At 34.5% G+C, this 119,807-nt stretch overlaps 6 protein-coding genes and 3 pseudogenes across 7 annotated transcripts; 5 read left to right on the plus strand and 4 right to left on the minus strand.

Annotated features, from left to right (window-relative positions):
• The first annotated feature begins 16,426 nt into the window (after window positions 1-16,426).
• Window positions 16,427-21,982, plus strand: LOC120174237 (E3 ubiquitin protein ligase RIN2-like). Its single transcript, XM_039181155.1, has 13 exons — window positions 16,427-16,592; window positions 17,038-17,460; window positions 17,933-18,010; window positions 18,411-18,497; window positions 18,602-18,723; window positions 19,019-19,115; window positions 19,279-19,381; window positions 19,896-20,053; window positions 20,160-20,297; window positions 20,375-20,442; window positions 20,533-20,754; window positions 21,285-21,666; window positions 21,821-21,982. The coding sequence occupies exons 2-13, from the start codon at window positions 17,221-17,223 to the stop codon at window positions 21,875-21,877; spliced, it is 1,752 nt and encodes a 583-aa protein (XP_039037086.1). The 5' UTR covers window positions 16,427-16,592; window positions 17,038-17,220; the 3' UTR covers window positions 21,878-21,982.
• Window positions 21,983-41,027: 19,045 nt separating this feature from the next.
• On the plus strand, window positions 41,028-43,468 carry LOC120174270 (trehalose-phosphate phosphatase A-like). 2 transcript variants are annotated; one of them, XM_039181172.1, is made up of 11 exons: window positions 41,028-41,134; window positions 41,221-41,714; window positions 41,814-41,954; window positions 42,033-42,104; window positions 42,221-42,343; window positions 42,433-42,489; window positions 42,574-42,675; window positions 42,780-42,857; window positions 42,949-43,018; window positions 43,106-43,269; window positions 43,346-43,468. In XM_039181172.1, the coding sequence occupies exons 2-11, from the start codon at window positions 41,427-41,429 to the stop codon at window positions 43,400-43,402; spliced, it is 1,152 nt and encodes a 383-aa protein (XP_039037103.1). In that variant the 5' UTR covers window positions 41,028-41,134; window positions 41,221-41,426; the 3' UTR covers window positions 43,403-43,468. The 2 variants fall into 2 exon arrangements, with proteins under 2 accessions (XP_039037103.1, XP_039037104.1); XM_039181173.1 differs by lacking the exon at window positions 41,028-41,134 and having other exon boundaries at window positions 41,142-41,714.
• A 486-nt stretch (window positions 43,469-43,954) lies between these two features.
• Window positions 43,955-45,739, minus strand: LOC120174277 (pentatricopeptide repeat-containing protein At4g25270, chloroplastic-like). Its single transcript, XM_039181179.1, is given in 2 exon segments — window positions 43,955-44,503; window positions 44,505-45,739. Coding segments are annotated over 2 exon segments (1,572 nt in total). The 5' UTR covers window positions 45,570-45,739; the 3' UTR covers window positions 43,955-43,996.
• A 2,199-nt stretch (window positions 45,740-47,938) lies between these two features.
• Window positions 47,939-56,540, minus strand: LOC120174268 (annotated as a pseudogene).
• Window positions 56,541-70,089: 13,549 nt separating this feature from the next.
• On the minus strand, window positions 70,090-73,317 carry LOC120174309 (annotated as a pseudogene).
• A 2,500-nt stretch (window positions 73,318-75,817) lies between these two features.
• LOC120174273 lies at window positions 75,818-77,448 on the plus strand. Its single transcript, XM_039181175.1, has 2 exons — window positions 75,818-76,017; window positions 77,027-77,448. Exons 1-2 carry the CDS (start codon window positions 75,874-75,876, stop codon window positions 77,228-77,230), a joined length of 348 nt encoding a protein of 115 aa, XP_039037106.1. The 5' UTR covers window positions 75,818-75,873; the 3' UTR covers window positions 77,231-77,448.
• Window positions 77,449-78,473: 1,025 nt separating this feature from the next.
• On the plus strand, window positions 78,474-80,514 carry LOC120174275 (L-type lectin-domain containing receptor kinase S.1-like). Its single transcript, XM_039181177.1, is given in 3 exon segments — window positions 78,474-78,753; window positions 78,756-79,323; window positions 79,325-80,514. Coding segments are annotated over 3 exon segments (1,713 nt in total). The 5' UTR covers window positions 78,474-78,686; the 3' UTR covers window positions 80,403-80,514.
• Window positions 80,515-85,707: 5,193 nt separating this feature from the next.
• On the plus strand, window positions 85,708-89,078 carry LOC120174274 (protein EDS1-like). The gene is made up of 3 exons (XM_039181176.1): window positions 85,708-86,193; window positions 86,890-87,666; window positions 87,785-89,078. The coding sequence occupies exons 1-3, from the start codon at window positions 85,846-85,848 to the stop codon at window positions 88,496-88,498; spliced, it is 1,839 nt and encodes a 612-aa protein (XP_039037107.1). The 5' UTR covers window positions 85,708-85,845; the 3' UTR covers window positions 88,499-89,078.
• Window positions 88,521-91,891, minus strand: LOC120174269 (annotated as a pseudogene).
• Between the last annotated feature and the right edge of the window lie 27,916 nt (window positions 91,892-119,807).

Below are 119,807 nucleotides of genomic sequence, written 5' to 3' on the forward strand. Positions count from 1 at the left end.
AATTTTCACTTTTAGTTGGCATGTACATATTTTTAAACCTCATTTAACTTCGGTTTAAGCCTAGAATCGGCTAAACCTTAGCTCTGATACCATTAAATGTAACAATACCACCTCGTAGCCAACCCGGATACGAGTCCAAGGTGTAACATTGACTTTTCAAACTTTGACTCTAGACAAAATTCAAAGAAAATTTAAAACTTCCATTAAAATAAAAGCGGTTTATCTACATAAATTGACCAAAATAACCAAAATCGATCAGAGCATATTCAACTCAATCACTTAGTACATGCCAACTATATTCAAATTAACCAAACACATTAAATCATCTATTTTCTGATTTGAAATTTTGTAAGAGAGATGTTGACCTGTTTTGCTCTTCTTCGCTTCTCTTCTAGCTTCTGTAACCTACGTGTAAAATAATTACACGCTCAGTCTATGACTTAGTGAGGCAAATAAATATATAATGTAAACTATAACTTGTAATCATACATGAACTATTAATGTTATCACTCATACCCTTATTCATGTAACAAATCCCTATAACACATATGCAATATATCATTACATATAAGAATATATATACATAAGAATATATATACACATATACTCATCATTTCCATCATTAACCTCATTTCATTATCAATATCATTATTATTTATTTCACTTCGTATATATCCTCTTATACCTAGCATTTTAACCAACATTTGACTCATTTAATCATATAATCCACATATCATCATATAAATCATATAATACAATTCATAGCACAAAAAATACAAGTCACATGTAATATGTTTGTTGTTATTTCTTTATTAGCCCATGTACACATGTGAGAACTATAGATATGTGAGTCTATAGAGGTTATGCACAAATGATGTCACCACGGCTCGTATAAATGCACCGAAGTGCCGCATAGAAATGCACCGTAGTGCCACATAGAATTGCACCGAAGTACCGCGTAGAAATGCACTATAGTGCCATATAATGTCCATAAGGACCACATAGAAATTCCTTAAGAATCATATACATATACCAAGGACCAAGTATGTGTCTTAAAGACCTCATAAATGTTCCAAAGAATACGTTTATGTCCCGAAGGACCGCGTAAACCCTCGCCTCTTGGCATGTCAACTATACCCTAGTTCTCATGACACATAACATGGGCATTATCATTTATGTCATTTCATATTCACACATTCATAACACTTATCTCTTATAGCGTGTCTGATCTCTTATAATCATGTAATCACATAGCTCATGTCATTTCTTGTGAAATCATACATATCATGTAAGACATATCAGACATGTTCACACAAATCACTTCCATATAATTCACATGATTTATTATCTCGTAGATCATATTACATTTTCATACAATTTCAAATATTATTGTCATATATGGATATCACATTCAACATTTACTATTATACATGATTCGTGACCTTATAACTTATTTCACATATTCATACAGCTCATAAGGTTAACATATAGTTACATATTTTGTTTCCATATAACCCATATCATATAAATTCACTCCTCATAACATATAATATGAACAAAGCATATACACATAATACAAACTTAATCATGCTTCTATTCATGCAAATATATAAAATATTGGAAACAGACTTATCACAAGTCTAATTTTCATATAATAATATGCACAATCTAATAATATGCACTCACCTTGGCCTCACTAAGTTCCAATCCACTTTTATGATTTCCTCTCTTTCGATCGAATCTTATCTTGATAATCGTTCTGGAACTTGTTCATGTTCAATATCTATAGAATCATACATTGATACATATCAGTATCTAATTGATATACTCTAATCTATCATTTCTTAGACCAAAAGAAATGTATATTTCAATTTCCCTTTGAAGTGCATCGATGCATTCTACAGTGTATCGATGCATCCCTTAACATGTGCATTGATGCATTCCTTATGCATCGATACATTAATTGCATTCGATGTTTCTATTTTTAAGGGGTGCATCAATGTACTTCCTGTGCATCGATACACACTGAATAATTTTTGGAAATTTACCCTTGATGCATCGGTACAGGTTGAATGTGTATCGATTCACACTATCCCATAAATCCAATTTATGCCTGAAAATCCACTCTTTTTAGCTTAATTACTTCATACATCCTCCCCTTTCTTATTCTTAACTTACATACTCATATTCAAACTCATTTTTATTCATTAATTACCTCTTTAACATCAAAATCCTATTCTCCATATGTAATTCAAGAATCATACTCAATTTCTAACATGTTCCAAATCCAATTTTATTACTTCATATCTCTTAATTAGATTGATGAAAAGCCAAATTTAACTTCCAATTCTAGTTAAGAACTCTATTCCAAGATTTTATCCAAGAACCTCAAATCTTTAATCCCTCCTAACTCCATCATACTTTGATTTTAAGATAACATAAGTTTTCCTTAAGCTTAGTTATCATCTAATAATCAAAACCCAATCTTAAATTTAACCAAAAACTCAATAATCAGAAAACTCACATTTGGCTCTTGGTTTTTACGCGTGAAGGAAGAAGAAAGATGAAGAGAATTCTGTAAACCACTTTGTTTCCTCTTCCCTTCCACGTGTTTAATATATAATCATATTTAAATATTTTCCTTGCAAATGACCCTTTTGGCCTTCAATTCACCTTATAATTACTAACATCTTTTAGGCATTATTTCAAAATAAATCATTGAACTATTTCATTCTTCTACTTTAGTCACCAAATTTTAAAACTTTATAATTTAGTCCCTAACCCGGTATTGCGGATGTTACAATAATAGTCCAAGTTAAGTTAATAATATATATATATATAATAATAATATTTAATTAAAATACAATAAAAGTATATATATATATATATATATATATATATATATATATACAAAAACGTAAAAACAAATAAATAAAATATATAATAAGATATAAAATAAACAAATAATAAAAAAGTAAAAGGACAAAAACAAAATAGAAATAAATAAAAATATATATAATAACGTATAGACAAAATAATAAAGAAAATAATAATAATAATAGGAAAAAATAAAATGAAAATAATAATAATAATAATAATAATAATAATAATACATCTATATATATATATATAAGAAATAATGATATAAAATATATATGTAATAAAAAATAATAATAAAAATATAATATAACATAAATAAATAAATAACCAAAATTAGATAAATATAGTAAATAAATAGAAAAATATAATTAAATATATATATATATATATATATATAATAAGGGTTAAAATGAAATAAAGCAAAATTGGATGGCCGAATTATAAGAGAACTAGCGTTAAAATCGAACTCAGGGGATCAAAATAAAATAATTAAAACAAGGGGGACTGAAAAAATGATTTACCCATTTCGGGTTCAAAATGTGCGGGTCAGGGGTATAAATCGGGTCAATACGCGGGCTTACAGGTTGGTTTAATGGGTTGTATATAACCCAAACACCATAAACACATTTCATTTCCATCCATTAAGCCCAAATAAATCAAACACTCTCAACCTTGTTTTCTCTGTATTGTTCTTGGGGTGTTCTTCATTCCTATCGCAATTTTCCAGAAACTGACAGTGACGCCGCCTCACCGTCGCCTTTGATCGGCGCCGGCCGCCGGTCATCGGGAACAAAAATATATTTTTTTTTGTTTTTTTTGAAACTTTTTTGTATGCTTTCTTCAAATATCAAAACCATTTTTCGAAAGAATGCCTCAATGGGAGTAAATCTAACAAAAGAAGATCCGAATATCCCCCTTCCCGATCATCGGCGATGGGTGTTTTTTTTTCAAAAACCGAAAGCAATGAAAAGAACATGCAAGCCAAGATTGAGCCGAAAAAGGTACGAAAAATGCTACCTTTATCTTTATTTCTCTTTCAAACGCCTTACAAAATGATTGGGATTGCTTGTATATTTCTGCCTATTTCGAGTGATTTTGAGTGCCTAATCCCCTGTGTAATCGTGTGGGTACTTCGTGTCTATCCCCCCATTATAAATGTGGATTACATGTATTTATAATGGGAAAAATGTAACATCCTCAATACCGGGTTAGTGATTTAATTGTAAGATTTTTTAAATACAATGACTAAATTAAACAAATTGAAAAGTTGAGAGATTTAATGGAAATATTTCATGTAGGATGAATTAACAAATAAGGAGAAGTTAAGAGGGCAAATGAGTCTTTATCAAAAAAATAATTAAATATGGATAGTGGGTATTTTATAAACCCACATGGGGCTTATGTAGGAAACAAATGTTTCCAGATTTCTCTCATTTCTTCTTCATTCTTTCTTCATCTTCTTCTTCTCCCAAACGTGAAGACCCAAGCTCAAGGTAAGTTTGATTTCTTTTGGTTAATCCTTCAAATTCAAGCATGATTTTGATTCATGAAGCTTTAGGAAACATGATGGAAGGAAAAAGAGGCTTAGAAACTCAAAGAGTTTTGAGTTATAGAAGATTAAAGAGAATGGGTTTCAAAGTGAATTTCTGAAAAAGAATTAATAAGTAAATTTAGAAATTGAATTTGACTTGTCATAGGTGTGAATAATAAGTTATAAGTGTTAGAATTAAGTTTGGATAACAAGGAAAATTGGGTATGATTCTTAGCTTTAAGAATTTGAATGAAGTATGAGAGATTCTAAAGTGTTGAAATGATAGGAGTTAGTTAAAATGGTTGTAGTTAAGTTTGGTGGTATGAAAGGAACTTTGTATGATAAAATTTACTGAAGAGTTGATGATTTTCGGGTTTGAACAGTAAATTCTGGGTTTTTACAGATTATGTAGGGGGAATCGATTCCCTATGGGGAGGGTATCGATACCCCCTAAAAGAAAAGTTAAAGTTTGGTTCATTAAATTTGTTTAAGCTATTAGTATCAAATTATAAGGTTTAGGCTTTTGATAATTGTCTCGAAAATTATGTTTATGTAGATATCGAGCCTAAACGAGTTTCGGAACAAGTGACAAGTAAGAACGAACGAGGGATTAGAAATGATTGAGAAAGAGATAGGTTCTAGAATTGGTTCAAATACAACAAGGCTAAGGTGAGTGCATATTATAATTATAGTACAATGAAATAAAATTATGATAAGTCTAATTCCTATGTTGATTTTATAGTACAATAGTTATGAACATATATACATGATAATTATTATGACACATGCATAAAGTATATATGTTCATATGATTTGATAAATGAGAATAGATTCAAATGCACATGTGATATGATAAGTGATATGAACTATATGATCACAAGAGAAATGACATGAGTTCATGAACATATGAAACATAAAAATAATGCCCATGGTATATGATATGAGAGATATAAAGTATAGTTGGAATGCCAAGAGTCGAGGGTTATAGTGGTCCTTCGGGACAATACAGTGGTCCTTCGGGACAAATTTCATATGCCACTCAGTGGGACTTATACGAGTTGTAGTGACAGTAATAGTGCACAACCTCAATGTACTCGAATACCTTGAGTTCTCAATAATGTACATAGGCAATTGAAAGATAAATTAAAGTGAAAGTGGCATAAGAAGGTAAGTTCATATGTGCATGACATGATCATATATTTTATAGTGTAATACATACATACAAGTTGTAATGTCATGATTGAATGATAAGAGGGTATGTATCATGAATGCATTGATATATATTTTATTTTATGCCTCACTAAGTCTATGACTTAGCGTGTAAGTGATTTACACGTAGGTACCAAGAACCAAGAATAGCAGAAATAGGAGTAGCAAGAACAACAACACTGCTAGAAGATCAGATCAGAATTAATTGATAAAATATGTATTTTAATTGTATATAGTATGTTGGCATGTAAGAAATATTTTAGTACGAATGCTTTGATCGACTTTTCTAATGTTTTAAACGTAATTATGTAAATGTATAGTAATGAACAGTTAAATTTTTACGAGTTTTACGTATGTTTTACAGAAGTATTGTAGCAGTATTGTAGCAGGGAATCGGTTCCCTGTTTGCAATCTAGAAAATTTGATTTCATAGTACTGTTCATTATTATTCACGATATTGTTCATACCATATTGTACTGTTCATAAATACGTTTTTGCCTCAAAATTTTATAACAAACATGATTTAATAGTATATTAGCATATTTTCTTAAAATAAGTTCAAATATTCTATTATTTGGTAAGAATATTGTTTTAAAAAGACAATGTGACATCTCGGACTCGTATTCGGGTCGAGTACGGGTTGGGGTGTTACAAAAAAACTAACTATTTTTAGAGTCCTATTCAAAAATAGACTCCTAATGATTTGTGGGTGTTTGTTGGTTGTCGAGAAATCCGGCGTTGATGCATGAAGAACTACGACCGAGCGGCTGGCGTGAGGTGTGAAGGCTCCTCAATCAAGCATTATGGCGTTAGATGAAAGTCTGGCTAGGGTTCTGGAAACCCTAGCTGATTGATGTGGGTCGGGTCAAACACCAATGGACCGATTCGGGTTGCCTGCGTGTTTGGGCTCGCGTGCTTTGGGTCTGGGTTGGACTAGAGTGTTCTTCTTTATAATGGGTTACGTCATTTTATTTTGGCATGCTTTTAATTCGGTCAAAAAAGTGTGTCTACAAAAACCATGACAACTTTAAAAGAGAGCATAGTATCTAACCTGTAACACCCCAATCCGTACCCGACTCGGATACGAGTCCGAGATGTCACATTGACTTTTAAAAATGATATTCTTACAAAATATCAAAACATTTGAACTTATTTTAAGAAGATACGATCATATATTGTTGAATTGTGTTTGTTATAAAATTTCGAGTCAAAAACGTATTTATGAACAGTGTCGTGAACAGTGTCGAATGTTAAAATTTTTCCAGATTTTCAGAGGGGAACCGATTCCCCTGCTACAGGAAACTGATTCCCTGCTACACTATTACTACAATACTTCCGTAAAATACGTATAAATTTATAAAAATCTTAGTTTTTATCCATATAAAATTTCCATGTACAAATACACATTTAAATCATTACAAAATTCAATCATATGATTTTAAGAACCAATAAAAACCTATCGAATTTAAATCTTTATTACATGCCAACCATTATCATTATTACAAAATACATACTATTTCATTTTTTTCTGATCTGATCTTTGGAAAGGCGGAACTGACATGTCTTGTATAATTTTTATCAATCTTCCTTTTCTCGAAACATACGCGTTAAACAATCACACGCTAAGTCGTTGACTTAGTGAGGCATATAAAACATATTATATTACTCTATTCATATCAATGTATAAATAATTAATACTTATCATATTATATAAAAGCATATATCCCATTGTATAACCAATGCACACATATACATTTATCATGAACATATTTATCAGTAACGACAAAATTCGCTTTGCGATAGACATTTCGCGTTGCGATTATCTCGTTGTGATAGTCAAATTCGCGTTGCGATAATCATTTTCGTGTTGCGATTTTAAGTTTTAGAAACTATTCTTCTTCTGCAAAATTGAAACTTGAATGAATTGCATTACTTCAACCAAAAAACAAAGACAAATACGAAATTCACAGTGTTGCAAAATTAAGTTTGAAGAATAAACTACTACGCTTTATGTTTATTATTGTTTTTGGTATATCTTCACAGTGTAGTTTTTGGTATATCTAACTTGGTATGTTTATTGTTTTTGTAGAACTTTTTTTCGGCTCAATTGACCTTAAGGAATAAAATAAGCCTAGTCACTACAATTGCGTCGAAGCTTTCACCTGTACAAAGACAATTGTTTGAGGATACTTGCTTCGGGCCATGGCTGAAAGTACAACATCCGGGTGGAGATGCTATGTTGACCCATTTGTGGCTTCAGACCATGACACGCGATCTACCCGAGAGTATAGAACGTGGTAATGAAGAGATATGGTTTCATTTTCCACCGGCGTATACGTGTTTTGGGCGGGAGGAGTTTTGCTTAATCACTGGTCTACGCTTCGGACACGATGATGTAGGTCGATACACTAGTCATATTACCCGCCCATCATGGTTATCCCGGGTTTTTCCTGAGCTGTCAATGGAGAAGTCGAATTTACACGTCGACGACTTGACGAGATTATTTAATAAGAAAGATGGTTTTACTCGGATGGATGACGTCGATGTTGTCCGAGTATGCCTTTTAGTACTTTTGCATGCCGGCTTTTTAGGCAGAGAGGGCAGACAACCTATTCCTAAGGACCTAATATTATTGGTAGAGGACCTAAATGCATGGAACCTATTTCCGTGGGGTTCGTATCTATAGAAAGCTACCTGGAATAAGTTGTCGTCTGCCTTTGATGACCGCAAAAGTTTGCGTGGCGATGGTTCCAAATACACTTTGTCAGGTTTTATTTGGGCCTTTAAGGTAAGAATTTCTATATAATGTTTCCAAAATTATAATTAATTATTTTAACAATTACTAATGTTTGTGTATTATATTGCTTGTAGATTTGGATATTTGAGGCTTCTCCCGACATGCATACATATGCATTCAAAACTTCAAATGATATTCCTAGGGTTATTTCCTGGAAGAGGAAACGGCGGATGTTGATTTGGGAAGAGTTACTACGGTATACGACAATAAATGATGTAAGTTAACACAAATACTACCATATATAAACAAGTTATTACTAGTACACGTTTAACTTTATTTGAGCTTTTATATTGTTAGGAGGCCAACACTCCATTACAGAGGCTGACACCCACGGAGGCTGAGCTTGCCACTGATTGGTGGCAAGCTAGTAAGCGTTTTTTTGATGGCACAGATGATGAGCAGCCTCCACTTCGAGAGCCATCACCTCACCCAGAGCCATCACCTGATCGACCACACTATACACCTTTAAAACGAGAGCCATCACCTATTCTGTCACATCATCGAGCCTCTTCTCCACCATCACCTCATGATAGGCGACAGGCAAAGATGCCACGACATTTATCTCCATGTTCTCCACCTCCACGGGATGAGTTAGGGGAGTTACGTGATGAGGTCAATGCCTTGCGTGAGGAGGTCAGTACTTTACGCGATGCCAATGGTGAATGGCGTGATGAGGTATCTACTTTACGTGGTGAGGTAGCGGCTCTACGTGAGATGGTAGCATCGTTGCAGAATGAGGTTCATACTCTACGCAACGAGGTAAGTTTAATATTTTTCATTTAACTTGATTTACTCGTAATTTCACTTAGATTAACCATTTCACTTGGATTGCTTAGTAAATTCATTCGGTTGCTGCCAATACTGCTAAACAGTTCTAAAATAACTTAGTATTTGTCTTTGTTTTGTCTTTTGGTTGAAGTCAGTAAATTCATATTTGTCTTTTGGATTGCTTAGTAAATTCATTCGGTAGTAGTTTATTCTTCAAACTTAAATTTGCAACACTGTGAAGTTAGTATTTATCTTTGTCTTTTGGTTGAAGTAATGCAATCCATTCAAGTTTCAATTTGCAGAAGAAGAATAGTCGCAACACGAAAATGATTATCGCAACGCGAATTTGACTATCGCAACGGGATAATCGCAATGCAAAAACGACTATCGCAACGCGGAAATGACTATCGCAACGGGATAATCGTAATGCGAAAATGACTATCGCAACACGAATTTAGTTTCGCGTTGCGATTTTGGTTTCGCGTTGCGATTTTCTCGTTACGATAGTCATTTCGCGTTGCGATTATCTCGTTGCGATAGTCAAATTCACGTTGCGATAGTCAAATTCACGTTGCGATAATCATTTTAGTGTTGCGACTATTCTTTCGTGTTGCGATTTTAAGTTTCAGAAACTATTCTTCTTCTGCAAATTGAAACTTGAATGGATTGCATTACTTCAACCAAAAGACAAAGACAAATACTAACTTCACAGTGTTGCAAATTTAAGTTTGAAGAATAAACTACTACCCTTTATGTTGTCCTTGAACATGCACTAAACCTATATGTTGTCCTTTTAAATGTTTATATAAGTGCTTACTTCCGGAATGTTATCTGATGCATTTTGTGAACTATGATAAAATAATGACTTGGGTGAATACCGTGCAAGTTTGAAACATATTTGTCTTTATTTTCACTGTTTAATATCATGTCTGTTTATTTACTGATTTTATAAATTAATTTATTTTTAGCGGCCCGATAAGGTGGATGCTTTACGTCGGGTTTTTCTTGCACGATAGGGTTCACGCATCAGACGGCGTGCACATGACATTAAGTCTCCGTTTACCCCAATAGTGCGAAGACTCCGTAAGAAGAAGCCCGACTCACCTTTCATCGTTCAAGAGGCCTCTCCTATCATTCGAGAGGCCCCTATCATCCCTCAAGAGTCCCCTCCCATCGTTCAAGAGGCCCCTGTCATCGTTGAAGAGGTCCCTCCCAACATTCTAGAGCCTGATTCACACGGTATATTATATCGAATTATTGAAAAACCTCCTCCCATGCCAGACATGATGGATGACTGTTGACTTTCGTATAAGTTACCGGCCAGTACCATTTCGGCAGATGAAGTGGAGAGGAAAAAACTACTGGAAATAATTCTGGATAATACCCTTTGGGCTAAGACCGCAGTTGATTTTTATCTACATGAGCGGAGCCAGGGGTGTTACGCTGACATATACAAACTCAACGATGATATGCATTTGTTGATTGATCGGTCTTGGTGGGGTGTGTTATTAGGGGTTGAAGACAATGGCTATTTCGATGGGGGGTAAGTCTTATATTTTTCTTCTTATATTTCATTTTGATTATTCTTTTTTAAATTTATGTAATTCACTAATATATGTCTTTTTTTGTAAACAACATATTGATGCATGGGTGTCACGTCTTCTAATAATAAGGGAAATCAAGAAAAATAAAAAAATACGCGATATACAATTATGCCGACGTCTTTTCACGTAGTTCACATGAAGAATCAACGATGGGAATCATATGTGTTGGCTAATGGACAAGCTAAACTTTATCCTGCATGGTGGGAGGTCGATAAGATTAGTATTTATTTTTTAAATATTTTAAAGGTGTTTATAAATAAGTGCGCAATTGAATTATTACTTATGATTGTAGGCTTTTATCCCTGTTTTGGAACGTACTCATTGGCTTCTCATCGAGCTTCAACTTTCATCCCTGAACACAATAGTATATGACAGCATGATAAATTACATATCATTGTCTGATTTGAGAGATATTATTAAGGGATGGAGCTCTCATTTGGCTAAATTCTTTGATGCGATTAATTATTGGACTTATTCTGGAAACAAGAAGCCAAAGAAATTCAATATTACAGTTATCAAAGAAGAGACCGCGCCACAACAAACGCTAGAAGCCAGAGGGGATTGTGGTCCTCTCGTATGCATGTGCTTGGAGCGTTTGATGACAGGAAGTACAGAGTTTCTACCTCCCACCGATAGAGATAGAGGTGCAGTAGGCTTGTGGTTTCGGCATTTTATGGCTAGAACGATATATGCGAGACGCTGCCTACCTGCATCCGCGTTATGAAAGTGTTCATAAACAATTGGTAAGTCAAATGCAAGTGTTGTTAAGTACCTAGAATTCAATATAATTTGTTGTTTGTTGGTTTTAGATGTGTAGAAAGTGTTGTTTGAGCAAATGTTTGGTTTCTGCAGGTTAATCCTGAAGTGAGCTGCGTGAAATTGATGTGCATAAACAACTGTCTGGGGTACACTTTTTTATTGTAATTGATTCTTAAAAGTCTTACTTGTTTAATTGATGAGAAAAATAATATAATAAGAGTTGATTTGTTTAATTGATGTGTAAATAATTCTTATTTGTTTCATTGATGTGTAAATAATTATTATTTGTGCTTGTTTAATTGATTAAAAGTTGATTATTGATGTGTAAATAATTCTTATTCGTGCTTGTTTAATTGATTGAAATGTAAAAGTTGATTTGTTGATTTCAATCTGCATCATATTCGCGTTGCGATAGTCTAATACACTTTGCGATTTTCTCGTTGCGATAGTCAAATTCCCGTTGCGATAGTCATTTCGCGTTGTGATTATCTCGTTGCGATAGTCAAATTCGCGTTGCGAATATCCCATTGCGATAGTCAAATTCGCGTTGCGATAGTCATTTTCGCATTGCGATTATCCCATTGCGATATTCAAATTCACGTTGCGATAGTCATATTCGCGTTGCGATAGTCATATTCGCGTTGCGATAGTCAAATGAATGTGTAATAAGTGATAACAACTGAACAAATCATAGCAATGTTCAAACTCAAGTTACTAATATATATGGGCCTAACTGAAAATGTTAAAAGTTTACACATAAAATACACATAATACAACGTTTTCATTTAAAAATCACCTAAGTTAATAGTCCCAAAAGGTGAAGCCGGTTGTGATTGGGATTTTGATTTTGATTGCGATTTTGATTGCCTTTTGCTTGACACCATATGAGCTTTGGATTTTAATGATGATCCATATTTTGGTAGAGGAAAAGATGATTGTGATGGCACTGGTGATCCACATGTCAACCTTGTATGACCACTTTCCTTGCACCGACTACATGTCGATCTCTTCTTCTCTTCACCCTTAGACGGTATACGATCGTGACTTTTTGGTCGGTCAGGTAGCCTTCTGTCCGGTGGCAAAACTGTTTGTAAGTCATCTGGTATGTCCCACTCAGAAGGATGTGGAATAGGGTAGATAATCTCGGCATAAGTCTGTCGATATACTTCTGTAGTGTAGCAATCCATAGCATATGCACTTGAATCATCTTGGTTCAGATGAAGAGCAACTTTTATAACATGGCCACACGGATAACCAGATGTTTTCCATTTCATACAACTACACGTCTTTGCATTTAGATCGACAAGCCCATTTAAGTTATTATCCAATACTTCAATCAAAGTGTTTGAACATGGTTCAACTCTCCATGACGTTGACTTCACAACACGTTTCGTTATCTTTTTTTCAGTCCATGGTGTAACACGATGTTCCAATGTTCCTGTAAATTTAAATAAATAATACTTAGTAAATTATATGATAAGTTACGAATTTAAAGAAATAATACCTGCATGGTTTCTTTTCTTGTAGTACCATTGTTGAATAGAGGCTTGAAAAAACTCCATTAACATAGTAATGGGTAATTTCCGGGAATGACGACTTAGAGCGTTGATTGATTCTGCACTATTAGACGTCATGAAACCATATCTTGCTCCAAGTTGGTATACTCTTGACCATCTTTCAAACCCGACATCTTCTAGTGTTTGAGCACACTGAGGCAAAACACGTCTTAAACAATTTATATGCTTATTAAAATCCACTTCCCGATAAGCTTTTACAGCCTTCCAGTATGTCCATTTGTGATTTTTTATACCAGCAGACATTGATTTTAGATTTCTATATAAATGAACACCACAAAATCCATGAAAAGCATCTGGGAAACACCTTCTAACAGTGTTGTCAATTGAGTTTGCCCTATCGAATATGATTGTCAGATTACTAATAGGACCTATGCAATCCCTAAGATGCCCCATAAACCATGTCCATGAATCAGATGTTTCAAATTTGCCAACCCCGTAAGCTATTGGTAGTATCCCAATGTTAGCATCCATGGTTACTGCTAATAAGTTTACTCCAAGGTATCGACCTTTTAAATGTGCTCCGTCAACTATAATAACTAGGCGCATGCAAGTAATAAATGAACGAATCTACAAAATCATATACATAAGAAATATAATCATTTAAATGTGAAATGCATGTAACTAACAAAAATGAGTCAACAAAATTATATTGATTTACTAACCGCAGCACCAATGGCGATAAACAACAACTCAAAGCGTCCATCTCTATCTGTTTTGATATGAGTTACCGACCCAGGATTTTTCAGCTTTAAATTGTGACAATAAGCTGGCAGTTGGGCAAACGATGCTTCTGGCGACCCCCTCAACAATTCCAAGGCATAACATTTGGCTCTCCAAGCTTGAGAATATGAGATACTAATCTTGAACCGAGAATTCATGTCAGTCATAATTTCATGTCCCCGATATACCCTGCCATTCAAAAACATTAACTCAGCCAGAAAACCACTCAACACCTTTTTGTTTGCCTGTCTATGGTGAGGAAAAACTTGGGTTCTTGAACATGTATGTTTATCAATAAAATTCCTAACTTGAAACATTTCGCAATCTTTTATCCTCTTTGCAATCATACGCCACGTACAGTTTTTGTACATCATACACCTTGTTTCGAAACGATCTTTGCTTGATTTGTTAACTTTTAGTTGATAGCCATCTTCCACACATTTCGTATACAAAGCTATCTTCAAGTCTTCCTTTGTATCAAATCAATCATCTTTCTTGATACGAATAATTTTTGTGTAACAATCAACTGCTATTTTTACCAACTCTTCTTCCGGTATCTGAAGTAATTCTGGCATATTCCAGTTATACTCCCGTGGAATTTTCTTCGGGGATTTCTTCTTCCTCTTTTTCTTCTTCAGGGTTATATGAATTACAGAATGGATATTCAACATGTTCATTCACAGTCGTAACTTCCTCCTCATTATCATCAACAACATCTTCCTCGACAGTGGCTGTTTCATCATCAAAATTCGGGTATTGACCAATATCAAAATCATTACACGTAGGGTCTGTTTCTTCTTCTGAAACATCATCAAAATCCGAGTATTGACCAAGATCAAAGTCCGGGTATTGACCAAGATCAAATTTCGAATACCGACTAGTACTCACAATTTTTTCTGTTGGTTCATCATTGTCTAACTGGTTAATACGAAAACCGGAATTTGGTGCTGAAAGTTGATTGGGATTTGGATTAGGGAAAGGTTGTGGGTTTTGAGATTGTGTTTGGTATTGGAAATGTGGTGAAACAAAATTTTCTTGGTGATGAAATTGTGGTGGAACCATTAAATTTTAAGCACCATAAACTGGGGTTGAAAAACTTAGTTGATTACTACCCGCTACTGACCCAACTTCACTACTTCTAGGTTCAACAACATACAATGTAACATCATCTTGCGAAACACTAATGTAAGCAATGAATCGTTCAACATCTTCATTGTCGGTTAACAAATAAACTTTACCTTTTCTCTGATAAGATAGCCTAAATCCACTTAAGGGCTCTAGATTCAATTTATTTGCAACACGTAATTTTAGAGTTTCATAAGTTAACTTTTTTAATGACAGTTTTAGTTGAAGATTCATGGGTAAAGGCATATATTGTAAAACACCATGAACATTCTCCCATGACCCTCCAAAACACAAATCTATCCAAACATGATCAACATTAGATGATTTCATTATTATGAATTAATTTACTAAACAAACGAGCTGGGAAACTAAAACCTGTTGCCGGATGGGGAAGGATGTCGTTGGATATAGGAACGGATGTCGCCGGAGAGAGTGATAGATGGAGATGGAATGAGTTACGATTTAGGGATTTAGGTTATGAGTTGATGCTGCTGCGTAGTAGTTATATACTCATTTGTGTTGCGAAACTAAAACATGTTGCGAATTTGAAATTCAGTGATGCGTTAGTCAGAATCGCGTTGCGATAGTCAGAATCGCGTTGCGATCACATATTATTGCGTTGCGATAGTCAGAATCTCGTTGCGATAATCAGAATCGCGTTGCGATCACGTATTATCACGTTGCGATAGTCATAATCGCGTTACGATCACGTGTTATCGCGTTGCGATTTACATATTCGCATTGCGATTTACATATTCGCATTGCGATTATCTAAAATCGCAACGCGGATTTCGAAAATCGCAATGCGATGGTCTAAATCGCGTTGCGAATCTGGAAACTGAATTGCGATAACGGAGATCGCATTGCGATTTTGTTGGTCATTTTGGCAAATCGTAAAAAAGTTAGTTAAAATCGTATATTATAAGGAATTTTCGGTCACTGAGATTATTATCTTAAAAGAATTATCTAAATAGTTAAAACCAACTTAGGGCAACAACTAAAAAATGTATAAACATTTCAAATATAATATGTAGTACTATTGCATTTCAAAAGATATTTAGACTAATCATGTATTTGATGGTGATAATATGGAGTATTATTACATTTTAATAACAATATATATGATTTAAACAAATAAACTATTTATTATCATTATGGTTAACTTTTAAAAAAAATTCTTTTAAAAGAATTCATTATTTTAATTTTTTTTTGGTTAGATAACTAATTGCACCAAAAAAAATAGATAATTAAACAAAAAGCTTAAACATGATATTGTATATAAATCCAAAGTTAGATACCAAAAGATCTATTTGTCCAATCTAAAAAAATTATATTAGTTGACGGAGAATATAAAATATATATTTTATTTTATTTTATTTTAAAAAATAGTGGTATTTTAGGATTTGTCCTTCGCTTCCCCGCAAAAACAAGCCGACCCCGCCTGCTGTCTATTCTTTTCCCATCTACTGTATAACTTATTTTGTCAATTTTGGTAAAATTTTCTATATTGGAAAAGAAAAACAGAGGGAAGGAAGAGCATGCAATCGCCGGTGAATATTTGCAGGTACCTCCGCCGACTCGTGACAGCTTTCTGTTAATCTTCTCGGACGAGATCGAATGAGGTTGCCGATTCTTTCGATCTTTTATCTTTTATTCCATTATCATTAGATTTCGCGTGGCGAATTCATGAATTTATCTCCTTTCTCTTTATATCTCCATATTACCTAAATATTATTGCCCTCTTATGCCCATTTCCTGATTTTAGTTGTTCTTCGATGTTTTGGTATTTTCGTCTTGGGGTATATAAATTCTGATACAATTAAATCGTTCAATATTTTTATGCTTTCTTATTGTGAATTCCGTTGGTGTTTCACTTTTTATCGGTTGCTGTTTTATGATCCATCTCGGTCTGTTATATTTCAAAGAAACTGATTAATGAGATCTGAAAAGGACTTGATCATTTAGAAGCTGAAAAATTAACATCGATACATTCATTAAATACTTGCTCTCTGCTGCTTTTCTGGTTATTTTCTAATGGTCTTTTTTTCTTCTGGGCTTATTTTTCAGGTTCTCATGGTTGCAAAATAACTGCAATTTGTTCAATTGATTAACATTAAACGTGCCAATTTTGAAGCCCGAGCTACTTATATTATCCGAATTTGCCATTATTTCCTGTTATTAGTGATGATCATTTTGTTCTAATTAAAGTCTGGGAGTTTGTTTTTGGTGGAAAATTTGTTTTTGTTACCGATGGCTGTGAGTTACTTGGCAATCTCAACAGTGTCCACAACTTTAAGCTTCATAGTTCTTCAAGTTTGGGCAGAATTTTCACTCGATAAACTTCAGAATGATGGGTTAATTAGTGAGAATTTTATTCATACTGAAAATGTTGACCGTGCACTTGAGCTTCTTTTAGGCTCTTATACCTCCTTGGCTCTGCTGGCAAATTTTGTGCTCAATGTATTTATTCTACTCATCCTCTCTCTAAAGGTCAGTTTAATCTTTTTCCATGAGCTTTAATGTATTTGAAATTTTGGCTTTACAATAATATAAATCCCTTGCAATGGTTATTTGTGTTAAGATATGGATTTAACAATGATTTTCTTTTTAAGATCCTTCAATGCATGATTCTAACTTGAAGCAGTACTTTCAGCAATGTACATGACAAATTAATTAAAGATAAATATGTTTGAGCAATGTACACCCTGCTTTGTAAAAATTGGTTAGTACTTTGGAAGAATCGTTTTGAAAGGATAAACAATTAAACACATGATTGGAACTTTAATTCTCAGTCTTCTTATTTATTATGTTTATGTTATTTATCTTCATGGTATTGTGTTTTTTCTTTGACTAAAAAAGGGAATGTTAAATGGAATAACCACTGATTGTTAAAGTGAATTTATTTTATTTTATTTTTATAGAACCTTGTCCAATTACTGTGGTTTCTGTTTTCTTTGTGCAGACTGTTTTTTTTGGCGAGTTATACCCCTTAGAAACTCGGAAGTTAGTAGAACGCCTAATCAACTATGTTATCTACAAGGTAAATGTTTTAAATAGTTTGGTTGCTCCTTGCTCTTGCTTGTGCAAGCCTCCTGCTTCCAGACAGTACCCCCCAAATTTTCTTCTGAGTACCAGTTCTGCATCTGTAGAACAATGGGTGCTGCTGTATTGTTAGTACTGAATTGAATAACTGAACAAAATAAATTGCTTAGCCAAAAAGAAAAAAGAAGGTAAATATTTTGTGTCAGTTTCCGTAAGTTGCCTCCTGTTTGATAACTGATAGTTTTATGGTAAATATCATGTTTGAAATTGCTTATGCATTTCTGATTATTTCAATCATAAATTATCTAGACTGGTTTCTAGGGTTATTTTCTTGTGAGGTTCATATTTCAATTTCCTTCTTCAATAATGCTGATAAATATTGATGATTTTTCACACAGGGGACCTTTCTACCATTAGTAATTCCACCAACAGTATTCCAAGCAGGCCTTTGGTCAGTTTGGTTAATTGTTATATGTTGTCTAAAGGTATATAAATGTAATTTGTTATGGAGGTCTTATTTTTAGCTCGCATTGGAAGCAATTGAATTGCCTTTTTTGCATCCTAAAATTTTGTTGAGCAAATGGTACAGATGTTTCAAGCTTTGGCCCGGGATAGATTTGAGCGTTTGAATGACTCCCCTTCTGCTACACCATGGCAATACTTTCGTGTCTTTTCCGTGTTTCTTTTTTCCCTCTCCTTCAATTTATTTTGGTATTGCTCTATTTCTTACTTTTCTTGAATTAGGAGAATCTTTCATAAACACCCTTTTGGATTTGCAAGTAGTGCAACACAAAAACATTTTTGTCTGAGTAGCTACCAAGCCTCTAGGAGTGAATGTTTGTTATTAATTTCATTACTTTTTGTATACCCTTTCAAATGTAGTGACCAAGAGAAGTAAATTATCTGTTTTTTACAATCCTGCTCTGGCATTTCCTCATTTCATGCAGGCAATTAAGCTTTTCACTCTTATCTAAACTATTTAAGTTACTTTGTGGGTTCATTTCAGGATTTGGCTGAGCTTTATGTTATACAAAACAGTGAATTCATCCATGTTTTTGCTGTTGTTTTTTGAGCCTCTAAGTATCGCTTTTGAGACCATGCAGGTATCCTTATTGAATGCTTTTTTCTTTTTTTTTTCTGTTGGGGGGGGGGCAATTTTTGTGATAAATATGTTCATTCTGAATGTTCTGGAATACAGTTATCTGTGGAAGTTATTGGATCATGGTTTGATGAGGTGCTCTTTGTTGTATCTACTATTCTTTGTAGGCTATACTGGTTCATGGGTTTCAGCTGCTTGAAATATCACTTCATTCAATGAGGAACAATGCTGATTGCCAAAGAGAAAAACTTTTTGATTTATCAGCTGCAGGTATTTACATTTTCCTTTTATATTTGAATGTGATATTCAGTGTGTTGATAGGTTGGCTGTTATCAATGATTCTCCAATTGTGAAGTTCATGGCTTGTAAAGTCTTGTTTTAAGCTGCAAATGTAAGGGTTTCATTCTTTCATCATCATTCACGTTAAACTAATCTAGCCTGTATAATAGTAAGGCCATATGAATAAGTTGAAATGGCATTTTTTTTCCTTACATGTCTGAGTGTGGCTCAATATCTGATTCGTTCAGATTAGAAAGTTTATATCTTTGGTTCTCTGTAATTGCTAAACCTTTCTAGGCTTGAATGTTATTTCACACTTTCATGAGTTTCTTTCCTCATTAATTCATAAGTTTGTTGCATTCCTTTGCTATGTAACCTTTTCCTTTTTTAGAATGGTTGTTTTCTTATTTGGTCATCTGGCTGAAAATATAAGGTTCTTTCTTGTTAATATTTTCTATTTGTTCTCTTCTCTATCTGCCCACACTTCTTCTTTTAACTATTGCAGGTTCATTTTGGGAATGGAAGGGCATTCTTATTCGCAATCTGGGTTTCTTCCTTGACACGGCAACACTGTTAATGGCAGTTGGACACTATGTTCTTATTTGGTGGCTCCATGGCATGGCATTCCATCTCGTGGATGCAGTTCTGTTCTTGAATATACGTGTAAATGTTCTGTTGTTCTTTATGTTATTTTACAGCTCAATATATCCAGAAGTTGACATCCCAATGCACATTATTTCTATTCACAAATTCAATATTTTTTTATTAGGCTTTACTAAGTTCAATTGTGAAGCGTATAAAGAGATTTATTAAATTGAGAATGGCATTTGGGGCTCTTCATGGAGCACTGCCTGATGCAACATCTGAAGAGATACGAGCATATGATGATGAATGTGCCATATGTCGGGTATGGTATGGTCTTTATTGTGCCTTGTCAGGATTTTTACTGATTTCTGAATGTCTAACTAACTTCACAATGCTCAGGAACCTATGGCCAAAGCTAAAAAGCTTCACTGTAATCACCTTTTTCATCTTGCATGCTTGAGATCCTGGTATGGTTATATGATATTATGAAGCTTGTTTTGTGTTATCTCCGGTGTGTGTGGATGAACCTAATGCTGGATATTAACATACCATGCCAGGTTGGACCAAGGCTTAAATGAAGTTTACTCGTGTCCCACATGTAGGAAGCCACTTTTCCTGGGAAGAAGAGAAAATGAGGCAAATTCTCGCTCTGCAGAATCCTTAAGTGATGAGCAGTTGGCCCGTCAGATAAATTCTGGTCTAAATCGACCAAATATGCCTGCTCTACATGCAGGAGTATTCCCTAATCAAATGCAGAATGCAGGAGGTGGGCCTTGGAGGTACTGTTCTGCCAAATTTTTCTTCATAGCTTGGCTTGGAATAAAAGCCTGTGATACCTTGTGGTATAACTAATTCATCCATTGTTGTTATTGAGGATGTGAAAGCTGGTGTCGTAGCTTGTTGGAAGGGTTACTCTGTTGTACCTTCTGTTTGGACAGTCAATGAAGAAGTTCATATTGAGATGGGAAACATTTACTCTTCCTGATTATCAATTGAATTCCCTTATTTTATTTAGTTGGTAATAGTCATTCCTTGTTAGTTATGTTTGGCGGAATGATATGGAGGGCTTCTGAAAGAGAAAGGTTCCTTCAGTTTTTGGAAAGGAGTAAATGACATCATGTGCATTATTTCTTCTGTTGGTTTAAACGAGGGAGAGGAGATTATAAGTTTCCGATGCCTTGAGAATTGATTCTGATTTTTATTGCAAATCAAGTAGTCGAACAACTATTTAGAAACAGGTTGCAAAACGTTTCACTAATCATTCTACTTCAGCTTGCTCATCAGAATATGTTTTATTTGCCCTTTGCAGGAGTGCGGGATTGGATTCTGAATGGTTTCATTCTTGGCCAAACCAGAATGTTGATGAAGCTGGTCCTTCTGCCGATACGAGATCAGTTGGACTAGGGAGAGTTCATATGATGATGAGGCATCTTGCATCTGTTGGAGAAACTTATGCTCATACTGCTCTAGAAGATACTGCTTGGAGCCTTTGGCCCATGAACCCATCTCAGGCTGCTGCATCTACTTCAACCATTCCTCCAATTGTCGGTGGAAGATACCCCAGAAACACTGGAAATTTACATATTAGGACTTCTGCACGAACAGCAAATGACGGTGTAGTAAATATACTTGCCATGGCCGAGACTGTACGGGAGGTTTTGCCGCATGTCCCAGATGAGCTTATTTTTCAGGTACTGATAGGATCTACTGCATTAGATTAAGGTTTTTAGTATACAACTCTAAATTGTTTCTGTTTAGCTGGTTTATCACCCTTTCGGGGGAGGGGGAAGATTACTCACAGGGTATTAACTCCGTCCCTGTTTTCTATTTCAACGGAATTTGCAGGATTTGCAGAGAACAAATTCTGTTACGGTTACTGTGAATAATCTTCTCCAAACGTGACGATGCATCGAATTTTCTCGGGGACATGAACAGTGGGCAAAGACGGATGGTCCCTCTGTATATATATATAAAAGGCAGGTTTTAGTGAGAATCTGATGTTATTATGGAAAAAGAGAAGGGTTAAAGACATATATGTATGTTTGTATATATATACACACAATGTGTTTTGTTGTGAAAAATAAAGGTGGTAAGTTTAGTATTGGTGGGTCAATGCATTGGGGATTGATGCCGCCATTCCTAATCCACAGGAGAGTGTGGATCCATTTGGTGGCAGTGGTACCTCTGCCCCCCCCCCCCAAACACTGTAGTATTATTATGTAACTATTCACATGTTTAAGAAACTATTAATCAATTTATTTTTTATTGAATATTACTGAATTATAGATTGATAGGATTATATCTTAGCTTTATAAGCAATTAAACCATTACATCGTGAGCTGATACATGAGGCATTGTCGTGAATGACCATTTTTGTTAATGTGGTTAAAGTGACATCATTATCGTTTTGGTATGAATATATTCATGTTTTAAAAAAATATTGTTTTTAGGATTATATATATATATATATTTATTTATTTATTTGTGTATTGATTTTGTTATTGAACTTTTAAACGGTTTAGTTTTAAACTTTGGTTTTTTTATCGTTGTTGATAGGAGATTGTTGTTATCGATCACCATCTGTGATATAATCATATAACTGATATTTGCATTTATTTTTTCTTATTGGATTTTTTTTTCATATAAAAATTTGAAACACATTTTGAATTTTTTTTATTGTCATATGATGAGATAAGTTTTGAGATATATTTTTTTTTTCTGAAATAATATTTCTCTTCATTGAAATTTTCAAAACACCTAACCTTTCAAATTCGATAAAGTCCTCAAACTACAAAAAATTGAGGATTTTTGTTTATTTTTTGAGTTTGTAAAAAGTTTTAAAGATTCTAAAGCACATAAAGATTATATAAGGAAATGTACAAACAGATTTGATCGTATCGGTAAACAAACCATAACATGAGATTAAGCTATTGAAAAACTACCGACAAATCGCAAATCAGACTCGAACAATTCGAAAAGCTATCAATGAATGCAAATCGAGTACCTAAATTAAATTCGAGTGTCCAAAGTAGGGAAGATCAACAAGATATCATATAAGCATCATCTTGATCAATCGTGACAATGACAAATCAACCCTTAAAAAGATAAATGAAAAAAAGGTCAAACGACCGAAAAACGTGTCAAAAACAAAAGAAAATAAAAAAAAACAAAAGAAAATAGATGTACGGCACAAGAAAAAAAGAAGACAATAAAAATATCGACGATCGGCAACTAACATTATAATTGATGTCGTCGTCGGTTAACAAAAAGAAAAAAAATAAATAAGTAGCACACCAATAAAAGAAAACTCCTAAAATAAAATATTCTTAACATATATTCTAATATAATTTAAGGTTATAAGTTGTTTTATCCTTTACTTTTATAACCTACTATAAAAAATATTATAGTTTAGATTATTATTTGATATATAACATATATAAAAAAATATTGTATATAATTTATTTATTTTAGTTATGCATTTTAAAATTGAAACTCTAAATCATTTTCTCGAATAATTCTTGCTTAGAAAAAGAGAAGAAAAATTTTACTTATAATAAGTATTGAATTCACGGTCTAGAGAGATGAATAATGTCCATTGAGAATTTTTATTAACATGTTCTAGAAATTATTAATTTAAAATAATACAAATAATAGTAAAATAGGTAAATCGTAATACACCGCCATGTATCAAAACTTTTCTTTATAAAGTGTGATAAAATTTAATTGTTATTAATTTTTATTATATACTAATTTAATAGATTACACTCACTTTACATAATTACCCCTTCGTTTCACATAACCAAGCATCGAAAACAATTAATTAATACTCCGTAGTCTACTGTATGTTATTCAATAGGGTTTTCTTTATTTGGATCGTTTGGTAATAGTAACCGTCACCAAAAGTTTAACTTTTGATCCAAGTAACCGACACATCCCATTAACTACAAACTATAACTATATCAAAAACCCTCGCTTGATCCTGATCTCCTCCTCCTCCTCCTTCACAAGAGCAGCCAAAGAGAAAACCGCTGAAAGAAGAAGCCAAGGACGAGATGACGAAGAGATACACAATTTTGCAGAAGAAACTGAAAGAACTTGAATCCCAACTAAACCAAGTGCTTTCTCTTCCACTAAACACCCAATGCCACCAAAGTCTCTCCCAAGACATCCAACTGCGCTTCCTTTTCTTGAACAATCTTTTGTCCGCCGAAGTCGTTTCTCGCCCGAGAAACCCTTTCCACTTGCAACACATCGCCGAGAGGTTGTTGGAACTCGAAGCCGCTTTCAAGGAGTGGGATGGTTTTCAATCTTCGGCCCCCGACCACGTCGAACAGGGTTCGCCTTGTTCTTGCACCGAGTCTTGCCTCAACGACGAAGGCGAAGCGGCGGAGGCGGCCGAGGAGGGTTCTTCTGAGTTGATCAGCTTGTCCCACTTGGAACAAGCTGTAGAGGCCTCGACGGAGTTGCGTTTGGTGGCCGGTCTGGATTTCGAAGGTTTTAAGGAACAGGATGAGATGGAACATGTTGTGAAGAAGGAGATGAGCGATGAAGAAGATTCGGTTGAGGCGAGGAAGACAAGCATGGTTAAAGGAGAAGAGAGGAGTGGAGTTTGGTTTGGTAAGAGTTTGGCAATTGGAGTACTCATTGGTATGATTTTGATGGCTGTTTTGATGGTGAGATTTTATGGGTGCTGCCTTTGTTATGAGGGTGCTGATTATACCGACTCCCTTACGCCTACTTAGACGCTGATTTCTATTGAGATTTGAGGTTGAAATTCACCATTTATTTCTACTATTATTTCTAGATGCTGAAATCTGGTAATTTTAGCAGCTCGCATTTATGGACAACCATTTATTTGTACTATTATTTTAGCAAAGAGTTAAAGTGGTGCACTATATAAAAGCTTGGATGGAGGAATGATTCATAAATATGCTCGTCTTATATCTAAGTTCTAAAAAAACTGACATGTGACATTAATTAAAGAATATTTTAAGTTCTTAGATGAAAAAAAATTGAATACTTTAAGTACCTATTTTGATTAAAAAATACTTTAGGTATTTATTTTGACCAAAAAGATAATTTTAGATGCTTATTTTGACTAAAAATATTTTAATACCAAAATAAAAAAGATGACATACTTTAAGTACTTATTTGTTATATAAGTTTTATTGATATTGATTTATTAATTAATTAATCTAAATTTTATATTATAAATAGTCTTTTAACTTGATTTATTGTATTTGTAATGACAGAATTTAAATCTTAGACATTTATAAGTGAATGTCTCATAATAAGTAATTTCCGGATACTTTAATATTTAGTCATTGAATTTATCCCTTTGACTTTTTTATTTATTAATTCTAGTGCAATCATTTACATTTTTAATCACATATTAAGTTAAAATTTTCTAATAAAAATATTAATAATATTAACGAATATCTTACTAAAAGAGTAAAAGATTTAATTTTTTAATTTTAAAATACAGATATTAAGGGTGTTTGGTTTTAGAAAATATAGACTATTTTTATTTTCATTTTCTTAGAAAATAGAAAATGTTGAAGAAAACATGTTTGGTTGTAAAATTAGAAAATGATTTTTGGAAAATGAAAACAAAAATAAGTGAAAATATGAAAACATAAGAAAATATTTTCGGTATTTTCATTAAGATTGTTTTGAAATTTTGCAAAATAAGGAAACATGATATCTAGATTTTAGCTTAACTTACACAAGTTTAAACCATTCTAAAAATAATTTTTTGATTTAATGATATTAGAAGCCCTCAAACTTTTATAAAAAAATCAATATGGTCCCTAAACGTTTTTTACACTCAATGTAGTCCTTAAATTAAATTTTTAAATAATTTAACTTTGTAGTATTTTTTATATTTAATGTATTGAATATCTTAATAATTTTTTATATTTTGTATTTTAATCTAAATAAATTTTTAATTTTTAAATTAAATAAGTTCTCAAACTTTTTTAATATTCAATTAAGCTCATCTACCACATCATTGTCCATCAAGTACTACCACAACAATATTGTGAACTGTCACATCAAAATTGTAGATTGACATGTAAGTATATGAACTGTCATGTAAGCGTCGTGATTGTCAACGTTTGATTCCTCTATTTAAAGGGTTAGATTAATTTTTTATAAGTTTAAGGATCATATTTGGTGCAAACAACGTTCAGGGATTACACTAATAAATTTTTCCCAAATGTTTGAGGGTCTCAATTACCACTAAACATATTTTTTTATGTTAATGATACTTTTTTGTGCTATTGCTTATAGAAAAATTTTGTGTACTTTTATATTAGAAAATTTTACATCGCTTAACGAGCAACGATGATCACCACTAACAACGAACATCATTAATTTAATTTATAAAAATTTAAATTCTAAAGAACTCAACGTATAATTATAAATTAGTTAAAATTTAAAAATAAAATATTTAAAATAAAGGGTAACCTATACTAGTGACAACCTAACTATTGCCTCTTTTCATTTTGACCAATATTTTTGAAATTTTATCAATCAAGTCACTCAACTATTTAAATGCATTAAATTAAGTCACTTACCGTTAATATTTAAAGGAGAAGCTGATGTGACAGTTGAAATATTTTGTATAATTACACATTTTGTCACTATTACTTATATATTCCATCAATTTGGTCCTAATTTTAATAAATTAAAATAAATTTAACCTTCAAATCTTTAATTTAAATTTTTTTAGAAGTTATAACATATTCTATATTTATAACAAAACAAAATTTTTACTAGAAATTCCATTTATAGTTCTCATAAGCATATGTCATTGGTACCATAACCTCTTTTGATTTTAAGGAAAATATAGTTGATTAGCCCATGCATATAAAGTTCAATGGACAAAATTTTTATCCTACTACGATTTGTAAATGACATTATACTAGAAAAAGGTGATATAGTCTAACCTGTAAAAAAAGAAATTTTTATCCAATAAATTTCTAATAGAAAAATGTGATATATATTTCTTTCACGTTTCACTCAGTCTTCCTTTAAAATTTTAAAAACTCATCTCATACCATAAAATTTTATGTCCATCTTTAATAAAAGTTTATATTGATAAGATTCTCGGTGGACTTAGCATGGAAAATATTGCACTAAGAGATTGACCTATATAAAAAGGGCAATAAATTTAGTTTGCTTTAAATTTAATATCATAAATTATTGCTTGACTTATTCAATTTTTTAGAAAAAGGGTTTTGTTATAAATTCTATTTTTGTTATAAATATAGAATATGTCGAAACTTTTAAAATTAAAATAAATTAAAATGAAAAGTTGAATTTTGGGTCATTATACATGTCACCATTTGATTTGAGGGTTAAGTTTATTTTAATTTATTAAAATTAGGACCAAATTGATAAAATATATAAGTAACAGTGACCAAATGTGTAATTATACTAAATACTTTAACTGTCACATCAGCTTCTTCATTAAATATTAACAGGGAGTGGCTTAAATAAATGCATTTAAATTGTTGAGTGATTTGATTGATAAAATTTCAAAAATTTTGGTCAAAATGAAAATGGGCAATAGTTAGGTGGTCATTGGTATAATTTACCCTTTATTTTAAATAATTTATCTTTAAATTTTTAACTAATTTATAATTATATGTTGAGTCCTTTAGAATGTAATTTTTTATAAATTAAATTAATGATGTTTGTCATTAATAGTGCTCATTGCTGCTTGTCGAGCATAGAAAAATCATCCTTTTAAATTTAATTGATGCCTAATATACATTAACACTATATTTTTATTATAAACTAAAATAAAATTTGTGTTATGAGATTTCTTATCAGCTGTATTGTTTTATATTACATAATTCACAAGTTAAATTTTTGTAATGATTTTTTTTAATAATTATAGTTTAATTTTATTATTTAATAGCTATTTGTTTATTTCTATTTAAAAAAATAGATACAACATACACTTTTATTATTTTAATTTTGAATTAAAGTTTTAATTTATATTAACCAAACATGTTTTTTAATTTTCAAAAAGTTAAAAATGAAAACAATTTTCTGGAAAAAAATATTTTCTTGAACCAAACCGACTATAAATCTTAAAATTTATCAAAACAATATTTTAAACTAAATCATACTTGTATGGTGTTGTAGTGATATTAGTTTCTAAAAAGTAGGTACGGCCAATATAACAATGGACAACTAGGCCCAAACCGACTATAAATCTTAAAATTTATCAAAACAATATTTTAAACTAAATCATACTTGTATGGTGTTGTATGGTGTTGTATAAATCATACTTGTATGGTGTTGTAGTGATATTAGTTTCTAAAAAGTTTAAATAAAAATATTTTTTTTAGTAAAACTAATCACCTCAAAGTAAATTTTAAGTTATTGTAGCAAATATCGTAAATCTATAAATAAACTTCTATTAGCCTTATTAGGCTAATTAATTAAATTGTTTGCCTTACTGGGAAAAAAACCCGCTGAATTGCACACTGAACGAGCCCGCTCACATGTACCCTATCATGGTCTTAAAGATAGCTTTCATTTTATCATTGTATTGAAGTTATAAATAATTAGAAATAAAGGATGAAGCTTTAGAATCCGAAGAAGAACTAAAAAGAATTAAGTATGAGATTCGTATTCGATGAATTTTGATCCAGTCGATTCTTATGTAATGTTTTTAAAAGAAAAAAATTGGATGCGGGTTAGAGCTTTTAAGAATAAGATCAAGTGAGATCAAGTTTAGAGTAGAAAATTCTAAACTCAATTTGCACTTTCATATTGAATTTTCAAACTTCGCCTTAAGGAAATCATAACTTGTTTTTTTTAGTACAAAGTGGTTGAAAACCAACTAGTTATTATATTTAAGGTAAATTATATATTTCATTAATGACTGTAGTAGGATGATCGAGTGCTTATAATTAAATGATTGAGAGTATTTAAAACATATATTATTTTGTAATAAAATTACCTAATTATAATTAGAGGATAGAATTTAGAAAGTATGTTATAATTGAGAAATGATGTGAATATTTTAGTTTTGTGAATTTAATTTTGCTTTGTAACTAGGCATAATGAAATCGAAGTTTCTAATTGCGAAATTTGTGGTCCACTATCATGGAAATACAGGACGCAACCTGGAAGGTGATTTTTAATGTCTAAAAATCAAATCAACTTACCTAGCACGTTGATTAATTAAATTATTTTGGTTCATTCGGTTTACACTACAAAGTTTCTCTAATGAGTAACGGAAAGTGACAAACCACGCTGTAATTGATTTCTATAATCACTCACCAAATAATAATAATAATAATAATAATAATAATAATAATAATAATAATAATAATAATAATAATAATAATAGTAATTTGGGTTTATTTTATTTGTCTGTGAAAGTTGGAAGATCCAGCTCAGATTCTAAATTTACTAGACAAAACAAAAGTATGTTTGTCAAAGTCAAATAAAGCCGCTTCGAGCATGTCGAATTAATTAATTTGGTTAATTAAGTTAGGTATTAAGTCATAATATTGCTAGCAGCTAATAATTAAATGAGTTAGTGAATAACGTGGCGCAATCGTGGGAGTGAAAAAGAAACAATATGGTATATAATTATATATGTATGTACCGAACCAACGTATTCCGTTCAACCTCCGGCAATCTACCTATGCCGATTGGCTTGCGTGAAAGCCCAACTATGGTCAATGTTATTTATGCAAGACTCTCAACAACACGAAAATGACATACAATACTAAATTGAAAATGTACGCACATGATTGTGATGGGACGTTTTATTTATAATCTCGTGACTTGAAATGTTTATTTTTATAATAAATATTACAAAAACAATAACAAAATCCTATTCCCATACGTAATGGAATAAAGGAGAGATAAAGTAGTAGGTTACCTCAAACTTGTTCACAGAAATTAAGGGTGCGTTTGTTTCAAAGAACGTAAGATTACTAATGAGAATAAAATATTATCAGGAAGGATTATTGAGAATGTTGTATTTTATGGTTGATTTAGTAGGAATGTAAGATTATCGTGTTTGGTTAAAGGAATAAAAGATTATTGGAATGTATATTTTACCAAATTGTTCTTATTATATATTTATTTTTTTAACAAGTTGAATTCTAGTATCATATTACTATAATTAATTTATATATATTTTTTTAAAAATTTTAAATTCATAAAATTTATATAATTTTTTTACAAAATTAAAAAGATAAATAGGTTTAATGAAAGGGTGAAATTTTATTTTAACCTCTGAACTTCATATAAAATTTAATTATGGATTTTTTTGTAATCTAAAATAGTTTAAGGATAAATTTATAGTTTAACATTCGTAGAATTTTTATTATTCAACGACAGAAGAAATATAAATTTGAAGAATTTTTTTTTAAGAGCATTTTAGTCCAAAACGTCGGTAATCCAATAATACCTAAGGGAAAGAGTAATTACATTCCCGATACTATACCCCAAAAAATTCACTGTTGATAATAAAATATTACCGAGAATAAAATTATCGGCCAATTAAACGAGGGAACGAGGATTCCATTTTCCGGTAATCAAGAATGCGGTCAACCAAACGGCCGGGCAAGTCACTGTGAATTGGGGTTGCTCAAACTGACCCAAACGACAGCGTTGCAATTGCAAGTCGAAGATTCCAATTCAGGAACATGCAAATCAAAGCAAACTTTAATAAAGCTTTGCCTACCTTGGCCTGTGGACGGTGGACCACCGCACCTTCAATTCAGTTGAAAAACGAAACCCATTTCTCTCTCTTTTGATTTACTATGGTTTTTTTTTATTTCATGTCGACATCTTTGACTGGTTGGGTAAAACCTAAATTCCCACCTCTGACTGCTACCTTTGTTTCTTGGTCTCCAAGGCAAATTTCTTAATTCACATTGAATTAGTATGGTATTTTAATTTTATTAAAGTAATACCATTATAAATTAAATTATTTATATTAATTCTAATAAAATTAATTAAACGTACATACATAACTTCAAATTTAGACCGACCACATACATATAGGGATGGCAAAAAAATCAGAATCCGACAGGATACCCGTTTAAATAACCGTTTATGCTAAACGGGTATACCCGTTTCCCCGCGATTTTCCCCGATTACCCGATGGGGATCCCCATTTAAATCCTTGCGGTTTTTTAAGCGGGGATGGATATGAGTTTTTTAAACGGGGACGGGGGATCAATACCCTGCCCGAACCCGGCCTGTTGCCATCCTTACATACAGAGATGTTAGGCTTACTTCACAGTGATGTGAGTGGCTACGCTTTGCCTAGATTGATTACTGCTAATTCAAGGTTTAAAAAGGGCAAAATCTGTGGAATAATGCGTTGAAATAAAATATTTGTTCAGATAATGCAGTCGAAGGATTATTTGTCCATTTGGAGCGAATGCTACAGTTTTTCATAGGTTGTCATGTTTTTCAAACGACCTACGTTGGTCGCCATGTGCTCCGAACAACGATTATATAAATTTTCTTAAGGAACAACAATTACCTATATCGGTAATTATGCTTTTAGCCGAAGACGCACTGTGATACCTATGGAGATCGTTCGGAGCAGCCGGCGACCTCGTGGATCACTGTAGCAATCACCCAAAATGAGAAAATAATTCATAGACCGCATTATTCCATGATTTTTTTCCGTTGCATTATTCCACCGATTTTACCGTTTAAAAAGTAAAAAAGTCTTAAAAAAAAACTAAATTAAAAAAAACACTTAAGTGCTAAACATGTCTTTAAATTAAAATTTAAATACACATTCAAAGAAATTATAAAATATTCAAATGATCTAGTTAAGATTAGGCGCCAGCGTTGAATGCATAAAGCATAAATTGTAACATGAACGCTATAATTTTACCTAACGCATTGTCCATCAAAGATCCATCAAAGGGTTGCAAACATATGTAACTGTGACTATTGAAACACAGAGGTTAAGGATGGAGCAATTTATCGATCAAACAGTTAATGACCATCAAAATGCTGGACTTACTGAATTCAATCTCATTTTCTCTGAAGAATCATCCACCAACAACGTATTTGCTGGTATGAATCCATCATATTGATCCCACACATCATGTAGATCTTTACAAAATGCGAATTCTGACAGGCGTTTACACTTGCTCTGATCCTATACAGAGGTATACGACTATTGGAAAACAAACAAAGGTGGCGTCTTACATGAAAAACAGATCGTTTTGGAAATTCACGTTGTACGTACCCAAACATATGAATAGAAACTGAGACGACAAGTGTTGTAGTTTGTCAAGTGGACGATCAATGTTATACCTGGCATCACATACAATAAATTATTTACATAAACATAGGTATGCCTGGAAAAAAAATCAGATTGTTCACCTCAGCTTGGAAGACCAAATGGAAACAATGAAATTATCGAAACAGAATTGAATAAACGACACAACTCTTGGTCTCATTATAACATCTTTGACATTAAACAAAACAAAGGAATTGCATTAACTTTAACGTAGCAGTCTTCAAAAAAAAAACTTGAAGAAAGGTGGCAGACATCGCATACATTTAGGCTTGTTGAAAAAAAAACTACAATCACTACATTCACGTCAAGGATGAGGAGTTTCATTTGGAGTGGTGTTTGTGATATTAGGTATTTATTAGGATCTTCATAAGAGTGGTCCTTATCAGTAAGTTCCTCCTCCTCAACCTCATTGTCTTCTACAACATAAAAACGAGCTGCATTGGAATTAAACGTTGTAAAAGACAAAGGTTTATTCTACAATATTTAATACCTAATTGGTTATGGGATTTCAACGTGAATTCTGTTCGAATATGCGGCATATTCGATCAAATCTCCTCTTGAGTGAGGATATTGTGTCTCGAATTGCCCCCATCTCCACATTCAAATTATGGACTTGCAAATCGAAATGCTCCCGGAAAGTAACCATGTTCTCCATCAATGAGGCTAGAGTAACGTTGCTTGCTTCATGAACGTCCACCGTCGCTGTTGTCCATGGCGTCTGTATTGTCGTGCTTCTCTTCTGACGCTATAATTGCAAGTTTTTTATCACCCTTTACAGTCCAACCATTTTTTTTAGTAAAGTCGTAACCATAATCTACATCCCAAATTTGCGAAGCTTTTCCATCGGAAGGCCAAATAAACCAATATAGAAGAAGATGAAACAAAATGAATTCCAAAGTGGAATTACTCCTACGTCATTCTCGTTTATACTCCATTCATCCCTAAACTTAAAGCGTTAGCTATTGAATCCGGAGATACATATATATCATTTCCCATGACATACGTATGAATTCCTACAATAGTATCGCTATTAGGTGCATGATCTAAAGATGTGTTACTGAATAAAACTTGAACTAGGTTGGGATAATATTTTGCCTCTACACTGAGAAACTCTAGCCAACCCCACTTCATAAAAGTTTCTTTAAAGTCAAAGTTAAACTTAGGATTGAACATGAAGTCCATGTCCATTACACGTTCCATGTGAATTTTCCTTCTCTTGTATTGGTCTGCAAACTTCTTTTTCTCTTCCTGAGTTCTAAATTTTTGGTTGAAAGACTTGCCTTGAGAGTTTCCCTGGGAAGAAATTTGTCGAGGTTGTTTCCTGGCCATTAAAGAGACTCTGGAATGTACCGATCTACAACATAATATTGTCGACATCAACAAACACCACTGGGTTAAAAACATTATAGCATATATTTCCACCGTACCACGTGAAGATAATTACAATAGTACAAATTGGAAATCCTTAAATCGTAACATGTAAACCCTAAATGGTACTTGTAATTCTCATCAAACGAGAACCGATGTTGCAATAGATTACCCACTACTTTTAATAACTTGTAAAAAAAGGAAGTAACTAAGATATGCTGAAAAACACAATCTTTAATCACAACGAAAAACGTTGTATGGTTCAGTATATGCATGGTTTCAGTATGACTATACCTAGGGTGACCGTTCTACGGTTCACTATATGTATGGTTTCGGCTCTATGAGGAAATGGTACTCAAATTGTCTTTGATGTTGGTACCCCCTTAGATTGCCAAACCCTCAATCTTAACCCATTACAGGCATAAATGGATCGAGTTCAATTCGAGGAGATTCATTTCCTTATACCCATACGAGGAATAAATCCCTACGAAGGTATAAGACATATGTATCCCAGGGTTATTTGCTAAAACTCATATGAAGAATAAATTCTTACGAGAGTAAAGCATTCACCCCGACTTACTTGGAACGAAGCTCGGGTCTAGAGCTCATGTCATACAAATGCACGTGATGTGTGTGAGGAAGAGCGTACAAATCTTTGACTCAAAAGGAAACGAAAAACTCTCAATAAAACCTTGGACAAAGCTAAAATAAAAAATTAGAATGTTAGTATGACAATTAAAAATGAAGAAATTAAAATCTTCAATAATTGGATCATAAGTTACTTTCGTTTGTTTTAAAGATTGTGTTTTCAGCATAGCTTCTCTATTTTACACATATCATCGATTTTCTTGTCAATTGATACAAAACAATTCTTCATCTCGCTTATTTCTTCCCACAGTTCCCTAAACCCCTCAATTCGTTTGTTTTAAAGATTGTGTTTTCAGCATAGCTTCTCTATTTTACACATATCATCGATTTTCTTGTCAATTGATACAAAACAATTCTTCATCTCGCTTATTTCTTCCCACAGTTCCCTAAACCCCTCAATACATTTATTCCCAATTTCACCAATAGCAATAATCACCTCCTTCAATTCACTCATCATCTTGTCAACTTCTTTTGACATGCCAACGAAACTGACTTTATTCTTCTCACCAGACTCTTTCCCATCGAATTTCATGTTGTCCACTACTTCCTGCATTCTCCTTTGTCTATCACAAACCTTTGAAAAAAAAAATTTCATTTGTAGCAACTCAGATATTACCATATCATGTCTGTCTATCCCAATCTCATTCAGGGAAGTCCTCTTACAACCATCTTTCTCTCCAATGTTCTCTTCCTCCATCTGAGCACCCTACAAAATTAGAGTACACTGTTGAACAAGATTATTCAATAATTCATAACAAAACCTCACTGTTATTACCTTCTCTTTCCATGTCCATCTTTTCGATTTCAACTTGTTCATAATTCTCACCACCTCATCCTTGCCCCATGAAAGGATGCGTGGAATCCCTTTTTTGGTAGGTCGGGACACTTGCAGAATTTGACCAGAAATCAAACAATACAACATGGATTCCAAAGAAAATTAATCAATTAACCTCTACAACTCCGTTCACTTAAATAAATATTTTAACAAAAAAATCTTCAACACTCAATTACCTCTAATATTGTAAGGCAACCTTGCAAGTATCTATGCTTTTCGGATTTTTGGAAAATCATTATTGCCTCTATCAATTTTTCTGCAACGAATTTCGCCCAATTTAATTTGCCTTTCATCCCTTCGTCACATAGCAACTTCAGATAATCTGTTCTCGATGATGAATCACCCGTTGGAGGAAGAAATATTCCAAGAACGTACAACAAAACTCTAGCCTTCAAATCATCACCAACGAATTTTTTGCTTTTAATCTCGGCCTCGAGCTCAGCTAATGTAACATTTTGCTTTATATTACACTTATTGTTGTGTTCTTTCCATTCCTCACTCTGAAAATTTTCTTCAACACAAATCCTTTCATTTTTTAACCTTAACACGGTTACAACTTGTGCATCCCCCACAGGAGAATTATAGCCACTAAAATTAAGCATACAATTTTCAGTATCAATTTCTCAAAAAACTCTCGACATAACTCTCTACGAATTTATCGTCCTTTTACCTCAATCAAACTCTCAAAACCTAATTCTTTCACAACATTAAGGTTTCCCCTCACTTTCAACGCCTCCATCAAATCATGTAATCTTATCAAGCTACATCTTGTGGACACTTCCTACATTTATTTAAAAACAAAAAACTATGTTATGTTATACAAAACATTTAAAAAATATTATTTACCTTGCTTCTGTTTGTTTCTCCTTTATTTTTACATAAGGTTCTTTCTCCTCTTCGCTCATCAACTTCCATTTCGTTGTCGTTTCTTTTCTCACCTGCAATCAATGTTGTTTGATCAATAATGTTGATAACAATCCATCTCTATAACCTTTTCAATTAAATTCACATACAAATAGAACAAACCTTCTTATCATTTTTTGAAACTCCCTTCAAACGTCTACATTCCATCACACTATAAACATTTCAAATTTCTCATCAATCTGATTATTTATTATACTTTTAATCAATAACCAACTTTCAAACAAGTTACATATAAATACATGGTCACTTACTAAAAGTGAATATATGCGCACATTGATTTCTTCGGCCTTCCCTCTGTCTCAGTCGTATCGTGGTCCTGAAAAATATCTTCTCCCTCTTCTCGAGGCATGACAAAGCCTCCCATTTCATTGATTCCATCTTCTTCTTCCTTTACATTCAATTATTACAATACAAAACATATTACAACAACAAATTTTGTTATAAATTATAATGTAAATGTAACAGTAAACGATTATCTCATGATGTTTTATATCAATAACAGTTCAGTATAGTCACTTATCATGTACAACCTATAAAATTATCTACAACCTAATTTTTTGTCCTACAACCTATAATATTACATTTCGCTTGGTTTACTAACAACAATCAATTCACATTCCTTCAACCTATAACAATAATCAGTCCTCTGTTCCACAGCTTTACCCTATATAATAAACCCTAATCACTAAATCAAAAATAACTTAATTGAAGAATTTGTAAACTAGGGTTTCGAAAACGTACCTCTCTCTTCTTCAAATTGGGATTTCAGTTTTGTTATTATGACTTAATTTTTACTTCTCAGATGGAAAATGGATTCTTGAGACGAAAACCCTTGCTCTACTCTTTGATTATTGCCTTTATCGTCGTTAAACCGCTTATTTTATGTATAAATACTTAGGTGGTATTTGTTTTTGCAAAGGTAAAAGGTCTGCAATCTGCGGACCACATCTGCAGAAGAAGAGGTGGTCCAAAAGTCTGCAGTCTGCAAGAAGAAGACTGTTTGTTTTTTAACTTCTGCAGACTGCTAAAATAAATTGAAATATAAATAAATTAATTTTTTAAACTTAAAAGAGTTTTGCAATACTGAGATTTAAATAATTTTAGTTTTACAATACTGAAATTTAAATAATCCATACAACTACAATAATAAATTATTTAAAAATAAATCAATCCATATTTTAAAATAAATCAATCCATACTAATAAATTATTTAAAATAAATCAATCCATATTTTAAAATAAATCAATCTATACTAATAAATTATTTAAAATAAATCAATCCATACAACTAAATAATAAATCAATTCATATTTTAAAATAAATCAATCCATACTAATAAATTATTTAAAATCAATCAATCCATATTTTAAAATAAATCAATCCATACTAATAAATTATTTAAAATAAATCAATCCATACTAATAAATTATTTAAAATAAATCAATCCATACTAATAGATTATTTAAAATAAATTATTTTAAAATAAATCAATCCATATTTTATAATAATTTATTTTAAAATAAATTATTTTATAATAAATAACCTTATTAAATTATTTTAAATTATTTTAAAATAAATAACCATATTTTATAATTGTTCTTGAAGAGGTTTGAAGACATTTGAAGACATAAAACCATGTTTGCACCAAGAAGAGCTCGCGCAGACGTTAGAAGAGCTTCTGTCTTCTAAAAAACAAACGGTCTACGAAGCCTAATGTCTGCGAGTGGTTTGCGCGACACAGACATAAGAGGTTTGAAGAGATTACACAGTGAAAACAAACTAAGCCTTAGTATTTTCCCATTTGTATCGAAATACGTGGATTGATATGATACTTTTAAATACAATTCTTCATTCTTTTTTTTTACAATTCGAAAGTATCGATACTTGAGGAAAAACTTTCGATATAATCGATTTCCGACTAAAAAAATTGTACCCATCAACCGGAAAAAACTATACGTTACTTTAATGATATTGGTTACAATTTAAAATTTTACTTTCTTCTTAGTGTCACAACATTATTAAAAAAACCGTTATTGTTAGACATTTTACTAATATTTTAGGTTTCGACTACAAAAATTAAGTTCATGTTGCCCTCTTCCTTCACACATTAATGTTATAAGTTGTTCTCTATACTATAACCGATTTCGCTTTGAATTTATTATACAATTCGAAAATATCAAAATTCTTCTAAGTGAGTTTTAATGCTAACAAGGAACATAAATTACCCAGTTAAGCCATTCTTTTGTTTCCTAAACTACATGAAAGTTAATATATTAATTTAATATTTCCAATAACACTTAACCTATTTTATTAAGTTCCTTTAAATATTTTCGGTTACTGTTCTTTAAAATTACCCCTAAATCCCAGCAGTGACCGAAAGTGACGGCATGTCCAGCACATCCATGGGGCCCGGTCTCCAACACCAACCACGTCAGACTCGACTCAACCAAAGGTGTCTACACGCGTATCGGTTGCAAAGTCTTCTGCCACGTGTCCCCACGATTCCTTCAAGAAATCGACATCCCCTCTTCCTCAAAACAACATTGTTAATCACGTAAAAGCTCTCCCAAATAAATAAAACAAATCGACATTTGAATGGAATAAAGAACCCAACAAAACGTGGTTATAAAACCTATATAATTACACGCCTCTTCCCCCCCTTTTTTTTCCCATCTACTCGCTCGTCGAATTCAACAACTCAACGCTTAGAGTTTCCTTCTCCGCTTCAGGTGATTATAATCTTCTACCTCGCGTTGCCGAATCGCATTTTCTTTGCTTTTTTCTTCTTTCTTTTTGCTCGCCGAGAAGATGGAATGAAGACAGTGGTTCGTTTCATCATGGCGTCGCAAGTTTCTTCCTTTGTTTGTACTTCGTATAATATTATCACGGCTTTCTTTCGTTCTTGAACAAAGTAAATGGTGCATTAATCTTTCTTTCTTTCAACGTTTGCTCTTTGGCGGCGTTTGCCTTCGAAGCTTCCTGCATTTCTCCAGCCCCGTTTCTGAACGCGTTTTCTTTCTTTTTTACCTTAGTTGTCGTTTGATTTCGAGGTTTCTAAAGTAGGTGAAGTTTAATGGCTTTTTTTAGATACGATGCCATTTCGTTGACTTGACTTTTCTTCTTTTCTCGATTACTTGCGCTTTCTTAATAAGAAAATCTCTGCTTTCTAGAGGATTTCTCCGTGTCGTTGTTCTCTACTCTGTTTTCTTCAAGATTCTGTTGATTCATTTTGTCAATATCAAGCTCTTATTTTTCTGGTTGGTTTCATTGTTTTTTTTCCTTTGAGCGGATACAAACACACACACACACACACACACACACACACATATATATATATATATATATATATATATATATATGTATGTGTGTATGTATGCACATATACTTCTTTTTTCCTTCTAGTTATATTATTGGTTAGTTCAGTTTTTTTTTCCTGTCAATGCAAATTCCTATTTCTCTACCCCCTCTAGTTGCATCTGCTTTGGCTGATGTTAGTATTCTTTTTGTTTTCAACTTTGAGTTTTTTTTTAATTTAGTAAATTACAATTTTATTTGCATTTTCATTCTCCCCACCAAATATATAAACGATTCAAAACCAACTGTCTATTAATTATCTGGTAGTTGAATCTTTAGATTTTCTGCCGTCTATTAATTATATGTTATTGGTAGTTTTGATGCTGATTGATGGCAACTTGAGTATGACGGAGCCTGAAACTTTTCTGTTTTTTTGGTTTTCCAATAACCATTTTTAATTCAACCAATGAATCTTTTATGTACTCGGGGTCCATTGTGTTTTCCCCCCACGCTTCACTGTAGGCTAGTAATGTGTGGTACTGTGGTTGCCTTTAACGTGGTTCCCTATCTCGATAATACTAAATTGTGGGTGTGGTTGCAGTGTAGATGTTGCGGATGATGTTACGACGTAATTTGTTTTCTAAAAGTAACTATATTTCTAGATTACAAACGCTACTACGACTACGATATCATCATGACTTTGAAGATTGTTATGATGTGCTCATTATACTATGCTGCATTCGCAATTTAATACTATGCCTCTCTCCGCTTGTGGGGCATGACATTGTTTTCATTAAGCAACTACTATTTACTTTTATTTTTCTCTACCAAATGCCTTCCCTTAATCCCTTGTGGGCCAGTTTTCTTTATGAATGAATGCCTGCTGTTTCAGCTTTTTGTTTTTGGTTTCATTTAAATTCAGATTTTGGTGCCTTTTGCATGTTTGATTTGAGGATGATGTAGGTGTTTGTTTTTATCTTCCTTTTCCCCATACAATTACAATTTGAGTTAATGAGGGTGGTGTGTTCCTGCAATTTTGATCTTTTTTATATATACTTTGTTCCTTTAAGTGTTATAATTAGGCAATAATGTTCTACTAAAGTTTAAAAGAATACTATTCATTGGCAACAATTTGCCTTGAATTATCATAATCAGGTTGTACCGTAGATACATACTTTATCATAATAGTTTAGAAGTGCATGTAGAATTGCTGCCAAGTTGCTTGAAAAAAGAAGATAACGACACAAGACAGTGTTAAATGTTAGTGTCCAAAACTTTCGCTCTGACAAATTAACTTTTTTCTGGTAAGAAAGAGACTGAACTTTTAAAGGAATTTGAGGTTGTGAATGGTAATAAAAGGTAGAATTTACTCTATTTCCCGGAGATGATTTATCCCTTTTACAGAAAATTCTCGTGCTTATAAATTCTCTTTCCTTGCAAGTTGTGTGTCAGATGTTGCCTACCTGTTCTGACTGATAAGATGTTTCCCTTCTTCCCAATTTGTTTAAGTTTATTAATCTGAGCTGTTGGTTTTCATTTTTGTGTCATCTTTGCTCATTTTCATCTTCAACTTATATATAGTGCCTCTTCTGCCCCCAACCTTTTGGTTTACCTGAAGTAATTTGTTTATAATTGTTTGGTTTCAAACAAACGAATTTGTCAAATTTGTTTAGTGGATGTTATTTTGGATCTGTACATTAATCATAGTTCTTCAATCAATTCCCTGCAGATACTGTCCTAGTACATAAGTTTTAAGCAGAGTAACCAAGAGATATGAACAGGTTCGATTCTGATAGCAGGTTCTTTTAAAAAGTATTGTGATCTTTAGCTTGATTTTGCCCATTTTAACACACCCTTTCTGTATCAGTTTTCAGGGCCCTTATGCTTGATGGACTTCTCGCTTAACAGCTGTGACAAGAAAACTTTAAAGAGGAGGTTCTTCATTGATAAAAGGGTTGGCTAATTAGAATATCTGAGATTGAACATTAAGATTTGCTTTGTTGCTCGAGTGGAAAGTTTGCTAAGGAATCTGTTAGCTTTTACGTTATAAGTAGTAATTCAAAGCTGGAACAAATGGACCTGAAACCCAATCCCACTGCTCCTGTTCTTGCTGATCCTGTAACGATAAGCAAGTCAAGATTAGTAGTACCTTCTGGTCTGTTGCCATGCTCACCCCCGGCATCGGTGTTTTCTCCAAATCTATTAACTGCTCCTAGGAAAAAAGCTGGTATTCTTGATGATGTTCGTGCCAGCAGCTGGCTGGATGCTATGAAATCCTCATCCCCACGTCATAAAATAACCATGGATTACAACCATGAGCTTGTATCGGCTGATACGGATGTTGCATATCACACATGGATGGTATTGTTTCACTTTTACTTCTTCTCTTAATTTAACTTTGGAGCAAATTGATGGGTTATTGATGTCTCTGGTTTACTTCTCTACTTTCTGGTTTTACAGGTAAAGTATCCCTCTGCACTCACATCTTTTGCGCAAATTACAAATTTTGCTGAAGGCAAGAGGATAGCATTGTTTTTGGATTATGACGGGACGCTTTCACCTATTGTGGACAATCCGGATCTTGCCTTTATGTCTATTGATGTAAGAATGAATGGGTTGCCTGACAAGCCATTTGTAAAATATTACTTATTAGTAGACTAACCAAAGGTTTTTATTTAGATGCGAGCTGCTGTAGAAAAAGTGGCAAAATACTTCCCGACAGCTATAATTAGTGGAAGAAGCCGTGACAAGGTGATTTGAGGATCAAGTTCATTAATAACTTTGGCATCTTCCTTGGCACTGTTTGATTGCCTCATAATTGCGTTTTAATTTTAACAGCATCTCGCTCCATGCCATTGTTTATTCAGGTATATGAGTTTGTCGGACTAACAGATCTCTATTACGCCGGAAGTCATGGAATGGATATCATGGGTCCTGTTAGGCAATCTTCTGATGACGCTCCTAACTGCATCATATCTACTGATAAGCAGGTTTGTGCTACAAATTTTATAGCTTTCTACATCATTGCGTGTGTTTCCATGTATTCTTCCTTAAGTAAACTTTTCTCTTTAATGCACAGGGTAAGGAAGTAAACTTGTTCCAGCCTGCTAGGGAACTTCTACCGACGATCGAGGAGGTATGTAAATGTCTTCACGGTGCCATACTTTAAGCCCTCGACTTTTTCATCCCCGTTCTGATGTCGAGCCCTCATTCTTCACAGGTTTTTAACTCACTTGTCAAAAGCACCAAAGAAATAAAAGGAGCGAAAGTTGAAAACAACAAGTTCTGTGTCTCTGTTCATTACCGAAATGTAGATGAGAAGGTAGATACTTTGCTCGGTATAAGAAGCCTATATCTTTTGGCGATGATTCTTAATAGCATCTACATAATTTATTAACTTCTTGAAACCTTTTTTTGTTTACTTAGAACTGGAACACAGTCGCACAGTGTGTCCATGATGTCATCAGAAACTACCCTTGTCTACGATTGAGTCATGGGCGGAAGGTGATCGTTAAAGACAATCTGATTCTCTGATCTTTTCGTAAATTCATGTCGTGTTCATTTGATAATATTATTCATTCATTTACATAATTAGGTTTTAGAAGCTCGGCCTGTGATCGACTGGGATAAGGGGAAAGCTGTTACATTTCTACTTGAATCACTTGGTTAGTATGTTTCCTAGACTCTCTTCTTGGTCGTGTCATGAGGCGTTTTTTTTTTATCCATAATAATTGTCAATACAAGTGGTTCAGGGCTCAGTGATTGTGACGATGTGCTTCCCATCTACGTCGGAGATGACCGGACGGATGAAGATGCATTTAAGGTTCTGAGAGAGGGAAACTGCGGATACGGCATTTTAGTGTCTTCCGTGCCCAAGGAGAGTAATGCATTTTTCTCCCTTAGGGACCCTCAAGAGGTACGTAAAGGAGGATGGGGAGACCTGCAACTCTTTTTCTTGCTCGTGGGACTCACAGTTGTTGTATTTGATCCAGGTCATGGAGTTTCTTAAATCACTGGTGACGTGGCAGAAGAAGAAAAGTGCTCTCTGAATACAAGAAGTAACATGGTGAAGGAAAATACGCTGATACGAAGATAGACCATTATATCCTATAGTTAACACATCGAGGCATTGGAGAAGATGAATTCAGGCACAATGCTTCTTGTCTTAACTGTATATTTCTCTGCTTCAGTTATCTTTTCTCACTGCTAGCCAAGGATTAGATGCCTTTCGCCCATGGAAAACACAGTATTTTTCCCCATTCTTTCCAAGTATAGAAATTCCCCCACCTTTTTATTTATTTATGTATTTACAGACTCCTCTTGGATTTTGTTTTCATCCAATTTTCTCCTGTTTCTAGCCCTCGATATAATTGAATGGAAATACTCACCTTACCTTTCTTTTGGGATGGGATTGATGGGCGAGAACAACCGCCCTTTAAAATATATATATATACCAAAAAATTTAAATTATCATATATATATATATATATATATATATTATTTATTTATTTTTATTAATAATCTGTTTTCATTAATTTCTATTTTTTTAAAATTTTCTTTTTTAACGTAAAATCATTGTCATAACTACATGCATACAATATCATGTTTGTAAATATATTACTACAAAAGCTTCAGCTTTAACTCTATAGTCCCCTGTCCAACATCATTTGCCTAACCCTCTCCACATCCCCCCATCTACCTGCATTGCTATAAATCTTCATCAATAGCTCAAAATTATGTCGGTTATCCGGCTCCAGCTCGAAAAGTTTTCGACCAGCAATCTCTCCGATCTCTATATTTCCATGAACAGAGCAAGCATACAGCAATGCTCCCCACACAGTTGGCCCTGCCTCGAACTCCATTCTCTCCGCTATCAAGTTGAAAGCCTCGTCTATCAGCCCTGCTCTCCCATAAAGATCCACCATGCAAGCATAGTGTTCCATTCTTGGATCAATCCGGTACTTCTTTCTCATTAACCTAAACAGCCGTTCTCCGTTCTTAACCAATCCTAAATGAGCACAAGCTGATAGTATTGCCACGAATGTGATGCTATCAGGTGAAGTACCACTTTTCATCATCTGTTCAAAGTACGGCAGAGCTTCTGGGTGTTTACTATGACCGGAGATTATCGAATTCCAGGACACTATGTCCCCGCTCAGGCATTTGGCGAAACAACCAACTTGCCCCATCTAACTTCCCTACACTGGAGTACACCATAATTAAAGCATTAACAACCGATATATTTGACTCGATTCCTCGCCTGAGAACCCACCCGTGTATCTGTGTCGCCATCTTCAATGACGAAAAACTAGACAGAACTGTGGATATGGCAACAGAGTCGGGCTCAAATCCCTCTTGAATCATCCCACGGAATAACTGAAATGCCTCGACCGATAACCCGTGTCGAATATAACCCGTCAACATAGAATTCCAAGAAACGTTATCCTTACAAGCAATGTTATCGAAAACACGCCTAGCCTTAACAATGTCTCCACATTTTGCGTACATATCAATAAGAGCATTAAGCACAAACCCATCATTTCCAAAACCTTTGCGCACCACATCGCGGTGAACCGCTTCCCCAACATGAATCAACCCAATTCCAGCGCAAGCCTTCAACACGCGAGGAAATGTGAATCTATCAGGTTCAACGCCCTTTTCCTCCATCTGAAAGTAAAGGGCTAAGGCATCTTCATATTGTCCCAGTTCCGCGTACCCCGAGATAAGAGAATTCCATGGAAAAGCGGATTCGTTCCGCCTAGACATTTCATCGAACACCTGGTGGGCACTTTCCATCCGTCCGGACGCAGCGTACAACCTCAACAGTTTTGAAGAAATGCCCTTGTTTTTACGCAATAAGTTTGGGGGAACAAGACGATGAATCGCGATGCCGTGATCGATGGATTGCAATTGGTAACACGTTTCTAGCAGAGAAGAATATATTTCCGAATCGATGACTATGCCGTTCTTGACCGAGGCTTCGAGATCATTAACGACGGAATCGAGGGCCGCGAGCTTAGTTTGAGTGAAGGGCTTGTTTTTGACAAGGAGGGGGGTTGGGGAGGATCTTGGGAAAGGGAGGGCAGGTCTTCTGTCATTCTGAAACCGTTTTCGCTCTAATTTTTTCTGTTTCTGTTTCTTCTTGCTTTTGGAAGAGCAGTGCGAATGGAGTTTCGATGAAATTGTGCGTGGCTGCGCCTGTAAAAGGGCAACCATATTCGGCAGCAACAACCGAGTTCCCAAATGTATCGCCAGAGTATATTTAGGTAGAAGAAGGGAGATCAATTATGAAGCTGAACGCTTCTTCAATAAGAATTGAAGCTCAAATATTATTTGCATGTTATTGAGTAAATACTGAAGTAGATTGAGATGAAAATGAGAGCTTTCAAGCAGCAATCACCATCACCCAAACTATCATGTGCCTCTTCTCCTCAATTTATAAGAAGATTTGAAAATTAGTTCGTTTTTAAGAAATCAAACGAATTTAACTATCAAACACTTTGATTTTGACAATTTATCTATTCTTGATGCACCAACTTCGATTTTTCTTTTTGTAAAATAATTTTTTTAAAATTTCAACAATCTGTTTCTAAATACTTTGATTGCGTTATGCGAGGATGAAATCAAGACTTCAACTCCTCAAAATTGATCTAAAACGCTTTAGATTTTTTTAATGATAAATTAGGTCAAAAGAAAAGAAAAAAATAAACCTTAAAAACTCATAGATATAGGATAATTATTTCTTTTAACGGGTGATATAGAAAATAGTTACAAAATTAATTATTATACATTTATTTTAGTTTAAACACTTAAATTAAACTAATATAATTTCAACATTTATTTGTATAATAAAAGAGCACGAATTAACTTACTTCATTTGTTAAAAGAATCATTATTCTCAGTGATCACGAGTTTGAGCATCGATAACGAAAATAAGATGATTGAGTGTTCATTATTAAATAGTTAAAAATATTTATAATATATTCTATTTTTTAATTACTTTATCCTAATAAAAAAAGTTTTTATAAAGTCCGTTTTGCAATTTATTACGCTATGAGCCCTTTTTTATTGCCCAAACCCCTGTAAAGAATTGGAAGCCAGTTCTTGTGGTAAAACTGAGCATAGGACTCGAACTCGATCCGATCTGAAAAATATATAATTTTACCTTTTATATTTAAGAATAATTACAATAATATCCTCTATATATTATTTTTTCCTAATTAAGTTATTATTTTTATTGAATAAAAATAATATATTTTTTAATTTTTTCGGGTCGGATCGAGATAACTAAAAATCTGACTCGACACGACCCATGCCCATTCCTAGGTAAAACTCTGAAAACAAAAGAGACATTTATTGGTGCAGTTAGGGAAATTTGAATTCGATTGAAAGAATGAGATGGATTAGGGTTTAAGTTGGCAGAGTTCAACATTGCTCTTCTTGCAAAATAAGATAGCTACTCATTAATCCTACGGCATTATTGAGTAGGATAATACGAGTAAAATCATATTATCCGATCCTTCTTATCCCATTAATATTTGTTAGAGTTCATGCAATCCTTATGAATAGAAGTTGGTACAAGCGATAAATAACTTGATATTATTTGAGTAAGGTCTTAGATTCAAATCCTTGTGGATGCAAAAAATCATTCAATCCTTCATTCTTTAAAATCATCCTAGTATCTTACAACACATGCTAGGATATTAAGAAAAATAAAGGAGGAATGGAGAATAAATTTTCAATTTATGTAAAATATCTTACATATCCGAATTAAATTTTCAATTAAATTTTGGGTAAATTACGTATTTAATAACAAAATTATCAGTTTTGGTCCGTTTAAGTACCTAAAATTTCAATTTTTTCAAAAACATACCTAACATTTAGTTTTTGTTTCATTTTAGTATCGCGTCGTTAAAAGCTTATCGGAGAGGCTGACGGGGCATAGTTCTAGTGGACGGTCGACCAATCTGAATGGTGGATCACGAGAGAGACAAATCGACCAACATAATCCAGTTTCAAGCTCACAGACGATTGATGACGGAGATCAAAGGATGAATAAGTCGAAGAGTCCATCATCGCTTTGGGGAAGTGAAGACATTTTACAGTGAAACGAATGTCAGAATCACGTTCAATGGGTCAAAAATATATGAGTCGGAAAGTTTGAGCTTCATCGATGGATTGCAATCAGTAACACGTTTCTAACTGATAAGAGTATATTTCCGAATCGATGACTATGTCGTTCTCGACGGAGGCTTCGAGATCTTTAACGACAGAGTCGAGGGCGTCGAGTTCAGTTCAGTTTGGGTGAAGGCTTGTTTTTGACAAGGAGTGGGGTTGGGCGAAGATCTTGGTAAAGGAAGGGCAGGTTTTCTGTCATGCTGAAACTGTCTTCGCTGTCGTTGTTTCTATTTCTGATTCTTCTTGCTTTTGGAAGAGCAACGAAATTGTGTGGCTGCACCTGTAAAAGGGCAAGCATTTTCGGCGGCAACAACCAAGTCCCGAAATGTATTGAATATATTTAGCTAGAAGAAGATGGGGAGATCAATACATCTGCCTTTGGTTCGTTGCTGTATTTACATAATGGGCAAAAACTTGTGATTTTCTTGTTTCATAAGAACCTCATCTAACGGCCTGCTGCAAACGAAAAAAATAAGAAATCGGTAAGTCGGTCCGAAACTCGAATACCGTTTATAATATCGGTATAGACATTACGATCGGTGGACGATACATATGTTTTTCTCGCCACCATTCTTCCTCCTCTAGCCATACCAACTACTACCACTACGACACAGACAGAGATGTCTCAGTGGATATGAGGGGATGGAGTTTCTATTGTTACAAATAATATAGCATAGCTGATAGAAAGGATCATTGTGCTCACAGAACATACGTCGAAGGCAGTAAGGATAGGACGAACTTGTTCGAATATTTCATCTTCTGTTCCTACTGCCTTGATCTGCAAGTATTAGGTTCACTTACTGTAACCAATAAGCTATAAGCAACCATCAATCTAGGAAGGGACAATTGTATACATATATACCGTATAGAGCTTTCCTCTATGCGAGTAGTAGTTAATAACTGGAAGACTCAATGCCTCGAAAACTTTTTGGCGTTTTTTTTATTGTTTCTAAGTTGTCATCAACTCGGCCCACCAACAAAAATGGTTTTCACTTGATTCGAATTAAGCCATAAAATAATCAATATACATGTACCTGATTACGATTCAGCAAACGTTTCACCATTTCTTCTTCAGGGCAATCAAAGAAAAGTACAACATTTGGCTCTACACCAATCTGCAATTGTCATTAAAAAGTTACATTATTAATAAAAAGATCATTTCCCAAATATTCCCCCATATTTAGTGAGTTTCTTCAACCCTGCAAGCTAACAATTTTAGGAAACACATAATTAACAGCTTTGCGAAGAAGATAGTCAATTGTTTTGCAGTTATCACATGACAAATCGATTTGGAGGGAGTTAGAAGCTTACAATTCGTTCGGATGACACTCGGTTCTCCTCACTCCTTAGTACGCGGGAAGCCATCGATGAGAAATTTGTTACTTTCACTTGATTCCATCTCCTTTTGTATCAGTTTGACAGACACCTGTGACGGGACGATTTTTCCTTCTTTAATTGTGTTAAGAATCATGGCACTAAGAGCCGGCTTTTGGGGGGAGCAATAGCTCAGGCCCCCTTTTAAATGGTACACTGAGGGCCCTTAGAGTTAACTTCTAATTTATAAGAAATTATTTTTTAGTTATTCAAATATGGAAATAATATGCAATAGGGCCCACTTTTAACTTTTCACTCAAGGGAAAATTAATATTTTCAATTTCCCATTATTAAATTCCTCTTCTTTTATTTATTAAATTTCAAATCAAATACAACTATATATCCCTATTTTTTAAATGTCATTCTTCATTTATTCAAAAAATTGTACATCTTCTTCTCAAATATCAATCCATTCTTCAATTTATTTAAAATTCTTTAATTTTTCTTCTTTAATTTATTAAATATTCTTTAAGTATTCTTTTCCATACCATACCCACGATTCAATTCATTCAAATTCAAGAAGAAAAAGAACATTGGATTTTTTGAGCTTTTGGATTTGTTAATTTTTGAAAAAACAAGGTCTCAAGGATTGGTAAGAAAATTCAATTTTTGAAATTATTCGATTCAAAAATCAGGTTGTGTTGCTCATACTCTTATCTATTAATAATTCAATTATTCTTGAAAATTTATATTTTGCATGTTACAACTACTAGCCTAACTGTTTAGGATATATGTGTGGTGATTGTGTTTGTATGCTTGATTATTTTTTTATTTCATTTTTAATTTTTTTACCTACGATTTCTAATTATCTAATTATGTTTCATAAAAGAAAGTATAACTCTGGATGCAAAAAGCGTAAAAAGAAAAAAGAATCAATGAGTTAACTCAATCCCAAAGAGGAGCACTTGATAAATTTTTTATTAATGAATCACATGTGTTCAAAAATGAAATATTGTTAATGTTGGTGATTTTCATATTAATAATGCAGATGATAATAATGTTAATATTGATGATAATGTACATTTAAATAATAATAATGAACATGGTGATGAGGATATGCATGTAAATGAGAAAAATGTCTTTGATGATGATGTTGGACCTTCTAATGTTGAGCATGTTGATGTTGATATAGTTGATAAGGCTAATAATGTTGATGTTGATATAGTTGATAAGGCTAATAATGTTGATGTTGATAATGCTAATGCTTTTGATGATATTGCATGTCATAAGTTTAACATATTTGATCCAAGAAATTAGGATGCTTTAGATTCTCAAATGATTGACATTTTATCGATAAATGTTCCTAATAGAAATTTATCTATTGTGAAAGGTGTTAAAGATAAAATTGGAAGACAATTTTCTACCTCATTTTACACTAGAATACTACCAAATGGGGAAAAATATGATAGAGATTGACTTGCATATTCAAAAGAACTTGACATAATTTTTTGTTTTGTTGTAAATTATTTAAGAAATGATGTGATAAAGGTCAATTAACAAATGACGGATATAGTGATTGGGCACATCTTTGTGTTAGAATTAGAGAGTATGAAACCAGTATAGAACATGTACAAAATATGGCCACTTGGTATGATTTACATTTAAGACTTAAAAAGAACATAACTATTGATAAAATAGCTCAAAAACAACTTAAAAAAGAGAAAGAACATTGGAAAAATGTCTTATAGTGATTATTTCAATTGTGAAGTTTCTTGTAAAAAATAATCTAGTATTCGTGGTACTAATGAAATTGTATCAAAATAGTAATGCAATTTTTTTGGGATTAATTGAAATATTAGTGAGTTTGATCCTATTATTTAGGAGCATGTTCGTCGTACTACTAATGATGAGATACACTTTCATTAACTTGGTGTTGAAAACATTTTGATGTTTCGATATAACAAATGAATTTTAAGATTTTGCAAATGATTTTCTAAGTATATTCGATATAATTATTCAAATATCAAAATATTACTCCAAGTCTTTCAAAGTTCATTTTAATCCTTACTAAAGTGTAAAATTGTGTTTTATACTTAACTATTTTAAAACAATTTTACAAAGTATTTCGAGCCTTAATCGAGCCAAAAATATTTCTTTTTAAAGGGTTTCAAGAAAAATCAGATTGCCCAGGGGGTACAGATTCCCCCCCAGGGGGTACCGATTCCCCTGTCTAACGGTCAAAAACATATTGCAATTAGGGAACGATTCCCCATGAGGGGGTATCGATTCCCCCCACGCTCCAAGTTGTTTTATTAATTGTTTCTCATCCCCAAACGGCTCCAAAACATCCCCAACGACTATATACGACTTCAAACACATTCCAAGCTATAAATACAAGCTAAGGACACTTGAAGATGTAAGAGAACAACTATCCAAGCAATCAAACACAAGAGAAGAGTTTTTCAATTTTATTTCATCTTTCTCTTGTAAATATTTGTTCTTGTGAGCTCAATCTTGTAAACACCTACCTTAGAGAGGTTTTCTTGTTTACATATTTTATCCTTTTGTAAAGGGGAAAGGTTCTATCCTAGCCCATGTAAAAGCTAGGGAAAGGTTCTAGCTTAGCCCGTGTAAAAGCTAGGGAAAGGTTCTAGTTTAGCCCGGAAAAACTAGGGAGTTTGTAAGGTTACTCTTTATCCTCGAAAGAAAGAAAAAATTAGTGAATTTGTTGGAAAATCCTTGGTGAGAAGCTAAGGTAGTGGACGTAGACTTTGGTTGAGAAAGTCGAACCACTATAAATCGTTATGCAATTCTCTATCTTTCAATCTCCTTACTCCCTAAACATAAAACCGTTCTGACCCCTCTTTACAAATCATTCCGGTTGTCGATTCGAGCTTCCAAAAATCCTAACAATTGACATCAAAGCCTAACTCATTAAGAAGGTTTAACCACCTTAAGACGGTCCTTGAAGAAGCTCTATCAATTCCCAACACAACCGAGAAGATGGCTTCCACCTCCGGCTCGTTCCACATGGAAGACTCTCTACCAACGGACAAGCCTCTATACTTCAATGGAGACAACTATCGTCATTGGAAGAAATTAATGAAGGTATTCATCCAATCCAATGATCTTGATGCATGGGAGATAATCGAGAACGGCTACTCTTCTCCAAAGAAGAAGGAGAAGAAGATGAGTGACAAAGAACGGAAGAAAGCTCAACTTAATGCCAAGCCATGCACATGCTGTTTTGTGCATTTGGTCATGAAATCTATGAAGGGGTTTCTTCATGTTCAAATGCCAAGGAGCTTTGGAATAAGTTAAGGAAATCCATGGAAACAAGAAAGAAGAACCAACAAAGGTGGTGTCTCTAATGGCTCGTGAAGAGCCTGAGGTATCTTCTAACTCAAATGAATTTAATTCATATACGTTTGATGTGTTACAAGATGCTTTTAATAGGTTATATTAGGAGTTTGAGACCATGAACTCCAAATATAAGAAAATGATTTTCTTTAAAACAAAATAGATTTTGAAAGCCAAAATGAAATTTGAAAAAGGATTTAGAGCTTTCAAAAATTTTGAAAAAAAATTTTTGAAAGTGTTGAAAAGAAGCTTTCAAAAATAAAAATTGAAAGTGTTGAAAAATAAAATTTTGATTTAAAATTTAAGCTTGAATGCTTAACAAAAGAAAAAGAAATCATTTTAAATAATTCATTTAGTTCAATAATGAAAATATGCTCACATTGTCATTATCATGGTCATAAGGAACATACTTGTCCTTTGAAGAAAGGAAATCGTTTTAAAATTAGACATGTATGGATTTCAAAAGGAACAAGGGGCATTGAACCTAACGTCCAAGGATCCAAAGCAATTTGGATACCAAAATCAAAATAAAAGTCTCTTGTATGTGTGTGGGAGCAATGGTGATGAAAGTGATGATATTCAAGATGCTCTAGCCACACATGAAAAAGGAATGGGTAACCTCTAGCTTAATGTTTTAATTTTGGTTATTTGGTTGCTCATTTGATTTTAAGCATGCATGAGTTTTGGTTTTAAATGATTATGCATCATTGTTTTAATCTCATGTATGTTGAAAAGATGATTATGATGAACATTTTAAAGTTATATTAATTTTTAAGAATTTTTAGTTTATCATAAAAAAATTTCAAAATTGGTTTTAATGCAAATGATATCTCTCTAACAATTGATATCACTTTCAAATGTTTTGATTTTATAAATTTTAAAATTTTTGACCTAAATTTAAATGTTTATGCATGTGGTTTAAATGAAAATGATATCTCTCTAACAATTGATATCAAAATTTTCAAATGCATAATATTTTTGGAAAACTTTATACATATGCACTTAATTTCAATAATTGATATTGCATAAAGTATTTTAGACTTGGATGTATTGAATTTCATGTGCTACTAACATGTTTGTTATTCTTTTTTGAAATTCAATTTTGTTTAAGTGTCTTGTTCTTAAAGCTAAATTTTATTTGGAATGCATTTATTGAGGGGGAGCTTTGATTTTTTTTTCAAATGATTTTTAAAATGTCAAATTTACTACTTACTCTCCAAAGTTATTTTTAACTTTAAAAGATTATAGTCTTTTTATTTAACAAAAAGGGGGAGAAGTGTTAAGGTGTTTTAAAGGGGAGAAGTTTTAAAGTAAGGGAAGTAATTTCAAACTTGAATTCAAAATCTTAAAATTACTCAATATTTTGTTATATCAAAAGGGGGAGATTGTTGAAAACATTTTGATGTTTCGATATAACAAATGAATTTTAAGATTTTACAAATGATTTTCTAAGTATATTCGATATAATTATTCTAATATCAAAAAATTACTCCAAGTCTTTCAAAGTTCATTTTAATCCTTAATAAAGTGTAAATTGTGATACTTAACTATTTTAAAACAATTTTACAAAGTATTTCGAGCCTTAATCGAGCCAAAAATATTTTCTTTTTAAAGGGTTTCAAGAAAAATCAGATTACCAGGGGGTACATTCCCCCCAGGGGGAACAGATTCCCCCCCATGGGGTACCGATTCCCCCTGTCTAACGGTCAAAAACATATTGCAATTAGGGAACCGATTCCCCATGAGGAGGTACCGATTCCCCCCACGCTCCAAGTTATTTTATTAATTATTTCTCATCCCCAAACGGCTCCAAAACATCCCCAACGACTATATACGACTTCAAACACATTCCAAGCTATAAATACAAGCTAAGGACACTTGAAGATGTAAGAGAACAACTATCCAAGCAATCAAACACAAGAGAAGAGTTTTTCAATCTTATTTCATCTTTCTCTTGTAAATATTTTGTTCTTGTGAGCTCAATCTTGTAAACACCTACCTTAGAGAGGTTTTCTTGTTTACATCTTTTATCCTTTTGTAAAGGGGAAAGGTTCTATCTTAGCCCATGTAAAATCTAGGGAAAGGTTCTAGCTTAGCCCGTGTAAAATATAGGGAAAGGTTCTAGTTTAGCTCGGAAAAACTAGGGAGTTTGTAAGGTTACTCTTTATCCTCGAAAGAAAGAACAAATTAGTGAATTTGTTGGAAAATCCTTGGTGAGGAGCTAAGGTAGTGGACGTAGACTTTGGTTGAGAAAGTCGAACCACTATAAATCGTTGTGCAATTCTCTATCTTTCAATCTCCTTACTCCCTAAACACAAAACCGTTCCGACCCCTCTTTACAAACCATTCCGATTGTCGATTCGAGCTTCCGAAAATCCTAACACTTGGCCACAACATCCAAAATGAGTTGATTCTTTACTTTCTTGTGCAATTAAATTTGAAGGTGTTAAAAAATAAAAGAGGCTAAATATTTTATGTGATACTTGATTGTACTCCTGATATTAGTCACCGAGAGCAAATGTCTTTGATTTTGAGGTATGCGGATGTTTCTTCTGATTGTGTTAGCATAGAAGAATCATTTTTAGGATTTTTGAATATGAATAACACAATTGGACAAGGTTTTTTTTTACATGAATTGAATGTTCTTGAACTTGATTTAGATGATGTGTGTGGACAAAGTTATGATAATGGGTCAAATATAAAGGAAAAAAATCAATGAGTAAAGAAAACTTTTAGATTTAAATCCTAGAGCTTTTTACACTTCTTGTGGTGCGCCCCATAGTCTTAATTTAATGTTATGTGACATGGCCAACAATTTTGGAAAACTAGGGACATTTTTGGTGTTATACAACGCATTTACACTATATTTGCAAATTCTACAAAAATATGATAGATTTTAAAAGAAAATGTGAAATACTTAACTCCTAAATTATAATCTTCTACTCTTTGGGAGAGTCGTGTTAATAGTGTAAAAGTAATAAGATTTCAAATTTAAGATATAAAAGAGGTTTTGCTTGAAGTTGCTAATAGTGATAAAGATTCTAAAATAAGAAGTAAAGCTAAATCTTTAGCCATAATGAGCTTGGTGATTTTGAGTTTATAATAGCTATAGTCATTTGTATGATTTGTTATATGTTGTAAATTTGGTTAGTAAAAAATTACAATCGAAATATATGCTTATTTCTATTGCCATTGAAAATATGAAAAATTAATTTTATTTTTTAAGGAGTATAGAGAGAATGGTTTTTCCAATGCTCTTGAAGTTGCTAAAGAACTTGCAATTGATACGAAAATTGATCCATTTTTCCTCAAAAGCGTCAAATCAAAATAAAAAGGTAGTTTGATGAGAATTTAAATGACGAGAGTCCACAATGTGCGGAAAAGTCTTTTTAGAATTAATTTTTTAAGTATCATTGATCAAGCAATTATTTCACTTGGTAAGAGGTTTGAACAATATGAAAATGTGTTTGGTTTTCTATTTTCTTCTGATAATTTGCATTCACTAGATGATATGAGTTTAAAATCATATTGTCATTTTAGAAAATGCACTCAATAATGGTGATAAATGTGATATTCATGATTATGACTTATGTGGAGTTTAAGTTACTTCAAGAATTTTTGCCCAAAGAAAAATTGGAGCCTCTTGATATTTTAAAGTTTTTGAAGCATGTTGATTGTTTTCCTAATGCAATTATTGCATATAGGATATTGTCAACCATTCATGTGACAGTTGCAACAGCCAAAAGAAATTTTTCAAAGTTAAAATTGCTTAAATCTTACTTTTGTTGTTCTATGTCTCAAGAAAGACTTAATAGACTAGCTTTGGTGGCAATCGATAATGAGATTTTAGATTTGCTTATGAGGATTTGATTGATGAATTTGCTTCAAATAATGCACAGAGGGTGAGATTTTTCAAGTGACAATCTTGTAAATTAGTGAATGCCTCTTATTATTTTAGTTGTACTCTCTTAATAAATGAAATAATGTATTTGATAATATTTAATTATTTTCTATGATTTATTAATAATTTTTGCTCCTACTCAAGGCTCCAAAAATGTCTAAGACAACTCTGATGGCATGAAATCAAAGATACATCATCAGAGAACATAGATTATTGTAGTCATTTCACAATATGATACTGTAAACAATGATGATAAATTTTTACCCATATGCACTATTAGAAGTTATTTCTCTTCTTAACAAATCTCCTGCACTCAAATGTGTAAAACCAAAGGTCTCAACAATCTTTATACACTGAGTACCTTTTCTACTATCGGGACCACCTGAAAATTGGAAGGCAGTTTGGAGAAGACTCGAATAAATTTCAAGCTCCATAAAGAAATTTACTGTAAACCCGCTTATGTGTTTCGATCAAATCTAGCGGATTACAATAAAGATTTCTAAAATAATTTTCACACTTTAGAAAAAACATAACTTCTATAAAACATGATTAAAATGATAAAATTTAAATCGAACAGTACAAAACATGAAATACCACGAGTGAAATAAAATATCAATAACTAGTGACAAAATAACCCATACATCATAGGTGAAATAAAATAAACCATAAACCATAAATCAGTGTTTCAAAATAATAGGCAAATGTAACCAAAATAAATGCAGTTCGAAAGATTGAAACATAACAACAAAAATTATTGTACTGAATGTGTCGATCCTCCAAGTGTCTGGTTTGGAAGACTATAAAAAAATTTGAAAGGGGGAAATGAAGGGAGAGTGGGATAGGGAGCTCAGTGTGTTCCAATAAGTACAAAAAAACATGCTGATACATTTCAAAACTGATTTAAAAAATTACAGAGTAAAAATAACCATATAGTTTTAATTTAGAGAAAATAACCTCAGTGACCGAAAATGCTTTATATATATGATTTTAACCAACTTTTTTGGATTTGCGAAAATGACCAACAAATTCGCAACGCGAACTCCAAATTCGCAACCCAGTTTCCAAATTCGCAACGCGAATAGTAAATTGCATTGCGATTTTCCAAATTTTTAACGTGAATCTGTAAATCGCAACGCGAATTGTAAATCGCAACACATAAGTTAAATTCGCAACGCGATAGTCAAATTCACAACGCGATAGTCAAATTTGCAAACGTGAAGTCAAATTCGCAACACTGAACTCAAATTCGCAACACTGAAGTCAAATTCACAACGCGAATTTGTAAATCGCAACACAAAAGTCAAATTCACAACACATAAGTCAAATTCGCAACGCGATAGTCAAATTCGCAAAGCGTATTTATTTTCGCAAAGTGAATTTTATTTTATTTTCAAAACATAATATTAATTTCGTAACACAATGTAAACAGTATTATCGCAAATCATAACCTAAAACCCTAAATCACAACTCAGTCTCATCTCCATCTCTCACTCTCTACGGCAACATCCGTCCCCATCTCCGACGAAATCCATCTCCATCTCCGGCGAAATCCGTCTATCTCCATCTCTCAGAGCAACCCTCACAACCATTCACGGTCAGAAATGGAAAACCCACCGAGTGTTAGTTTTTTTAATCTCTTATTTTATTTTGAAATTTTTGTATTATTATTAGATTTTTCTTATATTGATGATAAATTTACTGGTAATTTCAATATATAGATTAACCATTTCACTGAGATTGTTTAGTAAATTCATTCGGTTTCTGCCAATACTGCTAAACTTTTTAGTCTTTAACCCTGTGAAGTTAGTATTTGTCTTTGTTTTTTGGTTGAAGTAATGCAATTCATTCAAGTTTCAATTTGCAGAATAAGAGTAGTTTCAGAAACTTAAATTCGCAACGCGATTTTAGTTTCGCGTTACGATTTTCATTTTCGCGTTGTGAATTTAAGTTTCAGAAACTACTCTTATTCTGCAAATTGAAACTTGAATGAATGCATTACTTCAACCAAAAAACAAAGACAAATACTAACTTCACAGTGTTGCTAATTTAAATTTCAAGAATAAACTACTACTCTTTATGTGTCCTTGAACCTAAACTAAACATATATGTTGTCTTTTATGTTATATAAGTGCTTACTTCTGGAATGTTATCTGATGTATTTGTGAACTATGATGGAATAAGACTTGGGTGAATACCATGCTAGTTTGAAACATATTTGGCTTTGTTTTCACTGTTAATATCATGTATGTTTATAGTGTATAATTTTAGTTTTTGGTATATCTAACTTGGTATATTTATTGTTTTGTAGAAATTTTTTTCGGCTCAATTGACCTTAAAGAATAAATTAAGCCTATCCACTAAAATTGCATCGACGCTTACACCACTACAAAGAAATTGTTTGAGGATATTTGCTTCGGGCCATGGCTGAAAGTACAACATTCAAGTGGAGATGCTATGTTGACACATTTGTTTCTTCAGACCATGACTAACGATCTACCCGATGATACAACGTGGTGATGAAGAGATATGGTTTCATTTTCCTCCGGCGTAGACTTGTTTTGGCGGAAGGAGTTTTGCTTAATCAATGGTCTACGCTTCGGATACGATGAAGTAACCCGGTAATAGTAATCTCCGCCCATCACGGTTATCTCGTGTTTTTCCTGAGCTGGCAAGTCGAAGCCGAGTTTACACGTCGACGACTTGAAAAGATTATTTGTTAAAGATGGTTTTACTCGGATGGATGACCTTGATGTTGTCCGAGTATGCCATTTATTACTTTTGCATGCCGTCTTTTTAGGCAAAGAGGGCAGACAACCTATTTCTGAGGACCTAATATTATTTGTAGAGGACCTAATGCATGAACTGTTTTGTAGGGTTCATATCTATGGAAGCTACTTGGAAGAAGTTGTCGTCTGCCTTTGAGGATCGAAAAAGTTGCGGGGCGATGGTTCAAATACACTTTGGCAGGTTTTATTTGGGCCTTTAAGGTTAGAATTTTTATATAATGTTTCCAAATTTATAATTAATTATTTAACAATTACTGATGTTTGTGTATTATATTGTTTGTAGATTTGGATATTTGAGGCTTTTCCCACATGCGACATATGCGATAAAATTCAAATGATATTCCTAGGGCTATTTCCTGGAAGAGGATCCGCATATTGGATTGGGAAGAGTTACTACCATATACAACGATGAATGATGTAAGTTAACACACAAATACTACCATATAGTTAAACAAGTTATTTCTAGTATACGTTTAACTTTGTTTGAGCATTTATATTGTTAGGAGGCCAACTATCCATTACAGAGGCTGACACCCACAGAGGCTGAGCTTGCCACTGATTGGTGGCAAGCTAGTAAGCGGTTTTTTATGGGACACACAAATACTACCATATAGTTAAACAAGTTATTTCTAGTATACGTTTAACTTTGTTTGAGCATTTATATTGTTAGGAGGCCAACTATCCATTACAGAGGCTGACACCCACAGAGGCTGAGCTTGCCACTGATTGGTGGCAAGCTAGTAAGCGGTTTTTTTATGGGATGGATGATGAGCACCCCTCACTTCGAGAGCCATCACCTGATCGGGCCGATTCTACAGCTCGACACCCGGAGCCATCACCTGATCGAGCCTCTTCTCCACCTCCACCATCACCTATTCCATCACATCATCAAGCCTCTTCTCCACCATCGCCTTATGATAGGCGACCGACAAAGAGGCCACGGTATTTATCTCTCTGTTCTCCACCTCCACGGGATGAGTTAGGGGAGTTACGTGATGAGGTCGGTGCTTTACGTTATGAGGTCGATACTTTACGTGAAGACAATGGTGCATGGTGTGATGAGGTACGGTCTTTACGTGGTGAGGTGGATGTTTTACGCGATGACAATGGTGCGCTACGTGATGAGGTATCTACTTTACGTGATGAGGTATCTACTTTACGTGATGAGGTAGCCGCTCTACGTGAGATTGTTTCATCGTTGTAAAATGAGGTTCATACTTTACACAATGAGTTAAATTTGTAATACTATATTAAAAATGCAAATAACATTTTTTTGGCATTATTTATTTATTTATTTACTGATTTATGTATTAATTTATTTTCAGCGGCCTGATAAGGTAGCTGCTTTACGTCAGGTTTTTCTTGCACGACAGGATTCACGCATCAGACGTCGTGCACGTGTCATTATGTCTCCTTTCACCCCACTAGTGCCAAGACTCTGTAAGAAAAATCTCGATTCACATGTCATCATTCAAGAGGCGCCTCCTATCATTCAAGAGGCTCCTCTCATCGTTCAATAGGCCCCTCCCACCGTTCAAGAGGCCACTGTCATCGTTCAATGGGTCCCTCCCCACCGTTCAAGAGCCCGATTCACAACACGTCATTTGTTGATATATTGATAAACCCCATCCCATGCCTGATATGATGGATGCGTGTTGGCTTTCGTATGAGTTACTGGCCAGTACCATTCCTCAGGAGGAGAGGGAAACACTACCGGGCACAATTACGGATAATACCCTTTGGGCTAAGACCGCAGTTGATTTTTATCTATATGAGCGGAGCCAGGGGTGTTATTCTGACATATGCAAACTCGACGATGTTATACATTTATTTCTTGATCGGTCTTGGTGGGGTATTTTATTAGGGGTTGAAGATAATGGCTATTTCGAAGGGGGGTAAGTCTTATATTCTTCTTATATTGCATTTTGATTAATTTTTTTAAAAATTTATTAATAAATTCACTAATATATGTATTTTTTTTTTATAAAACAACATATTGATGCATGAGTGTCACGTCTTCTAGTAATAAGGAAATTGAAGAAAATAAAAAATACTCGATGGACTATTATGCCGACGTCTTTTCACATAGCTCACTTGAAGGATCCGAGAGATTCTTCATATACGTTGGGTAATGGAAAAGCTAAACTTTATCCTGCGTGGTGGTAAGTCGATAAGGTTAGTATTTATTTTTTGAATATTTTAAAGGTGTTCATAATTTTTATTTGATGTGCGCAATTATTTATGATTGCAGGTGTTTATCCCTATTTTGGAACGTCGTCATTGGCTTCTCGTCGAGCTTCAGCTCCCATCCTTGAAGACAATGGTATATGACAGCATGTTGAATTACATATCATTGTCTGATTTGAGAGATATTATTACAAAGGGATGGAGCGCTCATTTGGCTAAATACTTGGTTGCGATTGATTATTGGACTAATTCTGAAAACAAGAAGCCAAAGAAGTTCAAAGTTACAATGATCAGAGACGAGACTGTGCCACAACAAACGTATAGAGCCAGTGGGGATTGTGGTCCTCTCGTATGCATGTGCTTGGAACGTTTGACGACAGGAAGTAAATAGTTTATACCTCCCACAGATAGAGATAGAGGTGCAGTAGGCTTGTAGTTTCGGCATTTTATGGCTAGATCGATATATGCGAAACGCTGCGTACCTGTTTCCGCGTGCTGAAAGTGTGCATAAACAATTGGTAAGTTTGAGCAAGTGTTGTTAACATATATACTCTTTAATTGGTTTTAAAATATTTGGTTAAGTACCTAGAATTCAGTAATTTGTTGTTTGTTGGTTTTAGATGTGTAGAAAGTGTTGTTTGAGCAAATGTTTGGTTTCTGCAGGTTAATCCTGAAGTGATATGTATGAAATTGATGTATTTGTGCATAAACAACAGTCTGGAGTACATTTTTTTTTGCTTGTTTAATTGAATTTTACCTTAAAAGTTGATTTGTTTAATTGATGAGGAAATAAGAATTATTTTTTGCTTGTTTAATTGATTTGTAAAAGTTGATTTGTTTAATTTGATATGTAAATAAGAATGATTTTTTTGCTTGTTTAATTGATTTGTAAAAGTTGATTTGTTATTTAAAATTCAATCTGCATTATGTTGAAGGTACAAATTCGCAATGCTAAAGGTAAATTCGCAACGCGAAAGTCAAATTCGCGTTGCGATTTTCGGTTTTCAATTTCGCGTTGCGAATTCAAGGAAAACACATTCAAAAAGATAACAGACAACAATCTGATAAGCGATAACAACTGAAAAAATCATAGCAATGTTCAAATTCAAGTTACTAATGAATGTCTAACTGAAAATGTATGCATTCACACATAAAATACGCATAATACAATGTTTGCATTTAAAAATCACCTAAGTTAGTAAGTCCCAAAAGTTAAAGCCGGTTGTGATTGGGATTTTGATTGCGGTTTTGATTTTCTTTTGCTTGGCACCATATGAGATTTGGATTTTGATGAGGATCCATATTTTGGTAGAGGAAAAGATGATTGTGATGGCACTGGTGATCCACAGGTCAACTTGTATGACCACTTTCATTGCACCGACTACATGTCGATATCCTCTTCTCTTCACCCTTAGACGGTATACGATTGTGATTTTTTGGTCGGCCAGGTAGCCTGCTATCCATGACTGGTGGCAAAACTGTTTGTAATTCATCTGGTATGTCCCACTCAAAAGGATGTGGAATAGGGTAGACAATCTCGACATAAGTCTGTCGATATACTTTTGTAGTGTAGCAATCCATAGCGTATGCGCTTAAATCATCTTGGTTTAGATGAAGAGCAACTTTTATAACATGGCCACACGGATAACCAGATGTTTGCCATTTCTTACAACTACACGTCTTTGCATTTAGATCGACAAGCCCATTTAAGTTATTATTCAATACTTCAAACAAAGTGTTTGAACATGGTTCAACTCTCCATGACGTTGACTTCACAACACGTTTCGTTATCTTTTTTCAGTCCATGGTGTAACACGACGTTCTAGTGTTCCTGTAAATTTAAATAAATAATACTTAGTAAAATATATTAAATATGATAAGCTACGAATTTAAAGAAATAATACCTGCATGGTTTCTTTTCTTGTAGTACCACTGTTGAATAGAGGCTCGAAAAAACTCCATTAACATAGTAATGAGTAATTTTCGGGAATGACAACTTAGAGCGTTGAATTATTCTGCACTATTAGATGTCATGAAATCATATCTTGCTCCAAGTTGATGTACTCTTGACCATCTTTCAAACCCGACATCTTCTAGTGTTTGAGCACATTGAGGCAAAACATGTATTAAACAATTTATATGCTTATTAAAATCCATTTCCTGATAAGCTTTTACAGTCTTCAGTGTGTCCATTTGTGATTTTTTATACCAGCAGACCTTGATTTTAGATTTCTATACAAATGAACACCACAAAGTCCATGAAAATCATCTGGGAAACACCTTCTAACAACGTTGTCGATTGAGTTTGCCCTATCGGATATGATTATCAGATTGCTAATAAGACCTATGCAATCCCTAAGGTGCCCTATAAACCATGTCCATGTATCAGAGGTTTCAGATTTGCCAACCCCGTAAGCTATTGGTAGTATCCCATTGTTAGCATCCATGGCTACTGTTAATAAGTTTACTCCAAGGTATCGACCTTTCAAATGTGCTCCGTCAACTATAATAACTGGGCTCATGCAAGTAATAAACGAACAAATCTACAAAATCATATACACAAGAAATATAATCATTTAAATGTGAAATGCATGCAACTAACAAAAAAATGAGTCAACAAAATTATAATGATTTACTAACCGCAGCACCAATGGCGATAAATAGCAACTCAATGCGTCCATCTCTATCTGTTTTGATATGAGTTACTTACCCAAGATTTTTCAGCTTTAAATTGTGAAAATAAGCCGTCAGTTGGGAAAACGATGCTTCTAGCGACCCCCTCAACAATTTCAAGGTATAACATTTGGCTCTTCAAGCTTGAGAATATGAGATACTAATCTTGAACTGAGCATTCATGTCAGTCATAATTTCATGTCCCCGATATACCCTTCCATTCAAAAACATTAACTCAGCCAGAAAACCACCCAACACCTTTTTGTTTGCCTGTCTATGGTGAGGAAAAAATTGGGTTCTTGAACATGTATGCTTATCAATAAAAGTCCTAACTTGAAATATTTCGCAATCTTTTATCCTTGCAATCATACGCCACATACAGTTTTTGTCAATCATACACTTTGTTTTGAAACGATCTTTGCTTGATTTGTTAACTTTTAGTTGATAGCCATCTTCCACACATTTCGTATACAAAGCTATCTTCAAGTCTTCCTTTGTATCAAAACAATCATCTTTCTTGATACGAATAACTTTTGTGTAACAATTAACTGTTATCTTTACCAACTCTTCTTCCGGCATCTGAAGTAATTCTGGTATATTCCAGTTATACTCCCGTGGCATTTTCTTCTTTTTCTTTTCTTCGAGGACTTCTTCTTTTTCTTCTTCAGGGGTTATATGAATTACAGAATGGATGTTCAACATGTTCATTCACAGTCGTAACTTCCTCCTCATTATCATCAACAATATCTTCCTCGGCAGCGGCTGTTTCATAATCAAAATTCATGTATTGACCAATATCAAAATTATTACATGCATGGTATGTTTCTTCTTCTGAAATATCATCAAAATCCGAGTATTGATCAAGATCAAAGTCCAGGTATTGACCAAGATCAAAGTCTGGGTATTGACCAAGATCAATTTCGAATACTGACTAGTTGTGGTTTTGAGATTGTGTTTGATATTGTGTTGGTATTGAAATGTGGTGAAACAAAATTTTCTTAGTGATGAAATTGTGGTGGAACCATTAAATTTTGAGATTGATAACAACGTTGTACATTGTGAGCACCATAAACTGGGGTTGAAGAACTTAGTTGATTACTACCCGCTACTGACCCAACTTCACTACTTCTAGGTTCAACAACATACAATGTAACATCATCTTCTTGCAAAACACTAATGTAAGCAATGAATCGTTAAATCTTCATTGTCGGTTAAAATAAACTTTACATTTTCTCTGATAAGATAACCTAAATCCACTTAGAGGCTCTAAATTCAATTTCTTTGCAACACGTAACATTAGAGTTTCATAAGTTAACTTTTTTAATGACAGTTTTAGTTAAAGATTCATGGGTAAAGGCACATATTGTAAAACACCACGAACATTCTCCCATGACCCTCCAAAACACAAATCTATCCAAACATGATCAACATTAGATGATTTCATTCTACAAATTGTAAATTATTTACTAACAAACGAGCTATATACTACATATCATCACTAACTTAGAGAAAAACATACATTTATTAAGTTGATAGTTGATAATTTGGGAGAGAAATCATTGAAAAATTATATAGAAATAAAATTATGTAAAAAAAATTAGAGATAGGGAAGGATGTCGTTGGATATAGGAACAGATGTCGCTGGAGAGAGTGATAGATGGAGATGGAATGAGTTGCGATTTAGGGATTTAGGTTATGAGTTGTTGCTGTTGCGTAGTTATATACCAAAAACATTTGTGTTGCGAAACTAAAACCTGTTGTGAATTCGAAAATCGAGTTGCAAATTTGAAATTCAGTTGCGAATTTGAAATTCATGTGTGAATTTGAAATTAAGTGTTGCGAATTTGACTATCGCGTTGCGAATTTAACTTCTGTGTTGCGAATTTGACTTCTATGTTGCGATTTACAAATTCGCGTTGCGATTTACAGATTCGTGTTGCGAATTTGGAAAATCGTAATGTGATTTACATATTCGCGTTACGAATTTGGAAACTGGGTTGCGAAATTAGAGTTCGCGTTGCGAATTTGTTGGTCATTTTCGCAAATCCAAAAAAAGTTGGTTAAAATCGTATATTATAAGACATTTTCGGTCACTGGGGTTATTTTCTCTTTAATTTAAAACACCTAGCTACCATTTACCAGTACACCATATGAATTATCCTAAAACAAACATCCATAAGGACTTACCCTAGACCACTAAGATCTAGGAGTCCAATATGAAAGATCTAGACCACTAAAATCTAGGAGTCCAATATGAAAGATCAAAACATGGAGGAATTACCAACTAGCTGAACCTCAGGGTCTCCAGATATCTACCCAACAGTACCCAAAATAGTTTCAAAAAGCACCAGTAAAAATCAGAAATCATATATTTTACAACAACAGTAATCCATATAACAGATACCAGACAATCAGAAGTTTCAGATCAGTAAAATCATAATTTCATATCAGTAAAAGCAAAATTCGAGAAAATTAGTAAAAACATATATATATATATATTGCAAACAAGGAACACACCTCGCAAAATGGGTCAGTTCAGGAAATCTACTAAGCACCAGTCTCGTAATGATCAAAAGGCAGTACATTATCCTAAATTAAATCAGAACAGGGTTACTTTCAAAATAATGCACTAAATAGAGTATTTAACTGAGTTGTAGAACCATACGTGAAATCACGACTCACGCAACCGGTCGGATCAAGAAGAGTTAGGTCGAGCAGTCACATAATCAAGCGAATCACGAGTACCTATCATAACCAAGGTCATCAATCAGTCTTTACCATTTCCTTATTTTCCATAAATAATTTAATTAAAATAACTATGAAAATTTGGGTTTAAGAGTCAATTCAGAGGCTTTCGTTTTAGAATATGAAAAAATGGACTTTAGATTCGGACTTAGGGTGTCGAAAAACATAAAATATATCTTTTTCGAAAAAATGACTTTTTTTGTCAAAGTCAACGTGTCTGGTCAATGATCAACATTCGGGTTAACAAGTCAATAAGTTAACTTGGTCTGAGTTGACTCGGTCAACTCGGTCCGAGTTAACTTAGCTTTTAGAAAAATTATTTGACTCAACAGGAAATGAAGCCCACACACACTGGTAGCGCGTGGTAATACGTGCAACAGGCGACGAAGACGAGGCAACGACCAATTAACCGAAAAATAGCCAAACACCAAGATCAAGTCGTATAATCTCAAATAAGCAACCAATCGTCGATGAGAAATAAAATAAAACAACTAGATGTTTACCCTTAACGGCGAATAGTGGAGACAAGGGTGGTGAGGGGCAAACCCGACTGGGTTTTGATCAGAACTAGACGGGGAACCAAATGGTGGTGGTGGTGTAGCCAACCGACGACGAGATCAGTCGAAAATCGTCAAAAACAAAATGGGAGTTTTGGGTTTCTGCCGAAGCTTTAAGTCTTTCTCCCTGACGATCAGTGGGGCCAACTAGAATGAAAGCAGTCTGATTTTACTCGACGTTGGATGAGGATTACAGTGGTGAGGACGGCACGACCTACGGTCGCCTACGATGGCCGAAATTACGAAGAAATGAGAACGAGTTTTTAAGGTTCTCGACTAAGTTTCAAGGGGTCCTCCATGACAATCGACGATGGTTCTTGATGATCAATAAGAGGGGTTTTGATCGGGGTTAGGTGGTAGCCACAGTGATATCGACAGTGTCGAACACGATGGTTAAAAATGATCAATTCAAGGTAGAAGCGACGGTAACATGGGTGATATATTTTGGGATTTTGGTTCGATGCTAACTGGGATGAACTGATTTTTAGGGATTTCAAATCCCATCTGATATCTTAAAAATATTTTAAAAGGGATATTGACACAACTAGTGCCCTAGCTATTAGGTTAGGGCATGGCTCCCCATGCATGTTGGTTATGGGTTCAAACCGTGCCAACGAGTCATTCGTTTTATTTTTGTTACATGTAGAGAAGAGGGGGTTTTTTATTGTTACAGAGACATTACGCCGAACAAGTAATGTGCTCCATGTGAGCAGGCTCGTCCATGAGCATGGACAAAAAGGGCGCTTACCTAGGGCCCTCTCTTGTCCAGGGCCCAAAATTGTAAATTCACATATAATTAAAAGATGATAAATTATTTATTTAGTCACTCATCTATTATTTTATTTCTATTTTGGTCATCCAATTATTTTTTTCAAAATCATATTTAACGTTATATTTTTTTCTTTTTTTTAACTATCCACCAATAAAAAAAGTAATGACGAAGTTGATGTAACATTTTTAAATAATTTTTTTATTTTCTACTTAGTTATTCTTTTGTTACTTTTTTGACAAGATTAAGAATGATATAATCTAACATGTACCTTTTTAAAAGAGGATCATACTTATTTTGTGTAAGTAGTTGGGTGTTTAATAATTTTTTTATTTTTCTATTTAAAATTTAAAGAATTTATTAAATAGTTTATTAAACGTAATATAAAAATAATTTACAAGTACATTTATTTAGTTTTATTTATTATTACAATTCATTTTTCTCTACTTATTAGGGCATCTCCAATGCTTCTCCACATTTGGAGAATATCTCCACTGTGGAGAAAAAACCCCCTCCAGCCCATCGCCACATCTCTCGCTATAGTAGCGAAACGCTACACTCCGCGCCACATCTGACGCGGTACTGTAGCATGCGCTACAATTTTCTTTTTTTTTAATTCAAATAAATTAAATTACAAGAAAAAAAATACATTAAAATTTTATATATATATATATATAAATACTAATTGTTTTGTAATTTTTCTTATTTTTTGTATTTTTTGTATTTTTTCTGATTTTTTATATTTTTTATGATTTTTTTTAAATTCAAGTAGATTAATTTACAATATAGATAAAAATACATTGAAATTAGATAAATAAACATACTAATATTATTATGAAATGTAATTTTCTTATTTATTTGTATTTTCGTATTGCTATTTATGAATGTTTTATTTATGTTTTTTATCTTGATATTTATTAGAAATATATATGTTTTATTTTATATTTTTAAAATCAATATTATAATAGTTAAATATTATAAATAAAGTAGATTTAGTAGTAATGTAGAGATAACACTGGAGATGAATTAATGTTTCATCTCTACAGTAGAGATAGAGATGCACTAGAGTAGAGATGAGCATTGGAGATGGCCTTATTAGAGGGCTATTTTATATTTTCGTCGTATGGCACTAAAATTTTAGAAACTGTTTGCATGTGATATGTGTTGTGTCCGAATGTGGAGCATTTCCTGCAGAAACGCAGAGCACCAATGCAAGGAGACTGCCAGATTGTGGGCAGTGGACGTGGAGTAGTCCATTGTGGGCAGTGACGTGGAGTAGTCCATTGTGGGCAGTTAGATTGAAATGGGGCCAGCTTACTTTTCTTTACAAGGAACAAGGATCCGAGAATCGAAAGAACATAACTGATCTTAAATCATAAATTTAATCACATTTTATAACTAACTTAATAAATTATAATGTTGTAGAGACTAAATTATTATAACAATTCACAATAGAAGAGAAAACTCTGGTTCAATGTTGTATCCTTCGTCGGGTAAGGTGATTAGAGCGGCATTGACAATCAGTGAAAATATTGCGGGTAAAATGAGATTAAAAAAGTTTAAAGGTCAAATAGATATTTAATTTAAGTTTAACAATCAAATTAGAAAATAATCATTTTTAATAATATACCACACTATGAATATAATGAAAGTTAGCCACTCAATATAATAATTAAAACATTTTTTTTATAATTTTAGTGAACAAATAAACAACCAAAACAAAAGTGACCACCGTGATAATGTCACCCTAAAAGATATATACAAATAATAATGACGCAAGAAGGATATGCAATCGTCTTCGATCAAACTTTATTAAATTCTTACCCGTGGAAATGAATCCAGATCAATAACAGAAAAAGTAAACCCTCTCAACTCAATTAACTTGACAGACACTTGGTATGTTGACGTAAGAGATGCACAACTCAAGGAAACAGAAATGGAGCCTGAAACATCAGCGCAGCTTCACTCGGATCTATACTTAGGTGGGTTCATTATTAGTTAGTCAACAACATTCTTTATATATATATATATGCTACCAATGCATACACAGATTCTTTTTTATCCTAATTTTTTAACATGCTAAATTTGAGAAAGAATGCACGAAAAGCCACTAAACTGTGAATTAAATAAAATATTTAAAAAAAAACTAAAATAAAATGCAAAGAGATCCAAAATTTACCACTACCATTTAGGCCAACACGAACTACAATGCATACACGTTATAGATGATGGAGGACTTAATAACAAGGTTCTTTCCAATCTGTTTTGAAGCTCAAATATCAGAAAAAGAACAAAATTCGTTGGGTTTTTTCAACCCTGGCCTAAAGCTTAAGAAAAGCTTGAATAATGGAAATTGACAGCAAACTTAAGGTGCAGTGGAATCATCCCTCCTCGTCCAGAATAGGGTCCCCTTGGAGCAGAAGCTCCGAGGTCCCCTGATAATACAAGGAGGTTCTTCGCATTTTATTTTCCAGCAAAACTCTCATTTGAATCAGAACAAGAACAAATGTTGTTACCTTTCCAACCCTGGCCTGACCTAAAGCTGGAACAGAAGGGTAAGGAAAGCCGAGGAAAAAGTTGAATAGCCGAAATCGGCAGCAAATTGAAGGTGACAGTGAAATCATCGCGGCTCATCCAGAACCAGGTCCCTGAGACCAGCACTTCCAAGGTACCCTGATACAGTCTCACCAACAGCTGAAGCATAGCTCTTCAACATAGAGGCACTGCGTGTCAACCACCCAGCCTCTTCCACTTCCTTTACTTCCATCATGCTCTTTCTTTCTTCTTCGGCAAGTTTGTCAACCCACCTCTCTGCCATGAAAATCTTCACAGCCTCAACCCCTTCGTCTACTATTTCCTTAGGTGGAACAACAAGAGGATTTTGATCCACATTCAGTTTCGTCAGCTTGTCGAGCCGACCAAATGAATCAGGAAGGGCATTTATTTGGTTGTTACTGATATCAAGCTCTTTAAGATTGGTCAATTTGTCAAGTGACTCTGGAAGTTCTGTCAAATCAGAGAAATTGCACCTCACGTTGAGGACCTCAAGATTTGTCAATCTCCCAATTTCATCTGGAAGACCACGGAGTTCATTGAAGTGGGCATCCAGAAAACGCAAAGACCTCATCCTACAAAATAGAAGTTGACAGGGATCGAAGCTTGTTCAAATGAACTGAAAGCCTTTGTAGATTCCCCAATTCATCCCCAAGATTAGTTGGCAAGTACAAGAGGGAGTTGAAGCTCACATCCAACTCTATCAAAGACCTGACTTGATGAAAGTCTGTTTTTAGCAATGATAATGACCAAAAGCAATTTGTTTTATAGTGATAAACTACAATTACCAGCAGCGACAAATGGAATCAGGTAAGGCATTCAGTTTATTTCCTGAGACATCCAAGATTTTCAAGTTCTGAAGCAATCCAATTGAGTCTGGCAGAGACTCTAGAAGATTCGAGGAAACATTAAGCTCCTCGAGTTTTTGCAATCCAGCAAGTGTGTCAGGAATAACCTGTATATTAGTCAGATTCAAAGAGAAACTCATAAAAAGACTCAAGACCAGGATTTAATATGCCTATACAAGAACAAGTCAATTGCTTAACTTATCTCTTTTAATTACAGACAGGAAAACAGAGACAAGCCTCATGCATCATTAAAGTTAATTGTTATCCGGAAAAAAAAAATATAGTCTAAATCAAGTTCAAAGTTGCATCTCTGATGTCCTCTGACCAATTACCAGAACATAATAATGTAGGATTGTTTCCTAAGAATATTGGATCCACAACTCCAGTTGATTATTTACGATGGGAGATGAATTAAAGAATATATCATTGGAAAGCAATATGGTTATTAAGGGTTTAAGAGAGTATGAACAAATGGGCAATAATACAACAGGGAAACTGAAGTGAACAGGACAAATATGGTCAGTTATGAACAGCAAGGAATGAAAGCTAAAAGGGAAACTCAGCATCCAAGTCAGCAATCGCATTTGAAGGAGGTTTGCGAGAAAGAAGGGAGGCAAGGACACTAGGAGACTACGTTCATTTTTTAGAATAGCAAACTGGAATATATATACGGACAGAGGCTGTAATGAGTTATTTTTATGATAAAAGTTATCAACAATTTACTCCTGCAATCTCTACTTCTATATTCTGTTTTTTGGCAGGTTTTGATTAAATTTCGGGATTATTCCTGGGAAGCTGAAAAAAAAATACTTATTGGTTCTTACACCATTGATAAGTAAATAACTACGTCGGCATTGTAAGCATTAGCGGTTCCAAGTAGCAGGAGATGACATGTTATTGTTATTCCCTAAAGTTTTCCCAGCTGAAACAAGCACAAAAAATACTACTTTGGGGGATGGGGAAGGGTTGACAACAAGTTTCAAACGTTGGACATGGAGCCAAAAGACTTGGAACAAAGTCTGAATCAAGTTCAAAGTTTCATCTCTGATGTCTACACACTAATTGTCAAACCATAATAGCGAAGGATTGTTTCCTAAGAGCATAGAATCCAGAAGTTCAGTTGATTATATACAAGGAGACATGAAATATATCACTAGAATATAACCTATTCATGGTATCAACAAATGAACAATATAACAGAGAAATTGACAACAGAAATCTACTTGGAAATTCTTACACCATTGATCATCAATTCAATAAACATCAAAGCCTAAAGGAAGAAACCAAAACAAGAAAAATAAGAACAGACCTCGAGCTGATTTCCGGAAAGATTAAGGGAAAGCAAACCACTAATCTTCCCGAAGGCTTCAGGCAAAAACCGGAGCTTCCTTCCACACAAATCAACTCTTTCCAATCCTTTCCCTTGCGCTTCCTCCAGTATCCCTACAACCTCCGGATTCGTCTCCTCAATTTGCTCCAAGCTTTCCTCCTCTTCTCCCGCCTTCTCATAAATCTTAATCAACCTCTCCTCCGCTTGCTTCAATAGTTTCCCGTACGCCTCGTGCATTTCGTCCAATTGCAATATCGATTTGTACATCGAAATTTCTTTCTCGGCTTCTTGTCGAATCCGTTGCTCTTTTTGGGCCAAGTTGGCACGCCACTCGACTTGATCCACATCGGCGGGTCGAGGAGAGAGGACCAGCTCTTCCAGGGATTTGGAGAGGCCGGAATCGATCTCGGCGAGTTTGTAGCGAGCCATGTCGACGGACTCGTGGTCGGGTCGGGGCCCGAGGGTTTGGAGAAGGGAGCGGGTTTGGGCGACGTCGAAGATAGCCTGGGTCATGGAAGCGAGGACCTTGGGATGGGAAAGGTTGGGCATTTCGTCCACGATTGGTGCCGGTGGTTGTTCGAGGTCGAAGGGAGGATCGGAGTGAGGTTTGGAGGATGACATGGAAGGGAGGCGGGACAAAACGTAGGATAGGAGAGGGTAGCTTTTCAGGTGGGGATCCATTTCAGGGACGGAGGAGGATTTGGACAATGGAAAAAATTAATGCTAGTTTTAGCTCTGCAAAGCTTTTTCGAAGTTTTACAGTGAAAGATCGATCGGATATTTCCAAGTTTTCACTTCTAAGCTGTTTCCAAACTCCCACATAAACTGGGTTCGGATCCCAAAACTTGTTGGATAAAAAGTCACGTCAAACAATTTAATAAATTTAATTTTATATTAAAAATTAAAATTAAATTAAGTTAATTACTGAAACGATTATTTTCGATTTAGTTATATTAGATTTTAAAGAAATTCTATTTCAATTTTTTATGTTATTAATTTATTAAATTTTAATTACTTATAGGGTAAATTACATAAATAACCACATAACTATAGACCAGATCATGAAATGACCAATATTTTTAAAATTGTAACAAATATATCACTGACCTATTTAAATGGGTTCAAAATGATCACATGACATTAACTAGAGTTATTCATGGACGGTTAACCGTACCATTTAGCCTAAACGGTCAATTACTCATTATAACGGATATGAGATTTTTCTAATCATAATCTAATAATTAGAAAATGGCTAACCGCTAACGGTTAACCGTTATTAACAGTTCGGTTACATGTTAACCTATTACAATTTTTGTCAACTTTTTTCATAATTCATACGAAAAAAAATTGTAGCACTTAACACATACTTGCACCGTTATAAGTGAATAAAATAAACAAGTATATCACTTAACACATACTTTCACTGGTGTAAGTAAATAAAATAAAAAAAAAGTGTAACACTTAACGCATACTTACACTGATGTAAGTATGTGCATATATCATTATCTTAGTATCTAACAATAAACATAAAATTATATTAGTGTAAGTATGTTTCTATATTTTCAAAAAATAAATAATAAAAATATATACTACTTTATTTTTATACAAATTTTATTAAATATATATATATATAATAAATAATATAAACTTATATCAAGTTACTTGTGTAAAAATAAAATAAATCAGAAATATAATTATAAATTTAATAATGTTGGTTAATCGTTTATTAAAATTTATAACGTAACATTAACTGTTAACCATCATTTTTAGCAATTTGGTTAGCTGAAATTGTTTAGTATTAACGGTTCAGTTAATTAACATGTTAAATATAATGATTATATCAGTTAATGGTTTCGGGTTTTTTGAACACCCCTAACATTAACGTTTAACAGTGGTGTTTACGCGGCAGTTAAAAATTAGAATAAATATGGTTAGGTCCTTGTAAAGTTACGTATTTACGACGCTGACACCCTACTTTGTTTTCTTCCATTTTGGTCACTACTTGTATATGATTTGTTTCCTTGGATTTTCATTTAATCCAATTTGATCCTAGTTTTGTTTTTAATTTGTCTAATGCCTTAACTTTAAAATCTTTTATTATAGTCATGCATTAAATGTGTAGATTAAATCCCTTAGATTTTATAATTAATCAATTTGATCACCAAAATTAACTTTAATTCTTAATTTTTAATTAGATCCTAATTTTAATTTAATATAACAAAATGTTGTTTAACCGGGTACCCGCATACCCGGTTTATTATATATATATACATATATACGTAAAGGAAAACTTCATTCAATAAAATATTTTTTATTGTAATTTAAATATGCATAAATTGATTGTTGATGAAAATAAATTTGTATAGTTGATTATTAGTGGTTTATTTTTTTTAATTTAAAAGGAGAATCTGGTCAACAAGGGAGTGACCATTGATCAATGTTTTTTGTGATTGGGATAAAAGTGTAATAAAGATATAAGAGTGAAGGAGAATAAGTTAACATGTGATCTCCTCCTCAGTCGCAGTTGAGGAATATTTATACCGACTCTAATTAATGGTACCGACTCTAATTAATGGTGTCAGACGTATAATCATTATGATCGTAAATCAACCTATTAAATAGATATAATAATTAAATTCGATATATTAAATTTATCAAAGATTTTTTATACTTATCAAAGATTTTTTATACATATCAAAAATATTATTTATACATTATAATTAATTCAGATAATATAAATTTCTTAAAAGCTTCAATAAATAAATAAAAATTATTGATACATATTTAACTGATAAAGGGTCACTAAGTACCTTAATTTTTTAAACATGAATACCTTAATTTAAAAGTTTCATTTATCATAAGTAATGATTAAATTGACGAAAATACATTATTGAAATAATATTTTAATTTAAGAATATTAACCAACTTATTTATGTGGTTAAATGAATTGTTGTTGTTCATAAAAGTTACGAGTTTGAGCATTAGTGACTGTAGTGGGGTGATCAAGGTAAAAAATTTGAATAAAAAATATTTTTTATTAAAATTCGTCACATCAACGTGACGAGTTCGTAGATCACAAAATAAAAGTATTTGTGGGCTATTTTTCAAAAAAAAAAATTGGGACTATCCTATTGGGCCAGAAAACCTATGATTTATGCTCCCTAGGCTTGGACCAATTAGAGGGCTAGATAGGCCGAACGGAAAACTGAGATGCCCAAAAGGCAACATCTAATTAAAGGCAAGTAAATTTAACCCATCCACGCCACTCGCAGAAGCTGATGTCTTGAAAAATATTTACATTTAAAATAGAAAGGAGAGGATGCTACAGTTCCCGGTGTTCATGACGCAGTTCCCATCTACGGCGAGGGCCATTCCTCCCTCGCATCTGCTTCCTTCTCAATGGCCCCAACCCCACAACGAAGAGCTCCTTCTCGCCATGGAGGAATCTAATCTCGAAGACAAGGTAATTTCAAATTCTAAACCCCCCTCTTCTAGGGTTTTCCCCCTGTCACATAAATATAATTTTTTTTTGCTTTCTGGAAACGAGTTAATGTAATCGCATAATTTAGTTAGGTTTATAGTAATGAGTAAATCGTTTTTGAAAGACAAATGATCATGTCGTTTTAATTGGGCAAGATTTAATGAATGCCGTTTGCTCTCTTTGCTGCGTGAATTGAAACACTGAACTTTGTCTTTCTGGTGATTTAGTGGGTTTCTTACGTGATGAATTTTGTAGAGAAAGTCACTTCATAGAATTCTTAGCCTTCTTTTGAACAAGAATTTTGTTCGCATTACCATTGTTGATTATAAAATTTCTAGTAGTAATGCTATGCTTTTTATGTGATCAATGTCTAAGTGTTTAACTGAAATAGGAGGCCATTTTTGATAATTCAGTAAATCATTTGAACAAATTTAAGCGAGTGCAAGGAATCCGCTTGCTTAAACCGAGCCATTGTGCTTTTAAGTTACCTGGTCCTTTAAAAGGTTTCTATGCTGCAGGGGTTTGAAACTTGAGGCTGCATGTATGTCCACTTGTGTCAAAAACCATGATTTATTATACTTTGGGTTTTGCTTTTCCTTCTCCTGATTGTGCTTGGTTGCTAGGTTGAAAGTTTTGGCACGAAACAGGTTAGAAGTTGTGTTAGAAGTGTTGGATGTCAGAACTTAACTTGAAAATGGATTAGTTTGTCATTACACGTTTCTCCGGTTCCCTCTCATGGTAGAGTGTGATCAACTTGAAAGATTGGAGAAATCTTTTTCCTCTTTCCCTTTACGTTTTTTTTTCGTAAATTCTCATGTTGGGTTACAAATAGTTTATGACATTCAGTAACTTACATCACTTTACCTTATAACTCGATAAGAGTATGTGATCGGATTGTTGAAAATTAGTAGAAGCTGATGTTTATTGAGGCAGGTTCATGCGTTTGCCGCTATTGGTTTTGTTGACACTCGTGTAATTATTATTTTTGCAGTTGAATGAAATCAGGGATACTAACAGAAATCTGGTTGTGATTGGGAAGACAACTGCTGATAATGATAAAGAAGACGATAATGATGCAGATGATGACGATGCCGACAATGCAGAAGAATCAGACGGTGAGGAGTTTGAGCAAGAACTGGTTGAACATTTGCCGGTTCTCTTGCTTGCGACTCTCTTGAAAAATCCCTCTTACTAGCCCCTGTAAAATGTGAATTGAGATGAGCCTTACTGCTATGTTATGTTTCCACAAAGCCTGTTTCGCACGTGTAGGTCTTTCAACAAGGTTCAATCAGTGTTCATTTTCTTTTTCAAGCCTTACTGCTGTAAGCCTGTTTCACACATGTAAAAATGTGTGTAAGACATGAGAACTGACGTTTAAGTGTTCATTTTAATGTTACAAACCCAATTTCGATATTGGATGTGTCATGTCGTTTTGTATGTGTGTCAAGCTGCTTTGAGAAACAAAACGAACTTATAATTGTCGTTTTGAATAGTGGTCATCTTGGGTTTTTATAGGGCTATAAATGAGACGAGATCAATCGTAAGCTATTAGAGATCGACTCAGTAAAAGTTTGATAAATATTTGATTCGAAAAGTTTGCGAGCAATTGAAAAATAATATATTATTATGATTTTCTTTTAAAAAAAATTATTAATAATATTATTTGTGTTGATTTTTTTAAAATATGCAGAATAAGGTTTTTGTGTATTTAAGGTTTAAATTTGAATTTAAGGTTTCAATCGTATTAAATATAAGATTTTTTTTTCATTTTGAGTTTTTTTGAGTTTCTATAAGCTTCAATTCATGATTTTGAGTTAAAGTCAAGTTTAAAAAATTTATACTCGTAAATTTTCAAATTAAGTTTTATTTTAGAATTTTTGAATCAAATTGAGTTTAATAATACTCGAACTCGATTTGGTTCGATTACAACCATAGTCATTGGAAAGAGTTTGAGAAATGAGATGTCCAGCAATGCGAAAGATATAACAGTGATTTTGGAATTGATATATGAGGCGGCTAATCCTTTTCTACTCGATGACCAACTCAAAAGTTGACCCACCACGCAATAAAAAGACCTTTTTCCTTTGGTTAAATATTCAAATATTTTTTTCAAAAACAATACAAATAATAATTGAATTATGTTGGAAAAATACTAAATTTAACGGATTACTATAAAGTAATTATTTTATGTTATAAAACAATAATAAATTTAATGTTTTTTATAATAATTTGATAAATTTAATTTTAATAATTATTTATAATTTTTAGAACTTAAATGATTTCAAAAATTATTTTAGTTTTTTTAAAATTTTCTTTTCTTTTTATTCATTTTAGAAACATACAAAGTAAAATAACAATATAATGCTTGTTCTCAGCTTATAGACTATTTCTTTTCTCATAATCACAGTTCCTAATCTACCCTCCGCCGTCCACCGCTGGCCCTCCATAGGCCATATTTTATCTTCCTCCTCCTCATATTAGTCTCTCCCACTTTTGCCGTTGATTTCCTCTTCAATTCCTTCAGCACTGCCATCAACGCCACCAATCTCACCCTCATCAACGATGCTCGGATCGACACCTCCACCGTCCGCCTCACCAACGACTCCAACCAGTTCTCCTTCGGCCGCGTCTTTTATCCCACCACCCTTCGCATGAAGCCAACTTCTAACTCCTCATCACTCTCTTCCTTCTCAACAGCCTTTGTTTTCTCTGTCTTACCGAAATCTCCACCAGCCCCGGTTTCGGCCTCTGCTTCGTCCTTTCCAACTCCACTTCCCCTCCAGGCGCTCTAGCTAGCCAATACTTCGGCATTTTCACCAACGCCACCACCCCCACGGTGGCTCCCCTTCTAGCAATCGAGTTCGACACCGGTCAAAACCCGGAATTCAATGACCCCGACGGCAACCATATAGGGATCGATTTAAACACTATTATATCTGCACAAACAGCTCCAGCTCAGTATTTTAATTCTTCAAATGGCAGTTTCGTTCCTTTTAACATGCGGACGGGTCAAAATGTCCATGCTTGGATTGATTTCGATGGCTCAAATTTTGAGATCAACGTCACGGTTGCTCCCGTCGGCGTTCCCAAACCCTCGAGGCCAACGCTTAATTATAGAGATCCGGTGATTGCTAACTATGTTGCTAGTGAGATGTTTGTTGGGTTCTCCGCTTCCAAGACTACGTGGATCGAGGCTCAGCGAGTTTTAGCTTGGAGCTTGAGCGATATGGGAGTTCTTCGAGAGATTAACACAACCGGCTTGCCTCGGTTCTTTATAGAATCACCATCAATCCGGTGCTATTTCTGGGATCGTGATTGCTTGTGTTGCTTTTGTAATTATTTGTGGATCTGGGTTTTATTTATTTTGGAGGAAAAGGCTACGGGAAGAAGATGAAGATGAGATCGAAGATTGGGAACTCGAGTATTGGCCACATAGATATTCTTATGATGAGCTTAAACAAGCCACCGATGGATTTTCGAATGAAAATCTTCTAGGCTCCGGTGGGTTTGGCCGTGTTTTTAAAGCGGCGCTTCCAAATCAGGCGGAGGTTGCTGTGAAGTGCGTGAACCATGATTCGAAACAAGGACTAAGAGAATTCATGGCGGAGATCGAAAGCATGGGAAGACTCCAACATAAGAACCTTGTCCAAATGCGAGGTTGGTGTCGGAAGGGCAATGAGCTCATGCTTGTTTACGATTACATGCCTAATGGAAGCCTTAACCGTTGGATTTTCGACAAGCCACAGAAGCTTCTCAGTTGGAGACAACGGCTGCTGGTGTTGGCCGACGTGGCGGAGGGTTTGAATTATCTCCACCATGGTTGGGACCAAGTTGTTGTTCACAGAGACATCAAATCGAGCAACATTTTGTTGGATTCCGACATGAGAGGGAGGCTCGGAGATTTTGGATTGGCTAAGCTATACGAACACGGACAAGTTCCCAATACAACCAGGGTGGTTGGAACCTTGGGTTACTTGGCTCTTGAATTAGCCACGGTGGCGGTTCCTACGGCGTCCAGTGATGTATACAGCTTAGGCGTGGTGGTTTTAGAAGTGGTGTGTGGACGTCGGCCGTTGGAGATGTCGAATGAAAGGGAGGAAGAGCAAGTGTTGATGGATTGGGTGAGAGAGTTGTATGGAGATGGGAGGCTGAGGGAGGCGGCGGATGGGAGGTTGAGGGAGGAATACGACGGCGAGGAAGCGGAGATGATGTTGAAGCTGGGGTTGGCTTGTTGTCACCCCGATCCTTCCAAGAGACCCACCATGAAGGAGGTGGTGGCCGTTTTGGTTGGGGAAGTGGGCGCTGCTCCTGGTGAGTTGTTAAATGAATTGGCTCGTGGTGGCGGAAGCGGTGGAGAAAGAGTTTAGAGAGGCGGCGCCACCGCTGTGAATACTGTTTCATTTTGCTAAATTTTATTCGGGGAATAATAACGGCGGTGGTGGAATATGGTTGTTGTCTTGTTGACTTTACATGCTGGGTTCTTTGTACAAACTTTACTTTGATTAAATTTTGTTTGATTTTATTTTATTGAAAGCAATAATCAATGTTTGTACCGACCGCTGAATATAGACTGCGGAGAAACTATTCAAAACGATTTTTAAATGATTATTATTATTTATTTATATATATATATATAAAAGGAGACATTTCACCTTAAAAAAATAAAATAAAAAATTATTATTAGATAAGATCATAAATGATATGGTAAATCAGAATTCTCTAATATTTTTTTACAGCTGTGAGACCATATTTTTTCTTATCATTTTTCGGGTTTGGTGGTAGGTGAACGATTTACCGTTTAAGTTAGACTTAGGGTGTGTTTGATAGCTGAAAAATATTTTCTTAAAATTGTGTTCTTCGTTTTCCTGTGTTTAATAGTTGGAAAATGTTTTACGATATTTGATAGTTGTAATTTGTTTTACGGAAAGTATTTAAGTGTTTGATAGTTATAATTGATTTTTCTAATGTAATTTATTTTTCTAGTTTCTTTGTATTTTATGTACAATGTTTTACCATCTGATTTTCTGTAAAATATTTTTTTACTTTTCACTTTAGAGTAAAAGCACTCAAAAAATATATTATTTTATTTATTTAATATTAATTTAATATATTAGTATTATTTTAATAAAATATTAATCATTAAAATATTTAATATTATCATAATATAATTTTAATAATATTATATTAATATGTAATCAGATATATTATAATAATATATAATGTTTAATAATTTAATATTATATTAATAAAATACTAATAACTAATTTAATATTATATTATTTTTTCAATATAATGGGCATGCAAAATTTCTTATTTTTTCTTCCTTTAATATATTGTATTATATTTAATATCTAATCTAAAATAATGGGTATATATTTAACTCCCTATAAAACCATATGCATCCTCCCCTGAAATTAACTTTGTGGTATCCAATCACTTTATTAATAAAAAATTATTATTCTACTTATATATTTTGGGTCTGAGATTGTATCTTCATAATATATATATTCATCAGTAAATTAAGAAAATTATAAGTAAATGTTATTTTTATAATCATTTTAGGTTATTAAAAAATTATTATTTGAACCATTTATGATTATGTGAATTAGAATAATGATAATAATGATTAGGTCTGTAAATGAACTGAAAGTTCAGTGAACCGTTTATGAATCGTGTGGCGGGAAGTTCATTTATTTATTAAATGAACGAACATGAACAAGATTTTGCGTTTGTTTAATTAAATGAACGAACACGAACAAATGGCTCATTCGTTCATTACGTTCATGAACTTTCGATTATATGTTCATTTATGTTCGTTCATTTATGTTCATTTATATTCAAATAAAGGGCAAGTTGAATATGTTACGAAGATTATTGAATTTGTTTTGATTTCAATAATATTGTTTTGTTAAACAAATTAACTTTAAGACTTTATTATGTTCATATAGCTTATTTATGATTTATGTATGTTTTTGTCATATTCGAACAAATTAACTCTAAAGTTGCAGGTTATATTAATGAATTTTACGTTGTTATTCTTGTTGTTTACTTCCTTTTTACATTCATTTGTTGTGTTCGAATAAGTTTATTTTTTTGTGTTTGTGTTGTTCGTTTATGTTCGTTTATTGTGTTCGTTTATGTTAATTTATTATGTTCGTTTATGTTCGTTCGTTTGTGTTCGTTTACGTTCGTTTATCATTTAAATGAATGAACATGAACAAACATGAACAAACTATATTCCTTAATGAACGAACATGAACAAAAAAAATTTGTTCGTTTATGTTCGTGTTTGTTTATGTTCGTTTATTTATTAAATGAATGAACATGAACATACTTCCGTTCGTGTGCGTTCGGTTCGTTTACAGGACTAATAACGATAAAGAAATGTAACTACAACGAAGAAATTCATCGTGCAACAGATATATCCTTTATTGTAAAACGTATTGGGATAGATTTCATCAATAATCTATTCTGTCATATTTTTAAATTTATAACTATAAGAGTAATGTATTATTATATTTGCTATTATGTTTAATATATAATTATTTTATAAGATTTTTTAAATATAATTATTATTTTAAAGTATTTTAAATTTTACCAACCGAAAATCAAACGTAAATTTTCTTTTTTACACACAAGGTATACAAAACAATAAAATACAACTCAATTCAGTTGATATAACAAACATCACAATATACTAAATTGAGTTTTTTTATGGGGAAATTGAGTTTAAACAAAAAACATTTAATAAATATATATTAAATTATTTATTTATTGACTAATAAAATATTACGTTATTAAGCTAAAGTGATTACAAAGTAATATATATTCTAAATACTTTTAATTATTTGATAATGAATGTTCAATCACCCTGCTGGAGCTCGAATCAATGACCTCTAAGAACAATAACAATTCTTTTATCACTGAGGTAAATTCATTCGTGTCGTTATTATCAAACACTTAATTTAGAACATTTTATAATTCAAGTATTAAAATAGTAAATGGTAAAAAAAATGAACTCTGCCAACTGAAATATTAAACCAACAATGAATGTTAGAAATGAAAAGTCTACTAATCCAATCCAAATCGTGTTGAGCCCACTTTCCATTATTGCACACACAAAAGTCGCCTAATAGCTAGAGATGAGCAACGGAAACTAACCCGACGTGTTATGACCCGATTGGATCGGATTTTTAAAAAAAATTGATTCGAGTCAGATTTTTTAAAGATAATGTTATAGTCAGGTCGGATTCAGATTTAGAGTGAAAATACCCGACCCGAAAAAATATAATTTTACCTTATATATTTAGGAATAATTACAATAATACCCCTCTTTGTATTATTTTTTTCAATTAAATCACTATTTTGATTGAATAAAAATATTATTTTTTTATTATTTCGGGTTGGGTCGGATATGGTTCAGATTTTATCTCAAAAGGTCAAGTCAGGTTCGGGTCAAGTGGAGGATATATATTTTTCAGCTCGAGTCAAATCGGGTGAAGGATGTAAAATTTTTGGATCGAGTTAATCCAAACCCGACCCATGCCCATCTCTATTAATAGATGGGTAGGCTGCGAGTTTCGCACGGTAATCCAATAATTTACAGCACTTTCTTATATTGTTTATTAATTTTTTTTAATGTCTAAACTAACCTAATTTAAGCTTAAAGAACGATAAGAAAGAGGCGTAATCGGAAAAAACTAAGATTAAAGAACTATGAGAAAAAGGTACAATCGAAAATATTATAAAAGAACATAATATTTTACATTGGACGTAATTTAAAATGTTAACTTTTTATTAATATTTTTCGGTTATATACCTTCTTCATAATATCTTCGGTTGCCAACCGAAAATGTTACATTCTTCATATTATATTTTCGGTTGAACCGAAAATATTAAAAAGTTAACAATTTAAGTTGCATTCAACTTAAAATACTACATTTTTATAACATTTTCGATTATGTATATTTTCTATCGTTTCTTAATCTTAAATTAGACTTCCATACATTAGAACTTCCTATAGTTTTTTTTAATATAACTTTTAGAGTAAAAGTTATATAATCCATCATTTATTGTTAAATTTTATTTTCATTGGTTATTCCTAAAATTGATATTTAACAATCAATATTTATTTTAAAATTTTATTTTATGTAGATATAATGTCAAAAAATTCTTTAACTTTTGATTAAATGGTTATTTTTATTTTTATATTTTAAGTATTTTAGTCCCTAACGATTTATTTTGGGACAAAATTACAAAAGTGTCTTATATGAATGGAAACAGTTAGTTAACAAACAACTAGTGCTCTAAAATATGAGACTTTTACCCTAAAATGAAATATTAAGAACCAAAATATTTTAAAAAATAATAAGGGCCGAAGCAACTATTTGATCAAATCGTATGAGATTTTTTTGCCTAAAATAAAACATTCGAGAATCAAAATACTCAAAAAATAGAAATCAAAATAATTATTTTTTAAAATAACTAAAATAATTATTTTAGTAAATATTGAGGGCTAATTTTAACATTATATATTTTATAAATATAATATTCATCATCCACAACCATTTAGAAAGTTCTATCATTTCTTTTCTTTCCTTTTTCTGTTAATCAAATGTTTCCATTGTAATGAATTGTTAAATTTCAAGATAAAATTTCATTTAGTCTTAATTTTTTTTATCTTTACTTCAATTTAATCCTTGATTTTTTTTCCATATTACTCTCAAAATTTATCAAAATTCCAATCCTCCTAAACTTAAAATAATAGAAAAATATTAAAAACTAACTTTTAATAACTTAAAGTAGAATTAAAAATAAATAAATAAATAAATAACTTTCAATGAACTCAAAATTAAACTTCCAAATACATATTCACAAATACTTATCTAAAGTTAATCCATACAAGCAAGTAGAAGATGATGATTATCTTCACGCACATTTTACTAAAAAAATACCAAATTGTGTTTAACAGAGTTTATAATTTTATAAATTTTAATAAATAATTTTAAAAAATTAAAATTTTAAGCGCATATATTCACTTAAATATGATTTATATTTATTTTAAAAAGTGAAATAATTCCAAGACTTGTTTAATATTTTAGCCTTTGGAAGATAACGTAGATAAAAAAGTTTAGGATTAAGTTTGTTTCTTTCTAATTTATAAATAAATTTTAATTATTTGTAAATGTTTTTTATGTAATATATTTGTAAATATTAAATAAATATATTCACAAATACTAAATCACAAACACAATATATTTAATTTTAGGGTAAATTAAAGTTTATTCAGCCGCCAATTCTCATGGTTTCATTTTAGTCACATAACTATTATTTTTCAAAATCATACATAATGTTGTGTTTAGTTTCGTTTTAGTCGTCAACAATTAAAAATTAATGACCACGTTGGCGTGTCACCATAAGATAATATTCTATCATCATTAAAAAATAGAAAAATGTAGCATCAAAATTTTGATTTATTCTTTACTGTAGGTGACCAAAAATGTAACGTTATGCATGATTTTAAAGCAAAAGTTGGATGACTAAAACGAAATAGAAAACATATGTGGGTGACTAAATGTGTAGTTTACCCTGAGTTTTAAACAAGTGAACACAAACATTCGAAGAGACACAAACCCCATACCAGCACCAATCAACACGCAATTGAAACGGTCAATTTGCGTAAAACCCAGTTTCCTCGTACTTTCTCGGCACTCACCTCCCTCAGTCCCTCTAAGCTTAAGCTCGAAAGCCGAGAAAAGAAAGAAGAAAAACCCCAGCTTCCAAAACTTGTTTGCAGATTCTAAAGGAAAAATGGGTAGCTTGACGCTCGAGGAAATTTCAGGGTTCAGTGAAGAACTTGTTAAGAAAGCATGTTTAGTTTCCATGGCAGCACACAAGTCACCGGATAAGCAATTCCTCGTAGAAAATTCTCGTACCTCATCCGATGTCTTCTTCAGCTTCCCTGGATCCTGGTCTGCTGCTCACTGGTTCACTCGACAATCTTTCGGGGAAATCAAGGTTGACCAGTCTGACTTGCAGGGCAAAGATAAAGTTGCCACATCTCTTAGAAGTGTTGGTCGTGATGAACTTGCCACTGTTAATGAAGGGTTATTGAGAAGATTTGAGTGGATTTTGGCCACATCTTCGCTTCCAACTGAGGTACAGATTAGTTACCATTGACTTCATATTTTTGTTCACTTCATATTTGTAAATCCTTAGCTGATACTTATCCTTGGATCCGGATGTTTATGTACCCATTGGGGCTGTACATGAGTCGAGTCAGACTCGACTATTGTTGAGTTTGATTCAATTCGAATTATTTAGAGCTAAGTTTAACTTAAAAGCTTGTAAACTTAAAATTTCAGGCTTAACTCGCAATCAAAAATTGAAGTTAGACTCGATTTCAAAAAGAAAAAACTTAAACTCAAAACATGCTCAGACTTAAAACTCGAATTTGAGTTCAAATTTGAACCTTAAGTAAATAAAGCATGTAATTAAAAAATATAAATATTAATATTATTAATAATATATTATTTTTTGAATTACTTGTTAGATTTTTAAGTCGGGTATCAAATAGTTCACTTTAACTTGTTAAGAATTCGATTCAAGTGTTGATTGAATCAAACTTAAATAACTCATGATCTTCTCGTCTCCTTTGCAGACTAATTGATTTGAATTTAGTCTTAGTTTTACTGAAATTGTGGGATTGGATTCAATTTACTAACTTTTTTGTAGTTAAGCCCACATAGTGTTAAAAGGGCAGTTAAAATGCAAACCATTGGCCGAAATAATGGATATGTGAAAGTAAATGAGCATAGCTTGAAGTTGGTACCTATGATTTTTGATATTTCTCAGGTGGAAAAAGCTATATTAGAGAAGAGGAAGATAGTTTTTACTGGACATTCTTCTGGTGGTGCCGTTGCTATTCTAGCAACAGTTTGGTTCTTGGAGCAGTACTTGAAACCTGAGAAAACTTCGATGTCGCCTCTTTGTGTGACTTTCGGAGCGCCTCTCGTCGGTGATTTCATCTTCAACCATGCCCTTACGAGAGAGAATTGGTCGCAGTACTTTCTGCATTTTGTGATGAGATATGATATCGTCCCTCGGATTTTGCTTGCCCCATTGTCTTCCATGGGGAAAGAACTAGAGCGGATCCTGTGTCTGTTGAACCAGAAGGCGGTGTTTCCGATTCAGGGATCTATTGTGGAAGCATCAAAGTTTTATGAAACGGTTATGAGAAATGCATCAGCTGTTGCCAGCCATGCTGCCTGCCGGTTAATGGGAAACACAAATCCGATATTGGAAACGGTAGCAAGCTTCATTGAGCTAAGTCCTTATAGGCCCTGTGGAACTTTTGTATTTTGCACTGGACATAAGAAGCTGGTTTTGGTAAGCAATGCGGATGCTATTCTGCAACTACTGTTCTATTCTTCTCAGTTGTGCTCCGATAATGAACTTAAATCCATCGCCGAGAGAAGCCTCGACGACCACTTCAATTATCTAAGTGAGCTTCAAGAAAGCTTAAGTAAGCCACTTGTCCAATTAGATCATTTGGAAGCGATTCCGCTCTCTCCAAACGGCGCAACTGCTGAGAATATACCAACAAGCAATGCCTTGAATGACCTTGGCCTGGTAAGTATCACTTTCACCTGTTCAACTTGTCAAAATATGTCCTTCACTCGATCACAGAGGTGTCCGAGTGTCGTGTTATTCCTAACGTGATCCCTTTGCTGGCATCTTTGATTTCCAGAGCGCAAGAGCTAGGTTGTGCCTTCGTGCTGCAGGAGAACACGAAAAGCAAAAGTTAAGTAACCAGGAAAGAATGGATAGTAAGAAGAGGGACATTGTATCCGGACTTCAATTACTAGAAGAGTACAAGACCAAATCAGCTTTCTGCAATGTAGGCTATTATGACGCCTTTAAGATTTCAAAAGACGAGGATGATTTCAAAGCAAATGTAAAGAGGCTGGAACTAACAGGGATATGGGATGAGATTATTGAAATGCTGAACAGGTATGAACTCCCTGAAGGATTCGAGAGCCGAAAAGAATGGATAGAGCTTGCAACCAAGTACCGTCGAATTGTTGAGCCTTTGGACATCGCCAACTACTATCGGCATGCAAAGGATGAGGACACTGGACCCTATATGCACAAAGGCAGACCAAGGCGCTACAGATACACCCAAAGATGGCGTGAGCATGCCTTGAGAATGCCTGTGGGATCGAGTGCAGAATCCTGTTTCTGGGCCGAAGTAGAGGAGCTCTATAGGAATACCAACCCTGGAGCATTTGAAGATATCAGGGAAAGAACCATAAAACTGGAAGGAGAGTTGGAGGAATGGCTTCATAATAAGCAAATAAGCAATGATGTGTTTCTGAAAGGCTCCACTTTCACCAAATGGTGGATTACACTTCCTCATCAACACAAATCCGCCTCTCGAATCCATGGCTTAATCAACAACTAAGCTGAGATATCTATTCTACGGCTTAAAGAAACCAATGAACAAGCGTCAGTGCCTGATCTGGCAGTTCATTAACTGCAGTTACTTGTTTCATTTTGATGCTAGCTATGAACAACTCAATAACTTGAGGCTGCCAGAAACCAGAAGGAATATAACAATTACTTACGCTTACATTCATTGAAATGTAAGTTCTTTCATTTCATCCTCATAGATAAACTACCTATTAGAACTACTACTATATATATTTCCTGATCAGTTCCTATTTACTGAGTTAGACCAATATTTGTTTCTATTGCACAAAATGGTTATTATTATATCTAGAAACGCAGTATTCCCAAACACGAGACGAGCACGAGCTATCTCTGGCCAGAATCCCTTCCAGGTCTCCTATAATTCTGGCCAACCATATCTCCAGGTTTCTTTGTACTTCCTGTAAGTTGTTTCTAATGGAATCCATGGGTCGTTTCATGCCCATTTTGGCCGTGGCCGAGCTTCCAACATCATCCCTGTCGTTGCAACTCTTCCCAATCTCGGTTTGTAATGCCGTTAGCTTTTGTCCAGTTTCAGATGCATGCTGCTGAAGCCGAAACGCTTCCAGCAAAAATTCAGTCCGTCTCTGAGTTCTAAATTCTAGACTGAGTGTAGGTTCAGAGGGATCACTAGCCTGCTGCAAGATTAAGAAAAAAGATTGAGCTAAACAACATAGCATGATGGATCTAGTTCTGGTGAAGAAATAGAAATAGTCGGTTTCACGTATGGATCATCTCCAAAAATGATTGGTCATCCAAGTTAAAGGTTAAATTGTAAATATTATTAATTGCAACAAAATCAACTTCCATCAAAACTGTAGCAAACCAAGTCCTAAATGGAAATGCACCATTGGGTTTATCTCATAATCCTATTACATATGTTTGAGTTCCAATTTGAAACTTTATATGGTATATATGGCTCTTAAAAGCCCAAGATTCACAAGTAGAAAAAAAGTTGCTGAAATATACAATCTAAGGCAGATATGTCTCACCATTCTTCTACAGAGATCTTCCATCTTTGCTGAAATATACAATCTGGCCTGCTTTCTCATTAATGAAGGTACCCTTGAAAAATAACTTTTACCAATTTTTTCCAAATTCAATAGTTCCTGTTCAAGCAGCTTTAGTTTAGAGGAAACTCCAGTTGATTCACCGTCTACCTTCCAAGGTGATTCCCTTCTGAAGAAAAAACATAAATTGATCCTTCATCAGCCACAACATTTCACATGGACATATTTTAAGAACCAATATCGAGACTGTTCTACTGTACCTTGCAACAAAATGCTTCATATGATACAAATATTCAAGGGATTCATACTGTACATCCTGCAAGCATAAACATCCAACAATTAACCTTTAACATTCACAGATGTAGCAAATTATCCAGGGAGAAAAAAAGGCCAAAAAATTGGATTGTGAATCCTCAAACTTTTGAAGTCCAAATACAAAGTTGAGAAATCCTCAACTTCTGTCATGCTTAACATTTTTTTAATAAAAGGAAAAGTTTAAACGGTTATGAGAATGCTTAACAATGCGGTGAAAAATGACAACGTAAAACAAAAGGCAATCAATTTCACGCTCTCATCCCTCATTTATTCATTCTACCCTCAAAGACAAGTACGGCAAGACCAGATAATCAACACAATAGCACTCATGGCTAGTATCAAAACCAGTCATGACCAACTCCATCTAATATCTTCAGATGGTAGTAAATAATGTGCGCAAAACATTCCGTTTTATGTTTGATGAGAATCACAGTTGATTGATCGAAGGTCAGTTGGCAATGTTATGAAAGGAACAAGAGTTACAAATTTTAAAGTATGAGAATTGATTCAAAATCATATACATGCTTCTTGAAGCTGCTTTGGTTGCAAGTTGCAACTGATTGAAGCCTTGTTGACTTTTATAGGAAATTGTATAGGTTATGATGCAGTTGTCATGTCTTAGTTAAGCGTGCTCCAGCCACATGAGAGGGCTTAGTCAGAAACCAAAAGCTACCTTTTGAGTGGGCACCAAACCAACACATCATGAAAAGGAACAAAGGGAATCAAATAAAGAGAAAGGAATACATGCACTAAGCATTAATGATAAAGAGACTAATGCACAACTCAACACAAACTAAATCTTCTGAAAGACGAAGATGCATGAGCAAGCAGACATCAATCCAATTATTCGTTCTCGTATTTACGCAGAAAGCTTCTGTCGGTGTAAGGAATTTCGTAAAGCAACCTCGGGCAGAACAGAAGTTATTAAGTTAACCAGTATGCAAAGCAAAGGTAATAAATGGTGGCCATTCAGTAAAAGGACTTCGGATTCATGATACAGTGCTCTCATGTTTGACCAAATTGTTACAGACCTAATTTCTAAGCAGCAGCTTCCTTATACCAAATAAATAAATAAAAAGTAAAAGGACTGAAGCAGTGCCTTTTCTATTTAAAAATTCAACAATGAGATACAGAAAAATGTGGGATAAAAGAACGTACAAAAAACAAAGAGTTGGTAGGAAAGGAAAAGGTGTAGTTTTTCTCCTACTGATTTAAGGGTTTTCACAATAATTTGTCTCCTTTGTTCCACACAATCAGTTGAAAAAATAAATAAAAAAGAAAAGCTATGAGATATTTCAACATTCCCAGTAATCTAGTATTTGCTTGGGAATTTGAAAGGTTAAAAACAGATAAGAAGAAGAAGAAGAAGATTGAAACGAACCAGCCAGGCAGTAGCTCTGTCCGCCCAAAACTTAGAAGAAGCAGAAGCCAATAAATCTGAATTGAAAGGGAAATTCCCGTTGTTTGTGACATTAAACTTTACTTGGGAATCTTCCGCGGCGAATTCCTCCTCCATTTGTTCTTGTTCTCCGCCAGCAGCCCTAGTGGTCAAGATGAAGCCGATAAAGTCCTGTAGCTCCTCAATTCTCCGCTTGGATTCATGGGTCTCCTTCTCCAGCTCCTCGATCTTTGCCCTCTGGTCCTGGATCTGCTGCAGAAGCTGTTTCTCCTCGGCTTGCCACGCGTTCCTTTGGGAAGCGAAGATCTCCACCACTCTGGCGTTTGCTTTGGAGTCCTCTTTTCTCCTCGACTTCATCTGCCTCAACTGATCCTCCGCCGTCAAAAGCTTCGCCTTGATATCTCCCACCTGGGTTTGTAACTTCGGGATCAAGGAGAGTGAACACTCGGGATGTAAGCCAAGAAAACACTGAAACTAACTCCGAGATGCAAAGAAAGCAGCTTCTGGGTTTGTTGCATGAGAATTTGATTCTCATTTTCTTCACCTTCGACTTCACATTCACCTGCTGTCGTCATCAATGGAGGGGGGAGAAGCAAGCAAAGAGGGTCTGTGAGTGCCTTGGATTAAAGTAGCGGCGTTGAAGGACGGGTGAAAAGGCTTTGTGAAATTTCGATTTGTGTTGAAAAAAATCTGGCAGTACCATTATACTATATTATTTATGCCAATTCGCCTTTTTTCTTTGTCTTGTTAACATCGTTATTTATTTATCGGAGTATATTTTGTTCGTCGTTAACTTCGTTACCGTACGCATTACATCCTCAACTCACCCTATTCATTTCAATCCAACTCAGCTATACTTTATCGCGGCTAAATTACATAACTGACATTATTTTTTTTTAATTTTTTTTTCTGATATCGTTTGACCAATATTTTCAGAAGTAGTACCCTTTCTGCTGAGTTGACAAAGGCGCGTCCCCGGGGACACGCTTTACCCGTGTTTTCGCTGAGTTGGATGTCACGTGTGGAAGGCGCGTCCCCGGGGACGCGCCTTTGCCATATCAGCAGACACATGTGGAAAGCGCATACCCGGGGACGCGCCTTCCATTAAATGTCATAAATGCCCCCATCCGTTTTTCCTAACTACCCCTCCTCCTCCCCTATATAAACCCCCTCAACCCTCCCTCATTCTTCACACCAAAATCATATTCTCCTCTCTTATATAACTCAAATTCTCCAACTATTTGAGTTTTAAATTTGTTATTAGTGGTAAGAAATTTATTTTTATGTTAGTATTTTTTTAAATAGTTATTATTTTTTATATTAATATATTTATGTAAATATTATTTTTTATTAAAATAATATTTATATAATTATTATTTATTTAGAATTATTAATTTTTTTGCTAATTATATTGTTTTGTCTACAGTTATAATGGAAAACGAAATGTTGTTGCGATTGGATATTGATCATATCTATTGACATTTTAGCGATATGGTAATATTTTTTATAATTAATGTTAATATTTAAATTTATTTTTATTTTAAAGTTATTATGAATTTATATTAATTTTTATTTTTTATAATATATATTATTTAGGATGTTGATCGTATTTTAGAGACTTTTATTAAAAATCCACGTATACCGACACCGGAACGTATTTTGCCATATTTGGCTTCTGCCGGGTTCGGGTATATTGTAACAATTATAGGCGGTTGCAAACTCGAACATGTCCTAATTTCTGCACTGATTGAGAGGTGGAGGCCCGAGACACACACTTTTCACCTTCCATGTGGAGAGGCGACAATTACATTGGAGGATGTCTCTATGCATCTGGGGCTTCCCGTCGACGGAAATATGATGTGTAGTATGGCGGATGGTGATTGGCAATCAATGTGCATTGATTATCTTAGAGCTGCTCCGCCAGAGTTTAATGGAGGTAGAATAGCTTTATCTTGGTTGAAAGCTAATTTTGAGGTTTTAAATGAAAATGCTTCAGAGGATCAAGCAAAGGCATGTGCTCGGGCATATATTCTACGAATAATTGGAGGAATATTGATGCCCGACAAATCTCGCAACCAGGTGCATTGTATGTGGTTGCGGCATCTGATCGATTTTGATGAAGCTGGAAGATATAGTTGGGGTGCTGCAGTTTTGGCATTTCTCTTTAGAGAAATGTGTCGGGCGACGAATTATAAGAAAACTGCTATCGGTGGATGTCTTCTGCTTCTACAATCATGGGCGTGGTTCCGCATGCGTTTCTTATGCCCGATCGTGAATGAACCATACGTATTCCCCTTATTGTTGAGGTAATTTTCGAACTAAATTTTGATTTAAATATTTTCAATTAAATAGGGTGATATTTAGTTTATATTATATTTCATAGGTGGTCGATGAAAAGAAAGGACCATAAAAGTATACCTACTGGGTTAGAGGAAATTCGTTTACTTATTGATACGAAAGCTGGGTCTGAGGTATGTTTTTAAATTTGTTTAATTATTAATATTTTAATTTAAAATGTTAGATATAATTAGAATATTTTATTTATTTGAATTGTATATTTATATTTCAGTTTCAGTGGATACCTTATGCGAGCGATGAAGTGAAAGCTTGCATCCCACCCCACCTTAGTGGGTCATTAGAGGTATGGATATCGGTTATACCTCTTATATGTTATGCTATTATTGAGTGGCATCCAGTTGATCGCGTGCTCCGTCAGTATGGTTGTACGCAATATATTCCTGGAGCTCCTAGGAATTTAGACGACGTGCATAACATAGATAGACGAGGAAAGAAAGATGTTAACTGGGTGGTGAGACACAGAGATTGGATTGCACTTTGGGAGAACCGATATACACTGTTGGCCCCTCGACAATATTACGCTGAAACTGGTCATATGGTTACGGATAACTATATGGAATGGTTTAATGAAAATGGGAAGCCGTTTCTACTTTCGGCGGAAGCACGAGGGGTTAACATTCCTAGGCGCCGAGAAAGACGTCAACCGTCTCAATATCATCGTCCCCCGACGCGTGGACGGAGAGAAGGCGCTACCGGTTCTGCATCAGTCCCACCACAACATCCTTATTCGTCGATGCCGCAGGGGTACATGCCCAGCCCTCCACTTCATATGCCAAGCCCACCAGTTTATATGCCATCTCCGCAGGGTTACATTCCGAGCCCGCAGGGTTACATTCCTAGCCCGCCAGGTTACATGCCTAGCCCGCAGGGTTTTATACCATATGGAGGTGCATATACGACTATGTTTAATGATCCAGCATATGGTTCATATGCATCTTATTTGGCTGGTAGTGCTTCTCCGCAGACACCTCAATCTTCATCTGGATCACATACATCGATGCCAATGTTTCCACAGTTTTCACAGTTCCCGGGGAGCGGTGGGATTATTACTAGCACTCCTCCAGGGTCGTTATTTTATACAGGCCCTTCAGCCTCTTCAGCGTCATCTACACCAAATGAAGAAAATGCTGCTGATGATGATAGTGAAGATGAGAAGACTGAAGAACAAGTTCCACGAAGAAATCCTCCACGAAATAGACAACCACCGCCATGTGGAACTCATTCGAGAAGACGACATCGGTGATCCAGTTATATTTAATGTTATTTAAATAATTATATTTTAGAATTTTATGTAATTTGGTTATGTTATTTAAATGTTTCATGGTTGTTACATACATATTTTTTAATGTTATTTTTTATTCACATTTAACATTAAATGTTTGATAAATGTTTTTAAAATACAAATTATATTATTCGAAATTTAAAATAAAAATAAAAATAATATTATTCAAATTTAAATTTAAAATATAAATTATAGTATTCAAAATTTAACATTAAATTTCAACTTAATATTCCAATTGTATTCGAAATTAAAAGTTATATTCCAATTATAGTACACAATACTTAAATTGAAATTAAATTTATCCATACATATGATTTTATCATTAACATATATATTAAAACGTATACATTAAAATCAACTTATGTTGAGTTCATCGATCGACGGAATCAGCCAAGAGGGGGGTGAATTGGCAATTTATTCAATGTCACATTTCAATGCTCATTCCATACAATTTCAATGTCACAATCAACTTATCACTTCACATTTATTCAATTTATCCATAACATTTTATCTAATTTATTCAAACTTCACATAACGTTTTAATTTAAGTTATTCTTAACTTGCTGAACTTTCAAAAGAAGTTAAATTTTGGTTATAATTTACCTGATTTACTGATATATCTAGTGTCCCCGAGGGACATGAGTGACATAATAGGGCAATGATAACATATTCTCTGACGAAATAACGGAAGGCGCGCCCCTGGGAACGCGCCTTCATGCCCCCTGAGAAATAATAGGTACTGATATATCTAGTGTCCCCGAGGGACATGAGTGACATAATAGGGCAATGATAACATATTCTCTGACGAAATAATGGAAGGCGCGCCCCCAGGAACGCGCCTTCATGTCCCCTGAGAAATAATAGGTACTGATATATCTAGTGTCCCCGAGGGACATGAGTGACATAATAGGGCAATGATAACATATTCTCTAACGAAATAATGGAAGGCGCGCCCCCGGGAACGCACCTTCATGTGAATAGTGAAATAATAGGTACTGATATATCTAGTGTCCCCGAGGGACATGAGTGACATAATAGGGCAATGATAACATATTCTCTGATGAAATAATGGAAGGCGCGCCCCCGGGAACGCGCCTTCATGTGAATAGTGAAATAATAGGTACTGATATATCTAGTGTCCCCGAGGGACATGAGTGACATAATAGGGCAATGATAACATATTCTCTGACGAAATAATGGAAGACGCGCCCCCGGGAACGCGCCTTCATGTGAATAGTGAAATAATAGGTACTGATATATCTAGTGTCCCCGAGGGACATGAGTGACATAATAGGGCAATGATAACATATTCTCTGACGAAATAATGGAATGCGCACCCCGGGAACGCGCCTTCATGTGAATAGTACTCCGATTATAGACAGTATTATATGCAACGTATTATAAACTTTCAAAACAAACTTCAGTTCACAATCTTTCAAATTATCAAATTCCCAAACTCTAAATTCTCAAATTCTCTAAAAATGAGTCGTCTTTCTGCTGTTGTTTTGTATGATGGAGAAATTAAGGAAGCTGAAAAGGGGGTTGTTTTTGAGTCAGATCATTATATCCCCTTAACCTTGAAGAGAAACATCACAATTGAGGAGTTAATCACAAAAATTTCGTTAAAGATTCGTGTAGCAGGCCAGAGAAGACTATCTTCACTTCAGTACAGATTTCCTACTGAACTTTTTCCGCTCACGTATACATCATTTCAGCTTTCAAACGATGATGATGTTTCTATGATGGTTGATGCTCATATGGGGAGTTCACAATCTCTTATTGAAATGTATGCCACTTTTATTGAGGTTCGTGCAACTCGTGGTCTCTCATATTCCTCTCACTTTGGCATTGCATATCAAACTGATCAAGTTGATAGCCCGACACAACTGATATGTAATGATTTCACATCATTAATGGCGGATCCAACGCCATATACCATGCCATCAAGTTCAATAGGAAGACATTCATCTGCAACTGCTTATGATCTCAACCCACGTGGCTTCACCAATAATCCATATGGCAACATCTCTTCTACTTCAAGGGGCAGACATTCATCGGCCAATGTTTTCGACTTACATATGGAAATACCAACGAGACGACAGTCTATTCACATCCCACATGATACAATGGCCTCAAGTTCAAGGGGAGGACACGCAAGCGGGAACTTATTTGACCTCAACATTGGATTATCGGAGGAACCCTCATCTCCACCAGAAGAACCTCTTCGGGAGCCAGGTGCAGATGGTGCTGAAACGGGATTATTCGTTGAACCTGACTCACCACAGTTTAACGTACATTCTGATGATGACGAGGATGACGTTCCGATAAATACAACACCAGCCGAACTTCCTGCACATATGTATGAGGTTGATTATGATGCAATGTATGAGCCTGAATTTCCAGATCTTCCTGATGTTGGAAACTATGGACTTCAATCATCAGTCAATGACGGTAATTTACATATTGGAATGGAGTTCGCATCGAAGGAGGAAGCAATGATGGCAATAAAGAGTTACAATATTCGTAACTCAGTTCAGTCCCGAGTTGATCGATCTAACACGGAGAAATATGTCTGCTACTGCGTCCAACGTGACAACGGATGTCAATGGATGGTCCGTGTATCAAAGAGGAAGAGGAAGAACAACTTATGGGAACTAACCAGATACAACGGTCCTCATACATGTTGTGCAACAGGTATAAACCAGGATCATCCCAACTTGGACTCCAACATTATTTGTCAAGCAATCATGCCCATTGTGAAGCAAAGCTCTCATATAGCTGTTGCAGTGTTGATTTCTGCTATACAGTCACAATATGGGTACACTGTCTCATATAAAAAAGCGTGGTTGGCAAAACAGAATGACATTTGCAAACTTCATGGCGAATGGGATTCCTCTTACAACGAGCTGCCCAGTTGGTTTCATGTTGTGCAAAGACTTAATCCTGGGACAATTGTTGAGTTCGAAACTCAACATCATTACGTGAATGATCGAATGGTTCGCGATCGCTGCCAATTTTACCGAGTCTTTTGGACTTACCCTCAGTGTATTAATGCAGTCAAGTACTGTAAACCAATTGTCCAAATTGATGGTACTTTCTTGTATGGGAAATACAAGCAAGTTTTATTATTGGCTGTGGTCCAATATGGAAATCGCAATATTCTTCCTGTTGCGTTTGCCCTCGTTCAAGGAGAAGACACTGAGTCTTGGGCTTTTTTCCTTAAAAATTTATGTTTACATGTTGTCACCAGGGAACGACTATGCATTATTTCAGACCGAGGAGCCGGGATAAAAGCAGCAATGGACTCTTTGGGTACAATGTATAGACCTCCACATGTTCAACATCGTTATTGTGTCCGTCATATTGCTGCAAACTATTACGGAAAATACAAGAAGAACGATGAACGTCAGTTAGTCGTGCGGATGGGTATGTTACTTTTTCCCAATTTTTCTATCAATTTCTTATTACTTATTTATACTTCATATTAACTATTACATATTCCTAATGGCTTAGGTTACGAACTCTTACCTCAAAGGTTTGAGTCGATGCTACAAGAGCTGTTTGGCAAAAATAAGAAGGGGTGCGAGTACATTATGGACATCAGTAAAGAAATGTGGACAAATGGATATGACGGAGGGTATCGCTATGGTCATATGACAACAAACTTGGCTGAAGCAATAAATTCAACCTTAAAGGGGGCGCATCATTTACCAGTCACGGCGTTGGTTAAAACGACTTATTTTCGTTTGGGTCAACTCTTTGCAAAGCTCGGTGGACAAGCTCTTACTTGGATGCAAAACGGACATATTTACCACCCAAGACTAGTAGTTGATTTACAGAAAAAAGTGGTTGCATCAAATGGGATGTTAGTTACAAATTTTTCTCGCACCCGTGAATTGTTTAGTGTAACCGAAATGCCACGTCCGCTGCAAGGGATTGAAGCTAACTCTTTCAGAGTTAATCTGCAAGAGAGGTGGTGCGATTGTGGTTTCTTTCAAGCACTCAAATATCCATGCTCTCATGTCATTCCTGCTTGCTCACATTCGCATTTGGACTACAAAAATTATGTTGATCCCGTATACCAACTTTCACAAGTATTCAAGGTATATGAATTTGAGTTTCCGCCCATAGGAAACGAAAGAGACCCAAATGAGATTCAAACTTGGCTTACAATTGTACCAGATCCATTGCTATTGAGGAACTCAGGTCGTCCAAAATCTACTAGAATACATTGTGATATGGATATTCGGGAGAAGTCAACAGAACAAAAACGATGTGGGCATTGTAGAAACATCGGGCACAATAGAAAAAAATGTTCAGCTCTGTTATCATCATATAACCGTTAACTCTTATGTAATTAATATTGTATTTAAATGAATGTTTTTGTTTCTAATAATTTAATGTTATTGCATTTATATAATTTGTCAATGTATGTACACCTAAATAATTTTTTTTAACTTTTAAATACATAAATATATTTAATATATTTATTTAATATAATAATTAATATTATTAGTTATAATTTTTTTTAAAATATAATAATAATTCCACCTTCTAAGTAGAGAAAAATATTAAATTAAACAAATTAAAAGTTATTAAAAAATTTATGTATACAATGACACATTTCATGTTCTGATTGGAGGATTAAATTTATTAAATTAAATTTTCAATAAGACTAATTTTATAAAATATGTAAGTCTTGAAGATTAAATATGTAATTATACTAATTTAATAACTTATGCATCAATATTTTCGTTAAATATTGATATGAGATGACTAGATTGATAACATTTAAATAATTAACTGATAAAATTAATAGATCGATAATCAAAATCAAAAATAATAATATAACCATATGTGTAATATTATAATTTCATACATTTTTCCTATAACTACAATAAAGTCAAAACTGGTTTTCATATGTTGTTATATCATATTAATGTAGATAATTCACTCCACCTTTAACACACATTAACAAAATACATTTGATAATTCTTACATTATAATCGAAACATTTTACATAATATATTATTAATTTATAATAATAATAAAAATAAACTATTTATTATAAAACAAAATACGTGTCTGCTGAGTTGGCAAAGTCGCGTCCCCGGGGACGCGCCTTCCACACGTGGCATCCAACTCAGCGAAACCGCGGGTAAAGCGCGTCCCCGGGGACACGCCTTTGCCAACTCAGCAGAAAGGGTGCTACTTCTGGAAATATTGGTCAAACGGTGTCAGAAAGGGAAAATTTAAAGCAAACGGTGTCAGTTATGTAAATTAGCCCTTTATCGCATGCTCTCTCTTCAACTTCCTCTTTGTTGAGATGGTTACTCTCTTCAACTTCCTCTTTGTTGAGATGGTTACTCTTTCAATTCATGATTTTGTTTGAACACATATTTTCTTTATGAGTATGTCTTGATACTAAAATTCGATTTTTTTTATTATTTATTTTTTTATTAATTGTACTTACCATAAGATTTTATTTGTATTCATCCATACTAAAATTTTATGTTATTAATATATGAATACAGTGATAGATCTAAAAATTTTATTTTAGGATAAACATACATATCTTAACAAACTACACACACAAAAAGAAATTTATGATCCATTACTGTGCGATTTTCCCAAAAAATCACCCTATACCCTTTTTTCCCCTGTCATGCACAGTTCATACTATATTTCCCGATCTAACACCCTTTGCAGAAAGGCACGCCCCCTGCAGCATGTTTTACTCTGATCTGGCGCCACGTGGGGTAAGGTGCCCCTGCAGCGCGCCTTTTACTGAGTTGGACACACGTGGCTAAAGCGCGACCCCTGGGACGCGCCTTACACCACGTAGGGCTATAGAGCGGTTCAGGGGCTACGCCTTTGCTTTAATTCTGACACGCGTTAGAAAGGCGCGCCCCCTGTAGCACGCCTTAGCTTTAATTACCCAACTACCCCGGCCGTTCACACCCCATCCCTCCCTATAAATACCTCCATTCTCAATCACTTTCATCACACCAAATCCTCTCAACTTCTCTCAAATACTCTTATATTCTCTTATAACTGTTTAAGATATATTTTATTATATTTAGTATTTTTTTTAGTAATTTATTTAAATTTTTTAATATTTTATTTAATTAATTGTTTTTACAGATATAAAATAGAAGGCGGTCTACTTCGCTTGGATGAAAATCATATATCTTGACATTTTACTGATACGGTAACATTTTAACGTTTTAATTTAATTTAAATTATTAGTAATAATTTATTTATTTATTTATTTATTTAATGCATGATTATTAGTTTAAAAATTAATTTTTGTAATTATTTATATTTTAGGAGAGGAACCGTATATTAGATCATTTTATTATGAACCTTAAGTTAGTGATACCTACCTGTGTCTGGCCGTATTTAACAGAGGTTGGATTCGGTCACATAGGTAGATATAAATGTCACTGTAAGATAGATCCATACCTTATTTCTGTCTTAGTGGAGCGGTGGAGGCCGGAGACCCACACATTCTATCTTTCGTGCGGAGAGTGTACGATCACGCTTGAGGATATTTCTATGCACTTGGGGCTTCCGGTGGATGGAAATATGATATCAGGGATGGCACATGGTAACTAGACTACTTTGTGGCGGGATTATCTAGGACGTGTCACGCCAAATTTTAACAGTGCTCGGATACCGTTAAATTGGTTAGATGCTAATTTTCGAGAGTTGAGCGATGACGCCTCTGATGATGAAGTTAAAATGTATTCACTGGCATGTATACTGCAGTTGATAGGAGGGTTGTCGATGCCGGACAAATCGTGTAACAAAGTTCACTATATATGGTTGCGATATCTTGGTGACTTTCATCTGGCCGGATCATTCAGTTGGGCTCGGCAGTTTTGGCTTTCCTGTATAGGGAGATGTGTCGAGCGATTGACTACATGAAAAATACTATCGACGGATGTCTCCTTCTGCTGCAGTCTTAGGCATGATATTGATTGCCCCTTTTATGTCCCGTTGTGAAGAACCCATTCGTATTTATGCTATTATTGAGGTAATTATAAAACTGATTTCGTATATTAATCATTTTATACAGTGTATAATAATTTTTTTCCTTAAATAGGTGGTCTACTAACAGGAAAAATCATCGGGAGCTACCTGATGATTTAGAAAAAATTAGGGTGCTAATCGATCATAAGGCTGGCATACAGGTATGCATTTTAATGTTTAAAAATCGATTTTAGATTATAGTTATATAATTAGATTATTATTTTGATAAAAATTATATATGTTTGTTTTAGTTTGAATGGGTGCCATATTCTAATGATGATGTGAGGATGGTGATCCCACCTGAGTTGAGGGGCATATCAGATGTTTGGATGGCGATGGTCCCTTTGATCTGTTATGTGATCTTCGAGTGGCACTCCACTGATCACGTACTCCGACAATTTGGCTATTTTCAACCAACTCCAGAAGTATCTCGCAATATGGATGAGTTGCTTAGCACAGATCGATGTGGCAAGTCATATACAGATTGGCTGGTGAAGCATTATGAGTGGGTCGTGCTGTGGGAGGATCAACATCGACGTCTTCCCCATAGAGAGCCCATTTATGATGATCTATTGACGGTTGATGATGATTATTATGAGTGGTTCAACAGTAACGAGAAACCGTTTCAACTTTCCAATAATACAAAAGGGCGAACCTTTCAGTGACGCCGAAAGAGACGTTCACCGTCACAACACCATCGTCCCCCGACTCATGGACGGAGAGCATATGCTTCCAGTTTGTCCTCAACTGCACCAGCAGGACCTTCACAGCATCCACCGTCTGCAGCGACTTATATATTGCAGCCATATATGATGTCTCCACTGCCTTTCCCTTACCAGATGTCGCCGCCTTCACCTGGTTTTATGACCCTGCCGCCGCCGCCGCCACCATCACAGAGTTATATGACCCCTCCTGGAGGATATTATGGGTTTATGTTTGTAGATCCGACTTGAGGTTCATATGCTGGTTATTTAGTGGGTGCAGTCTCATCACCTATGGTCGCCGCACATACACCTCCTGTACAGTTTTCACACTCATCGAAGTTTGGGTTTTATGAGTTTTACAAGTTTTTGCAGGTCGGTGGGATAGTCAATCATACACCTCCAGGGTCCTTATTCTATGGAGGTACTACATCGTCATCAGCTCCTCATCAACAAAATGTATCTGCTCATGAAGACGACGACGACGATGATGATGGTGATGACAGCGATGACTCACAACCAGTTATACGAAGAAATCCTCCTCGAGACTGACAGCCACCGCACTGCGGACTTTTTTTATTGTAATTTTTTATTATTATTTATCATTAAATACTTACTTTATTTTGTTAATTTGGTTGGATTTTATTAAAATTTATTTTGATTATTTTGTTTGACTTTTTGTTAATTTATTTTGATTATTTTTGTTTATTACCATTTAATATCAGTTATTGTAATTTGGTTATTATTTACCATTTAATACTTATTTTAAGTTTGTTGTATTTAAAATTATATTCAAATACCAAATTATTATTAGTTTGATAAAATTTAATAATTATGTTTGATATTTTTCTTAAGTTTGTCACTTATTATCTCTTTTATTATAATCACATATAATGCCAACGACCAATCTCGTATTCTTGTATCATTTTTTTAATCTTCGTCAGCGGTTATCGAATGACATTAACTTGAAGTAAATACAAATTAAAGTACAAAAATTATGTAGCTTTTACAGACATTTCATTTGATACAGTAATTTTTTTTGTAAATATGCTATTAATCTAGGGTGATAGACATGACTACCTTGCATTCAGCTTTGAGCTTGTCCCTCGAGCTTCGCAAAAAGTGCCCCAAACGAAAATATGTAGCTTTTACCAAAACCGCTACAGATAAGTGACGTGCACCCTTTAAGGTCAAATTAATTACCTCAACCAAGTTGGTCGTCATGTGTCCATATCGATATCCATTATCATATGTGTTTATTCATATTTCTTTATCAATGAGGCTGATTTAATAGTATCATTCCTTGTTCTTCGCCTGCAAATCTTGAATCATGGGTTCAAATGTTTGAGGAAGTAGTTCGTAACCTGATAAAAAATGTATAACTTACTAACTTTGTTTCTTTGCAAAATTAAAATGATCGAAAGAAAACAAACTATATCAGTTTAATTTACCCATGTGCACAAGTAATTGACGCTCATCATTCTTCTTGTATCTTACATGGTAGTTCACAGCAATGTGTCAGATACAATACCTATGTTGGACAAAGGGTGGTTGCCACATTGGACTCAAATACTTCATTGTTCCTTTGATCCCAGCTCCGCGATCTGAAATGACATAGATTTTTTCCCTCGTGATAACATGTGCACGTAAGTTTCAGAGGAAAAAAGCTCAAGAATTTGTATTTTCTCCTTCAACAAGAGCAAAAGCAATTGTAATAAAACTTGTTTGTATTTTCCATACAAGAAAGTCTCGTCGATCTGGACCACAGGCTTGTAGTATTTGACAGCATTAACACACTGTGGGTAAGTCCAAAAAACCCGGTAGAATTGGCATCGATCACGAAGAACTCGATCATTAAGGTATGCATAAGAGGTTTCGAAGTCCATAATTATCCCAGGATTCAATCTCCGCACCAGCCTAAACCAACTTGGAAGTTCGTTGTAAGATGCATCACATTCGCCATGAAGTTTGACAATGGTATTTTATTTTGCCAACTAAGCTTTTTTATATGAGACAATGTACTCATACTACGATTGTATAGCTGAAATCAACACAGAAATAGCCATATGGGAGCTTGCTTTTACCATGGGCATGATGGCTTGGCAGATCACTTCAGAGTCCAAGTTGGGATGATCTTGGTTGATCCCTGTAGCACAACATGTGTGAGGACCATTATATATTGTTAGTTCTCATATATTATTTTTCCTATTCCTCTTCGATACGCGAACCATCCAATTGCATACGTTTTCACGTCGGGCACAGTGGCATACATATTTTTCTGTCGTGGAGCGGTCGACTCTGGATTGAACAGAATTACGGATATTGTAATTTTTTATAGCCATCATCGCTTCTTCTTTGCTTGAAAACTACATGCCTAAAGATAACTCACCATTATTTATTGATGAGTAATATCCATAGTCACCGAGATGAGGCATATCCGCAAATTCTAGCCCGTACATTGCACCATAATCAGCTTTATACATGTGTGCTGGAGGGTCAGTTTGTGTCACATTTGAGGGAACTTCATCTACATCATCATCATCATCATCAGAGTTGAATTACGGTGATTATGGGTGAATGAATAGTCCAGTCTCAGCACCATCTGCACCAGGCTTAACACCATCCGCACCAGGCTCACGAAGCGGTTCTTCAAGTGGAGATGATGGTTCCTCCATGCTTTCCATATTTAGGTCGAAGGACCTACTACTTTCACGCATTCCCCTTGAACTAGAAGGCATATCGATATTGAGATCGAAAAAGCTCGCAGTCGAATGCCTCCCGTGGAGCTTGAAGTCATCGTGTCAAATGGAAACTGCATAGATTGTTGCGTCGATGACATCTCCATATTAAGATCAAATAAATTGCAGATGAATGTTTTCCCCTTGAACTAGACATGATGTTGCAATACAGATTGTTCGTGGACTCACCCGATACATATCGTAAGGAGTTGCTGATGAATGTCTCCCCATTGAAGTTGATGTGACGGTACCATAATGCGGATTTCCCATTATGACATTGAAATCATTACACATTACTGTAGTCGGGTTGTCAACTTGATCAACTTATTCAGCCAGCCCATAGTGGGAACTTAACGACTGACCCCGAACAACACGCACTTGATTAAACTTTGCATATATCTCAATATCGGCATCTGAATAATTATTTTGAGAATCAACCATCATTTCAACATCATCATTGTTCGATAGTTCGAACGCTGTATAAGTTAATGACAACAATGATGTTGGAAATCTGTACTGCAATGACGACATTCTTCTACTGCTTTCAACATGAATCTTCCTCGAAATCTTCATTATCAGCTCCTCTAGAGTTATATTTCATTTGAATGATATTTTAACATGCTCATTTGATACGAAAACAACGCCGATTTCATCTTCTCGAATTTCTCCATCATAATAAACAATAGTTGAAAGTCGTGCCAATGCGACAATATTATATCTGTCAAAAAACAATTGAAACAAACCTAATTAAATAAATAATATATGAACAAAAATATAACACAATAAATTTTTTACACATAAACGTAAATAATTTAAATAATATAATTTTATATTATTACATGCACCACAAAATATTTCGACGTATGCTCATGCTTTCCAATTTTACAAACACAAAAATTAATTCAAAACAATTAGTATAATATTTTTTTCAAATAATCATATATTATTATAAAAAAGTATTATAACAAAATTACCTTATAAGGAAAGATCGAACAAACTTCTGAATCAAATATAAGAAGATTACCGGGTGTTATTTACTGGTTCAAATGATTGTTGTATTAACTTCTTGGTTGAAAGGGAGTTGTGAGAGAGTTTACGGGGAGAGAGCTATTTATAGCGGAGAGACGATGCTTTAAAGCCGAGAAATTCAGATGAAATTATGCAAGACGCGAACCCTGCACCGCGCCTTGCATTATGCATGTGATAATTACGTATGTGATAATTGAAAGGCGCGGCCCCTGCACCGCGCTATAGCCTTACGTGGCGTAAAGCGCGCCCTAGGGGTCGCGCTTTAGTCACGTGTATCCAACTCAGCATAAGGCGCGCTGTAGGGGGCGCCTTACCCTACGTGGCGCCAGATCAACGTAAAACGCGTTGCAGTGGGTCGTTTTTCTGCAAAGGATGTTAATTCGATAAATATAATCTAAATGGTGCCTGACAAAGAAAAAAAGAGGTATAAGGTGATTTATAAGGAAAATTGCCTGAATAAACATCATATTGATAAACACAATAATAAATAAATTTATGACGTTTTTCCCAAAAAATCACCGGTGACCGATATATTTACCGATCTAACACCGGTCAGACTATATTTCCCGATCTAGCACCCTTTGCAATAAGGCGCGCCCCCTGCGACGCGCCTTATGCTGACATGGATTACACGTGGGTATAGCGCGACCCCTGGGGGCGCCTTACACCACGTAGGGTATAGCGCGGGTTAGGGGTCGCACCTGACCTTTATAATTATATATAGCGCGGTTAAGGGCCGCGTCTGACCTTTATAATTATATATAGCGCGGGGCAGGTACCGCGTCTTGTATAATTATTACAACTTTTCTCTACTATAAATACCCTTCTCCCCCGGGTTAAGTTCCTCACATCTCTCCTCTCAATTTATAAATTAATACAACAATTCCGTCAACGAGTCAATAATTCTGATAATTTTCTCATATTTTATTCAGAAGTTCGTGCGATTTTTCGTTATAAGGTAATTTTGTGATAATTTTTTTATTATATTTATTGTTTATTATGATTATTTGAAAAAATATTATACTAATTGTTGTCAATTAATTTATGTGTTTGTAAAATTAGAAAGCAGGAATATACGTCGAAATAGTTTTGCGGTACATGTAATAATATAAAATTATATTATTTAAATTATTTACGTTTATGCGTAAAAATTTTATTCTGTTATATTTTCGTTCATATATTATTTATTTAATCAGCATTGTTTCAGTTGTTTTTTTTTTGCAGATATAATATTGCCGTACTTTTGAACTCAAAGAATGGTGTGACTTTCAGCTATTGTTTATTATGATGGTGAAATTCGAGAAGATGAAATCTGCGTTGTTTTCGTATCAAATTAGCATGTAAAAATATCATTGAAGAGAAACATAACTCTTGAGGAGCTGATAACGAAGATTTCAAGGAAGATTCATGTTGGAAGTAGTAGAAGAATGTCGTTATTGCAGTACAGATTTACAACATCATTGTTACCATTAACTTATACAGCGTTCGAACTTTTGAACAATGATGATGTTGAAATGATGGTTGAAGCTCAAAGTAATTATTCAGACGCCGATATTGAGATGTATGTAAATTTTATTCAAGTGCGTGCCGTTCGGGGTCAATCATTAAGCTCCCACTATGGGTTGGTTGAACAAGTTGATCAAGTTGACATCCCGACGACAGTAATGTGTAATGATTTTAATGCCATAATGGGGAGACATTCATCCGCAACTCCTTACGATATGTACCGAGGTGGGTCGACGAACAATCCGTATGGCAGCATCGCATCCAGTTCAAGGGGAAGATATTCATCTGCAAATCCGTTTGACCTTAATATGGAGATGCCATCGACGCAACCATATGTGTAGTTTCCATTTGACACGATGGCTTCAAGCTCCAGGGGGAGGCATTCGACTGTGAGCTTTTTCAATCTGAATGTCGATATGCCTTCCAGCTCAAGGGGAAGGCGTGCAAGTAGTAGGTTCTTCGACCTAAATGTGGAGAGTATAGAGGAACCATCATCTCCACCAGAAGAGAGCCTGGTGCGGATGGTGCTGAGACTGGACTATTCATTCACCCAGAATCACCGCAATTCAACTCTGATGATGATGATGATGTGGATGAAGTTCCAGCAAATGTGAAACAAACTGAGCCTCCAACACACATGTATGAAGCTGATTATAGTGCAATGTATGGGCCAGAATTTACGGATATGCCTCATCTCGGTGACTATGGATATTACTCATCAATAAATAATGGTGAGTTATATTTAGGCATGGAGTTTTCAAGCAAATAAGAAGCGATGATGGCTATAAAAAATTACAATATCCGTAATTCTGTTCAATCGAGAGTCGACCGCTCTACGACAAAAAAATATGTATGCTATTGTGCCCGACGCGAAAACGAATGTAATTGGATGGTTCGCGTATCGAAAAGAAAGAGGAAAAACAACAGATGGGAACTAACAGTATACAACGGTCCTCACACATGTTGTACTGGAGGGGTCAACCAAGATTATCCCAACTTGGACTCTGAAGTGATATGCCAAGCCATCATGCCCATGGTAAAAGCAAGCTCATATATAGATGTTGCTGTTTTGATTTCAACTATACAATCGCAGTATGGGTACACTGTCTCCTATAAAAAAGCTTGGTTGGCAAAACAAAATGACATTATCAAACTTCATGGTGAATGAGATGCATCTTACAACGAACTTCCAGGCTGGTGCAGAGGTTGAATCCTGGGATAATTGTGGACTTCGAAACCTCCTATGTATACCATAATGATCGAGTTCTCTGCGATCGATGCCAATTCTACCGGATTTTTTGGACTTACCCATAGTGCGTTAATGCTGTCAAATACTGCAAGCCTGTGGTCCAGATCGATGAGACTTTCTTGTATGGAAAATACAAGCAAGTTTTATTATTGACAGTTGTCCAAGATGACAATCGCAACATTCTTCCAGTTGCTTTTGCTCTTGTTGAAGGAGAAGATACAGATTCTTGGGCTTTTTTCCTCTGAAATTTACGTGTACGTGTTATCACAAGGGAAAACATCTGTGTCATTTCAGATCGCGAAGCTGAGATCAAAGTAGTAATGGAGTCTTTGGGTCCAATGTGGCAACTACCCTTTGTCCAACATAGGTATTTTATCTGACATATTGTTGCGAACTACCATGGAAGGTACAAGAAGAATGATGAGCGTCAATTAATTGTGCGCATGGGTAAGTGAAACTGATGTAGTTTGTTTTCTTTCAATCGTTTTAATTTTGAAAATAAAGCAAGTTAGTAAGTTATACATTTTTTGATCAAGTTACGAACTACTTCCTCGAACGTTTGAATCAATGCTTCAAGATTTATGGGCGAAGAACGAGGAAGGATACGATTACATCAGCCTCATCGATAAAGAAATATAGACGAACGCATATGATGGTGGATATCGATATGGACACATGACGACCAACTTGGCAGAGGTAATCAATTCAACTTTAAAGGGTGCACGTCACTTACCAGTAACGCCTTTGGTAAAGACTATATATTTTCGTTTGGGGCGCTTTTTGCGAAGCTCGGGGGACAAGCTCAAACCTGGATGCAAGGCGGTCATGTCTATCACCCTAGATTAGTTGCAGATCTACAGAAAAAAATTTATGCATCAAATGGAATGCCTGTAACAAGCTTCTCTAGAAGGCATGAAATGTTTCGTGTCACAGAGTTGTCGCGACCTCTTCAAGGGATTGAAGTTGTGTCGTTAAGAGTAAATCTAAGGAACATAACGTGCGACTGCGGGTTTTTTTCAAGCTCTTAAGTATCCATGTTCTCTTGTGATAGCAGCTTGCTCGTATACATGTTAAGACTATAACCATTTTGTGGATCCCGTATACCTACTATATGAAGTTTTTAAGGTATACGAATTTAAGTTTCCCCCCTGGGTAATGATAAAGACCCTGATGAGGTTCAATATTGGCTTCCGATTATACTAAATCCGAGTTTATTGAGGGAGTGTGGTCGTCCAAAATCCAATCGAATTCATTGCGATATAGATATTCGAGAAAGATCTAGACAAGACAGAAGATATGGGCATTATAGAAACCCAGGGCACACTAGAAAAAACATGTCTATTTTTGTTGCCATCAAGTAACAATTGATGAGGAAATGATGTATTTGTTTATCAAATAATAATTCTTGTACTTTAATTTGCATTTACTTCAAGTTAATGTCATTCGATAATCGCTGATGAAGATTAAAAAAATGATAGAATAATACGAGATTGGACGTTTGCGTTATATATGATTATAATAAAAGAGATAATAAGTGACAAACTTAATAAAGTTATCGAACAATTTGGTATTTCAAAATAATTTTAAATACAACAAACTTACAATAAGTATTAAATGGTAAATGATAACCAAATTACAATAACTGATATTAAATGGTAATAAACAAAATTAACTGAGATACATTAAAAAAAAAGTCAAACAAATTTAACAAAATGAAGTAAGTATTAAATGAGAAATAAAAAAATTACAATTAAAAAGTCCAATAAACTAAATACGAATATAATAAAAAACAAAATCTATCGATGTCTGCGACGCGAATGTGTTCCGCAGGGCGGTGGTTGTCGGTCTTGAGGAGGATTTCTTCGTATCACTGGTTGTGACTCCTCGCTGTCATCACATCACCATCGTCGTCGTCGTCGTCGTCTTGAACAACTACATTTTGTTGATGAGGAGTTGATGACGATGAAGCACCTCCATAGAATAAGGACCCTGGAGGTATATGACTGACTATCCCACCGGCCTGCGAAAACTGGGAAAACTCATAAAACTCAAACATCGTTGAGTGTGAAAACTGTACAGGAGGTGTCTGTGCTGCGGCCATGGGTGATGAGTCTGAACCCGCCAAATATCTAGTATATGAACCCCAAGTCAGATCTACAAACATAGACCCATAATAGCCTCTAGGAGGGGTCATCTGTGACGGTGACGGGGGGGGTCATAAAAGCAGGTGAAGGCGGCGATGGCGGTATCTGGTAATGGAAAGTAGGTGACAGTATCATATATGGCTGCGGTATGCAAGCCGGTGGATACGGTGGCTGCTGTGAAGGTACTGCTGGTGCAACTGAGGATGAACCGGAAGCACTTGCTCTCAGTCCACGAGTCGGGGGACGATGGTGCTGTGTCGTGAACATCTCTGTCGACGTCGCGGAAAGGTCTGCCCTCGTGCATCCTCAGGAATCAGAAACGGTTTCTCGTTACTGTTGAACCACTCGTAATAAACGTCAGCAACCATCAAGAGGTCAAGTAAAATGGGCTCTCTACGGGGAAGGCACCGATGTTAATCCTCCCACAACACGACCCACGCATGATGCCTCACCAGCCAATCTGTATCTGTCTTGCCGCATCTATCTGTGCTATGCAACTCGTCCATATTGCGAGGTGCTTCTGGAATTGGTTGAAAACAACCAAATTGTCGGAGCACGCGATCAGCGGAGTGCCACTCGACGGTCGCATAACATATCAAAGGGACTATCGCCATCCAAACATCTAATGGCCCCCTCAACTCAGGTGGGATCACCGCCCTCACATCATCAGTAGAATATGACATTCAAACTAAAACAAATATATATAATTTTTGTCAAAATAATATTCTAATTATATAATTATAATCTAAAATCGTTTTTTAAACATTAAAATTCATACATGTGTGCTAGCCTTCTGATCGATTAACACCCTAATTTTTCTAAATCATCATGTAGCTCCTAATGATTTTTCCTATCAGTAGACCACCTATTCAAGAAAAATAATTTCTTATTCACTGTATAAAATTATTAATATACAAAATCAGTTTTATAATTACCTCAGGAGTAGCGGAAATACGAATGAGTTCTTGACAACGGGACATAAAAAGCGCAATCTATACCATGCCCAAGACTACAGCAGCAGGAGACATCCGCCGATAGCATTACGCATGTAGTCAATGGCTCGACACATCTCCCTGTACAGGCAAGCCAAAACTGCCGAGCCCCAACTGAGTGATCCGGCCAGATAAAAGTCGCCAAGATGTTGCAACCACATACAGTGAACTTGGTTGTGCGATTTGTCCGGCATTAGCAACCCTCCTATCAGCTGCAGTATGCATGCCCGTGCATACTGTTTAACTTCATCGTCAGACGCGTCCTCGTAGTCCAAGAAACGGAAGCTATCCCTGATATTACACCTCCATCCACCGAAAGCCCCAGGTGCATAGAAACATCCTCAAGCGTGATCGTGTACTCTCCGAACGAAAGATGAAATATGTGTGTCTCCGGCCTCCACTGCTCTACTAAGACAGAAATAAGGTATGGTTCTATCTTACAGTGACCCTGATATCTACCTAGGTGATCGAATCCAGCTTCTACTAAATACGACATTACACGAGTATGTATAACTAACGTAAGGTTCCTAATAAAAGGATCTAATATACGCTCTCTCTCCTAAAATATAAATAATTACACAAATTAATTTTTAAACTAATAATCATGCATTAAATTAATTAATTAATTAAATTAAAACATTAAAATGTTACCGTATCAGCAAAGTGTCGAGATATATGATTTCCATCCAAACAAAGTAGACATCACTCCATTTATATCTGCAAAAAAATTAATTAAATAAATATTAAACAATTAAAATAATTAAATAAATTACTAAAAAATACTAAATATAATAAAATACACCTTAATAAGAGAATATAAGAATATTTGAGAGAAGTTGAGAGGATTTGGTGTGATGAAATTGATTAAGAATGGGGGTATTTATAGCGAGGGATGAGTGTGAACGAGCATGGTAGGTTGGTAATTAAGGGTATAGCGCGTCGCAGGGGTCGCACCTTTCTGACGCGTGTCAGAATCACATGTAAGACTCTGCCTCTACGACACACTATACCCTTAATTACCAACTTACCCCATCATACACAAGCGTATCTATGTCAGCATAAGGCGCACCCTGCGGCGCGTCTTATCCCGCGTGGCGCCAAATCAGGGTATAATGCGCTGTAGGGGCGACCTTACTGCAAAGGGTGTTAGATCAAAAAATATAATCTACTGATGTTAAATCAATAAATATAACGATCACTTGTGATTTTTTTTTTTGTTGTTGATAAAAACACCTAAATTTATATCCAATATGATAATGGTACAAATTCTTTACTTATTGACCTTCCTGGCAGGTTGTCAGAAGAATGGAGTACAAGACCATGCTTGTACTTTAAGGTACTTTCTAGCATCTTTTATATTGCTCTAATAGACTTCAGGTTCTGCTTCAATAGTCATGATCTTTTCCTGACATTTTCTTCTTGCGCTTGCTACAAGTTTCTCTTGACTAGGCCGGTCTGCAGCAAAAGTATTAACTGGGTACCTGACATAGGACAGATTGAGCCATTGAGATGATGTCTCTAGTAGACTTGTTACAGGTTAGGATGTGGAAAGATGGTTTTTCCTTTTGTTTATTCTAAAGTTTAGTCTTAATTTAATACTTTTAAAAGGATAACTCTAGCTGTAGTTGTGGTTTAGAGGTCTTAACTATTCATTTAAAGGCACTTGGACTGAATAATCAGAGTTTAGTATTCCTTTGGCTTGATTGTTTGAGAAGCTTATTTAAATCTATGATTTTAACTCTTGAAAGTCGAAAGAACTGTGCTGACAATCTACATTCCTCATAATTGCTTAATAGCATATAATTCATATAATTTGGGGCTTTGAATATGCAAAACTTAACAAACTGTGGCACCCTATCTTTTGGGGTCATATCCAATGTAGGTGCAATTATTTTCGTGTCAAGTCTGGTATAATATTTAGTAGGCTCCACTGAGGACAAGTACATTTTTTAGGTTCACTTTTTCTCTTGCTATTAGAACCTGCCCTAATCGTCAAGTCTTATAAAGAGTAGGAAACAATATGTGAGATTGTATATTAATGCATGTATTAATGGATTTTAGTAATGAGCTCCGTTCAAAACTCATATGATACTTCACTGTTATGCTTTCATTTTGTAAAATAATTCTTAAATTATTAATTGAGAAAGCTATGTTTCTGTTCAAGAAATATGAAAAAACAAAGATTGATTGATAAAAAAATTATAAAGTCAAACCTTGGAAATGATGCTTATCATGTTTAGGGAAATGTCCTCAAGAGTGCCCCTCCAAATGCCCTTCTTTAATAACGTGTAAGAATAATCACTTGTCTTAACCATATATATATATATTTTTCTGTTGTTATCCTAACTAAAAGAGGCGTAAAGCTCCTAATGATATCTTTAGTGGTATGTAACAAGCATCCATATCTTTTATCTTGTTGATACCTTTATTTTTCTTTTCATAGTTACTAACGGCTGTTCTGATCTTTTGCCTCTCGTACCTTTATTTGAGCTTCATATTCCTGACCGAGTTGTTACATGCAACAGGCTGATGCTGCAGGATGTGCTTGTGCGGGGGACGTGATGACTTTCTTTCATAATGAAGATGATATGAGAAAGGATCTATTTAGACTTTTAATTTTAGTGGATCTAATTTTGTTTACCAGTAAGTTTTTGCTTTACTTATATTCTGAAAGTGTTGTCTTAAATACTTCCCTTTAAAATGTTCCAGGAACTTCTCCTGGATGAATGGAAGTGCCATGTATCACAATCAAGATCCTCACTTTCTCCGCATACAACCATGTGGCTATTGTATGGGCAAGGACCTAGTGCCTTCCTGTTTTTTGGATTCTCTCATAGCAGCATAATTACTTTGCTTCTTTCTTTTAATCCCCTCTACTCCGATGAGATATCGGCTTTGATTTATCGTTGCTTTACGAGTAACAGGTCCTTGAGATTTTTTTGTAACAGACTTTGACTTGCATATTTGCTAGTCTTTTGCTAATGCCCTATTATACGATGTTTACGTTCTACAAGGAGTCTCCCCATGTTAATTCCTTTATTTTGTTTGGAGATATTATTACATATTTTTTTAAGACGTGATGCACTTAAGGGTTGTAAAACTGAATCCGACTCCAATGCTGCAGTCAGTTGTGGCCCTAGCACTTGACTTCTGGTTCATGTAACCAGCTCTGCTGTTTTTGATGGCTGTTGAGACCATTCCTAGCACCGGGCTACAGTTCAGCAACTGAATATCTATGTCCAACGCAGGACCTTCCCTACCTAGAACAAATCTTGGGAGCATCAGTCCAGGTTTGTGGCACTCTATCCAATCAATGAATTCCTGGAAATGAGCTTCATTAGTCGCCTTCAATATGGCATCGTGAGTATTTTGGCACTGTCCGATATGGAGCGCTGCATTATTTCCACAATGCTTGCCTCTTCAGTGGTCACAGATAAAGACATTACCAGTGTAATTTGACATGGATCTGTGACACTGTCTACTGCGTTCATCAACTAATCAACCCATCTTGCACTTTAAGTGGCTTTCATGAATGCTAGTTTTTCAGACACAGACCAAGAAGGCTTCGGTCTTCATCCTCTTGTTACCATCGACAGATATTTCTAATATCTTCAAGCGGGCACTCGACAAAAATGTGATCAAAAGAAAGTTGGTATGGGGAAAGATGTGTGGCGGAAGGTTCCTCCTGAGATCAAGATCCGATATGCAGAAGAGAGGCATGTTTCAAGCTAGTCGGGGCCAGGAGGAGAGAGTTGCTGAAAGCATAGGCATAACCTAGAACATGGTCAAATGTGAAAGTAACGGACAACCCTCTGCATGTTACTTGGACCTGCACGGGAAAAGCAAACTCGTCTACGTTGAGGCAGGGCACGACTGTCCCTACAAGAGACTGGTTCAAATTGTAGAAGGCAAATAGACATTGCATGTGAGCCGTTGGTGGTGACTTACCTCTGCAATTTGCAAAGCCGATTCATGAAAATAAAACAAGTGCTACTCTACTCATTGTTTTACCACATTTCCCTCTTCCTTTCCTATCTGTACAAAGTTGCCCAATCCAACTTTACCCCAATCCAACAAACCAAATTCAGTTCACCTGCTAAATGGATTTTCGGGTTTGAGCATTTTTGCCTTTGGTAATCTCAAACTCGACACCTATTGGCAGATGATCACTAGGGTGGCTACAGTTTGGAAATCCACCAGAAACATCAGGTAAATCCAACCCTGCAAGTTGGAGAATGCTGACAGGCTTTAGGCCGTCGGACGGAGCAAATAAAGTATAGTCGGTTGTCTTTTAAACTTGGGGGTGAAGGAGTACATTTGAATCTGCCTGTCACAAGTGTTTAAACTGAGCTAAGCGTGCTAAAAGATACCTGGCTTGTGCAAGCTTAACATCAACCAATTTTGGATCCCTGTAAAAAAATTATAACAAAATACACATGTGCTTCAGCACAGTCAATTCGTGAAACCTATACTGTATGAAAACAATGATAGCTAAAAAACGGATGAATGAAAATTTTGGATAGTTTACAATAAAGATGAGTGTTTGCTAGAACGACGACATGATGAGGAGGATGCTTGAGTTTAAAGGCAGCCATAATTCCTACACAATCCTTTTAAATCTTACGCGTGGATCATTGAGATCTCCATGATGCTGCGGACTACTTTTTACTGTCAATCCTGGGAATTTTTCCAACAAATCATCCAAGCAGTGAACCACCCGAATACAAAATATCAACCAACAAGTAATAAGTACAATGCAGGTGTGGTCGGATGTGGAAAGGAAATACCAATTGATAAGGTTACCTTGCTTTGGGTCACCCCTGTTATTTCTGTTGGTCGGAGGAGCTTTCCGCTCATCCGAAGATGAGGCTTCACCATGTACCGGGGGTACAAGATCATTATTCTAGCATTCCTCTAAGTGCAACTCTGCACTGAAAACTGTGCAATGAGAACAGAAACACTACCTAGGCCAAAATGTTGCATGATACAAGACGGAATCTGATAGCATAAGCTTGGCCTCTGGCATTGCCACCCCCTTGTACCTTAACAAATTCGCGAATTATCGGTGCCGACTTGCCGCTTCCTCTCGTGCTAGTGCTTGAACTCATACTCATTCTGCTGTTTCTTTCCAATCCAGGGACTATATTAAGACACAACAATTGAAAAGATGACAAACAAGAAGAAATCATTATTTATAACTAAAATATTTATTGATGGATATGCATGATTTTGTGGAATTGGAGTTTGAATACTTTGTTGAATGCTAAAGAGAAGTTGTTCAAACAAAAATCACGATTGCAATGTGTTCAGGCAAGTGATAAAAAAAAAGCTACTTATTTTCATAACCAGGTGATGCTTAGAAGAAATACCATTTGTATGCTTGAAGATGAGAATGAGATCAGACTTGAAATCTTTAGTCAATTATTTTAAGAAGACATAGAAATTGATGTGAATGTACAAGTTATTCCAGATGAATTATTATCGACTGGAATTCGTGATGAACTTAAAAGAAGGGCTTATAGAGAACATGCTTTTGACCCGAGAGATTGTCAATAGTTTTAGAGGTAGCAATGAGCAAAAAGTCACTCGACTTTAAAAAATAGACTTTTTCGATTTGACTCGAATTGATTTCGAGTTGTAATTTCATAAATTCGACTTGAAAGTTCAAATCGAGCTGTAAAATACAACTCGAATAATAACTCGAAATTTTTAGTATAGTAGATTGATTTTGAAGTTTGAGTCCCTCAACTTTGTATGATGTATGTATATAAATATTGTATATGATTATTAAAAAAAATTAAATTAGAATAAAATATATCATAATATTATAAATATTTATAATTAAAATTAAACACAACTATAAATTTGACTCGACTCGAAAAAATTTAAATAACTTCAATTATAAAATAAGACTTATTAAGTCTAAGATTATTTTACTCGACTAAACTTGATCAATCGACTCCTAATTTGAGGCTGAACTATAACTTTTGGGACTGATGACGATTGATAGCGACAGCAATGGTGATGCGGACAAGATATTTTGGTTGGATTGATATTTTATCTAACATAGGATCAAAATGATACTTTATCTAAAGCTTGGGGTCAAATTAATATTCTATTTAAAGTTTAGGGGTAAAATTGAAAAAACAACCTCTTTTTGACTTTGACCCTTAACTTCTTCCGTTTCTCATCCATATCTTCACTTTTCACTCGGCGATCCTAAGATCAGAGGTAACTCATTTCCCCCCCCCCCCTCTCTTATGAATGGAAATGACTATGAAATTTTGTTGGTATATTTCTAAATTTTCAATTCCTCTAAAGTATTATTATTAATTTCATCTGATAGTTCTGGTTTCGTTTATGTCCAAGATCATTACTCGTGTTGACTAGTATATCTGAATATAGTTCTTTCATTGCTTCTAAATTCTAAAAACACAACGAGTTTTCGGAGAGACTAAATGGAGTAATGCAGGTATACAACATTGTAATGGAGTATGTTTTCCTTAATTCATTGGAATTTTGCTGTAACTTCTTTTCTCATAGTCTTCTTTTCTGTAACAATTCAAATCTACGGTTGGATTGATCCATACTCTACACCCAAACTTTCCTTTCATGATCTTCTTGTTTGTCATCTTTCAATTGTTGTGTCTTAATATAGTCTCTGGATTGGAAAGAAGCAGCACAATGAGTACGAGTTCAAGCACAAGCACGGGAGGAAGCGGCAAGTCGGCACCAATAATTCGCGAATTTGTTAAGGTACAAGGGGGTGGCAATGCCAGAGGTCAATCCCATCCTATCAGATTCCGTCTTGTATCATACTACATTTGGCCAAGGTAGTGTTTCTGTTTCCATTCTCTTTGGGGTTGGGAGGTCTACTACTACCTTTGTTAAGATCTATTAGTCAACGCTTGTATTTATTTTTTGCACCCGTAGGTGTCCGCCAATGACAATTTTTTTCCCGCATTCTCCGCCTCCCTGCCTCCAGTCAGCTCGAATCAAACAATTACTTCACTTATATTTCTTTATTTCTTTCCAATTTTACTGGTTTTAACTCATTATTGTTCAGTACATAGCTAGAGACTACATATGTATGTGCATCTACTGATGTCTGCTGTCTATACACAAGTGATGGTTTGGTATTCTAAATAATAATCAATCATCATCAAACCCTGCCGTTTCAGATGGGACGATCGTTCTTGAGAAATTTTAAATCTTCTTAAAAATCTTGGAGCTGACTTTTATTCCCTTCAGGTTTGGTTTCCTGGCTTCCAATGAAATTCATAGATTTTCATTTTTCCCCCTACTCTTCCATGCATTTGGCTCTATCTATCTCTTGTGTGTGTACTTTGAGTGCATATGTCCATATCATTCTGATTTTCCTTATATGTGTTCAAAACTTGTACCAGGAATTAGATGAGTTTGATTCCTTTTACAAAAAAAGCACGGAGGGACTTGGCTATTCTGTATATATTCAGAGAAGTGGACAGAAGCGTGATGGATGTGGAATATTTTATAACAAGAACGG

This window comes from Hibiscus syriacus, unplaced genomic scaffold, assembly GCF_006381635.1.
Source record: "Hibiscus syriacus cultivar Baekdansim isolate YM2019G1 unplaced genomic scaffold, ASM638163v2 tig00112044_pilon, whole genome shotgun sequence".
Lineage (NCBI taxonomy): Eukaryota > Viridiplantae > Streptophyta > Magnoliopsida > Malvales > Malvaceae > Hibiscus > Hibiscus syriacus.

Bases quoted from the DNA above. Each gene is read 5' to 3' on its own strand.
- LOC120174270 (XM_039181172.1), top strand. From the start codon at position 41,427: ATGGACCTGAAACCCAATCCCACTGCTCCTGTTCTTGCTGATCCTGTA. The intron at 41,715-41,813 runs GTATTGTTTCAC...CTGGTTTTACAG, and splicing joins TTGCATATCACACATGGATG to GTAAAGTATCCCTCTGCACT. The intron at 43,019-43,105 runs GTTAGTATGTTT...CAAGTGGTTCAG, and splicing joins ATTTCTACTTGAATCACTTG to GGCTCAGTGATTGTGACGAT.
- LOC120174274 (XM_039181176.1), top strand. From the start codon at position 85,846: ATGGGTAGCTTGACGCTCGAGGAAATTTCAGGGTTCAGTGAAGAACTT. The intron at 86,194-86,889 runs GTACAGATTAGT...GATATTTCTCAG, and splicing joins CATCTTCGCTTCCAACTGAG to GTGGAAAAAGCTATATTAGA. The intron at 87,667-87,784 runs GTAAGTATCACT...TTTGATTTCCAG, and splicing joins CCTTGAATGACCTTGGCCTG to AGCGCAAGAGCTAGGTTGTG.
- LOC120174237 (XM_039181155.1), top strand. From the start codon at position 17,221: ATGGCTGTGAGTTACTTGGCAATCTCAACAGTGTCCACAACTTTAAGC. The intron at 17,461-17,932 runs GTCAGTTTAATC...TTCTTTGTGCAG, and splicing joins TACTCATCCTCTCTCTAAAG to ACTGTTTTTTTTGGCGAGTT. The intron at 18,724-19,018 runs GTATTGCTCTAT...GGTTCATTTCAG, and splicing joins CTCTCCTTCAATTTATTTTG to GATTTGGCTGAGCTTTATGT.
- LOC120174273 (XM_039181175.1), top strand. From the start codon at position 75,874: ATGCTACAGTTCCCGGTGTTCATGACGCAGTTCCCATCTACGGCGAGG. The intron at 76,018-77,026 runs GTAATTTCAAAT...TTATTTTTGCAG, and splicing joins AATCTAATCTCGAAGACAAG to TTGAATGAAATCAGGGATAC.